The sequence below is a fragment of the Pseudorasbora parva genome, chromosome 25 (assembly GCF_024679245.1).
Source record: "Pseudorasbora parva isolate DD20220531a chromosome 25, ASM2467924v1, whole genome shotgun sequence".
In the NCBI taxonomy this organism is placed as follows: domain Eukaryota; kingdom Metazoa; phylum Chordata; class Actinopteri; order Cypriniformes; family Gobionidae; genus Pseudorasbora; species Pseudorasbora parva.
Window position 1 is genome coordinate 23385281 of NC_090196.1, and position 124249 is coordinate 23509529.

Below are 124249 nucleotides of genomic sequence, written 5' to 3' on the forward strand. Positions count from 1 at the left end.
TTGTTGAATGTTTTTGTTTTTTAATGTTTGTGGGTTTGCTATATTATTATTTTTTAACTTTAATTATTATGATTTTGGTCTGGTTTTAATACAATTCACTGCAACCACGTTTTTTTTTTTATTAAAACAGTTAATATTAACCATTGTACATAGCAAGCAGTTAAAAATAATATTATATAATTTATAATATAGGCCTAATTTAACATTTTATAATTTATTTTATAATATTTATGTAGCCTAATATTCTAATTTCCACACGCTGTATACAGAAATTACAACTTTTTTTACTTTTTTTTTAACGTTTGTGCTCGAAAAAATATTGTGGACATGCCTTAGGTAACAGAATTAAAAGGATTTATTTTCTCTATACAGTGTGGAGTTGTGAAATGCTGACTGTGGAATGACTTTTGAATGGACAATACTGTTTATTTTGGCATGTTCATCGGATGGGCGATCACAGCCAAGAGCCAAACTCCTCCATTTCCTCATACCATCAGAGGAGCGGTAACGGAGCGGACGCGATTCCTGCTTCAGTTTCTCTAACGGTGAAATACGGATCATTAACAAAATAAACTGTTTCAAATAGAATGATAGCCTATACTTTGACTATTGCAATAGATTGTGAATTTAAACCTAACCGAGGCGTTGGTGAGATAATCCGGGATCTGTGACGATTCCTTGAAGTAAGTCTAAACTTATGTTCAAGTTTTCTAAAATGACAAAATATATATATATTGTTGGGATGCTCCAGTGATCAATACATTCAATAGTATTGATGTATAATGTAACACACATTGCATATTTGTTTATGCTGAAGTTATGTGGTTAAATTATTTTAAAAACAGAAACTCTGTGACTGTGATTAGCCAGAGTTCAGTTTTTAAAGTGCGTTTGTTTCTCAATCAGTGAACAGTTTAATCATGTTGTGCAGAATTCTGACCCCCGCCAGGTCATAACCCCCTTGTGGGAGTGGTTAGTATTGGGGGTGGAGTTGGGCGTGTCAAGCTCCACCCATTTGGCTCTGCAGTGGGTGCTACTTGTTTTCCTAATCTCCTGCTTAGCCTACATGATTAAAGTTGACATAAAATCAACATGGAATCTAATAGCTAATGCACAAAACATTAATGTAATGTTTAAATAAAAGTTGTGTAATATTTTACACAAAGCATTCTTTTGTATTTTCACATTTTCAAATTTTTGATTTCAAACAATATAACTGTGACACTTTATTTTGCTGCAACCTTTTATCCTTTGCAAAAACATTACTGGCACACTTTGTTATCACAAAATGCTAAACCACGACGACATAGAATGTGAATCCTTTGTAAATTCACTTTCATGGGGAATATTTGTGAATTGTTTATGATAGGTATGCAAGCGATAGAATGTGATTATTTTTTATATTGATGATTCTAAATTTGACTATTTGGAAAAAGGGACACTGAGATAAATTAATATTGTTACATATTTTATTTGTGCTTTTGAGAAGTAACAGAAATCAACTGGATGTTGTAAATAATATACTATCAGAGGATCTGCTACAGAGGAGATGTGTCCTTCTTCTTCATTTTCTCCTCTTAGGTAAATTCTCATCTGTTTGCTCGGCCTCCTGAACAGGACCTGCAGTATCAGATCTGACGACAACACAGATTCTTTCTGTCATTGAGAACAAACATCTTGAAGAATGAGAAGCCTGATGTTTCTGCTGGTCCTGGTTCTCTTCTGCTCTCTGCCGATGACTTCAGGCGGTGAGGACACTTTGGTTTTTTATTTAAGATAAAATGGTTTGTTATTATGGAAGGTTTAGTTTAACTTGTTGCATTGGGTTGTTTAAAACTTAAAACAACTTAGGATCTAATTGAAAACTTTTTATTTTCATGGGCTTGGAAAAGATTTGTGATGGGCTTATTTGTCTTCATATTTCAGCTACCGATGCAATTATTGCAGCACAATCAATGTGCTGTAGAGAGTTCACTACTGTGAAGGTTCCTGTGAAACTGGTGAAGTCTTACTACTGGACCAGCAGCTCCTGTGCCATACGAGCCATTGTGTGAGTGTCATCTTAGACATTTCATTTTCAAACTGCAAAGTAAACCTGAATGAGACGATCCATTAAAAACACTTTGATCTAAATCTTGTTTTCGTCCTTTTCCCCCTCAGGTTTCAGACGATTAAAGGGAGAGAGCACTGTGTAGATCCAGAGGCCACCTGGGTGAACGGCCATGTTGCTAAAGTGGACAAGAGAACCAGAGTCTAAAACAAGCTACACTGTTTCTATTTGAACTGTACATTTCATATTGTATATTGTGCTTATGTGTATAAAACATTTTTTTACAGAATCATTTATGTGATTGGATTGTCGTTTTAATAAAATATAAATTGATAATTTAAAAAACTTAATGCAGTTTTGTTTTTTTTCCCTCTATTGCACACATTTTTGAAAATAAATGTTTTATTTAAATGTATATCTGGTGGATCTACGTATGTTAAGAACCAAAGTGTATTACGTATCTCAGTCTGAATTAACTAAAACTGGCTATATTATCTAAAAACTAATCTAACAACACATTTCCCTTGTAAGTAAAATATATTTGATATTAATAGTATAAGTAATATATAGTATTAATTGAATAATAGTATTATTGAATAATAGTATTAATTGATAGTGTTTAGTCTGATAGGCTTTCAGTGAGAAAGATAATTGAACTATAGCCTAGTCTACATTAGATATTATGTAAAGTTTTCTGACAAAAAAATATATATATATATATTGTTGGGATGCTCGAGTGATCAATACATTCAATAGTATTGATGTATAATGTAACACACATTGTGTATTTGTTTATGCTGAAGTTATGTGGTTAAATTATTTTAAAAACAGAAACTCTGTGACTGTGATTAGCCAGAGTTCAGTTTTTAAAGTGCGTTTGTTTCTCAATCAGTGAACAGTTCAATCATGTTGTGCAGACTTCTGACCCCCGCCAGGTCATACCCCCCCCCCCCCCCGCCCCTTGTGGGAGTGGTTAGGATTGAGGCCACCCCCAATTGGGCGTGTCAAGCTCCACCCATTTGGCTCTACAGTGAGCGCCACTTGTTTTCCTAATCACCTGCTTAGCCTACATGATTAAAGTTGACATAAAATCGACATAGAATCTTTATTTCATGGAATATTGAAGTATTTATCATAAAAGATTTATCCATGAATATAGTAAATACTAGGATTCTACACTTAATGCACTACTGCACGCTAATGCACAAAACATTAATGTAATGTATAAATACAAGTATAGTAATATTTTACACAAAGCATTCTTTTTTTTCATATTTTCAATGGCAGTCATTTTTGATTGCAAACAATATAATGTGAGTATTTTTTATATTGATGATTCTAAATTTGACTGTTTGGAAAAAGGGACACTGAGATAAATTAAGATTGTTAAATATTGTATTTGTGCTTTGGAGAAGTAACAGAAATCAACTGAATGTTGTAAATAAATATACCATCAGAGGAGCTGCAACGAAGCTTCGAAGCAGTTTTGAAATCGGCCATCACTATATAAGCAGTTATTTAGTTGTTTTTTTACACAGAAAAACTATTCTCGTCACTTCATAAAATTATTGTAGAACCACTGTAGTGAGATGGACTTTGTAACAAAGTCTTTTTATGGTACCTTTATTAGTACCTTTTATGGGTCTTGAAAGAGGAAATATGTCATTGGCCCTCATTTATCAAAAGTGCGTACACCAAATTTCCAGCATACACCTTGCGTACACCCAAACCCCCGGTGACTTTGATATTTATCAATATGGACGTTGGCGTACGGCAGGCTCAAATCCTACGCCAGCTTAGGAGGTGGTGTATACGCAGAAAAACTATTCCTAACACCACAAAACGCACTGACAAAGATATGCTAAAGATATTATGATCCACTGTAAAAAACAACAACAACAACATAGTAATTATAAACTTCGGTGTTTATTTTTGTGCAACATAGACTTCAATGTTTAATTTGTGTGACTTTACCAAAGATTTGTAGGCATGCTATTCCTCCAGTTGCGAGCCTGTGCGATTTACCTGACGTTTCAAGGTTACCCCTCATTTACACTGAACACGTGTGCCAACTCAAGCCTAGGTCACACTGCCCGATTTTTGCTCCGATTTTGAGTCGCTGACAGGTTTTCCAAGTCTCGCGCAAGAACTCCGGTCTGACGCACGTGTGATCTCGCGTTGTCACATCGCACGTGTGTTTGAGAAACGTAGTTTGCGCACCGGAGAGAGAGAGAGAGAGAGAGTTGTCGGCGATTCTTCGTCTTGCTCAGTCATGCAGTGTGAACTCCTCTGTCGTCAAACCATCGTGCAGTGTGAACACAGCAGTGACTGAATGATACCCCAGATAGTAATGCAGTGTGAATAGAGCAGAGACCCGATGAGTTTGAAAATCGTGCAGTCTGAACTAGGCTTCACACCGGGAGCATATCAGAAGCGGAGCGACTGGATGCGTGAGACCACGTGATTTGCCTGTCCGACGTCCATTTCTCGTCTCCTACCAAGAGCCCAGATAGCAGACAAACAGTGAATCAGTGTTGAATCAATGTTAATGCATCAACTAAAATATCATTGAATCAATGTTGAGATTTAACATTGATTTTTTCATCAGGTTTGCACCGTGAAATAATGTTATTTCAACGATGAAAAATAGATCAAGATGGGCTTAAAATCAATAGTTTTTCAACTAAAATTAAACCACTTATTTAAGTGAATCAATGTTGAATCAATGTTAATGCATCAATCAAAATATCATTGAATCAATATTGAAATATAACATTAATTTTTCATCTGGTTTGCACCATTATTTCAACTATGAAAAATAGATCAATCTTGCTTTATGTACAGCAGGTTTCTATGCCAGTTAATTTGTCTCTTTATTTTATTCATTTTAATCAGAGACCATGTGTGGCTGCAGTCGATATGATTTTGCATCAAAAAGTCACTCAAAGTAAACACCATCCTTCAGTTTAGATGCAAATGTATTTATTTATGCCCCCACAGTTACAACAGGAAATCTCACATTGACTTAAAACAATTACATCTGAATTTATGACACAAATGAGAAGAGCCTGGAAAAACATGACAACGTGCATCTGTAAAAAAGTAAATACAGATGTAAACTTGCCAATAAATACAGAAATGACACAGTACTACTGAAAGAAAGAAGGTAGAAGAAAGAATAGAATACTCCAAACTCAGGGGGTTCCACCATGAGCAATGTCCCGAAGCCTTTCAGGTTATAATGGAGCCAGTTTTGCACCGTCCCAGCAAAGATAAACTCTGATGCCTCTTTTTATCAGCATTCACAGCATCTAAAACAACAAGAAGTTAGTAAATATTTGGAAATGTGATTAATTATACATTACAAATATAGCCTACTACAAAATGAAGTGAAACTTGAAATTTTATCAAAATCTTGATATCCCAGTTAAAACACGCTAACATTAAATTCAGAACTATTTAATGCATTTTAGTATAGACTTTAACGGACCTGCAGACACACAATGAATGAAAAAGCAAAGTGAATATATCCGGTGTTTTATCTAATAATATTATTGTATTTATTAGTACATAAATAAAGTGTGAAAATGAAACAAGTAAATGAATGACCAAATAGCTAAATTAAGTAATAAAAGAGGAGCTATGGTGGTTTGGAAGAGATTTTTTTTTCCATGTACAACACGAACTGGAGGCACAACTGTTTACTAAATTTCTGTAGTTTGATATTGCTGCCTACAGAACTTAAAGATCTCACTCTTTTCTTTTTTCTTGCTGCATTAAAGATTAAACTGTAATGATTTCATTGGGATCTGCTCTCGTGAGGATATCTCACAACTGAAGCAGAGCTGAACTGATTGTATTTCCCCTCACCGCGCTAACAGGTCAATCAGTTCTAGCTCTGCTTCAGCTGTGAGATACTCTCACGAGTGGCGAACACAATTACTGACAAGCCAGAAATTCATCTAACCTTCCGATCGCCTCTTGTTTATACACTGGACGAATATAGGATGATTCAAAATGATTCATCTGTGTGCAACGAGTAAGATACGTTTGTGGATCCGCGTTCCCCATTGACTTATGAGTCGATCCTATATGGTCTCAAAATCCAAATGAATCAAATAGGATCGACTCATAAGTCAGTGCAGCACCATTTTCACAAATGCACATTTTACTCGTTTCATGCACAGATTAATCATCTTAATACTAAAATCATCTCATAAAATAGATGAACACCTCACGACAACAAAAAGAAAACAAAATCATCTCATAAAATAGATGAACACCTCAAGACAACAAAAAGAAAACAAAAAGAGTTGCACGAGTCAGAATTCAGACGCAATTCACAGTGTATATGCCAATCTTAAGAAAAAAAATGAATACAATTATGATATGGTTTGGTGAAAAACAAACTGAAACTCAATGTATTAAGATTATCCTGGCCGTTGGTTGTGTAATTTACGAGGGCGTTCATGTGACTATTATTAACATTGCAGTTCACTCTGACTCACTCAGGAGAAGCACACAAGTTGTAAAACATAAAGGTGAATAAAAACACTAAATTAAAATTGAGATGAATTTTATAAGTATATTTGTGTAGGCCACTTACCTCTAAAAACACGGCCGTTGTCCTGTGTCTCTTTTTCGCGCTTGAAGTCTGTTCAGCTGCACCTGCTTTGATCTGATTGGTGGTTATCTTGAAAGTCCATTACCGCCACCTGCTGGATTGGATTGTGGCGCATATGATAGGTAGGGACAAATATTCTAAATTCTTTATTAACTCTGTATTCTTTAGATAAATAATGAAATGCATGTACATTCTACATGATTTAAATAATAATAATAGCCTACATTTTTACTTATTTAAAACTGAAGTTACAATTACAAAATTTACATTTATGTATTCTTTGTTAATCCACACACGTTGGTGTACTCATCGTATCCTTTGTGGATAATAAATGTGCTCACATTCACACAAATGTAGCCAATTGATTTGGACTTGCCTTAACATGTTGAATAATGTGACAGATAGATTGACCGTAAGCCTCACCGGAGGAGAATTAAGCTGACCAAACATCAGCATTAATTCAATGTTTGTCTTTTCAACACTGAAAAGCATGGAATTATCAACATTGATCCAATATTATTTAGCAGTGAATTTTCAACATTGGTCCAGTATGGTTTTAGCATTGAATTTTCAACATTGATCCAATATTACTTAGCATTGAAATTTCAACCTCAACCAAAATTATGATTCTGATGGAATTTCAACATTGAATCAATGTCACAATGCTATCTGGGAGGTGTGTTCGACATCGGCTGCGGCTGGATGCATGCGATCGGCGAGAGTAGCCGAGTGCAGGCGGGAGGAGCTGCAAACGGAGACGTGAAGTCGGACACTTTCTGTTGTGGTGACACACTTGCACTGCGTTTGCAAACTTTATCACAGCTGAAGTTAAATAAATGCAGTATTTCTCAAATACACAGATGTTTCAAATTTTATTTTCATCCAATACTTTATGTAGGCTACTGTTTAATAACGCGTCTATTGGACAAGATTAAAGTTCAAAATATAAACATACACTACCAATGAAGTGTTGTCAACGGTTTTTATTAGTTTTAGTTTGATAAACGTGACAATATAACTAGGGGTGTGCTCGAATATTCTATCTGTAATTAACATTCGAAAGCTAAAAATACTATTCGAATTGATTTGCTGGCTGTAAATGCAGTGGATCTATGAGAAATCCCTCTAAATCTCGCAGTTATAACTAAATCCACTGCATGGCGCTGTGGAGCGGGTAAATAAGTTGAGTGTATTTGATCACAATGTCGTAGTCTGCCTCGCGTTGTGTTTGGAATTACTTAGAAGACAATTGAAAATGATCTTACAAAATGGAGTTACTTTTGATAAAATCAGTTAATGAAACTGGGTTATCATAATATCTACTCCAGAAGAACGAGAATCACATGACATCCAAACACCAGCCGAAGGAGGAAAAAGCATCACTGCTTCACGAGTGCGGGTAAGCACATCTGCACCCTGAGTTAGGGCGAGATATATTATGAAAGCATTAGCAACAATGTTCTCGAGACAACTGCTTCCTGTAAGTTTCGTCGAGGGTTTAAGAACAGAAAACACAATTAAAGTGCTTCACTTAAACTTCACTTAACCGTTGTCTTCGTCTGTCATAGGCACGTTTTCTCACCCGATAATAATATCATCAACCAATATTATCGTTTCTCTCAACATGAAAATGAGAAACACAAACAGGACAACGACAACCATAACTTATACCGACTCGTGTGTGTGTGTGTGTGTGTGTGTACGTTCTGCACAATATAACATGGCGCTTTGATTTCTTAGTGGGGTTTTTTTTCCGCTTGCGCTGCTTGAACTTATAATGCTTTGTTCTTTAGGCATTTTTTTTTTACACATACTGTTTAATGTTTTAAAACCATATATAATGTAAGTGTGTTGTGTACATTGCCTAATCATTAGCTTGTTCAGAAATGGTGACATGTTGATAAAAAAAACGTCTCTTATTTTCTCAAAATACCTAATTTAAATTAACGAATATTCGAATATTCGATTTTTATGAACCCAAATATTCGAATACAATATTTTGGGAAAATGCCCATCCCTAAATATAACATCGCGAATACATGAAAAGAGGTTGTACTGTTATAAATAAATGATTTGTGAGCATTGGCATAACATAAGGTTTTAGAATAAACACGAAACGCACGTGATCGCTGTCATGCGGTGAATCGGCCAATCGTGGATCAGCTGTGTCGTCATCAGAGCTCGAGAAGCCTCCTGCAGTCCCCCTTGAGAATCTGCAGCGGCTGCATCAGCCGGCTGCTCTCGAATCGCTCTCGCGGTACTTTGTTGACATACGTCACAGAATGCAGTTCCAGTAAAAGTCTGACTCTATCCTCTTCATCGACTGAATTCAAATGCTGCTCGGTTAGTGAGAGAAATCAACACAAGTCTGGTTTCCAACACTGAAGTTATAATGGAGGAACTGGAGAAGGCAGAGAGGACATGCAACGACCTCTTGAGAAATACTCTAGTGTTAAGTGACCTCAAAGAGAGCCTTCTGTCATTCCAGGAATCATTTAGTATTTACAAGACAGTGTTCCAGAACGCTGTCAGCAGGGTCTTGCCTGCTATTCGAGGAGAAGAAAGAATGACGGAGAAGTCACTAGAAGACATCCTGAAGATTCACTATTGCTGCGTCCCAATTCGCCTACTTATACTACGTCCTAAAAGTATGTACTCTTTTTGTGAAGAAAAAGTATATACTTTTGAGTGTGTAGCAGAAAAGTATGCAAGCTTCGGGACATACTACTTCGCCATCTTTAACGGACTCTGTCTCTTAGTTACGTGCATCCCGTCACCGTTTATCTGCCCTGTCAATCATCGTCAGATTCGTCACAGTTAAAATCCTCCACATGCAGATTAATCTCCTACCGTATCGGAGAGAAATGTAGCCGCTCATTGATCTGCCATTTGTGGGTCTTTAATGCAGAGACTCTCCTCATGTGTTTGCAGTTTAAATATAATGATGCATTTAAAAGTTAATGGCCAAACATGTCATTACAAAAGTTCACAATGCTGCTGCAGGTGAAATATAATGTGGACAACACTGAATAAATATATTTTTGTCAGGTTAAATATTGATAGGGTCTCTCAAACCCCTTTATCTAAACTTCTCTCCTTAACCGTCGAACTCGCACAACCGTCATGTTTGTAGTTTTTTAACGCTTTTTATCCGCGTTTGTAGTTCTAATCGAATCCTCGTCCAACTCGCAATGGGTTGTGGGCAATATCATCCGTTAGAGTGCCCATCGATCCATACTGTGAATTCGGACCGGAAATAGTAAACCATCCGGGAATCTTTGGAATACTCTTTTCAACATACTACGATTTGGGACATACTAATTCTATTTTCGTATACTATTTAGGATGGATAGTATGCGAATTGGGACGCAGGGTATGACTCCCCTTTTAATGCTGACAAGCTTAACCAGTGGGCAGATGAGACTAAGATGCTGAAAGATATCAAAATTGAAGACTCAGTTGGCCTAAAAACCATCCTCCATCATCCTGATATTGAGGTTGTGGTGTCCTTGACCTTCACATCTCTGAAGTATGAAGACCCGTATCTTTCAGCGCTGAAGGAGTTTCTGAAATCGGACAAGTTTAAAGAGCTTGATGAGAATAAAAGCTTGTCTTCTGTGGAATCTGTCAGAAAATGGTTCACTGATCCTGATGTCATTACAACGATGAGAGAACTTATCTTACTTCAGAGGATTTTCAGAGGCCAATAAAGATGAAAGAGAAGAAAAGAGAATCCGCTTCATTATTTCTGCCATCCCCAATCCCTCAAAACTTCTCCACCTATCTGAACAGGGGAAACTGACAGACACACAGTTCCAGCCCGTGTCTAAACCGCCCACACTGATAGTGAAGGATGTCCTGAAACACTCGGTGTCATTGAAACTGCAGAAATCCCCAACTGGAGAAACAGTGAAGTACAGAGTAAAGTACAAGCAAGTAAACGCAGATTCTGGAGCTGAGGAGCAGTGAAAACATAAATGTGCGTGGATGTGAAAATATATTTTAATGTACTATGTAAAGTGACCTTGAGCTATGGAAAGTCACAATATAAATAAAACTACTTATTCTTATATCTCGGGTATCCTCAGAGAAGCGTTATCTGTGCTTTTTATTAATCTTTTTTTCCCTTATATTTCTGTTGGCTTCATTCAAACACTCAATATTGGGACTAATAAATGTATTTACTCAAAGGCATGAAAAAGTGTCCTGTTCCGACAACAGGTTGCATAATTTTTAAGCAGCTTCTATACAAAAAAAAAAAAAAAAAATGCTTTTCACAATGCAGGCAAAAGTGGCCCAAATCTGTTTTGTTTGTTTTTTTGCTCATATGTGACCCAGATAGTTTTTTATGACAGTGTGAACAGCCCAAACCACATGAAATCTGATCTTTTCGATTCTGATTTGGGCCACTTCTTATCTGGCTATCACCAGACCAAGCTCAATTTAAGACTGAACATTGGTCTGGGGAGTCTGCTCTGTATTTTCTACTGCACAAGTAGCGTGATAAACAAGAATTATTCAAATGACGCGTACTCATACGCAATTGGACAATCCTTCAACCAATCAGACCAAAGGGCGTGAACAACGAGCAACAACCACAAAGATCCATCGCTTCTCTATCCGTCATGTGAGCCAGTCTCAGCCAGTCTGAGATTGGTTCCCGCAAAAAAGTAACAGAAGCTGTAGAAATGAATGTACAGTTCCCTATCTCGAGGGAACTTCAATCTGCGTCGAAACGCTAGGGGACGCCTCTGCGTACCGTGTCATGAAGCACTTGTGTAATCAGTCCAATAGCGGGAAGATACGTCACGGGCGGGTGACGTCATCGACCAGGAAGCTATAAAGCACACCTGGACCAAACAGTCACTAGCTTCTGTGCCTTCACAAAGCGCTCTGTTTGATATTGTATGTCCATTTATTGTGTGTGTGTCAGAAAAAGAAAAAAAGAATGTCTAGTCAGTTCAGGCGATGTGTTACTCCCTGCCCTCGTTACATCACGGGTGGGGATACACACGACCTGTGTGTAATGTGTTTGGGGCTTGAGCATGCCCAGTCAGCTCTCGAGGGGGTTGGCTGCAAGCATTGCGAGAGTCTCCCAATGCGAACACTGAGATCACGCCGGCCACTCTTCGAGGAGAGTGCTTTGGCTCGCAGTCCTCAGGGCTCGGGTCCTGCTGTTGCCGAGGCGCAGCGAAGGCTTGCGTCCTGGGGATCGCAGTTAGATCTAGTGGCGGGGTTAGAGACGGGTGATCCCCTATCTCTGCCCTTACCCGCTGGATCTCAAGCCTCAGCTCGTGAGTTGGAAGCACGCTCTGCGGTTTCTTCCGCTTGCGCTGAGGCACAAGATCAGCTGCAGCACTCCAGTTCCGAGGAACTGGATGTTGTAAGCATAAATGAAACTGACGAACTCATGGTTATGCGGCAATGCCGCGGGTGGAAGAGACGCTCGCGAGCTATCTCTCCCCCGAGTCAGCATCGTCGCTGCAAGCCCCGCAGCTGCCCACCAAGCCCGTGAGAACAACATCAGCGCTGGTGGGCAGGGCGTACTCGGCAGCAGGGCAGGTGGCTGCCTGTCTACATACGGTGGCCGTCCTGCAGGCTTATCAAGCCGATTTATTGGGGGATATAAATAAAGAGACCGAAGAAGTGGGGAGAGAAACGATCGCCGAAATTAGGCGGGCGGCAGATTTTTCTCTTGGCCACGGAGAGACATCTGTGGTTAAATCTGTCAGACATAAAAGAACGAGATAAGAAGTTTCTTATGGATTCGCCCGTCTCGTCTACTGGCCCTTTGGTGACGCTGTAACAACGGTCGTCAACCGTTACCAGGAGGCCAGGAAGCAGGCGGCGGCGTTTCAAAAGTTTCTCCCCCGCAAATCATATCCCCCAGGGGCTGCCGGGCGGGGGCAGCCCCAGCCGAGTACGTCCTCCGCCGCAGCGCATCGAGCGCAACAGAAACAGAGCGTGGCCGCTCGGGCCCCCCCGCAGGGAGAACGGGGGTCTGGGCGACGCACTCAGCCGGGACCTTCCCGTGGTAGGACGGATCTGAGGACCGTCCTTATCGCTAGGAAGGCCTCTGCTAAGAAGTCCTGACGCCAAGAGAGCAGGGCTTCCGATGGCAGTCCCCTCCGGGAAAGTGCGGCTCGCCGAGGTGCCCGCTTTTTCCCTGTGCCATCGGGGGGGCGGTCTGCCAACCCTGCCTCCATTGGTGCTTCAGGGCGCGGCGGTCCCAGGCGAACGCATATCTCCATGTCCGCCCGGAAACGTAGCGGCTTGGGGATGTTCGCGCCCTCTCGGGAGGGCCCCTGGGCGGTCAGTTCGGTTGCTACCTGCCGGTTATCCGTTACAGGACACCGGGCTGACCACACAGGAAAATCCAGAGACCAGCGTCAAGAGGCTGGTTCCCTTAGTAGATTTTCTGGCAGCGTGGAAACTTCTGCCGAATGTCTCAGAATGGGTCCTGCGTACAATAGAAAAAGGGTACAGAATTCAATTCGGGTTACACCTGCCCGTGTTCAACGGGGTTACTGCCATGGTAGTAAGCCCCGAGCAGGCTCTGGTAATGGAACAAGAGGTACAGACTCTTCTGCGAAAATAGGCTATAGAACGGGTCCCTCCCCACTGCAGAGAGTCGGGGTTTTACAGCCGGTACTTCATAGTTCCAAAGAAGGATGGGGGGTTAAGGCCTATCTTAGATTTGCGCCATCTAAACAGAGCAGTAAAAAGATTAAAATTCAAAAATGCTCACGATAAAACAGATCGTGTGTCACATCAGGTCCGAGGACTGGTGCGTCACGATAGACTTAAAAGATGCGTACTTCCACATCTCCATCCTTCCGCAGCACAGACAGTTCCTCAGGTTCGCTTTTGGGGGAAAAGCGTACCAATATCGAGTGCTGCCATTCGGTCTAGCTTTATCGCCCAGCACTTTCACGAAGTGCGTGGATGCAGCTCTGGCTCCGTTGCGACTCCAGGGCATCCGCGTGCTAAATTACATCGATGATTGGCTAGTGTTAGCGCAGTGGAAACAACTGGCGGTTCAGCATCGAGATGCTGTTCTCGCCCACATGAGAGTGTTGGGGCTAAGGTTGAACGAAAAGAAAAGTATGTTGGCACCACAGCTGAGCATTACTTTTCTGGGGGTAGTTTGGGACACGAGAACGATGTCGGCTCGGCTATCTCCGCCCAGGGTAAAAACGATCCTGAATACCGTCAACCAGATAAAGCTAGGCCAGTCACTCACTGTCAAACACTTTCAAAGAGTGTTGGGTTTGATGGCAGCAGCGTCCAACGTGATACCTTTTGGCCTGCTGTACATGAGACCCTTACAGTGGTGGCTCGGTTCTCCCCGAGGGGAAACCCTTTTCGCTTGATCAAGGTCACGCGGCGCTGCCTACGTGCCTTGGTGAAGTGGAAATATCCTTGGTTCCTTTCCCAAGGTCCAGTTCTGGGGGCTCCTTGTCTTCGCGTAATGCTAACGACGGATGCCTCCCTAACTGGCTGGGGAGCGGTCATGAGTGGCCGCTCGGCCCAAGAACTGGACCGTCAGCTCTCCTGGCACATAAACCAGTTGGAGCTGATGGCTGTGTTTCAATCACTCAAGCACTTCCTCCCAGACCTGCGGGGCCGCCATGTGTTAGTTCGGTCAGACAACACTTCGGTGGTCTCGTATATAAATCACCAGGGGGGATTGAGATTGCGTCGGTTGTGGAAGCTGACGCATCACATGCTAATATGGGCCCAAGGCAAGATGCTCTCGCTCAGGGCGATGTACATCCCGGGGGTCCTGAATGTAGCGGCAGACTCCCTGTCGAGGCAGGGAGTGGTGCCGGGAGAATGGAGGCTCCACCCCGAGGTGGTGGAGGAGCTGTGGATCCGCTTTGGGCGAGCCCAGGTGGATCTGTTTGCGTCTTGAGAGACGACACACTGTCCAGCATATTTCTCCCTCACACATCCAGCCCCGCTGGGGCTGGACGCAGTGGTACAGACGTGGCTGAGGCTGCGTCTGTATGCCTTTCCCCCTCTGGCATTGCTCCCAGGAGTGCTGGAGAGAGTCCATCCACAAGGAGACTTTACGCACTCAAATGGAGAGTTTTTGTCGCCTGGTGTACGCACCAGGCTTTGGACCCTGTTAACTGCCCAGTCGGTTCAGTTCTTGAATTCCTACAAGAAAAATTCTCCGCAGAGTTATCCCTGTCGACACAGAAAGTATATGTGTCGGCGATATCTGCTTATCATAATCCATTAGATAATGCATCATTAGGGAGAGACCCGTGGGTCACGCGTTTCCTCCGTGGTACCTTGAGGGTCAGATCTACGGCACGCTCGAGGGTGCCTACTTGGGACCTGGCCATAGTTCTAGAAGGCCTTATGTTGGCTCCCTTTGAGCCATTAGAGGAAGTGTCAGAAAAGTTCCTCATACTAAAAACAGTGTTTCTTCTAGCGATTTCATCACTGAAAAGAGTAGGAGACCTACAGGCTCTATCAGTGGCACCCTCCTGCCTTGAGTTTGCACCAGGAATGGTGAAAGCATTTCTCTTCCCGAGGGAAGGATATGTTCCCAAGGTCCCGACTAACGTGCCGGGACCAGTAATGCTGCAGGCTTTTTTGTCCGCCTCCGTTCACTAGTCAAGACCAAGAGAAGCTAAATCTGCTATGTCCGGTCAGGGCCCTAGATGCATATGTCCACAGAGCTGCCCTGTGGCGAAAGTCAGAACAGTTGTTCGTGTGTTTTGGGTCCCAGAGCAAGGGAAAACCGGCTTCAAAGCAGACGCTTAGCAAGTGGATAGTCGAGGCTATTTCGCTCGCTTATGAGTCGGCCGGACATCCTTCACCTATGAGGGTCCGCGTCCACTCCACTAGGAGTATGGCTACCTCTATGGCTCTTATTTCGGGAGTTTCATTGTCAGAGGTATGTGATGCGGCTGGGTGGTCCTCTCCGCATACATTTGTGAGGTTTTACAATCTAGACATAGCCTCTACACCGGGTTCCCGGGTGTTTCTGGGTTGATTCACACATACAGACATTTGGGACTCTGGCGGCGTGGGTATTGAGGTCCCCTAGCGTTTTGACGCAGCTCGAAGTTCCCTCGAGATAGGGAACGTCTCAGGTTACGTATGTAACCATGGTTCCCTGAGAGGGAACGAGATGCTGCGTCGTGATGCCATACTCTCGGCATGCCTGTGATCGATTTGTTTGGCTTTTCCAGAAGCTATTGACTGTTTGGTCCAGGTGTGCTTTATAGCTTCCTGGTCGATGACGTCACCCGCCCGTGACGTATCTTCCCGCTATTGGACTGATTACACAAGTGCTTCATGACACGGTACGCAGAGGCGTCCCCTAGCGTTTCGGCGCAGCGTCTCGTTCCCTCTCAGGGAACCATGGTTACATACGTAACCTGAGACGGTTTCCAGACTGATTTAGCCTGACTGAAACTGCTCCATTGGGCTGTGATTATGGGGCGTGTTTCAACCAAACCAGGAAAGACATCAATTGGATAGACCTACAACCAATCAGAGCAACGAAGCGACCCATTACGTTAGTTGTCAAATGTCAACAGAGCTCAACTGCACTGTGTTGCCAAGTCCGCATTTTTTTCCGCGGGTTGTTTTCTATGTCTGCGGGTTGAAGCGACTATTATGTGATATATAGACCCATGACTGCGAATTCCCCCCAAGCTCTCTGTTTAGGATACGAACAAATATAATCCAAGCGCCTTTGATGACGTGCATGATTCCGTTACTGTTTTCGATCTGTCTGTCATTGTCTAAAGCCCACCCTGATGATTTCATTGGTCCAAACTGTTTCTGTTCGGGGATAATTACTCTTCTATGGATCGAGTCCAGACCGAACCGCCTGACCTAAAAATGTTGTGGGCGGGGCTTAGTTCGGTTGGCATCCAGGCTAAGACTGAGTTGCAGGCCGAAATCAAATCGCCAGCAGATCAGGCTGGGTTGACCCAGTCTAGGCCACTTCCATATGTGGTCCTAAATCTGATAACTGTAGATGTTTTGCAATGCAACCTGTAATTGCAATTGCAGTCATATCAGATTCATGCTACTTTAACGCCACTCTAGATCAACAGTCATCACAATTCTGAAAACCTCAACAAAGATTTTACATAGGGCATATGGAAGGTGGCAGTGAAGTTGGCATCGTAATTCAAGCTCTATACAAGCACAACTTGAAGAAAAACTGCAAGAAAAACACTGCTCTCTTTCTCCTTGTCAGCGTTCTCCTTTTGGCTTTATTCATTGGCTTCTGCGACATGTACTGTACAGTAAACTTATAAATGAACGTGCAAATCCTGACTTCAATAACCTACATGTTTCCCAGCAAGCAAAAGCCGTCATTTCACCATCTAGGTTAACTATAGACCCGATTTCGTCCAAAATAATTTGCGACGAGATGTATGATATTCCATAACCAAAGTCAACGGTGAATACGAAGTGTTGAATCACTGACACGTCAGCAAAAGCGAGAGAGAGTTATAGTAGACTGAATTTAATTCAGATAAAGTACCTTGTACGTACCTGCATACAGACATTTGAGGTAATCATTCCTAGTTCATAGTAACCCATCTTGTTTTATCAAGTTAGGAGTTATAAATACTAAAGTGTGAGAATTCAACTGCACAAGTCAATGAAACCATGCAGCTCTGTGGGTGATTAGCCTTTAGATGTTGCTAGATTTCCCCCCCGATATTTTTTTTGTCTGTAATGCTTCCCGTCATTTATAATGACACTTTCTGGCTTTTTGTCAATATCATTGTACGTAAAATGCGACCAAATATCGAGCCCCTTACTTCTACCTAGCATGTCGTCAACACTTGTGTTTGCTACTGTCTATGAGTGTTGTGTTATTGCTCCATGTATTTTCGTATTGCAGCACAGGATGGTTAAGAAGACCTGTACTTAAGCAACAGTGCTAACTCATTGAGAATATTTTGAAGGCGTAACAGCTGAATATTTTATCTCATGATGAAAAAGTAGAGACAATTGCAGACAAAAACTAAGAGATTTTATCATGTTTTTATATTTTAGTCTTGTCTTTTTTCGTCAACAATAATTCATTTTAACTTAGTCTTAGTCAGTTTTAGGACATTGGTGCAATCTCATCATCGTCTCGTCTTGAGCCCTATTCGCACAGGACTTAGTATTATCTGGGGACGTCTGGTGATTTGTAATTATTGCAGAGAATGTAGGTGATCTTAATCATGTGCGAATCGGCCATGTCTCTAATTTGTAAAGTAAAAATTCCCTTGCAAATTACCTACCATATTTTGCTGAACACAGAGTTCCTGTGGTAATAGTGGTCCCGTGCGAATCTACATCTCTGTGATTTGGCCAGGATTTTTGCAAGGTTTTTATTTCCTGTGCGCATTTCTATCTTTATCTTTCACGAAGAATGGAGGCTATATTCATAATGCACACCGTTATGAATTCCCGTGCGAACGTACAGATTACTTTCACTTTAGAATAAGCACCAATTTGGGAGCAAACTTATTGAATAGTGTGTTTAATATTAAAACCTATAGAGTTTTAGCCGGCAACGGCGAATGGCACGGTGGATTTTGTTTATCGACAATGTTTCCTGGAAGTATTCCTAAGCCCATGTTGTGATTTCCATTACAGTAGCATTCCTGTATGTGCTGCAGTGCTGTCGAAGGGCCCGAAGATCACGGGCATCCAGTATGGTTTTTCGGCCTCGACCCTTACGGACAAAGATTGTTAGAGATTCTCTGAATCTTTGGATGATATTATGCACTGTAGATGATGATAACTTCAAACTCTTAGCAATTTTTTTTTTTTTCTCTGATATTGCTCCACTATTTTTTGCCACAGCATTGGGAGAATTGGTGATCATCTGCCCATCTTGACTTCTGAGAGACACTGACACTCTTTTTATACCCAATCATGTTGCCAATTGACCTAATAAGTTGCAAATTGGTCCTCCAGCTGCTCTTTATGTGAACATTTTACTTTTCCGACCTCTTATTGTTACCTGTCCCAACTTTTGTGGAATGTGTAGCTCTCCTGAAATCTAAAATGAGCCAATATTTGGCAGGACATTTCGAAACATCTCACTTTCAACATTTGATATGTTATCTATATTCTATTATGAATAACATTTTAAAAAGTTTATGAGATTTGTAAATTATTGCATTCCTTTTTTATTCACAATTTGTATAGTTTTCCAACTTTTTTGGAATCGGGTTTGTAACAGGTGCCGTGATGAAGACATAATCAGTGTTATTCACTTCACCTGTCAGTGGTCACAATGTTATGTCTAACCGGTGTATACTTATAAAGTGTTACCAATTAAGTTTCTGAGCAACACAAGTTGCCTTGTAAATTCTTAAAAGCATCCTGTGGATATAAAAGGTGAATTATGGTTTTAGTCTTAATGTAAATAACATTTTAAAGTAAAATTTTAAAATGCCAAGTAAATCACCTTTTTTTTTTCTTATTGGCAAAACAAGAAAAGCTTCCTTTTTTCTTGTCATTACATTTGCATGTTTTAGTTCTGTGAAGCAGTTTGGCTGGTACTTCTCTATTAGACTATAAAAGCTCACTAAACAATAATTCAGTGCAACAAACCTGAACCAGTTAATCAGGGTCTATGGGTTTACTTGTGAGTAAGGGGTCAAGGTTTAGCACCTAATATCTAGTGTTTGTAAAAATTCAAATTTGACCATAAAATCTTTAGATTTAGTAGCCTACTTTTAATACTGAGGGAGGCCTAAAAAGAGGAAGCTGAGTGTTGTTCTCCTGAAGCACATTTTTAATGAATCTGAAAGTAAAGTACGTTCCACTTCCTTAGAAGAAAAGGGATAATGGAAAGGAAGAGCTAAAACAATTTGCATCATATAATCTTGGTACTCAGAAATGGTTTTACATGAATGTCTTTATGAGGAATTCCTCTCCTACTATGTATATAAGAAGGAGCTCAGACTTTATTCTGGACACATCAGCTCTGAGATCTTCAAGCTCCACAGATTCTTTCTGTCATTGAGAACAAACATCTTGAAGAATGAGAAGCCTGATGTTTCTGCTGGTCCTGGTTCTCTTCTGCTCTCTGCCGATGACTTCAGGCGGTGAGGACACTTTGGTTTTTTATTTAAGATAAAATGGTTTGTTATTATGGAAGGTTTAGTTTAATTTGTTGCATTGGGTTATTTAAAACTTAAAACAACTTAGGATCTAATTGAAGACTTATTTTTATTTTCATGGGCTTGGAAAAGATTTGTGATGGGCTTATTTGTCTTCATATTTCAGCTACTGGTGCAATTATTGCAGCACAATCAATGTGCTGTGAAAGGTTCACTACTGTGAAGGTTCCTGTGAAACTGGTGAAGTCTTACTACTGGACCAGCAGCTCCTGTGCCATACGAGCCATTGTGTGAGTGTCATCTTAGACATTTCGTTTTCAAACTGCAAAGTAAACCTGAATGAGACACTCCATAAGAAACACTTTGATCTAAATCTTGTTTTTGTCCTTTTCCCCCTCAGGTTTCAGACGATTAAAGGGAGAGGGCACTGTGTAGATCCAGAGGCCACCTGGGTGAACGGCCATGTTGCTAAAGTGGACAAGAGAACAAGAGTCTAAAACAAGCTACACTGTTTCTATTTGAATTGTGCATTTCATATTGTATATTGTGCTTATGTCTGCATAAAACTATTTTGTACAGAATAATTTATGTGATTGGATTGTTGTTTTAATAAAATATGAATTGGTAATTTAAATTTTAATGCAGTTTTGTTTTTTCCCCTATTGCACACATTTTGAAAATAAACGTTTTATTTAAATGTATATCTATATATCTGGTGGATCTACATAAATGTTAAGAACCCAAGTGTATTACGTATCTCAGTCAGGCTAACATGAATTGTCTAAAACTGACTATATTATCTAAAAACAAATCTAACAACATATTTTCCTTGTAAGTAGAATACTATATTTGATATTAATAGAATTTAAAAAATAAAATATCTTCAGTAAATAGATTTACTGTGTCATTCTATTCTGCAATCTTGGTGAAAGTGTTTAGTCTGATAGGCTTTCAGTGAGAAAGATAATAGAACTATAGTCTACATTAGATATTATGTAAAGTTGTCTCCAAATATTATAGATAATAAAACAATACTAAAAATCATGCCAGCTGTTGCTGAAACCAAAATCTGCATCTCTAAGATTACAATTTGCAATTAATTGTTAGTTATATAATTGTATTCTTTAAAAAAAACTAAAAATCTGAAAAAAGGTACATGACGCTTCTGACTAACACAAGTTGTCTTGAGAATTCCTAACCACAAAGTTTGGAGGTCTGTAGAAATTAACTACAGAAAGTTGGTGACTTTTGTGCACTGTGGGCCTCAGCATGCGCTGACCCCGCTCTGTGATTTTACGTGGCCTACCACATTGTGGCTGAGTTGCTGTTTCCAATTGCTTCCAATTTGTTATAATACCACTATACTGTTGAACGTGGAATATTTAGAAGTGAGGAAATTTCACGAATGGATTTATTGCACAGGTGGCAGCCTATCACGGTAACACGCTTGAATTCACTGAGCTCCTGAGAGCGACCCATTCTTTCCCAAATGTTTGTAGAAGTGTCTGCATGCCTAGGTGCTTGATTTATACACCTTTGGCCATGGAAGTGATTGGAACACCTGATTTCAATGATTTGAAGGGGTATCCCAATACTTTAGTCTGGTCCTGTACACTTTATTTGTACAGAGACTCAGGCCACTCTCCATTGACAAGTGTTAATTTCCTTGAAGGCAGGTACTCTGTTAAAGTTTAAAACTATTGGATCTACCCAGAGCCACTCTGGATCTGCCATAACCAGTCCATAACGTTTGGTCGAGCAATATTTCATGCGTTCGCCTTAGACAACTCTCAACTAAGATTTAACTTCTAGATATTTGGCAGCGTTGCCACAATGGACCGAATGGCTTCATTTGCATCTTTTCCACCGCCATTACTGAACTACAACTCAAACTATCGCACAACATCAACGTCATCTTTCTCATCCACTCCCTCTGTTTGCTGATTGGTTCAAATTTGGTTAAAGCCCAGACGACATACTGAAGGTAAATTAAAATTGAGCAGAAGTATGGAGGACTGAGCCAGGTTAAGTACTTTTGGCAATACAGTGTGTCAAAAAAATCAAGGCAAAAATAATTTCTCACGTCATGACCCATTTAATGCTGAGCACAGTAGACCTGAAAAGAGGAAGCCGTGTGTTGTTCTCCTGAAGCACGTTTTCAATGAATGTGAGAAAAGTCCCTTCCACTTTTCTTACATGAGCAACAAAGCAGAGAAAGGATGAAGGGAAGGAAGAGCTAAAAACAACTCGCATCTTTGTTGATACTCAGAAATGGATTTACATGAATGTCTTTATGAGGAATTGCTCTTCTACTATGTATATAAGAAGGAGCTCAGACTTTATTCTGGACACATCAGCTCTGAGATCTTCAAGCTCCACAGATTCTTTCTGTCATTGTGAACACACATCTTGAAGAATGAGAAGCCTGATGTTTCTGCTGGTCGTGGTTCTCTTCTGCTCTCTGCCGATGACTTCAGGCGGTGAGGAAACTTTGGTTTTTTATTTAAGATAAAATGGTTTGTTATTATGGAAGGTTAAATGTATTTTGTTGCATTGTGTTGTTTAAAATATAGATATATCAACTTAGGATCTAATTGAAAACATATTTTTATTTTCATGGGCATGGAAAGATATGTGATAGGCTTATTTGTCTTCATATTTCAGCTACCGATGCAATTATTGCAGCACAATCAATGTGCTGTGGAGTGTTCACTACTGTGAAGGTTCCTGTGAAACTGGTGAAGTCTTACTACTGGACCAGCAGCTCCTGTGCCATACGAGCCATTGTGTGAGTGTCATCTTAGACATTTCGTTTTCAAACTGCAAAGTTAACCTGAATGAGACAATCCATAAGAAACACTTTGATCTAAATCTTGTTTTCGTCCTTTTCTCCCTCAGGTTTCAGATGAATTCAGGAAGAGAGATCTGTGTAAATCCAGAGGCCACCTGGGTGAACGGCCATGTTGCTAAAGTGGACAAGAGAACCAGAGTCTAAAACAAGCTACACTGTTTCTATTTGAACTGTACATTTCATATTGTGTATTGTGCTTATGTGTACATAAAACTATTTTTTTACAGAATAATTTATGTGATTGGGTTGTTGTTTCAAAAAAATTAAAGTGATAATTTAAATTTTAATGCAGTATTGTTTTTTCCCCTATTGCACACATTTTTGAAAATAAATCAAAATGTATATCTGTATACATTGTATACAAATTATATATCAAAATGTATATCTATGTATATCCATGTATATCTATATATCTGGTGGATCTACATAGATGTTAAGAACCAAAATGTATTACATATCTCAGTCAAGCAAACTGACTATTTTATCTAAAAAAAACAACTAAACTTCACATTTCTGTTGTATAAGTAAAATACTATATTTGATATTAATAGAATTAACAAAATGAAATATCTTCAGTAAATAGATTTACTGTGTCATTCTTGGTTCTGTTCTGCAGCCTTTTACTATTCAGTGGTGAAAGTGTTTAGTCTGATAGGCTTTCAGCGAGAAAGATAATCGGACTATAGCCTAGTCTACAATAGGTATTGTAACGTTTTTTTCAAAATATTATAGAAAATAATACCATATTGTCAACTGCTGCTGAAACCAAAATCTGTAACTAAGATTATGGGTCATGAATGATTACACATCACAATGCACTGTTTGCTATATAATTGCATAATATGCCTAAAAATCAGATAAGAAATAAAATCTACATGAAGCTTCTGAGAAACACAAGTTGTCTTTTGAATTCTTAAAATGATCCCATGTGGATTTCTGGAAGGATCTTCAGACGTTTCCAGAGAGAGACTCTCCTCTTTCCTCTTTTAAAAGATCAATTGTTTTAGTTAAAATAAAAATAACATTTTAAAGTGAATGTTTGTCACAGTTATGTTCAGTTGGACTTGCACCCAGAATGCATTGTTAACTTGTTGCAACTTGATTGTTAACTTGCTCAACAAATGTTGAACCAACTTAATTTCACTGGTTAAGCCAACTTTTTTTGCATTTAATTGTCCAGTTAACTTAATCATAAGCATTAGCCTAACTTTTTGTGAGTTGGATTTTTTTTTACATCGTAATGACTAAACATATCATTACAAAAGTTCTAAATGCTGTTGCAGATAAAATATAATGTTGATAACACTGAATAAATATATTTTCGTCAGGCCCTGCTGGGTTAGATACTGATAAGTATACATACTCTCTTGGTGTGTTCAAGTCATGTCGTAAAGATCGTATTTACGAGTTGAACGCACATGAACAACACCACAAAGTCGTAAATACCAGTGGGAAGTTCGGGATTTTCCTCAAGCCCCGATCTGTATGAGTTGGGGGTGTATCAATGAGAAATATGGCAGAATCAATGGATGCAACGTCTGTAGTTGAATATAACGGGTATTTAGCAGTGACACTGTCAGGCTTTGTCATTTACAACAAAGTAAGCTAGCATTGTAATATAACAATTAGCATAATGTGTAACGATACCATTTACAGTAGCGTCATAGATTCATTAAAAACGTAAAAGATTAAAACTTACCTGATGTGCATTCTTTGTTCTTCATTTTCCATAAGCAGAGTTAACAAACCTTGCAGTATTTTCGTGAAATGTATTAAAAGACGGTAAACCGCCATCTTGCTCTAACCAAAGAGACTTAAACACACATGATGACGTAAACACGACTTCTCGTCTTGTAAATACGAACATCCCAGGAGGACTTGAACGCACCATCTACTTAACCATCTTACTCGCACATTCTTCATCTTTGTAGTTTTTTAAACATTTTTATCTGTAGTTCTAATAGAATCCTTGTCCAACTTGCTATGGGTTGTGGGCAACATTAGCCAAATAGTGTCTGTGCACGGATCTGCACTTTGAATTCTAACGGAAATAGTAGACCATCTGGGTATCGTTGGAATAGTCAAATGAGCTGTTTTAAACTGATGGACATTTCAAAATGAACGTTCTTTCACTCTTCCATTTGTCCTGTTGTGGACAGACTCAAGCACTAAATGTGCATCTGTACTGTGTTCAGTGTAGAGAGCCTCAGTGATTATAATGGATTCTGTTTGCTTTTGATGTGACACACATCCAGTGTAGGCGAATGTTAGCCGTTGTGCGCCTGAAAGCCAGTGGGCGGGGCTTATTGTTTGATGATTCGTAATATTAGTTGTTGTCCATGTGACATTACAGATCCCACACAAAACGAGCCATTGCTGGAGAGTGATTAAATACATGCCTTTCTTTAATAATAGGGGACATTTACAGTTCTGAAACTTGCAGGATGTTTAATGGTACAAAAACCTCTAATATGTCAAAAGATCAAGGCAAATTTAATTTCTTACATCATGACCCATTTAATGCTGAGCACAGTAGACCTGAAAAGAGGAAGCCGTGTGTTGTTCTCCTGAAGCACGTTTTCATTGAATCTGACAGAAAAAGTCCCTTTCACTTTCTTACATGAGCGACAAAGCAGAAAGAGGATGAAGAAAAGGAAGAGCTAAAAACAACTTGCGTCTCACAATGTTGATACTCAGAAATGGATTTACATGAATGTCTTTATGAGGAATTGCTCTTCTACTATGTATATAAGAAGGAGCTCAGGCGTTATTCTGGACACATCAGCTCTGAGATCTTCAAGCTCCACAGATTCTTTCTGTCATTGAGAACAAACATCTTGAAGAATGAGAAGCCTGATGTTTCTGCTGGTCGTGGTTCTCTTCTGCTCTCTGCCGATGACTTCAGGCGGTGAGGACACTTTTTTAATTAAAAAACATAGATATAGCAAGATCCTAGATATAGGATCTAATTGAAATTGTATTCTTATTTTTTGAATGGCCATGGAAAAGATTTGTGATGGGCTTATTTGTCTTCATATTTCAGCTACTGATGCAATTAATGCAGCACAATCAAATTGCTGTGGAGTGTTCACTACTGTGAAGGTTCCTGTGAAACTGGTGAAGTCTTTCTACTGGACCACCAGCTCCTGTGCCAGACGAGCCATTGTGTGAGTGTCATCTTAGACATTTCGTTTTCAAACTGCAAAATGAACCTGAATGAGACACTCCATTAAAAAAAACTTTGATCTAAATCTTGTTTTTGTCCTTTTCTCCCTCAGGTTTCAGATGAATTCAGGGAGAGAGATCTGTGTAGATCCAGAGGCCACCTGGGTGAACGGCCACGTTGCTAAAGTGGACAAGAGAACAACAACATCAACAACAAAAACAACAACTTCTGCTGCAACAACAAAAACGACAACTTCTGCTCCAACAACAGAAACGAAAACTTCTGCTGCAACAACAAAAACGACAACGTCTGCTCCAACAACAAAAACGACAACGTCTGCTCCAACAACAGAAACGAAAACTTCTGCTCCAACAACAGAAACGACAACTTCTGCTGCAACAACAAAAACGAAAACTTCTGCTGCAACTACCGCTACTACAGCAAAGACTCAGAGCCCCACAGTCTCAAGAAACTCTACTGTTCCTATTTGATCTCTGCATTTCATATTGTATATCTGATATGTGATTGGAGCTTTTTAATAAAAAATAAATCATTATAATGTCTGTGATGTTTTTTAAAGCAATCTTTTTATCTAAACGGCATTTTATTTTTTATTGAGTAGTAAAAGTGGATGGGTAATACAAAAAAATCTAGTAAATAAATATACAAAATCTAGTAAATACCATACTATACTATATTTGATATAACACATTGTTATTAAAATTAATTTTGCATCGATAAGGTCAGCTTCATTGTGTATATAGGGATGTTAACGATTAATCAATAATCGCTGTTAGTTGATAATAAATTTAATTGATAAAACTTATCGATCGCCGATTAAACTTTACTTTAGCCCCACCCACCCATAAAAAGCATGACCGATCATTCTGAAGAGTTGTGTGTATCATTTGAATGAGAAATATGAATGAGTGCGTGTGTTCTGTTCACAAAGGTGCACGATCAGAATTTCAACAACTAAAACATTAAGATCAAGTGTTCTTCACATAAAGATATCATATAACTTCAGAATATTTGGAATTGTACATGAGTTAATACTTTTGTGCTGTTTTTGGTCAGTTTTTGCAATAAATAAATACCTGTGACTGTACATTTATTTGCCTGTTATGTGTTTTATATTGTTGAGAGTGGGTAGGTTCAGGGTATGAGTGGAGTTAGTTAAAATAAAATATAAAATTAGGCTATAAATATTCACAAAATCATGTCTCCTTTTACAAATTCAAAGAATGAAATGTGTGTTGGGAATCCGTGAGCGGACCACGGATGCTGCTTGTCATTGACATAGACATCACTTCCGTTCCGTGGACCCATCATGGAATTTTTGCCGATTCCGTAAAACTATCACAGTTTTTGCAATAAATACATGTGACTGTACATTTATTTGCCTGTTACTGTTATGTGTTTTATATTGTTGAGAGTTGGTAGGTTTAGGGTAGGAGTGGAGTTAGTTACTCCAAAATATAAAATTATGCTATAAATATTCATTCTGTGAGATCAGACATGGTGTCATGTTGTGCATCTGGAATAGAGAAAAAAATATTACCACTAGCGCCTCCGGTGGACATTTTACCCCAAAAGTGCAGGTACCTGGAGCTACATAATTAGGGTGTTGCAAAAATGTAGGCAGTCCATTGACAAGAACTGTTGCTCGAATGTCATCAAATATTTCCAGTCTTTGTCTTCCTCTTCCTCTTTCTTGCCCTCCTCCTCCCCCTCTTCCTCCTCCTCTTTCTTGCCCTCCTCCTCCTCCTCTTTCTCTTTTTGCCCTCCTCCTCGTCGCCCACCTCGCATACGCACTCGTCCTCTTACATTGTTTCTTCTATTCATTTTCAGACTTTCTCCTTCCTGTTATATTGGTTTATATTGGTTGTGTCTCATCATTTGAAACAGGTTAAATCAGTTTTGAGTGGTTGTGTTCAATCAATGACAATTGTTCTCTATTTGTGTTTGATTGTTGCCACTTGAGTTTACCAGTATAGATGGCATGTGCATTAGAGAGCAGAATGTGTTTTGAGAATGTGTTTAGAGTTTTGATGAAAAGACTAGGTGAGATCTGAAAATAATGTTATACCATTTGAAATAGTTTAAGGTATTGACAACAGACTGCAGAATCAGCTGAATGAGTTCAGGCAACTAAGAAATTTGTTCAGCCGATGGGTTTTAGTGTTTTAGCAATTGAGAAAAACTGTAATAGTATAGCATACACAGGCAGATGTTGTGCTAACTAGAGTTTAGGAAATTTGTTAAGGGTATTGACAAAATTGTCATAGCAATTGTAAAAAAAACTTTAAATCAATTTTGAGTGGTTGTGTTCAATCAATGACAATTGTTCTCTATTTGTGTTTGATTGTTGCCACTTGAGTTTACCAGTATGAATGACGTGCATTAGAGAGCAGATTCAGAATGTATTTTGAGAATGAGAATGAAAAGTCTAAGTGAGATCTGCAAATTGTGTTCTACCATGTGAAATGGTTTAAGATATTGACAAGAGACTGCACAAAAATGAGTTCAGGCAACTGAGAACTTTGTTCAGCCAATGGGTTTAAGTGTTTTAGCAATTGAGAAAATGTTGAATATAAATATAATATAGTATTATTCTAATATGTAATGTATTACATGCATATTTTATATTGTTTTAATTGCAAAGACATTAAAAAATCAATACAGAGTCATGTGCTGTACTACATTTCACTTTAATGTTTGTACATTTTAATGGCACTAGAACAAATAAATGTTCAGATGAAAAAAGGAGGAGTTCTTGGCTGACATCTGGTGGTGGACTTTCTTTCTTTCTTTCTTTCTTTCTTTCTTTCTTTTTTTTAGTGTTGTTACAATTTTTATTTTTATTTTTAAGATTAATGGGAATTGTCTAAATGTGACATAAAACACCAAACCACCAAAGGCATAGGCCTATATAAATATGAATATAATAAAAGTAAGGAGCAATGTCCACTTGTTAGTCCTGCAGTCTTCTACTGCCACCTACTGATGAAAGTTTTCAGTCTGAGGCTTTCATTGGGAAAGATGGTTGAAGGACGCTAGGCTGATATGTAAAAATGTAGGCCTATAACATTTGAGTGCACTGCTGCTGTTCAGTCATTTGAAGATTACAGAATTCAAATTTTTTTTATGAATGCAATGCATGGCCTGTGTCCCTATAGCTACATTCATTACAAACTGGAATTCTGTGATCTTAAAATGACTGATCATCATCAGTCTTGTGGACCTGAAGGATCCTGCAGATGTCTGGACTGATCGTCAGAAATGTCCAGACTCTTATTTTAGTTTGACAGAAAATAACATTAAAATATCACTAATCTAATTTGTTATAATATATTAATTATAAAAGGGACAATACTTTTTTGAATGTTTTTTAATTGTTGTGAGTCTGCTATATTATTATTATTATTATTATTATTATTATTATTATTATTATTAACATTAATAATTATTAGGATTTCATTTGATTATTAGGATTTTTGTGTGGTTTTAATACAATTCACTGCACCCGCAAAAAAAATAATATTAGGCTATCAACTTTTTGTTATAATTTTTCATTAGCCTTGTTCTTGCTATTTACAACTTTACAACACATAAATGTGATATAAATACAATTATTTAACAAATATTTTAGCATTATAATATTTATTTAATATTATCAGTGTCACAAGCTGTTATAGGCCTACTGTAGCCTATAGGCCTGCATAAATTACAACTTTTATTACGCTTGTGCTCGAAAAAATAATGTGTAAATTGTTCATGCCTTAGTTAAAAGAATTAAGAGGATTGTGGAGATGTGAAATGCTGACTGAATGACTTTTGAATGGACAATACAAAAAAAAGCGATTCCTGCTTCTTCAGTTTCTCTAAAGGTGAAATACGGATCATTAAAAAAGAAACTGTTTCGAATAGAATGATACTTTGACTATTGCAATAGATTGTTAATATAAACCTAACCGGGGCGTTGGTGAGATAATCCGGGATCTGTGACGATTCCTTGAGGTAAGTCTAAACTTTTGTTCAAGTTTTCTAAAATGACAAAAAATATTCTTGGGATGCTCCAGCGATCAATACATTCAATAGTATTGATGTATTAGGTAATAAATAATGTATTTGTTGAAACTAAAGTTATGTAGCCTAAGGGTTAAGTGATTCTTAAAACGGAAACTCTGTGACTGCGATTATAGCCAGAGTTCAGTTTTTAAAGTGCGTTTGTTTCCCAATCAGTAAATAGCTCAATCATGTTGTTGTGCAGAATTCTGACCCCTCCAGGTGATTTCTCGCTAGAAATTATATCAGAAATGTAATATGTTGGTAAAAAAGTACATTTACACACAAACTGACCCGCAAACGCAACTTTTGGACGCCATCTTTTTTCCCCAGCTCAACTGTCACTGAAAGCACAGGATTGTGGGATATCAAAGGCAGCGAAGGATACATGAATGATGCCTTCAAAAATCGATCAGAGGAAGGTATCTCAGGAGACAGGAAGTAGAGGAAACATTAGATTTGGACGTGGCTTGATGCCTTCCTGCCTTGAAATGTGTCCTCCGAAGGCAGCATTTTAGAGGTTTCGGATGCAGCCATTGACGAGGTCGAACTGGAAGCCATGTTAATCTTGGACTAAATCGGCCACCGTAGGAGTTAAAACGAAATTGGAATGGAGAGGAACAGAAACGAATATTCACTGGATTGTCATATACCTTTACACCGCTAGATGGGGGAAAATATCACACAGTGTAGCTTTAAGCCTACATGATTAAAGTTAAAATAAAATCAACATGGAATCTTTATTTAATTGAATATTTGTGAATTGTTTATGACATAGAGGTATACAAGTGATGAAATGTGATATTTTTTTATATTAATGATTCTAAATTGGACAGTTTGTAAAAAAGAGACACTGAGAAATTAAGATTGTTAAATATTTTATTTGTGCTTTTGAGAACTGGATGTTGTAAATAATATACTATCAGAGGATCTGCTACAGAGGAGACGTGTCCTTCTTCTTCATTTTCTCCTCTTAGGTAAATTTTCATCTGTTTGCTCGGCCTCCTGAACAGGACCTGCAGTATCAGATCTGACGACAACACAGATTCTTTCTGTCATTGAGAACAAACATCTTGAAGAATGAGAAGCCTGATGTTTCTGCTGGTCGTGGTTCTCTTCTGCTCTCTGCCGAAGACTTCAGGCGGTGTGGACACTTTGGTTTTTTATTTAAGATAAAATGGATTGTTTTCAGATGATTTATGTCAGGTTTAGTTTCATCTGTTGCATTGGGTTATTTAAAAATATAGATATATCAACTTAGGATCTTACAGAAGCTTATTGCATTCACTTGAGAAAAAAAATCTCTGTTTTTCTGAATTAACAAGTTAATTATCTCAGAATTATGAGATTTTTTTATGAAAAGATTTTTTGCTCTGTTTTTCTGAATTAATGACTTAATCATCTCTGAATTATGAGATCATTTTTATTGAATAAAAAGTTTTTGCTCTGTTTTTCTGAATTAATGACTTAATTATCTCTGAATTATGAGATCATTTTTAATGAATAAAAAGTTTTTGCTCTGTTTTTCTGAATTAATGACTTAATTATGAGATATTTTTTTCTTGAAAATATTTCTTCAGTTTTTCTTAATTAATGAGATCCCTCAAAATCCTACTTTTAGCTGGATTGCATGGAAGTTAACATGTCCCGCCTTTCAAGTTTAATGCAGTTTTATTTTACTTTGGGTTTGAAACATTGCTGCTGTCTTTATGTAATATAATGGTATTGTTTTTAGTGTGTCAATTTTGTGCAGACACCTCAAGAATTTGCCAGGATTTCTCCAGGATCAGTTTAACCGATATGGTTATGCTTTGCAAGCCCGATCTCATGAAAATGCCTATAAATAGTACAAGTGTGCAATCTTGTGTAATGTATACGGCAAAATGAGTTTTGGCGTGCATATGGTACACGGTTTTTCATGTGCTTATGATACGCACTTTATGCCCCCCCCCCCCCCAACCTACCCAAGAGTGTGTCATATGCACGCCATAAAGTGCGTATCATACGCACGCAAAAGACTGCATAGCACTTGCATTATTTCAGTATACATTCCACACAATATACATTCCAGACTATATACGTTCGACAAAATTTCACACTCGTACTATTGATACGCATTACTATGTGATCGTGATTAGATGATGCATCTGTAATGCATTCAGGCTGGCTATGTGGTGACACAAAAGACAATCAGGAAATTGTTGAAAATACTGGATCCCCATGGAGTGCAATAGCAATGTCAAGCAGATCAGAATGTTCTTTTCTGCTGTCTTGAGGTGTCTGCACAAAGTTGACCCACTAAAAACAATACCATTTATATAACTTAAAGACAATGTCTCAAACCCAAAGTAAAATAAAACCGGATTAAATTTGAAAGGCGGGACATATTTAGCTACTTCATTGCAATCCAGCTAAAATAGAGCTCTTGGCAGCATTTTGAGGGATCTCATTAATTCAGAAAAACAGAACAAAATATTTTTTTTCCTCAAGTGAATGCAATAAGCTTCCGTAGGATCTAATTGAAAACATATTTTTATTTTCATAGGCATGGAAAAGATTTGTGATGAGCTTATTTGTCTTCATATTTCAGCTACCGATACAATTAATGCAGCACAATCAATGTGCTGTGGAGAGTTCACTACTGTGAAGGTTCCTGTGAAACTGGTGAAGTCTTTCTACTGGACCCGCAGCTCCTGTCCCAGACGAGCCATTGTGTGAGTGTCATCTTAGACATTTCGTTTTTTAAACTGCAAAGTGAACCTGAATGAGACACTGCATTAAAGTGTCTTTACACTTTGATCTAAATTAAAGAGACACTCCATTTAAGTGTCTCTACACTTTGATCTAAATCTTGTTTTTGTCCTTTTCTCCCTCAGGTTTCAGATGAATTCAGGGAGAGAGCACTGTGTAGATCCAGAGGCCACCTGGGTGAACGGCCATGTTGCTAAAGTGGACAAGAGAACAAGAGTCTAAAACAAGCTACACTGTTTCTATTTGAACTGTACATTTCATATTGTATATTGTGCTTATGTCTGCATAAAACTTTTTTTTACAGAATAATTTATGTGATTGGATTGTTGTCAGGGTTCTGCCCTGGCAGCCGTGTCTGTGCTGTCTTTATTTTTCTATGTTTGTGTTGTGTCTTAGCACATTTGTCTCTCTTTGTGTTTGTTTTGTGTTCGTCTTCTCCTGCCTCCTTGTTTGCTGTTACCACACTTCCTAGTTTAGTCTGGTCTAGTCCACCTTCCACTAATTGTGCTCACCTGTTCCTCATGTGCTGATCCCTTTATATTGTGCTACTTTCCCTCTTGTCTTGGCTGGTTCCTTGTGTGTGCTTGTCTGAGTACATATTTAGTGTTAGCTTGCAGTTCTTGTCAAGTCCTATTATTATTTAGTCCTTCTGTCAGTTTTAGATTAGTGATACAGTACACATTACATGTTACATCCACGTTTGTTGATCAGTGCCGGTAATGTGTACTCTAGTTGCCCAATTTTCAATCGAATCTGACGCGAAGGATAAATTAATTAACTGAGCACATCCAGGATGTTACATGTCTAAAGTAGCTATAAAGAATAAACCAGTCTTATAGACTTAAATATTTTGCTTCACAATAATCTGCATGCATAATAAATTACAGTAAAATGTATGCTTTTTGCATGTTTTAATAAAATATTATTCGTTAACAGTAGTCATCATAATATTTCCAGTTGTCCACGTGCCTCAGACTTGCGTCGTCAACTCGCTACTTCGGGTTTTGCGTCATCAACACGGAACTAAAGTTCGATTCAGTTCGATTAGTGAACCGGCTCGACCGGTTACTTGCTGAGAACCGGCTCAAAGAACGATTCGATCAAGAACCTAACATCACTATTCTAGATTAGTATTTCTTCATTTTCAGTTGTTTCTTTGTTCCTGAATTTTTAGTCTAGTCAGGTGTCTTTCTTAATTTTGAATTCTCTTATTTTTTTGTTTTTTCCCTTTTCTTGCTCCAGTTATTTTTAGTTTATCTTTTGTTTACTGGTGTTCTAGTTTTGCCAGTTTTAATTTGTTTTGTTTTCTTTTATTCATCTTGAGTGTTGTCCACGTGTTTGTTCCTTCCTCCTCCCTGGGATTCCTTGCCTGCTGGTACCTTCTGCCTGCCGCTAGACTGGTTCTGAGTCTGTGAGCAGCTAGTAGCGGATCTCTGCTTCAATGCGTCCTGCCCTGTCTTCACCTCTACCATCTGCCTGGTCTGATCAGTCCTCAGTGGTTCTTCGACCTGCTGCATCCTGGAGCTGGTTCCAGCAGCCACCCTCCTCTGTCCTGTCATTGTTCCCTATTGACCCTGCTGTTTGAACTGTCACTCCTCCACCACCCTCTTGTGCCTTGTTGAGCTGTCCTGTCAATAAATTATTTGTTCACTCTGCATCTGGTTCCTCCATTCCCTTATACCTGACAGATTGTTATTTTAATAAAATATAAATTGATTGTTTAAATTTTAGTGCAGTATTGGTTTTTACTCTCTATTGGACACGTTTTGAAAATAAACATTTTATTTAAATGTATATCTATATATCTGGTGAATCTACATAGATGTTAAGAACCAAAGTGTATTACGTATCTCAGTCAGGCTAACATGAATTGTCTAAAACCGACTAGTTTATCTAAAAACAAAAAAAAGTATATTTGATATTAATAGAATTTAAAAAAATTAAATATCTTCAGTAAATGGATTTACTGTGTCATTCCTGGTTCTGTTCTTTAGACTTTACTGCCATTTACTCTTTACTGCCACTCCCTCTGTTCGCTGATTGGTTCAAATTTGATTAAAGCCCAGACAACATACTGAAGGTAAATGAAAATTGAGCAGAAGTATGGAGGACTGAGCCAGGTTAAATACTTTTGGCAATACAGTGTGTCAAAAAAATCAAGGCAAAAATAATTTCTCACGTCATGACCCATTTAATGCTGAGCACAGTAGACCTGAAAAGAGGAAGCCGTGTGTTGTTCTCCAGAAGGACATTTTCAATGAATGTGAGAAAAGTCCCTTCCACTTTTCTTACATGAGCATCAAAGCAGAGAAAGGATGAAGGGAAGGAAGAGCTAAAAACAACTCGTATCTTTGTTGATACTCAGAAATGGATTTACATGAATGTCTTTATGAGGAATTGCTCTCCTACTATGTATATAAGAAGGAGCTCAGACTTTATTCTGGACACATCAGCTCTGAGATCTTCAAGCTCCACAGATTCTTTCTGTCATTGTGAACACACATCTTGAAGAATGAGAAGCCTGATGTTTCTGCTGGTCCTGGTTCTCTTCTGCTCTCTGCCGATGACTTCAGGCGGTGAGGACACTTTGGTTTTTTATTTAAGATAAAATGGATTGTTTTCAGATATTTTTATGGAAGGTGTAGTTTAATTTTTTGCATTAAGTGATTTTAAAATATAGATATATCAAATTAGGATCTAATTGAAAACATATTTTTATTTTCATGGGCATGGAAAAGATATGTGATTGGCTTATTTGTCTTCATATTTCAGCTACTGATGCAATTAATGCAGCAAATGCAAGGTGCTGTGGCGGGTTAACTACTGTGAAGGTTCCTGTGAAACTGGTGAAGTCTTTCTACTGGACCAGCACCTCCTGTCCCAGACGAGCCATTGTGTGAGTGTCATCTTAGACATTTCATTTTCAAACTGCAAAGTGAACCTGAATGAGACACTCCATTAAAAACACTTTGATCTAAATCTTGTTTTCGTCCTTTTCTCCCTCAGGTTTCAGATGAATTCAGGGAGAGAGATCTGTGTAAATCCAGAGGCCACCTGGGTGAAAGGCCATGTTGCTAAAGTGGACAAGAGAACCAGAGTCTAAAACAAGCTACACTGTTTCTATTTGAACTGTACATTTCATATTGTATATTGTGCTTATGTGTGCATGAAACTATTTTTACAGAATAATTTATGTGATTTGATTGTTATTTAAATAAAATATTAATGGATAATTTACATTTTAATGCAGTATTGTTTTTTACCCTCTATTGGACACATTTTGACAATAAAAGTTTTATTTAAATGTATATATATCTGGTGGATCTACATAGATGTTAAAAACCATCTCAGTCAAGCTAACATGAATTGTCTAAAACTGACAATTGATCTAAAAATAAATCTAACAACACATTTCCCTTGTAAGTAAAATACTATATTTGATATTAATAGAATTTAAAAAATGAAATATCTTCAGTAAATAGATTTACTGTGTCATTCCTGGTTCTGTTCTTTAGACTTTACTGCCATTTAGAGGGTGAAAGTGTTTAGTCTGATAGGCTTTCAGTGAGAAAGATAATAGGACTATAGCCTAGTCTACATGAAGCTTCTGAGTCTGTGAATTCCTAAAATTATCCCATGTGAATTTCTGGATGGATCTTCAGACATTTCCAGAGAGAGACTCTCCTCCTTTCCTCTTCAAGTTGGAAAAGATTAATTGTTTTAGTTAAAATAAAAATAACATTTTAAAGTGAAGGTTTATGCAGTTAAACTCAGTTGGACATGGTTTTCCGCACTCTCTGCCTTAGTTAATAATTCCATTCAGTTGTGCACCTCATTATTATCTCTTTTATTTAGTTCTGTCATGGTCAGGAACACAAAGGAAAATGGTGCGAGGACTCACATGCAAAAAAAAAGGAAGATTTATTATAAAAATACACATAAACTCAAAACAAAACCCACGAGGGGAAAAAAACACATAATCAGAATAACAAAATACAAAACTTAACAAGCCAAAAGACATCACAGGGAACCAGACAATACAATGATCCGAAAAACCCTGCGTCTCAATCTGCTCCCTAGTTCACTAGTCAGGGCACTGATCAGGACATAAGTCAATGAGCTGACTCCCTGATCAGTGCCCTGACAACTGAACTATAGGGAGCTGATTCAGACGTACCCAAAGACTGACAAACACAAGGAGCTTATAAAGGGAACAAATCAAGCAGGGAATCAGGGAACACAGGTGGGGCAAATTAAACCAATAATCAGATAACAAGGGGGAGGGATCAGACAATGACAGGAGCACATGCTCAACATAAAACACACATGTGCACACAAGACAGGACAGGCATGTGACACTACCCCGTCCTTAAAGAACGGCTACCAGACGCTCCACTAGGGACGGGAGGGACAGAACAGGGAGGCACGGGAGGGACGGACCATTGGACCATGGCAGGACGGGAGGGACAGAACAGGGAGGCATGGGAGGGACGGCCCAAGGTGGGACGGGAGGGACGGACCAGGGCGGGACGGGACAGGAGGGACAGACCAAGTAGAAAGCAGACCACCGGCACTGGAACCACCGGCACTGGATCTCCTGGAACGGAGTCTACCGGAACATGATTCACCGGCACTGGAACCACCGGCACTGGATCTCCTGGAACAAAGTCTACCGGAACACGATTCACCGGCACAGGGACTACCAGCACATGATCTACCGGAACTGGGACGACCAGAACTGGATCCCCTGGAACTGGGGCCACCGGAACACAATCCACCGGCACACGATCCACCGGCACAGGGACCACCGGAACACAGTCCACTGGCACAGGGACCACCGGAACTAGGACCACCGGAACACGATCCACTGGAACTGGGACCACAGGCACAGGGACCACCGGCACTGTGACCAACGGCACAGGGACACCGGCACTTTGCATTTTTAAAAAATGTTCTTCATAGAGATGACAACGTTGTCAAAACGATGGCTATTAACACAGATCCCTGAAACAATCCAGTGGATGGCGATGTCACTTTGTAAAGAAACACAAAGCGCCTACAGTATAGACTAAACATGTAATAGGCATGTGCATGACATCTCCGTTTTCACAAATTCACGTTTTTGTACCGAGACATTTTAATTGTTTTCAAAAACTTTGAAACCCATTTTCAAAAGTTTGCATTTTCAGGCTTCCCAAAACAACTTTGTCATGAAAATGAATGGCCAAAACACATAAGAGGTTTGCCATACTTAATTGAAAATGGAGTAAATGCCCCAAAGCAACCCCATGCAATCAATCTTCATGCTAAGTGCTTCAAAATCACCCTTAATTTGAGACTAGCAAGGACGATTTTGAGCAAAATATTCAGTGTGTTGCAGTCTAATGGGTCCTGCACACTCTGCGATTTTTCAAAATCCTTTGCGAATGTCCCTTGTCAGACTGTACGAACATGATCCCCGATGTAAGCCATGTCACACTGTAAGATCTCAGTTGACATTAATGTCAGACTGAACGATAGTGAAGGCACGCTAAAAACAGACAAGCACAAGAAAACTCGTCTGGAGTTTTATATCATCAATGAATGACGCGTTCGGTGACAGTGAGCTGCATTACTCGCGGGACTGAAAAGCTGGCTACAAAAAAATCTCTAGCTCTCGTTTTGGTCATAGTTTGTCTTCAAAAACGGAGATATTTGACTGTCGTCGTAGGAGAAGTCACACTGCAGAATTATGTGCCAAATCTTCTGACACTGCCAGAATTTCGTCTGAGGTAAAATTTGATCGCAGCGCTCATTAATCGGCTGCCGGTGAACATGTCAAACTAACGGCCAAAGACGTCAGATTTTAGCCTAGGATCAGAGGAATCTTTTAGGATTTGCTAAATTTGTCTCAGACGGCCAAATCGAGGCCAAAATCCCAGTGTGCACCCGGCTTAAGATACTACAGCGCACTACAATAAAGAGCTGCAATTGTGATGCAATACAAAGCAGTGACATACACTCACCTTAAGGATTATTAGGAACACCATATAATACTGTGTGTGACCCCCTTTCGCCTTCAGAACTGCCTTAATTCAACATAGCATTGCTTCTACAAGGTGCTAAAAGCATTCTTTAGAAATGTTGGCCCATATTGATAGGATAGCATCTTGCAGTTGATGGAGATTTGTGGGATGCACATCCAGGGCACGAAGCTCCCGTTCCACCACATCCCAAAGATGCTCTATTGGGTTGAGATCTGGTGAGGGCTATTTTAGTACAGTGAACTCATTGTCATGTTCAAAAAACCAATTTGAAATGATTCAAGCTTTGTGACATTCTACGCAGTGCACACTGCGAAATGATTCAAGCTGCTGTTGTCCATTATCCTGCTGAAAGTAACCATCAGAGGAAGGGTACATGGTGGTCATAAAGGGATGGACATGGTCAGAAGCAATGTTCAGGTAGGCAGTGGCATTTAAACGATGCCCAATTGACACTAAGGGGTCTAAAGTGTGCCAAGAAAACATCCCCCACACCATTACACCACCACCAGCAGCCTGCACAATGATAACAAGGCATGATGGATCCATGTTCTCATTCTGTTTACGCCAAATTCTGACTCTACCATCTGAATGTCTCAACAGATTTTGAGACTCATCAGATCAGGCAACATTTTTCCAGTCTTCAACTGTCCAATTTTGGTGAGCTCGTGCAAATTGTAGCCTCTTTTTCCTATTTGTAGTGGAGATGAGTGGTACCCGGTGGGGTCTTCTTCTGTTGTATCCCATACGCCTCAAGGTTGTGCGTGTTGTGGCTTCACAAATTCTTTTCTGCATACCCCGGTTGTAATGAGTGGTTATTTCAGTCAAAGTTGCTCTTCTATCAGCTTGAATCAGTCGGCCCATTCTCCTCTGACCGCTAGCATTAACAAGGCATTTTCGCCCACAGAACTGCTGCATACTGGATGTTTTCCCTTTTCATACCATTCTTTGTAAACCCTAGAAATGGTTGTGCATAAAAATCCCAGTAACTGAGCAGATTGTGAAATACTAAGATCGGCCCGTCTGGCACCAACGACAATGCCACGCTCAAAATTGCTTAAATCACCTTTCTTTCCCATTCTGAAATTCAGTTTGGAGTTCAGGAGATTGTCTTGACCAGGACCACACCCCTAAATGCATTGAAGCAACTGCCATGTGATTGGTTGATTAGATAATTGCATTAATGAGAAATTTAACAGGTGTTCCTAATAATACTTTAGGTCAGTGTACATGAACGCAAGAAAATGCTGAGGAGGTGATTTTTAAAACCACATGATGCAACACCAAGTATTCCATTCACAAGAAATACCTACTTCCTTCTCAGCATGTAAACACCGTCTGCCAGTGTCAAATGTTTGTTTTTCCATTGAAATTATTTTCACAGTTAATGGTCTAGTTATTAGACTAGAACAGTACAGAGTCCTTGAAGGGACGGTGGAAAAATATGAGATGAGAAGAAAAATGTGTTCACTTGCCAATGTTTTGCTTTCCCCTAAGAAACTCATTTTGCTTGCTAAACCAAAACCTCAACATCTCATATTTTTTACTTCACAATGTCCCTTTAGGTGCTCCGTATAAAAGATGAAGCAATAGGGGAAAGTCTAAAACAAAACTAATGAAAAGCATTTTGAATACGCATGAATGCCAGATGGACATCCACTCTTTCTCAGAATATTTGCCCCTCTGAATGTTGAGTTAGGCAGTTTGAAGAACACATGGATTTGGCCCTTTCTTATAAAGCTGAGAAGAAAAGAAAAAAGAAGTAGAAAGAAGAAGAGGAATGGAAACCATTATATGTTGATCATCAGAAGTGCATTTACTTGAATAAATATTAGGATTACCTATATCTCATGAGAAAGTTACCCTCTCCATGACAGTCTGAAATGTTTTCTCAGAATATTTGCCTTAAAAATGAATGACAGAATGTCAATGTTCAGGTCAATGGGGATCATGGCTATAAATAAATAAGAATGTCAAGGCAATATTTCTAATGAATAATGAGTTTCATTCTGTTCCTCACACAAAGCTACTATGTCTTCAGATGTTTTGAAATATGCACACGCTCACTATAAACCCTAATGCTCAAAATAAATAATTGTTTGAGTCAACTCAAATTAAACAAATAAGTTCAAACTAATTAACTTTTATTTATTTAGATAGATAGATAGATAGATAGATAGATAGATAGATAGATAGATAGATAGATAGATAGATAGATAGATAGATAGATAGATAGATAGATAGATAGATAGATAGATAGATAGATAGATAGATAATATTCTAAAAAAATAAAATAACCTCTTTTTCCTTTTTGTAGTGGAGATGAGTGGTACCCGGTGGGGTCTTCTTCTGTTGTATCCCATACGCCTCAAGGTTGTGCGTGTTGTGGCTTCACAAATTCTTTTCTGCATACCCCGGTTGTAATGAGTGGTTATTTCAGTCAAAGTTGCTCTTCTATCAGCTTGAATCAGTCGGCCCATTCTCCTCTGACCGCTAGCATTAACAAGGCATTTTCGCCCACAGAACTGCTGCATACTGGATGTTTTCCCTTTTCATACCATTCTTTGTAAACCCTAGAAATGGTTGTGCGTAAAAATCCCAGTAACTGAGCAGATTGTGAAATACTAAGATCGGCCCGTCTGGCACCAACGACAATGCCACGCTCAAAATTGCTTAAATCACCTTTCTTTCCCATTCTGATAGATAGATAGATAGATAGATAGATAGATAGATAGATAGATAGATAGATAGATAGATAGATAGATAGATAGATAGATAGATAGATAGATAGATAGATAGATAGATAGATAGATAGATAGATAGATAGATAGATAGATAATATTCTTAAAATAACTTGAAAAATGCACCTCTAGACATGCACTGAGCAAGTTTTTTTTGTTTTTTTTTTAGCTAATTTCAACTTGCAGACATGAATAAAAAAATTAGAGCGGCATATTATTAAAACCTGTATTTTTCTCTGTGTTTACACAAATTTGAAGCTTGCATTTTTATAGTTTTTTGTAGACAATAAATTACTTTTTAAAGTTTACCTCCCATAAATATCTTGTCTGGCTTTCACTAGACCAAGTAAAAATTTTAAGTATGAACATTGGTCTGGGGAGTCTGCTCTGTATTTTCTACAGCAAACGAGGCGTGATAAACAGGCATAGTTCAAATGACTCTGAGCTGGTTAAGCTTGTGGTTGTTTTCAGAGATGGTAACCGATGCATTTATTTTTGTGCTTCAATTGAGTAACCTGTGCCACAAAACTTTTTACCTCTGTAGCAACAGTGATATGTGCAAAATAAATGGTTAATGTACAAAAAAAAAAGAAAGAAAAAAAAAAAAAAAAAAAAAATGACTCTGTATGCAATTGGATAGTCCTTCAACCAATCAGACCAATGATCTGTCGCTTCTCTATTCATCATCGTGTTAAACCCGCCAATAGCGGGCCAGGAGGATAAGCCGGTTTGTGATTGGTCCCTGCAGATTTGTAACAGAAGCAGGATAGAAAAATGTACAGGTTTCCAGAGCTGCAGGGTGAAATCGAATCGCTGGCAGATCAGGCTGGGTTTACCCAGTCTAATGAATATCTATTCATTTAGTCCAAAATCAGAATCAGGCATGAGGGTTCATCTTCAAGAAAACATGTCAAATTATAAAGACAACAAATGTATTAAACATGAAAATTAACACAACAGAAATAATATCAATCGTATTCAATAGTTTATAATAAAATCCAAAGTATTGTATCTCATAGATAGTATAGAGGAAGAAGAATCCAAAAGAAGTAAGATATTTGCAGAATGAAAGGAGAGGTAAAAGAGAAGCAGCAGAATTGAATAACAAAATAATAGCAAATAATATATATTCAGGAAAACTTGTGTTTTGGTCTGATAAGAAAACAGACTTATCCATGATGTCATACAGTCAAATGGCAAAGGTATACAAAAATAGATGGTTTCAGTACAAAAATATTTGTCACCTTTGAGACAAATGTACACACAAATGTACATCACATAATCAATTCTAAAGAGAAAATACACCCTCTCGATCTTAAAGTAAAAAAGAGAGTGACTGAAACAAAGAACTGAAACCCAAAGCTCAAATTCAAGCTTGAAGACGACACTGGTATGGACATTGTAGACCACTTCAAGTATGATTATTTAAAATGTTTTTGTGTTTTCACTTGTTTGATGGAATGTGATGTAATACTGATTGATGCTAGCTTTAAATGATTTGTGTTGAACCATTATTTGAATTGTGTTCTTTAAGGTCAATATTATAATTTCTTTGAGTTAAAGTATTTGATTGAATTGATTAATTAATTTGATGGTGAACATGCTAAATGTTTGTTTACATAATATCTTTATATTAATGGTTTGTTTGGTCAGTCTTTTTTAAAGGTTATCAACCTTGATGGGAACTGCAAACAGAAGAAAATAGAGTTGAGTCGATGAGTTGTCCTCTTGCATCCTTCAAAGTTTGAGTGCCATTTGCAAGTTTGGGCAGAGTTGAAAAAAAGACTTTGGGAAACTTGACACACACCAAATTTCTTAAATTTAGAAACTAATCAAAAATATAGAGCATATAGTAGAAAATATATAAATGATTAAAGAAATCAATAACATGTAAAGTTTATATTTAATGATGATTAAATAAATACATACACTATATTGCCTTTATTATAAAAGACATGGGCCGAAACGCCTTTTTGAGCCAAAAAGGCAAAATGCCTGCCTTTCAGCACATGAACTTTAATAACATCCCATTCTTAATCCGTAAGGTTTAATACAGAGTAGTCCCACCCTTTGTAGCTAACAGTTTCAACTCTTATGGGAAGGCTTTCCACGAGGTTTAGGACTGTGTTCATGGGAATTTGACAATTCTTTTAGAAGCACATGTGTGAGGTCAGGCACTGATGTTGGACGAGAAGGCCTGGCTTGCAGTCTTCGCTCTAATTCATCCCAAAGGTGTTCTATCGGGTTGAGCTCAGGACTCAAGGGGTCGTTCCCACAAAGTAGAGAGCATGAAATTGTCCAAAATGTCTTGGTATGCTGAAGCATTATGAGTTACTTTCACTGAAACTAAGGGCCTCTACCTCTACAAAACTAAACAAACACACACCATAATCCCCCCTCCACCAAACATTACATGTGGCACAATGAAGTCAGGAAAGTACTGTTCTCCCAGAATCATCTATCGGATTGCCAGACAGAGAAGCGTGATTGGTCACTACAGAGAACAAATCTCTACTGCTCTATGCTCCATTCCATGAAGTTCTCTACACACTATTCTTGAGCTAATCTGAAGGCCACATGAAGTTTGGAGGTCTGTAGCTATGCTATTGAAATTTCGCGACTTCTGCATAAGTGTACAGCTCTTTGATTATACGTGGCCTACCACTTCGTGGCTGAGTTGCTGTTGTTCCCAATTGCTTCCACTTTGTTATTATTACCACCTACTTGAATGTGAAATATTTAGAAGTGAGGAAATTTCATGAATGGATTTATTGCACAGGTGGCAACCTATCACGGTACCGCTTTAATTCACTGAGCTCCTGAGAGCGACCCATTGTTTCACAAATGTTTGTAGAAACGTCTGCATGCCTAGGTGCTTGATTTTATACACATTTGGCCATGGAAGTGACTGGAACACCTGAATTCAATGATTTGAAGGGGTGTCCCACTTTTGGCAATATAGCTATCAGTGAATTAAGAAGACATTAATAAGATTCATAAAAAGGAATAATTATTAGAAGTCCTCAATCAAAAGAATAACTTAAATGATTCTGAATATGAATAATTTGAGTGATGCAGTCAGTATTATAAACCATAAAGGAGACAGGGGTATGTATTGTTTATCTTTGCTATCTGTATTTTGTTTCCGTGAAACACAATGGATATGGATTTAGCTGTAAATTAATTATATTTCTCTCCAACAAGTCCAGTTGAACATTATTAAAAAACTTTTATTATTACATGGTATAGCTCAGAAGCGCAACTGCATTGATTTAAGGAGCCTGATGGAGGTCATTTGAATTGAAATAGGGTATTTACGTGGCTGCATTAGCTATGTCTTTATAGCACATATAGCAACACCTTCAAGTAAAGAGGAAGTAAAGAGACTGTCATACTCAGAAAAGGCTGCATTACTGGTCCAGAGAATCAGCATATAGGGGATTTCTTTCAACACAAAAACTCCTTCACCGTCTCTATATAACGGAGTGCTGGCAGTTCACCATATACTCTCACAGCATACTCTTGTGTGGTTGATTATACCTGGAGAATGATGACCATCTTGAAGATTTCATTACTGTTTCTGATGCTGTGCTGTGCCATGCAACTTACCTCAGCTGGTGAGTGTCTGCTTCTGACATCTTTTTTCTTATTATGTTAAGCGTTTCAGGCTGCAGAATAAAATTTTTCAAGAGGAAACTTAAACAGTTTAGTTATTTCTTTGAAAAAAATGTATTTTAAAAACATATATTGTTTAAAAACGTGTTTTACAAGTGAATCATTCACATTTTCAGGTCCTCTGGCAAGTGAGGCTGCAAACAGTAAGTGCTGCTCTAAAGAAATCAGTTTCAAAATACCTCGGAGAGCGCTGGAGTCTTATTACTGGACAAGCAGCAGTTGTCCCCTCAGACACATTGTGTGAGTATCCTCCCCATAAGTTTAGATGTACACCTATATTGCTAACATTTACTATTTACTCACATTCATGTTGTTTTAATGTTTTCGTCTCTCATCTGCCATAGGTTTGTAACAAAAAGGAAAGAATTATGTGTGAAACATGATAATAAGTTGGCCCAGGTGTACATGAACCACATAAACAAGAAAAATGCTTCAGATTCACCAAAATGAAAATTTCTACATCTACACAGACATATTTCTATATATTACATAAGTAAAATTTCTAAATCAACCTGGAATATTGTATTGAAACATTTCAGTGTTATTATTTCATTGTATATTATTTGAATGTGTTGATTCAAATGTGTTGAGCGTTATTAATGACTAATATTTATACAGAAATTATTGCATATAGAAGTTGTCAAATGTTGTATTTACCATTTTATTTATTGCATTTACTATTTACTTACTTTTATATGTGAATGTTTTATTCGATTATGTCAGTTAACTTTTATTTCAAATAAAAAACATGTAATTTAATTTCAAACGGTCTTCCTTAATTTAATTTCAAAAGGTCATCCTATATATATATATATATATATATATATATATATATATATATATATATATATATATACAATACAAACAATTCATTTAATTTTACATTTCGCTATTTTATGAACAAAAGGTTATCAAAAATTTGAACTTTCATTTTCTAAAGGCAATAAAAACAAATATAATTATTATGAATATATTATTATGAATTATAAATTACAACTATTTGAATATTTCACTAGAGGGCACACAAACATTACCAGACCTATCTGAAGCCTTTCTCAGCCATCAGCTTTCAACAAAAAAATCTTCATTTGTGTTCCGAAGATGAACGAAGGTCTTACGTGTGTCCAACGACATGAGGGAGAGTAATTTTCATTTTTTGGGTGAACTAACCCTCCAACCGTTTGTCTGCTATGAGCGCGAGATGGAGAGAAAGGGGCGCTGAAGTAAAACCTTGCCCTATATTCAATAATCCGTTTCACATCATAGCACTGAAAAAAAAACCTCACTTGCTACTTCCTGTTCACTGGGACTTTAATGTGCCTAGTAGAAAAAGGATATTGTGTAAAATGCACTGAGCAGCTCGTATACATTTTTAGCACCTTTTAGAGGAAGAGGGTTGAGAGGCAAGTCGCTGATTCTACTCAGAAAAGATTGTGTGACTGGTTCAGAGAAGCATTTCACGCTTTATTTTCTGAAGCACTGTCTTGAATTTGATTATTGTAAATCGGAAAATCTCTCAGTTGCCGAACTACAGGATTGTGCTCAAATGTGAACTTTTTTTTTTACCTCAGGGTCACGACCCCCAAAAGCCAGTTTTGTGTGAAACCACATAAAAATATTAAGAGAATGAGCTTCACCACTGAAAATGCAACATATGTAGCCACAATTATGCTGTTTATACTTCTGAACCACTCTCAAATTTTTACTAAACATTTTTTTTTCTATCTCATTAAAGGTGCACTATGCAGCTTTTGTCTACTGGAGGGCGCCTATGCAAAACAAATGCGTAGTTTGATGACGCAAAGTGTGAGCGCAGCATCTTGGGAGATGTGGTCTTCTCATCACAGCCGGTGAAAAATAGGACTCGGGCAGAAATCACGTTCATGCATGCGGTTATTAACGTTACTGTAGTCTAAAGCAGAGCAGGACCGAGTGTTGTGGACCTGAGCAAAGCTGCTGGAGCGATTGTTAAACAAATACCCGCCTCGCGAATACCGGGACTTTTATTATGACGGGACGGGACTCATTTGCCGGGCGCCTGCACAGATCCGCTCTTCCGGTTATGATTTTTGAGGTAATGGAGCTCTGTTTATCATATTGGATACATTTAAGTGTGTTTAAAACGATGTTATGACTTTACTCCGTGCGTTCCCTTGTTCACACTGCTAAGAGTAAAGCGCTCCTGCCAAATAAAAGCCGAAACCGAGGGTAGCGCAGATATGACGCAATTGACAGGCGACTCTCTCAAATGCAATGCTGCAACGTCCCTGCCCTTAGTTAAAATAGAAATTTTCTCACAATTTACAAATAGTTGGAAACATCTGGGATATTGTAGGTACTCAACTGAACAAAATATATAACACTGGCCTAGTGGTTTTTGGATATTTTACTGCAAAAATACTACATAGTTCCCCTTTAAGAGAGATGGTGTGACAACAACCCTCACCACCACAGTCATGCCCTTGCCCTCCCTCACTGACCCACCTTCACTGCACCATACCCAGCATATCTCACTCAACGCATCACCCCTCCAAAACCACCCCAGCAACACTTCCTCCCATCCTGCCAAAGGAAGATGCAAAACCCAAACCTCAACCTTTATACCCCCATTATGGTTGCATTGTCCAGAAAACAATTTTCATTTAAACATTCTGAAACAGTTTTAAGTTCTTTATCTCTTTCTGACATATTGGATAACCCTTCTTTATATCAGCAAAACCGCATGTATGTCTAAAAACATGCCGAATCATATTTTGCTATAATGAACCCTTCACTTTTTCAGGTCCTCTAGGAAGTCAGTCCGCAAACAGAAAGTGCTGCTCTGAAGAAATCAGTTTCAGAATACCTCTGAGAGCGCTGGAGTCTTCTTACCGGACAAGCAGCAGTTGTCCCCTCAGACACATTGTGTGAATTTCCTCTCCATAGGTTTAGATCTATGGTTTAGATGTATATTGCTAACATTAAGTATTTACTCACATTCAAGTTGTTTTCATGGTTTCGTCTTTCATCTGCTGAAGTTTTGTAACAATTCATAAGAAACATCACTGTGTGAAACCTGATAATAAGTGGGCCCAGCTGTACATAAACCACATAGACAAGAAAAGTGCTTCAGATTCATCAAAATGCAACTATTGTATTTTAATATCTCACAGTGTTATTATTGTAATGACTGCTATTCTCGTGTTGAGCTCATTATCTGTTACCTTACTGATCTAAAGTAAACCTTATATAAGCTGTATTATTATTATTATTATTATTAATACAAATTTTAAATTATTTATATAATAATTAATTATTTATATAATTTAATATTTTGTTTGTTTTATTGTCAGTTACACTACATTTTATTATGTATGTCTACTTTACCTAATTTAGGGAAAACAACACTTTTATTATATTATTTCAAGTAGAAGTGTAACTAATATTTACCTCAAATATTTTAATTTAAAAATATTTTGATTAAAAAAGTATTGGATTTATTTCCTCCCACTGATGCCAGTGTTTCATCAAGCAAACTTCTTAAAATGCATCATGTAAATATTTTAGTTTTCCTTAAAAAACTAAAGGGTTATTTTTATGAACAAAAGTTTATCAAACATTTTAAAATATTTTTTTAAAGGCAATAATAGGTTAGTATTAATTAGTACACACCACAACTACTGGAGTATGAAAAAATTACACTAGAGGGCACGCGTTACAGATCAGAAACCGCTTGCAGCGTACTCTCCCAAATCTGTTGATAGCCTAATTAAAAAGTATTTTCCTTTTTTTCTTTTCCTGTCTGTGATCTCGATGCTCGACATATTATATATATATATATATATATATATATATATATATATATATATATATATATATATATATATATATATATATATATATATATATATATATATATATATATATATATATATATTATTTGCTTATTTAATTATTAATTTATTTTGTTTTGAAATGTTGCGTATGCATCTGCCGAGGCAACGTCAGATATAGCATCTTTTTCACTGTTCCTCCGTCCACGTGCCTGCCACTACAAATACCACAATCCATTGTAACAAATCCAGTGAGCCAATGAAATGCGAGAGTGGGCGGATTTGTATGACATCACTACAAGTGGCCAGTCGCTGACCAATAGAGGTTGATTTCTCTAGGAGGAGGACAATCGCCTTTCATGCTCGCAGCATTGTAACATTTTTCCCCGGCCGATGCTCGCATGCTTGTTTTGGTCCTGTGCACGTTTACCTCCCATAAATATCCGTTAATTTAGTCCACATCAGAATCAGGCGTGAGGGTTCATCATCGCTTCTGCACTCGGCCCTTTCTGAGTCGACTCATCTTTTATGCCTGATCTATTGGGATTCAGAGTGGGTGTTGTCACAGGACGATGATCGAGAGACCCGACTCAGCTGTTTCCAGCGTTGCAGTGAGTACATTATTCATGCATTTATCTAAATCTGTCCAGAAAATACATTTTAAGCACAGCTGGCTCATTGATTCATGGATTTGCATGGCGGTGGGCGAACTGATTCCTAATGTTACTGTCCCCTAATCATCTGTCTGTTATGGCAAGCCGCATTCACATTTATTGCTTAAAACTAACTAGCATCTATTTTTGATACAATTATTTCGCACATTTTTCAATGTTATGTTATTCAGAGTACATATTCAATTAGTAACTAGTACTCTATCATTACAAACAACTATTCATTTGCTGTTTATCACTATATAAATAGTGACTATTTCTTTGTTATGAGTGACATCGCAAAATCTCTGGTGATTTGTAGTTAAGGTGTCGACTATTAATAGTACTAATAAAAATGCAATTAGTTACAGTTATAATACTAGTTAGCAGTTAATCGCTGATATCTGAAACACATATCCCCATAGAGTTCAATGGCAAATATTTGCAATTTGGCAAATATTTAATAAGGTAAATGAATAATAATATTATGTTCAGTACTAGTTTATTAAAACAATTATAGTCCCTATTAGATTACTTTTAATTAATTAACAAAAGTACTATTCATGTAAAAAACAAAAACAAAAAAAACAGATGCTACAATATAACTAAATGTTGATATAGCTTACCATAATCTGGGGTTTTGGGATCAAAAGCTCACTGGTTCTTGTGTATTATTGATGATTATATAATTATTAATAAATGATGCCACATGCACTTCATCTCATGTAGTAAAGCACTGTACTTTCAGCCAAACCATGCAAGAATTAAGAAACAAACTTTTCAGAATCTACATTTTAAGTACATGGTACAATATCTGGTCCCAATTTTAGTGGTCTTAACTACTATGTACTTATGTGGGGGGGAAAAAGTAACAATGTTCATATCGTATTGCAAAACACTTGCTGAGATTGAGGTGGGATGCAGGGAAGGGTATGGGTAAGTTTAAGGAAAGGGTTAGGTGTAAGGGAAGTGTCAACAGTGTAAGTATAAATGTACAGAAATTATTTATGAATGTAATTACATGCAGGTATTTTTTTAAATGTAAGTACATTGTAGAAACATCTATATGTACACAATAAGTGTATTGTATTAAATTATTAATTAAAATGTTACTACATAGTAGTTAAGGCCACCTAACATAAAGTGGGTCTGTCATTTTAAAAGTGAACATACATTTTATTTCAGGCCTTATTGCTGTTGTGTCAGGTCCGACCATACACATGTAATAACACTAGATGCATAAAAATATGTTTTTAGAGTAAATTGCTGTTAATAGTTGTTTGGGGAAGCAAATGAGAATGGCAGGCTCTAAGCGTGATGCCCAGCTCTCTTGCTGAGTGCAGTGAGTGGAGATGCATTTCAATAGGGTTAGAGAGAGAAGAGCAGCCAAAAACTGTCACCGAGCATATATCACAATCCCGTCTGTGTGAACTTGAAGGAAACTGACTTCATACTTAAAATCAACATGGGGCTATTTGGGTAAAAATAAGTGCCTGGAAAAGGGAAGCATTTTATCTAATGCTTTGACGGTTACACATTTTAATGCTCCAAGTGCTTTTTGGCTCCACTATAGTTAAGGTCCTCATGTCAGCTGTTATACATCCTTCAAAGGATTCATGAATTGCACAAATGTTCAACCTATTATTCTGAATAGCACGCTTTTGAACACCCACACTCTTTTCCCACCTACACTATTTGCATCCTTCAATCTAACATTGATAGGGCTTCAGTAATCAATGATTTGATTCACTCATCTGGTCAGATGTTGTGTTGTTTCTCATGCTGGGCCATGACATCAATCTTACTGTTATGTAAGAGCGCTTCAAGAGGGAAAGCATGGAAAATGCCCTGAGCTGTTCACAGAGCGTGGCTATTTATAGACTGGTATATGAATTATATAGTATAGATTTGAAGAAGATGCAATTGCGTTTTGGGATGCGAGTGTCCATAAACAGAGGATTCGTATCAAATTCATTTTGATGCATTGTTCTTTTAAAGATATAGTTATTTATCCCTTAAATTCTGTTATAATTTATGCACGTCGTTCCAAAGCTGTATGATTTTAGGAATGCTCTGACATCAAATTCTGGCTGATGATTATTTACTGATGCCTGATGATGATTATTTTCTGAGAACTATAACGTACTATTCTATACTATTTAAAATTATTTAATTATGTTAAAAATTAAATATAATGATTAAGTTTTTCTGTCTAACTGTAGTGACAGTGACAGGATTTTTGTTTTGAGAGCAGCATCCAAGAGCAAGTCCAATATGGGGAAACCTGGAATCTCAAAAACTGCTTGCTGAACTTACAATAAAATAACTTATTTGAAATCAGCAAAAAAATCTGATATGAACTGTCCTATAAATGTTGTTTCATATGCTCAAATAGCTTTTCTAGCTTCTTTTTCAGGCTAGAAGAACCAATGTGCATGTGAAGTCCTAAGCGTGAGTCTTGGGTTTCTAAACACGGTTTCAACGGCAACAACATAACGAAAATGTACTGCTCCTGTCGTGTGCTTTTGTGGCCCAAACTTAACTTCCGGTAGATTTCAATAACAATAGAGGCTGCGTTATCTTTCTTATGCATTATCATCTTTCATTGTAATTTTGCAACATTATCTTAATTTACATGTTTTTGTTGTTTCAGCATGTTTATTATAAATAATCTCCCATTTCTGTCTGCAATATAGAGTAGGGGGGAAACACCCCACTAAAAGGGTTAGTTCACCCAAAAGCAAAAATTCTGTCATCACTTACCCTCATATCGTTCCCAAGCCATAAATATCTTAATTTGTGTTCCAAAGATGAACAAAGGTCTTATGGGTTTGGAACCACATGAGGGTGAATAATAATGACAGAATTAAAAAAAATAGTTTGAACTAACCCTTTAAGGACTGTGTAATGCCAGTTTCTGTACGCGATCACCTTTCAATAATGCAATGAGTCTGAATAACATGTTTCTTTGTTTCATAATATAAGACTAATGTTGGGAAACTTAAACTGATAGATAAAGTACCCTATTTGAGATTGATTGTACATGAATGCATCATAAAAATCCCGTGCTCTATGCACTGCCATTAATCAAGGTTAAATCGAAAGTTGTTTTACACTCCATAATAAAGGCCTATTACATACCTAATTTAATATTTTGCACTGAACATAAATCCAATCAGTTACTCAGATGGCGACCACTTGACATGATCAATTGTTAATGCGCCCTGTCCTGATCGACTGATGAGCCAATCTGCCTGATCAGATCAAGGTGATCGCATGTTAATGCCAAGTGTAAATTCACTCAGAATAAGTTACCTCTCTACAGTAGATTATTTCTGATAACAAGCTAAATAAATAACAAGTAAATTACATTAGACATACAGTCCAAGTTACATTAGACGCCGATCTCATATGCAGTCAGACTGGACATTTATAAAGCGATTAAGTCTTTTTGGAGAGCCAGATTCTGTTTTGCGTTGGTGTCATATGTTCTCTGCTTGATTGTTAATATTTATATCATGTTATCCAAGAATAGTACGTCAAAAAGGTATTTATACTGAGTAGTGCACCATACTATCCACTAGCCAGATCGATAAACAAACACAGACCAGAAGTTAACTTCGGGACAGGTGCGTAACTGTAGCAATGTGCGTGTGTCCGATAAAACCGTCTATTGGAACCGGAGCTTCTAACAGCAGCTTCAGTGATGCAATGACTTTACTAATCAGCGATTAACTCTTTATAAATGTATTCAGTGTAATTAAATTGTTAGTGTTTTTATTGATTGAGCATCAAGTGATGACAGTTAATCTAAATGTAAAAATAGGGAAAATAACGACAATACCGATAAATCAGAACAATTATCGGCCGTTAACCGATATGATACCAAGTACAATGTAAACATGCATCCCTAATGATTTTCTTTCTCCCAAGAATGATGACAAAATGTACATTTTTACATGAACCATATTATACACTGTTTCCCAAAGAGTCTATTGGCTTGCATTTGTGGTCATGATCATTCATTCAGGCTAAAAAGAGTTAACTCGCCCTGGTGATTCTAGCCCTCCCCGTTCAAACTATCTGCCTGTCTCTAAATGATCAGTATGGCCCCTACTAGTTAGTTTTCCATTGGCCTACCATGCATGAGAAGCTCAGCGGAGCCAAAGCAGAGCGATCAATTGTGTTTGCCTCGCCTAGCGTGTGCTTCAGCGCTGCGCTTCCGACAGCATGAGATTACAAGAGGAGGAAAGCGACGGAGAGAAAGGGATGGAGGAGCTTGAGAAGGAGAACTTGCATCTGGACAAGGCTCTGGCTGTGATCTGGAGCGAAATTCACTGTCTCCATGACGACATTGAGTTCATGATGGATTTGATACGAAGCGTAAATAAGCATGTGAAATAGGCTTCACCTCATGTCTGTCACAAGATCCCGTGTGTCCTACCTTCCCCAGTCTCTTGGTTTCCAAAAGCTGTTTGGGCAAGCAGTTCTGGTGTGTTCCTTTCATATGTGCTTAACGCAGATCTGTTTACTTATCCTCAAATTAGCCAAATTCCATGTTATCCTTTGTTGTGGTATCCCTGCATGTTAGGTTATGAGTTTGACTGTGCTAAGTCATTATCCACCGTAACTAATGTTAATATTAGCACAGCCTTTAATATATTTCCTCTGAAGTCTTCTTGAGCCCTGTTTTGCGAGGGATAACAGTAATGGAGGAGCCGTTCTGCTCTTTAATCAGTGGAATGTGGAGTAAAGCTATGTTCTCTTCCAGCAGAGGAATCTGGAGGGTTATGTCGGCTTCGCCAACCTCCCCAACCAGGTGTACAGGAAGTCCGTGAAGAGGGGGTTTGAGTTCACACTCATGGTTGTCGGTAAGTTGCGAAATTATTTTGCTCACCTCTGAGAATGCATTCTGTGAAATGACTGCATGTTTCAGTTTGATAAAGGGATTTTTGTTGTTTCGTTTTATATATTTTTGTACAATTTTAGACATTATATCAGATTTTAAAAAAAGTGTGTTAATCAATTGCGTTGTAACGAGCCCCGTACATAAGAAAAAATGTATGTTGTTATGTGGCCGCGAATAAACAATTCGTCCCCATGACTTACTTATACATCAGCATGTTTTACTAATTCGTTCCCTGGTTTTAAGTAAATCGTGCACACAATATAATAATTTGTTATCTCATTTTGCTAAATCGTGGCCACTTTGTAATTTATTTTCATTTAAATCAATCAATCTGCACTATTAACATACTATGGCTTTTTTACTTAGAAAACCCAAGTTAAGATTAATTGATTGGTTTGAGTGCCATTTTGTCAAGCAAAAAAAACCCCTCACCATTATGGTACCTTTGGTTCGGCACCTGAACTTGTAATTATCTACCTTTTAAAGCAGAGATGCAACAATAAATCACTGTTATTTCAAATAACTTATTTGGTTTTAAAGGATGATAAGTAATAAATGGGTTACTCAAAAGGGACAGTAAATGGTACATTTATATAATGTTATATAATGTTTTTTTTTTTGTGCAAGATTAATTTTAAGTGGGAACTTTGGTAGTGTATTTATAAATTAAACTTATTGTATCAGTTAGTTAAATCTTTTTCATAATACAAAATAAATTGAGATTACTTGATCATTTTAAGTTAAATGTAAGAATTAGCTTACTCAAATATTTTAAGGTAAGAAAAATTTAAATGTATGAGTAATAAATAAAAATCTTCAAGTTCTGCTTAATTAAACTTAGAATTTCTTAACTTAAAAATGTTTAGCCAATTTATTTGGGTTTGTAGTGTATATTAATATATTTTACTGTAATTATGCCTTCATGAAAAATTTAGTAAATGTTCAGGAAACATTTACGAGACGTTCAGGAAGCGTTTAGTTAACAATAACATGGCATTGCAAGTCTTGTGCTCAAGGTTGTGAAATTAGTGTTTTAACAAAATGAATGCTGAAGTTTTATAAACAGTTATATATTGTTTACTATATAACCATAGTAACAGAATTACAGAGAAGAGAAGATGCTACTAGACATCAAAACATGAGGGTTTAAAGTTCACATTAATGTCCTGAAATGAGGATGATGCTAATGTCATAATGACAATTTTAATTTTAATTTTTTGGTAGTTCATTATAACATGGTAACATGGTTGACACACATGCTGGGGCAGGTTACAACTAAAATGTACATTGTCAACTAAAATAAACTCCCCCACATAGATATAAAGATAAAATGTGAGTGTTTAATTTGCATAAATATTTTCATACAAATTTGTATATTTCCTCATATAGCAAGGAGAAACAGAAGTGGGAACTATAAATTACTCAAAATAAATTAAAAATGTCTGTAACACAGTAAAGTGTTCTTACTTTGCATACATGAGAGCCACAAATGGATCTCGTTTTGTTGAATAACATACAATGAGCTTTCTGTTTTTCTGTTTTTACTTTAAGTAAATAATCTGTGGCTTTGGATGAAAGTGATTTTTTTGCTGATGAACGAATAAGTTCATTCCCACATATGAGAGTAGATAGATGACGAGTGTTTGGAAGATCAATACTATTGTCATCATCACACGCTCTCTCTGTGGTTTGAATGCTGTGACTAAAGCTATATTGGAAATATGGATCTCGGTGACATAACTGCTGTGGCTCGCCTCACCATAGTAACCGGGTGTGTGTCTAAGAGCGCTTGCAGTGGGTTTGCTTGCCAGCTCTGGAGCAAAATAATATATTTAGTTCTCTTTTCCTCTATTCTTCTTCCAAGTTGTTACTGTCACTCACTCATTCCCGACCTCTGTTTATAGGCTAGTTGTCTAGTTTGGAGTTTCCTGTTTTGTAAAGCGGCCTATTGAGATGTTTGGTATCAGAAGACATAACATCATATATCTTCCTCAGACTTAAAACTGTCCTTGGGCACGTCCAATGGCCTTTTAAAGAACAAAGCTGAAAACTGTCGTCTTGTTCTCTTGTCACTCATCCTGACGGACACTACAGTGCTTTGGCTGTGGACTCCAATTCTCCCTCCAAAATTTTAGGGAGGAAAAAAATCCTGTTTCCTGTCTTTTCTCTCTCTCTCTTTCTCTCTCTTCCTCGCTCTCCCTCTCTCTCTCCCTTGTGTTTTTTTCCACAAGCATTTCCTTTCTTGAGCTTTCTCTCTCGCACCAGCTGGCAAAATGTTTCTTCAGGGAGAAAGCGTTGGAAAATGTGAAGAGTTGTCAAGGTTTGTTTTTCAAATGGAGTTATCTAAGGAAGTGGTAACGCAGGCCTTGCAGTTAATAGTCTTATTTAAAATATGATTTTCTTTGTACAAATTATCTTTTAATAGCCTTTACTCAAACTGGGTAGGAGAATTCACACCTGTACAAGCAACGAATAGGAAAAAAACCCAGTATAAATTTCACGCGTTTTCGTTAATTGCGCTGCTTACATTCCTTCTCAATAACAACTCCGACAGCTGTGTTTGGACAAAACTTGATGTTTTAAAGTGATGATATTTCCAATTGGTAGCTGAAGTCTTCAGACATGACATGTTGTTGAATTCCATGTCATCCACAGATATTTTCAACAGCAAGGGAAGTTTGTCTAATGTGGCTGCGTTAGCATAGCTACCACTAGGAGCTGCTACTTTGCTCATACATTACTATGCTGTAGGTCCATTGAAAAGGTCCCTGGCTGAAACCCGGACACACACATAGAGGATATTTAATCCCTGGATTATGAAGCCAAAGCTTCCCCTCTATGGCCTGCCAACAGGTCATCTAACAACCTGGTCATGGAGCTAAGCCTGTCAGAATGTCTTAGCCAACACATCGGCCAATGCACAAACAAACACTGGCGTATCTTTAGGTTTTCAAACAAACTTTCTTTTAAAGTTTAATTCAAGTCGAATATGGGAATATTTTTTTAAACATCAGACTTTTACTTAACTCTCAAAATCTATGAGTCTATGAAGAAGTAGAGTAACACTATTTTATTGAGTAACACTATCTTCTCTCACTCTACATAAGCCATTGATGAGTTTTGTCATGTTGAACAGATTTTTGTTTTAGAAGTTTCTAAATGGTTAAAATTTTGCTGTTCTATTTCCAGTGTAGTCCGCTTTGCTAATTATATATATATATATATATATATATATATATATATATATACACCAGATTTAATGATTTAACCATATTTACTAACAGTTTACTACAAATAGTATTTGTATTTTTTTATTTATCCGCTTAATCTGCATCCCAGTCTGTCCAATTCTCCTTTTAGTTACTGTTATCTTCAGCATGTTTATGAATCATTTTGAATTATCACACAACTATGTAGTTTAATCAAACCGACTTGAACCGAATTTAGATTTCGTGAAAATGAATTGAATCATTGAGTGAATATCTATACACTCCAACTCGCTGAAATTTTTATTTTTCTGTCGCATTATGGGAAGTGAGGTGTTTAAACTAACTGCGTCATTTCAACCACAGGTTTCAGATCCATAATGAGAACATGCAAAAGTGCTTTAAAAAAAACTAAAATAAAAAAAGCTGGAAAGCTGGTTTGGACCTTCTAAGAAATTACAAGCCCATTAATATTGTGTGGAAAGTGTATCTTACCCGACTTTTATTTGTGTGAAGACAAACGGATATGGATGGGAACAATGTCATTTGAAGAACTAATATTCTAACTGTTGAAGCATTTCTTACTCTTTTATTAATGCTGTGTGTATGTTACAAGTTCAGAAACGAAAATAAGAAATCAATGCACATCTCAGAAACATGGTCTATAGCTTAAGGCAGAAGATGCCCCAGCTGTATATGTGGGGATCTCACATTGCCCTTGGAAGTGGGAATGTCTAACCCACTTCCACCATGTCTGCATGAGGCTACAGCTTCATTAATCTGGATACATTGATGTCACATGACTAAACATGCCTCATCATTTTCAAATACTTCTGTTTTGACAATTCACACTACAATACAAAATATGCTGTAACCACTTTGGGGAGCTTCTTCAAAGCTCAGTTTTCGCCGGAAAAATAATGCCTTCTCCATATGGACGGAAGACCAGAATGTAGAGAAAATTATGCATTTTTAAATGTATCCAGATTAATGTAGACCAGTGGTTCTCAACCCTGGTCCTTCACATTTTGAGGATCTCCTTTGTCTGACACCCATTTTACGACTTGGGAGTTTTTACTAATTAGCTGATGACCTGGATCAGGCGTGATTTGAGAAATTAGGGGTGCGGGACCAGGACCAGGGTTAAGAACCACTGGTGTGGACGTAGCATGAGTTAATAAAGAGCAGGGACGTCAAACAAATTTCCTGTGAGGCCACTGTTATGCAGAGTGTAGCTCTAACCCTAATAAACACACTTGCTAACCAAGGAGTGCATCTCCATTTGCTCCCTTGTTCGGTAGGCAGGGCACTTATCATGGAGTCGGACATTTTAAGGGTGATCTCAGGCCCCGTCCACACGAAGCCAGAGCCTTCCCAATCCAATCTTTTTTTCCCTTGTTTCAAGAAATATCTGCGTCCACACGAGATTACTGAAACCAACTATAAACGATGTAGTTTGCATGCCAGGCCAATGTGTGGCGCTGTAATTCTGCCACAGAAATGCACTAATAATGGAGAAGAAGAGTTGTGGCTAGCAGGGGTATAGCAGTGGTCGGAGGTGAGGCAAAATCTCACAATAAAATAACAATAAATACATTTGATACTTAACAGATGTGTTTTATTAATGCCTAAACCTACTCCAACCCAAAACATAGCCTTATAATATTGCAGGTACGTTAATTGAATGACTCGATATTGATGTGCGCATGCCCAGTGCCCGCAGTTGTGTCCCTTAACTCTTTCACCGTGATGGACGTAGTGTGATGACATCACCGTTTCAGAAAATATACGGATTCGCTGTACACACGAAAACGGAAGATTGTCGTTTTCAGATTTATCCACTTTGGGACCCGGTTTCAAAAAATATCGTATTCATGCTTCCAAAATGCCGATACTGTACAAAATGTATACGTATACAGCTAAACGCGTCTCCGTGTGGACGGGGCCTCAATCACAAAATCCTACCAGTGTACTGACACATTCGCTCCCTTAAAAGTTCCTCAATGCACGTGAAAACCAGGGAGCATAGATGCTAACATTTATAATTGATGTACGGCTGAAATGTTGCATGTATACGTAACAAGTTATCATCAATAATTGGTGTACACATTACACTATACAGATTCATGACCTAGGAAGCTATGGGGCTAATTGAGACGCACACAAGGTCTTCTGGAAACCTCCTGACAGGTATTATACACTCCAGTGGCCCTGCAGGAGCGAAGTTTGACACATGATATAGAGTGTGAATATGGATTGTGCACATGCAGTGTGTAACATCACACGTGTCACCTCATAGATCTTATTTTCTATATACGACATTGATTTTCCTATTTGATGTGACTTTTGTGTTTGTGTGTGTCCATGGGAGTTTTTACAGGGTATTGCTGATTGTTATCTCAGGCTGTTCGGAGATGAACTCTGACCTTTGTTGCTGAACAATGGATCTTATCACTACAGGAGCCCCTCTATCCGCAAACCAGCTAAACACACACTTACTACCATGCGTGCATTCTCACGTGCTTTAAAATCAGTAACTGTAGTAAATACTTGATTTGAGGGTTTTTCAAAGCTATCCTTTTTCTAACTAGTTCAAATGTTCGTAGTTTTCCCTGTTGTTCTCTGTTTATCTGTTGGTGTAGTGGATCTCTCGTTCACTCTCTGTCTGCTATCTGTTTGTTAAAAAGTTAAGCAACTGTATGGCAATGGTACTAGAGCCCCTTTTATGAGGGGAAAAAGAGTGAGTAAGGAAGAAAGGGATAGCTGGGATTAGATGGGGGTAGGGCGGTGGAAAAGGGGCGGAGGTGGGGGATTGTCAGGATATCTGAGCCCAGTAATGGGCCCTGGGGTGCTTTCTGGCCCATAGCATGATGACAGGAAGAGGTAAATAGATGAAAGTCAAGAAGAATGTGTGGAATCTCCTGGAAAGTTTGTCCATTTGTCCCGGTCCTCCCATCCACCCGTCCAGTCAGGGTAGTAATGAATAAGAGTAGACAATATATATATATATATATATATATATATATATATATATATATATATATATATATATATATATATATATATATATATATATATATATATATATATATATATAACTAATCTCTAAATCTAAATGGGTACATTTGATTGATTGATTGATTGATTGATTGATTGATTGATTGATTGATTTTAATTTTAGTTTTAGTAATTTAATGTGCTTTTTTATTATTAGTTTCATTTATGAAATAGTTCTATTTAATATTTCTATCTTATTTTTAGGTTTTAGTTATTTTAGTTATTTTTCATCTAATAATCAGTGTTGGGGAAAGTTACTTTGAAAAGTAATGCATTTCAATATTGTGTTGTTTTTCATAACAAAAAAAGTTATATTTTTGTGAAAATAAACAGTAGAGGGCACAGCTCAATCAAAGCTTTCAGCTGTGCTGCCGATCTGGATAATGGAAAACAGGACGCAGGAGAAAAAAAAAGTTTAACAAGTTTAACACTTTTACCTCAGCAATAAAAACGAAAAAAATGTTAACTGTTTTATTAATTTTGGGGTAGTACTTAATCTTTATTGTGCAAGTGAGATGAATAAATGCTCACATTTAGTCTAGAACTGCAATAACCTGTTCACACACAACAAAGAAGTGAACGGTCAGTCAAATAAATGTGAAAAAGTAACTTGCAATACTTTTTTGGAAAAGTAACTCTAAAAACTAAAAAACTCTTAAAGGGTAACTAAACCCTAGAACAACTTTTTTTAGTTAATGATCTGCAAGAATGGAGCTTTATTATTATTGTTCATTGAGTCGAGTAAATGTTTTGACAGTTGGGTTTAAAGTGTTTAAATTCTATAATATATGGTATAAAAACGTCTTAGTGCTGCCCTCTTAAGGTTGAACGGTGGCTACTGCAGTTGAATTTTCCTATTGGACGTTATGGTACTTCGTTACGTAGGTTTGTACTTCCAACGGCTCACTATCCACGCCCCTGGCACGAGCTCACCACGCCCTGAGAAATGTTTTCCGTGATCACATGATGAGAACGGCTTCAGTCCAGTATGAGCGCTCATGTTAAATGAAGTAGAAACATTATGAATGAAACTTTCTCTTCACTTGCTTTCAACATCCTAATTAAGAAAATACAGATATATAATGCAGTTGTAAGTACATGTTAAGCTTTTCTTCTGATAGTTTTGCCACCTGTCATGTCTACAGATAATTTTCATACCTCAGACGCTTTCAGACAAACCCTGACACGCAAATGGTTGCCGTGGTAACGAACAACAAATCCGTAACGTGCTAGACTGCGGGCGTATGTAGTCTAACTTTTATTTAATGCATGAGGAATATTTAATATGAGGAAATCTGTTGTAATAGGCTATTAGGTTTGAACTTATTGGTCCTGTGATTTTTTTTAGTGGCATTCAGTATAAGGATATGGCTGTTCAGTGTTCATAGATTAGTTAGTGATCTCATTCTCTCTTGCGCTGCTGCTTCGCTAGCATGAATGAATGAATGAATGAATGAAAGCATCGTATGCATCGGGAGTTAAAGCAGTTTGAGCCAACAAACTCTGTGTCTACAGACATTTCGCCCTCCTCCACTTCAGGTGAAGGTGGTGGAGAGAAGTCCTCTACTTTAGATGACCGCTCTGTTGCAAAACTACTGTCCTCACTCCAGTCACTATCAATCTTTGCGAGTCTGACAGCTGTCAAACAAGTTGTCACTACGGGTCTCAGGTGCACGCCCCCCCGCTCAGCGCCGCCCTCGTCTCGTCCCCTCTCTCTCCGCTGGGCTCTGCCCACTTTTGCAGCATTTTTCAAATATTGCCAGAGGGCGGAGTTAGGCTGTGAACAGGGGTTTAGTTACCCTTTAAGCAAATTTTAAAAGTAATGCGTTACTTGAAAAAGTAATCTGATTACGTAACTCAAGTTACTTGTAATGTGTTACCCCCCACACTGCCAATAATAATATTTTATTTAAATTACTGGAAGGACATTTTTAACAGTTTTACTTATAAATGATACAAGGGTTATTTACATAATTTGCATTTTTTTTGAGTGGATCTTTTTAAATGTAAAGGTATTTTTTCTGTGCAATCTGAGGTTTATGCCATGTAATGCTAATTTGACAGCTCTAGCTCTGCTAGCTAAACTAGGTCAAATAAGTTTAATGATGTTTTTGATATGTAAAACTAATAAAATAAAACATTATGATGGTGCAGGATATACTGTATCAGCATACAGCACAAAACACTGGTTATTCAAACGCTAACCATGTCAAACCATGGGTCAGGAAGTGATGCTAGCATGGGCTTTTCATTCGGAAATGTCTGTTCCCGTTAGCCTGTCTGAGTCTAGTTCAATGTAAAGCCAGTGGAAATGGGGTCTATTTATCTGCATTATGTGGTTGTGCCAGTTTATTAGCGCTACTATAGAACTTTTCCTCTATCTAATGCTTTTCCAGTGTCTCTGTTTGTCCCCGCTGGAGAGGCACATGTGCTGTAGTACTAAAAGACAGATGATAGAGGGACCAAAATGAAAAGGGGAGGTGAGTTCACTCCATTCATCCATGGGTCTGATAAAGGTCAGCCAACTGTGAACTAGACCTGGATCCTTGCTGTGTGACTGAAGTGTCTCGTTTTCAGAGATCATGTGGACCGATATTTAATTAAAAGAGTGGATGAGGCTAATTGGGTCTGGCTTTACCCTGAGGGAGTGAAAGAGAAAGAGAGGGAGAAACGGGGCATTAGAGATAGCTGGAGCTGAAGCTGGAGACGCTTGCTAATCTACTCATCCTCACCCGTTAAAGCAGTGGCATCAGGATTTCATGAACGCATCCTGCTACGTGTGTGTGTGTTCAGGTTAAGCACAAGCTAACCTATGGAAATGGTTTGAGCAATAGGATTTTAGTATGTTTTCACAAACATTTTATGTGGTTTTAAAGGGTTAGTTCACCCAAAAATGAAATTTATGTCATTAATGACTCTAATGTCGTTCGACACCCGTAAGACCTCCGTTCATCTTCGGAACACAGTTTAAGATTTAAGATTTTATATTTAGTCCGAGAGCTTTCTGCTCCTCCATTGAATGTATGCACGGTATACTGTCCCTTTCCAGAAAGGGAATAAAAACATCATCAAAGTAGTCCATATGTGACATCAGTGGATTAATTAGAATCTCTTGAAGCATCGAAAATACATTTTGCTCAAAATAACAAGAACTACGACTTTATTCAGCATTGTCTTCTCTTCCGTGCTTGTTTTCAATCCTCAAACAAAGATTTGAACGGTTATGAATCAGCTAATCGATTCAGAATTCGGATTGCCAATAGCCCCTTTCACACTGCATGTCGGACCTGCAATATTCCCGGAACATTACCGGGTCACCTTCTGTATGAAAGCAACCACGTCCCGGCATTGATTACTGAATTGAACCCGGGTCGGGGACCTAGTAACATTGCGGTATTCGACCCAGGACGAGCGCTATGTGAACATAAGCCAAAACTAATGCCGCAACGTGTACGTAGTTATCGTGCGACTCCTAGAGCTTGTTTTTTCAATAATACAACCCTGCAGTGCCAGAAGAGCTAGTCGATGTTTTAAACGCAGAGAGTGTTCGTATACAAAAGAAACTAAAATTAAACAAGCAGAAATGTGCGCAAACTGGACACAAGTCGAGACCACGGAGCTCCTTACTATCCGCGCTGAAGCTGAGATCGCTCGCCATTATACGTCACATCAGGATGTCACGTGTCAACTCGTTCCGGGACCGTTACGGTTTGTGTGTGAAAGCGCACATATTACGGTATTTCGCTGGCAGTGTGAATGGACCAAATCTAGCGGCCCGGGAACAAATGCCGGGTCGCATTGTATTTGCCGGAATCGCAGTGTAAAAGGGGCTAATGTCACGTGATTTTGGCAGTTTTGCACAAGATCCGAATCATGAATCAGTCCGCTGATTCACAACCATTCAAATCTTCATTTGAGGATTGAACACAAACAAGGAAGAGAAGACAATGCTGAATAACTGATGTCACATTTGGACTACTTTGATGATGCTTTTATTACCTTTCTGGAAACGGACAGTATACGGTAAATACATTAAATGGAGGAACAGAAAGCTCTTGGTCTAAATATAAATAATTTTAAACTGTGTTCTGAAGATGAACAGAGGTCTTACGGGTGTCAAACGACATTAGTATAAGTAATTATTGACAGAAATTTCATTTTTGGGTGAACTAACCCTTTTACCAATCAGCTATGTAATCTAAAGTGCACTACAATAATTAAAATTATTATTATGAAAAGTTGTTTTATTTTATAAATGGTTGCAACATTTATATACATATACATGGATGAAGCTAACTGCATATATTAGCAGAAGAGAAGATGCCTTTTTCCATTGGGTGTTGGTACATGGCTTCCATTAAAATGCCAGTGTAAGTGCAGACAGACCAAACAACACTCTGTCTCTCTTTATCAGTCTATCCTCCCCCCTTTACTTCTCTTCCACTGGTCGGTGATGTCTTTCCACCCCACCCCCCACACACACAAACACATAGATGCTCTCACAGTCCAGTCACTCTGTCTTGTTTAGGTAAGTCCACGTAGCCTGGGGCATGGAGGAGTAAATTTACTTAACAGACCGAGGGTGGGTTTGGTGTCTGTGTGTTATCTCTGGCATAGCACAGAGAATCTTTAAGTGTGTGTGTGTGTGCAGATGTTGAACCGTTTTGGCTCCATAGGACACACTGGGAACTGCTCCTGCTTTGGCAAAGAGAGGGAGAGGGTACAAATGAGGAGGTCAGGGTTGAAGGTTGAGGACTGATATCAACTGATATCATACGGGCATTAGATCATCTGCGTCTCATTTTCCAATTTATCTGCATTTTTGCCCTCTCATTTTTAGTGTGTCAGTTTAAACAACAAGAAATACTAATTTTGATTAATAGAATTTATCAATGCATATAATCGAACTTTTGGGATTGAGCTAACTGTCAAAAGAGTTGTTTATAGGATTAGATTTAGTTCATCTGAAGCTTTAGAAGCAAATGTAAAAAATAAAATAAAATAAAAAGTATATGAGTCAATTTAAGTTTCTTCTTACAGAAGTTAAATGCAAATATCTAATCCTTGTTTATGACATTATCAGCAATGACTGACATTTTCAAGTCTGTTTGCTTTAACCAGGGCCTGGTGTGGTAAATGTATAAGGCAAGAATTGAAAGCTCAGAAACTGAGGACTGTCAGTGGGAAGATTGTTTATTGAGAGAAGGAGCTTTCAACACCCCCTCTTGAAGCCTTGGATCAAGCTTGTGTCAAAAATGTGGAGTGAGAATGTGTATTTGAGTGGGTGAAGATGGTGTACACTTCAATGAAGCATTGGTGGTCTGCTCCAGATGAGCTCAAGTGTTCCCTTCCCCCCGATTCGAGAGATGTTCAAAATGAAGCCGCCTCATGCTCATCAGTTGTAGAGAGTGTGGAGTTGGCTAGAAAGAATGCCGCAAGCAATGTTTTATTCCTTTAGCATAAAAGAGCTTTCTCTCTCAATCACTCTTCCTTTTTGTCCACAACATTTTCCCAATACACCCATGAATCCGCTGCCTTTCGTTTGCTGTCCTCAGGAAGAAACTATTGAATTTCTGGCCAGAGTCCCACATGTGCCAATGGTTGGCTCAAAAACAACAAACTAATTGTGTGTTTCTGTGTGGGTGGATGGATGTGAGAAAGCTTGTGAAGATCTGTGGGGAATCTCATATTCATCACCTCCTGTTTTTAAGTATGGATGTCTCAGTCTCTTGCATGTGGCATTTCGCCCTCTCCTTTTTGCCTGAATTAGTGCATTTCATGGCACCAGTTGAGCATGGCGACTTAATTTTTGTTTGCCTCTTTTTGCCTCTAGGTGAGTCTGGACTGGGCAAATCCACGCTCATCAATTCCCTCTTTCTGACAGACCTGTACTCCAAAGACTACCCTGGCCCATCTCAGAGGATCAAGAAGACTGTTCAGGTATTCCCTCTTTAGCTGACCTTTAACTCCTGATACTGATCCTATGGCCTTTCCCTAATCTACCATTTCCATACATTAGGCATGCTGCGGTATAGTCTGTTACATGGTGTTCAGCCAAATACCGATCACATTACTTGCTCACTGTGGCACAGCCCTCTTTGGCTTTTTTTTAAAAATATAAATAAAAACCATATAGTTCAGTTTGACTGCTCTATATTAGTCTTGCTCGCTCTTTCCTCCCCACCTTTGACCTTTTATCTACAGCCACCATTATCCTCCACTGCCTTGCAGCCAAATGGGATCTAGAGAAATCATGAGGGAGGCTTCTGGGGTCTGATTTCTTAACCTTACCTTGGACCAGGAGTTGGCAACCTTTTTTTAATTATCAAAGTGCGCCATTCGAGTGGAACTGTGCAACCTAACTGACCACAACATTTGGATAGCACAAAATATGGATCTGTTTTCTTGAGTGCCCCCTCTGTTGTGCTACAGGAACCAATTTGTGGTCTGTCCATGGTGAACGTGTTGTCAAAACTGGTTTACATGGTGCTGTAAGCAAGCTGTGCAAGTAAACAAATCCACTCTGTGTTGCACATACATTTGGGACCACCGTACTCCCCAGTTGAGTAGCAAAGTTTTGTAACATTTTTAAAAGTGCTTATCGTCTTATGGAGCTCATTAGATAACCTACATGACTATAAGGAAGGATCTTTGGGCCTTATTACCTTAATAACACTCATGCACTAAGTTTTGTTTTGTGCATTTTCAAGTCCTATGGTAAATCCGAAATCACCCCCTAAACCCTCAATCACTGTTCCCTGTGTTAGTCCACTAAAACAGTTCACTTGAATGAGTGAATGAAAATGAGCGTGTGAATTCGGACACACGGTATTGCGGTGCAATATGAGATAGAATGAGTGCACTCAATTATGTCCATTATTGTTTTGGGCCATATTTATGTGTATAGGGGGCAATTTTGATTTCATCCCTATAGTCAACCAACTCCTAAATGCAACAGCTGGAGTTTAGAGCATCCGTCAGACTCAAGCAATCACAAACAGATTGCTGCCTTCTGAGAGTTCCAGGCCAGAGCATATGCTCCCAGACTCACCAGAGGAAAGAGACAGCAGAGTTTTGACCTTATATGGATTTGATAAACAGGCTAAGAACAGATGCTGAGGCTAGAACATCATAAATGGGGGTGGATACACTGCAAAGGGCTTGCGGTATGATGGAGTGACTCAATTGGAGTGTTTTTTAAAGAGGATAGGAGGGGCGATTATGAAGGGGTCTAGATTCCTCTGGAGGCTAGTAGGGTTCAGTAGGAGGTCAAGAATTTTCCCACGTAACCCAACACCCGTCATTGACTTTCCCAGCACCCTAGAGATGGGACGTGTTTTGAGGTGGCCCAGCCCTTTCTCGTTCTTCTTTTTATTATGAGGAACTAACAATCTCTGTGTCTTTGCTGCCCTCAAGACAGAACAACGTTGTTTTGAAGCTTGGTTGAATTTGGATGACGTGATAAATCCTCTCTGAAGGACTTGGAGGCAATCTTAAAAAAAGCACCCTAATCATACAAGTACAGCTCCAGTCTACTTGAATGGGGATTGGGGAACCATCAAAATCTCAAGAACTTGCCCACCATGCTTATTTTGCAATAAACAAATGTCAAATTCTGCTTCTAGAGGGCCACTATACTGCAGCGTTTACTTCCAATCATAATTAAACACACCTGAACCAGTTAATGAAGGTCTTCAGGATTACCAGAAACTTCACAGCAAGTGTGTTAGAGCTAAATTCTGCATGACATCGGTCCTCCAGGAGCAGAATTGGGCAACCCTGAAATAACATATCAAATGCACCAATAAAACCTGACTGGTATCATACAGTTTTCTTCTTTTTCTCAAATTAGGGTAGTCAAATTTATGCGTGTCCTTCAGCCATCATGTTGAACCCTGTCCAAGTCCACAATTAGGTGACGTAATGCCAGATAGATTGTTGGGTAGAAGTCTGCAGTGGACACAGCATAAGTAAACCCAAAACTTAAAATGACTGGACACCGTACAAGCCTCATAGACTTCACAATACAGTAACTATTGCAAGACCTGAAAGTACACAATAGCCGCGTTTCCACTGTCGGGCCAAATGCAGTTTCCATTTCCGGGGCTTTATCGGACCTCATCGTGCGTTTCCTTGGGGCCAACAGCCAGGGTTTTTCAGGCTTGAGGAGTGTTTATGAAACAAAGTCTGAGTTTATCTGAGTCGGGAGACAGCCACTTGAATAAATCAGACAAATGATATAGGATATCACAATTGTGTATATATTGTGTCTGTCAGTACATCTAATCTCTTTATTATTATGTCTGATATCCATGTTTAGCTCTGCATATGTCATAAAATAAAGCATCCTCTTTTTCTGTAACTGTATTGGGACTGTCACTGGAGAGAATTCTAAAGCTCCACAGGTCATATTTTTGGAAAATTTGTAGAAATTATTATTCTTTCTAAATGTTATGTAAACATACAGTCCTTTGACTACAAATAAACAGAAACAGACACGACTAAATAAGTATGTGTGTCCTCTTTCTTTTGTGAAATATTATATGTGAAATATTTCTGAGGGACTTATGTGCAATGTTGACACAAATTAATTAATTCAATAATTGCAATTTCGCTAGTTTCCAGTGATTTCTTTCTGATTCGTTTTCTGATAAAACTCCATTTGTTAGTGACATTATGGGTTTGTGTGACGCTGTTCCAGAGAGGCATATTACGGGCGGTTTTTAGTTAAGCACTTGGTGCTACAGGTCCGAGGCTATTAGCCCAGCCTGGACCGTTAAAAGCCCTGGCTTGCACTGTCCCGACAGAGAAAAAGTGGCTTATGTGTTCACATTCATCGTAGTTTGTTGAGATCTTGTTTAGGGTTATTTGCTTTTCTCAGCACTGTGCAGAAACCGACCAAAAGCAAACTTCGTATGTTACAGTTTGAATTCAACCGAGGCATCTGTCACCCAACTTCTAAACAAACCCATTCTGGTTTGGATAGATGATCTGAAACCACAGGGTCTTTGGTTGCTGCCACTGGAATTCAATTGAAGGTTCATCCAAAGGCACCACACAAAACAACTTAAGTTTTAGAGATTTTAGATTTCATCCTGTTCATTCCCTACATCACTACTTTCACAGATGAAATCTCTTGGACATTTTAATGTTTCCAATGTTCATGCTTTCCTCTTGATGCCATATTTAACCTTCTCTGGCACTCTCCTGGGTGGCAGGATGCCTTTGCCCGATGCTCTTTGTCTTGAGCTGTTCCACCGTGAATGCCCCTGGTATAAATTTGTCAGCCTGACCAAAGGCCATGTTGTGATGTGTGGCTGTCTAGTCCTCTGTGGTCAGTTTAGGCAGGACATGGAGACAGCGGTGAGAGTATTTATATTCCAAAACAATCTGCAATGTTTGTGATAGCAGCCGCACAAGGGCCACTCTGGTTGCATTGAATGAAAGTCTTGACATTTTTGTGGCTTTGTTTTTCTACATTTTAATTTATTTCTTTTTCTGCGTTTTTGCAAAACTGAAGTGGCCCGACGGGCCTCATAAACATCCTAGCATGAGCGAGAATGGAAGTGTTTTATTAAGGTTCACTGCTTTTCTCTTTCCTCCATTGCCCTCGTTTTCTCTTTCGCACACTTTCTTCTCCTTGAGTCTCTCCTTTCTCTCTCCCTCCCTCTCCTCTTTTTGAAGAACTGAAAAAGGTTGTGGTTGTTTTTGTTAGCGAGAAAGTTGCGCATGTGTGAATGAGAGTGCAGTTTTAGAAAAAGAAGGTCAGCCAAAAATAACCAGGCCTGTGAGAATAAGCGTTTTTACTGAAAGCAGCTGAAATAACTTCAGGAGATGACGCTGAATCAAAGTGACAACGGAGATGACTATTTCTGTGTCTCATCTCAGCTCTGTCTCACAGATGGCCTAACCTAGAACTAATGCACATGGTTGCCTGAATTAGTAGTTGACTAATAGGAAGATACCAACTAGTTAATTTTGGATACTGACTACTTTAGTTTTTAAAGTGGGAATATTTTTTACTTGACATTTTAAAACTGTAACTAACTTTAAAATATAATAGTCAATGTCACTTTTTGTTGGACAATTAGTTGACTTGACTATCATGGATTATTCTTGTAAATTCCTATCTTTTATTAGCTCCCTTTGTATGAGCTATAAGGCTATAGTGTTCATACTTGTTTATGTTCTAGAGTCATTCATGACCTTTTGGTTTGATGCAGATGCAAATGTACAAACGGTACAAAACTGCATTAAAGGGATAGTTCACACAAAAATGACAATTATCCCATGATTTACTCACCCTCAAGTCATCCTAGGTGTATATGACATTCTTCTTTCAGACGAATGAAAGTTGAGTTATATTAAAAAAGTCCTGGCTAATCCAAGCTTTATAATGGCAGGGATTGTTGCTCTTTTGAAGTCCATAAAAATGCATCTGTCCGTCAAATAACGTGCTCCATACGGCTCCGGGAAGTTAATGAATGCCTTTAGAAGTGAACTGATGCGTTTGTGTAAGAAAAATATCCAAATTTAAAACTTTATAAAGTAACATTGCGGCCGATCGCCATCCGTATTTAGTTTATGGAAAAAGTGTTGAAAGTGCCTCTGCAGTTCAAAGGCTTACACTGCCAGGTTCATTCGTCAGACGTTGCGTACGCATCTTGAACTCCAAGAAGGCACTTTCAACACTTTCAAAATTCAACACTGATCGTCCGGAACTTTTAATTAAAAAAGTTTCAAATATGGGTATTTTTCTTACACAGAAAGCCTTTATTAACCCCCCAGTGCTGGTAGGAACGTGTTATTTGATGGACAGATGCATTTTTATGGACTTCAAAAACAGAACAACAACCCCTGCTATTATAAAGCTTGGATTAGCCAGGGCTTTTTAAATATAACTTTAATTGTATTCATCTGAAAGAAGAATCTCACATACAACTAGGATGACTTGAGGGTGAGTAAATCATGGGCTAATTTTCATTTTTGGGTGAACTATCCCTTTAAACCTCCAATCCAAATTAGGGTTAGTTAGCATTAATGTTCTGTCAATGACGTGAATCTGGAACAAACAGGCAAGGTTGCTGTCTCAGGCTGTCACACTTCCTGTTATGGCAATTCTGGTCCTTCTTTCAGGTGGAACAGTCCAAAGTGCTGATAAAGGAGGGGGGCGTTCAGCTAACGCTCACCATCGTTGACACACCAGGCTTTGGAGATGCGGTGGACAACAGCAACTGGTGAGTTTAATTCCAAGGGCCTTTCAGATTCTTGCATAGATGCTGTCAGAGACATAAACTTCATTATAGTGAAAAAATCAAATCCTTTTATATGCAGCATGCTATGATGCTTTTAAATCTCTGGCTTTGCCTTTCATCTCTCCTCCCCTTTTTCAGCTGGCAGCCAGTCATCAACTACATCGACAGTAAGTTTGAAGACTTCCTGAATGCTGAATCTCGCGTAAACAGGAGGCAGATGCCTGACAACAGGGTGCACTGCTGCTTGTACTTCATCGCCCCCTCTGGTCACGGGTGGGTACTGCACCTTCTACAAACGAAGCCTGGCATGAATCAACCAGCTTAAAATAGAAGCACCACACACACATGTCCTGATTTACACATTTTGCACTTTGTTCAGGAGTGGGATGATGTTGGAATGTTGTACATGAATACTATATGACTGTGGTACAATGAAGGCAACAGAACATGGGACTGCACTGATTTAAATGCATTAACAAGTGAAATAGAGAGATAGAGGACATGTGAGCACAGATGGAGATGCATACTACCCACACCCATATCCAAAAGCGTTACATAATGCCCACTACACTGGGCCTAACGTAAGATAGGCGTTGACTTGTTTATTTTTTGAAAATTATTTGCTTTTTTGGCTTCGTTTTACTAAGGAAAGGAAAACATTTTTTTATGACAGATATAAGATTTATGATCTTGTGATGCAAGAATGCTTTATTTGTTTTGGGGAATATTTATCACAGGATCTTTGTGTGCATTGTTGGAACATACATTTAATTTTTTATTATTACATACGTTTTTTATTATTATTTTGAATTCAGCTGTCCATTGTTTTGTGATTTAATGGCATTGACATGTGGGAACATTCTCTATAATCCGTTAGTGTATAGGACATCATCTGCATTCTCTGAATAGAAAAAACAAATCACTGTTTACTTTATATTCACATTCAGTGACCCCCGCGGTCCTATGTGTTCAAACAGCCCCACGCATTTTCTTGCGTGGCCTTTTTAAGACGCCACTATGAAGCAACATTCATATCTCTGTGACCTTTGTGTTGCATCTTCAGTCTCGACATTCCTGAAATGTATAAACAGCCCCTCAGCTGGCCCCCAAAGCCACACGAACGCACACACAAACACTGCTCAGTGTAAAGAACAGCCTCTTTGTCTGGAATCCCAAATGAAAGTGATGCAAAGAGAGACAGAGTAAAGCCCTCACTCCCTCCATGACATAATTTTTCTGGTTTGGAAGGAAACGATGAGAAAACGGTCAGTGCTGTGTGGTGGCTCTGTGCTGACAGTGGCCCCTATGCTCTGGTCTGTTTATTCATGTTTCTGGTGTCTGAATTGTTTTTTTTAGTTCTATTGCATTTCACTTCAAAAGGACATTTTTGTATTTGGTTTATGTGTAAGCTTTGCAGACTTATTTAAAGGGGGGGTGAAACACTCAGTTTCAGTCCATCTCATGTCAATCTTGAGTACCTATAGAGTAGTATTGCATCCTTCAAATCTCCGAAAAGTCTTTAGTTTTATTATATTTATAAAAGAAATATAGGCTGTACCGAGTCTTTCCGGAAAAAACCGAGCGCCTGGAGGCGTATCGTGTGGGCGGAGCTAAAGAATGACGATCGCGAACAAAGCGGTGATGTCCTCAAGCGTGGACAAACCCATGGCTGTCTCAGCTAATAGATATATGATCCAGAATCAAATCTGAGGCTGAAATAAATTGAACAGGAGAAACAGCAACAGCAGGACGTCTGTCTCTGTGGTATGTACTGTATTTAGTGGCCTGTCAGCATTTGCGCTTGTTTACTCGCAGTTTATGAGGACATGATTCGGTTTATGGACTATTGTCTACTGTAGTCAGTATCTTTTAAAAGTGGTCTAAGGAAGGAACAGTGGTGAAACAGTGACAAGGTCCATGGGTGGCCAAGGCTCATTGGTGCACGGGGGAATCAAAGGCTGGCCTGTGTGGTCCGATCAAACAGACAAGCTACTGTAGCTCAAATTACTCAAGAAGTTAATGCTGGTTCTGACAGAATGGTGTCAGAATACACAGTGCATCGCAGTTTGTTACATATGGGGCTGCATAGCCACAGACCAGTCAGGGTGCCCATGCTGACCCCTGTCCACCACCGAAAGCGGCAACAGTGGGTACGTGAGCATCAGAACTGGATCACAGAGCAATGGAAGAAGGCCTAGTCTGATGAATCACGTTTTCTTTTACATCACGTGGATGGCCGGGTGCGTGTGCTTCGTTTACCTGGGGAACACATGGCACCAGGATGCACTATGGGAAGAAGGCAAGCCGGCAGAGGCAGTGTGAAGCTTTGGCCAATGTTTTGCTGGGAAACCTTGAGTCCTGCCATCCATGTGGATGTTACTTTGACACGTATCACCTACCTAAGCATTGATCAGGGCTGTTTTGGCAGCAAAAGCGGGACCAACACAATATTAGGTCATGATGTTATGCCCGATTAGTGTATTTTTTTTTTTTTTTGCCCATTGTTTTATATAGTTGGTTTCTCTTCTTGTAAAACTTTTGCAGGATCATCCATACACTTGGTTGTAAAAGAATTTTACAATATGCCTTATTGCCATACTACTCCTTGTTATACAATAATTAATTTAATAATCTAAACAATATACTATAATATATTAATAAACAGCTACACAAAACAAATATAAAATCTTAGACGCAATTGTAATTTAATTCAATTGTATTCTGAATCTTTTTTTCAGACTGAAACCTCTTGATATTGAGTTCATGAAGCGTCTGCATGATAAAGTCAATGTCATTCCCCTCATCGCCAAGGCCGATACTCTCACGCCAGAAGAGTGCCAGCTTTTCAAGAAACAGGTGTGTGTTTGTGTGATTTTGACATTTAACTGTTAATGATTTATATTTTACCATTTTTCCTCAAGTATACTACTATTTTTTTTCATCATAAGATTATGAAGGAGATTCAGGAGCACAAAATCAAGATATACGAGTTTCCCGACACAGAGGACGATGAGGACAGCAAACTGATCCGAAAGATAAAGGTAAAGAGTCAGTCCATTAACTTGATACAGAGCATGAAAGAAACTGTACAGTGTACTAAGTAAAATTATTAAATCAGGAGTGCAGACAACATTAGTTAATGCATTATGAACTAAAAATGAGTATATTTATATATTTATTTTATATTATAACAGTATATTTAGACAAAAATTAACCAAGATTCAAGGTTTCCCTGACTGTGAGGTCCCTGTATTTTGGTTCATGTTAGTTATACTCTGAAATATTTATTCTGCTAGAAATTGCTTTTTTGCAATGACATTTTCTTTAATTATTTAAAAAGTAAAAGTATTAAAAAGCTTGTGAGTTGATGAAAATGTAATGGGATACATTTAATGCCTCAGATGTGGCTGTTCTAAATGACAGACGAAATACGTGTCCAAAAACTCCATTTGATATTTGAATAATATAATGACATACAACCACAATATCTACTTGACCATACAAGGTTCGTCCAAAATCGCATAATGTTTGAGTAGGTACTACATTTACTGTTAAAAAAAAAGTATGTCCTGTATAGTATGAATGTGGGTAGTATGAATGGAATTTGGATGTACTACATCCACCATGTAGTTGTTATTATCACATGAGCTACCAGTGTCACTGCCATCCACAAATCCTCTCCCGTGGCCTCATGGGATATAGTATAATGTCTATTGAATGTACACTTCAGAATCTCTGCGGATATATTAGGTCATCCGAGGATGTTTAGAATACAATGAATTTGGACGTACTACTCTTTTGGCGTACTGTTTTTCACCTACTTTATGGAAAGGGAAGCATACTTAACGAAATTGTAAACATAACACTTTTGTTTTTGCCCCCATTTTTCGTGAGCTAAACTCAGATCTAAGACTTTCAATGTACTCTAAAGGCCTATTTCTCTCAAATATTGTTCACAAATCTGTCTAAATCTGTGTTAGTGAGCACTTCTCCTTTGCAGAGATAATCATGTCAAGATGCTGACACAAACATCCTTAAACGGTAACTGTCATGATATAAACATGCAATATCGTTGACGACAAAAGACGAGACTAAAACATAGCTTTAAAAAACTTCACTGGACAAAAAGGAGAGTTGTAAATGGACATGTAAAACTGTATCTGGAGTATTTTTGCCCTGACCTAAGCCACATTAGCCTGACAAGCCAGACCCACATCAAGATCTGGTCTGGAAACTCTCCATTAACAGCTCAATCCAAGAGGCGGGATAAACGGTTGTCTTTCAAACTCCCTCTGCACGCGATAGGATAGCGCTACAACCAACCAGAGCAACGAAGGTGAAACAGAGCTTGTTGGTAGATTAAACATTCGCCGTATCCGGTCGGCAAAACTCCGAACTCCGAATGACTTCAGTGCCGTTCTTTGTTCTTTTCTTAGAGAAAAGCTTAACTCCAAGTCTTCCAGAGTCATGGTAAAAGCTGATTCGAAAGACCGGCGTTTGCCAGTTTCTGTGTTTACTAGAAGCACGCAAACGCAACTCGGCCGTCGTCTTTATAGCCCCGCCCACCGACTCTATACACGATGTGATTGGCCCGGCAAGAGTTTGGGGATTACAGCTCAGAAGGGAGTTGAGAGTTGCTAGACGACACTTGCGGGCAGATTAGATTTGCTGCCGCTAGGGTGCGTCTAGATTTCTAGGCTAAAGCCACATACCTTCTATGTAGAAATCAAAGAACAGTTTAAAATTGTATCAATGCATTCTATGGAAACTTTAAATTAATAAGTTTAGATTTCACAATGAAAAGCAATAATAAATGTTTTCGCCATTCAAGTCCTTATTTTTCCCAACAGCATCCACAATGTTGTTTGTTTCTCTCGGTCAGCTTGAGGTTATTATCGACGAGGTGCGAATTGCTACAGAACTCATTTAGTTGTCTGATCCGGCCTGATCTGGATCTAAAGTTCAATGCAAATCTCCGTCAGAGCCCCTGCGTCCATTAACTTTCCCTGTGTGTGGTCGATACCGACTGTAATTAACTGTGGTTTGTGCCGACAGGAGAAGATGCCTCTGGCCGTGGTCGGTAGCAACGTGGTGATCGAAGTGAATGGCAGGAAGGTCAGAGGTCGTCAGTACCCCTGGGGTGTGGCAGAAGGTACGTCCTTGCATCAGCATGACCGACATGAGTTTGTCATGTGGACTGTACCGTTTCTAAGGGAATAGGGGTGTTCCAGTGCATACAAAACAAATGCATGAGCTTGCTGGATGATCTCCCTCCCAGCTGAGGGATTCTGGAAAAGGGAGGACAACGAGGTATAAGGTTTCCTAAAGAGAAAGACCGTCACCCCTTCTTTTCATCATGGGCCACAAATGACTTGTTGTTGTGGTTTTACTTTCCCCACCTTTCTTTCTTTAGAAATCTCTCCTCCCTGCGAAAGTTTTTCATTTGGAATTGTTGTTGGTGCGCGAGTGTGTCTTTTTTCCTCAGTTGTTTACGTGTCATTCTTTCTTTTCTCTTTTTTTCTTTCTGTCTGCTCTATTCCATGACTGACAGAGGGCATTATTGGTAAACAAAACCATTTTTCATTTATCCTCTCTTCGTTAAGGCCTCCCCCTCCTTCCTCTTTCACCTTTTTGCTGCTCTGAAACTTTGCTGATTGTCAGATGTGTGCTCTATCAATAGTCATGGAAAAACCTGTAAGCTGCAGCCCCCATAGAAAATAGAGCAGCGCTGCTCTCTAACATGTTTATATGTTCTTAATGACCCTCCATGTAGGGCTGGATGATATAGCAAGCAATTATATCTCAGTATTTTACAGCCTTTTGATTAAAGATTTTTTTAACAAATCAGAAAAATGCATAAAGAAAAATATAAATGATGCATTAAAGTCTTTTGCTCACCAAAGCTCCATTTATTTGATCAAAAGTAAAAACTGTAATATTGTTAAATTTCTACATTATATTTAAAAAAAAATTATATATATATATTACTTTTAGACAATAGTATATATATATATTCAGCATAATTATTCCAGTCTTCAGTGTCACATGATCCTTCAGAAACCATTCTAATATGCTGATTTGCTGCTCAAGAAACAATTCGTATTATTTACAATGTTTAAAACAGTTGCGCTGCTTAACATTTTTGTGATAATTTTTTTTCAGGATTCTTTGAATTGAAAAGAATAGCATTTATTTGACATTGTTAAATAAAAACTAGTGCTGTTAAATCCATTAATTGCAATTTAATCGCATCTTTCATATGTTTGCGTTTAAATAATATGTGTAACACACACACACACACAAACACACACGTTATGTAAACAAACTTACAGACAAACAAGTTACTTAACAAACAAGTTAGATGCAAATAATTGCAATTATTCTATCTATCTATCTATCTATCTATCTATCTATCTATCTATCTATCTATCTATCTATCTATCTATCTATCTATCTATCTATCTATCTATCTATCTATCTATCTATCTATCTATCTATCTATCTATCTATCTATCTATCTATCTATCTATAAAATTCCCAAAATTACCACAATTTTTTTATTATGTTTATTCATTATTACTAACTGAATATTTATGATGTTGCTTAATTTGATATTATCAACAAAATCATTGCAAATACATCATAAGTATTTGATATATCATCCAGCCCTACTCTTATTTTTAAACAAAACCTTGCATTCAGACATGCATGCCTCCCATTACTTATTTCCTACTTCCATTTTGGATTTAAATACATTGAGGGTTACAAAATGCACCTTGGGTCTGGGGTCAATATTTTCCCCCCGTTACATACATAATTTTTTTATTATAGTACTTTGACATCATCATTTGTAAGCATTTTTGCCTTGGAACTCTGATGCGGGGTTGACTGAGTGCTAATGTTTCCATCCTAACCTCTGATCAACACTATTCTAACATGATCCGATATATGGGACGTGCTTTTGAGGCACCATTCATACCTGTCGGCATCAGGAGTTTGCTGTTTTGCTGTCCCATCAAAAAAAAAAAAAAGACAAATCCCATGATCCTTTTAGACATAAGACTCCACCTCCTGCCCCACCCCTAGCTCCATTTGGCTGGTATCTCTGCTTATCATCGCTATGCCATGTAACCCTTCCTACAACACACCATTTAGTCTTAGTAGCCCATAAATCACAGGTTGAGTGGGGGTTCCTACTGGAGAGACTTTAGTCCCGCCCCTTCAACACAGGTAGGTGGTTGTAGCAGATGATTGACACATGGGGCAGTCAATCAGAATGAGTTCTCCATATAGGTAAGGTTCTCGCTTGGTAAAGCATAGTAGGGCTCCATAACTGTTGTAACTGTGCAGGTTAGACTTGCAGAAGACCTTTCATCCTTTAACCATCTGTCAGAAACCAGTGTCTCTGGTCCTTTTCCAGAATCCCATGTGACGACAGCGATGTTTGATCATACATACCTGTGTATGATCACATAACAGCGGTCTGAACTGCTAACCTGTTGCTTATTTTTGTGACTCTTTAACATTCTTAGCATATTCAATATGGTATCTAAATACTAAATTGTGTTTTCTTTGAATTGACAACCACCTGACTTGTGTTTTGAGTTTTCATTTGTCTGATGTTGTTAAGTTGTATGTTTCATCAACAACCTCAGTGTCTGAACCTGTTTGCTTTAAATGTTTAATTTCTCACTGTATTATGTCTGTTTTTAAATATAATAAAAAATTAGGGATGCACTGATATTAAAATTCTGGCTGATATGATAGTCCCATTATTTATTTGCATGTTAAGATTGATAATTAATAAATGGCTAGTAGTATAATTCTTTACTATTTTGCCTAAATAAATTTTAAAAACAACAACATTGGTCTATAACTGAAATGGTATTGATATATCATGCATCCCTACTAAAAAAAAAAAGTTTTTGACCGAGGTTTTTACTCAGGTCCAGTCTCATCATAACTGCATACATCCACAGAAATAATGCATTTCATGTCAACTTTTATTATTACACTTAACAATTTTATTTCATTATATGTTGTAGACCCCCAAGTGAATATGTAATTCGTGATTAACTTTTGTATTTAAACATTTTAAATGTAATCTAAAAATTGTAAGGGTTTGAAAAGGTCATTCTGATGATGTTATTGGGCTAAAACCTCTATTTCTTCCTGTTTCAGTGGAGAATGGTGAGCACTGTGACTTCACGGTCCTGAGGAATATGCTGATCAGGTGAGACGAGATTGTTGTGAACTAACACTGTCCTGTTTCCAGCATCAAGTCGATTACTGATAATGCAGATACAGTGCCCTCCACTAATATTGGCAACCTTGGTAAATATGAGCAAAGGTGGCTGTGAAAATAAATCTACATTTATAATTCTACTATTTATAATTTTGATCTTTCATTCAGAATTTTTTTTAACCTTTCATTGAAGTAAAACAATTGAATTGAAAATTGGACCAAATCACATAATGAATTAAATGTTTTTCTCCAGTTCACGTTGGACATAATTATTGGCACCCAATTATTGCAACATCCTTTTCCCAAGATAACAGCTCTGAGTCTTCTCCTATAATGCCTGATGAGTTTGGTGATCACCTGACAAGATATCAGAGACCAATGTCATGCTCCTACTCACCCTGGTGTGCTAAAACGTAAATATGAATGGGAATATACTTCAGAGGTAGCCTGACGTGGTCATACTCAATTCAAATGTCAACAGAGCTCATCTGCACTGTGTTGCCAATTCCGCGTTTTTTCCCACGGGTTGTTTTCTATGTCCGCGGGTTGAAGCGACTATTATGTGATATATAGACCCATGAGTGCGAATTTTAGCAGGCAACCTTGCCAAAATAACACACATTTTACCCCCCAAACACCATTTTTCCCCCGGAGAACCCCCCGAGAAGCTATTGTTTAGGGCTAGTAGTTGGCGGGTTTTGTTGTAAAAACTTGGCAACCCTGTCTGCACACGCGCTGGAATGCACAATCTTTGCCGGTGTTGTAAAAAAATAAAAGAATTTAATGATACACAAGAGTACTTACCCAACATGATCATCATTTTTGAGAGAAATTGTGAAGGTGAATGCAGATACAAACAAGCTCTCCGTTTAGGATTTGAACAAATATAATCCAAGCCCCTTTGATGACGTGATGATTACGTTACTGTTGATCATCTGTCCGTCATCGTGTAAAGCCCGCCCTGATGATTTCATTGGTCCGAACAGTTGCTGTTGGGAGATAATTACTCCTCTATGGATTGAGGCCAGACCGAACTGCCCGACCTAAACATTTTGTGGGCGGGGCTAAGTTCGGCTGGTATCCTGGCTACTTCAGAGGTACTCACAAGAATCTCTAAGGGAGCCAATAACTGTGGTCAACATGCATTGGAGAAAAACATTTATTTCATGATGTCATTTCTCACCCACTTTCAAATGTTTTACTTCATTCGAAAAATTCCAAACTTTCATTGAAGGACCGAGAGGATAAACAATGCACATTTATTTTCACAGCCACCTTTGATCATAATTACCAAAGGTGCCGATATTAGTGGAGAGCACTGTCATTTCTTTTTCTAACAAAATGCATGTTACATTTCTTTGTTAATTAGAGTTTTAATCAGAGTTTAACCTGTCATCTAACTGTCCATTTGCTGTTCTAGGACTCACATGCAGGACCTGAAGGACGTGACCAATAATGTTCACTATGAAAACTACCGCAGCAAGAAACTAGCAGCCGTCACCTGCAACGGAGTCGATGCCACCAAGAACAAGGGCCAGCTAACAAAGTACGAGAACGGTTATATTTTTAGTTCAAATTTTGTCCCAAACAACATAAGCTATGATTCTATTAACCTATTTTTAGGTCCCTCGATGCGCAACTACTTTGCGGATGTGATTGCATAACTGGACTAACCAGTGGAACATTACATCAAATGTTGGCTTAGCCATTCTGAAACATCTGAGCCAATGTTTGCCATCAGAATGGTTGGGTACAATGGCCTCCCAGAATTCATGATTGCATTCCCAAACCAGACATCCGAACGGCAGACAAATACTATCGCGACTTGTTTCATGTTAAAGTTAAAACTTCTTGTCTTCTTTTTTCTTTAAAGTTCCTTGTTCCTCACTCTTGTAGGAGTCCCTTGGCCCAGATGGAGGAGGAAAGGAGGGAGCACGTGATGAAGATGAAGAAGATGGAGACGGAGATGGAGCAAGTCTTTGAGATGAAGGTCAAAGAAAAGAAGCAAAAACTGAAGGACTCTGAGGCAGAGGTGTGTATGTGTTCCGCTTCTAGTTAGGATTAACATGGAATATCAAAAATGCTTAACTGAGTTCATCCCCGCGCTTCCTCGATGCAGTTGGAGCGGCGTCACGAACAGATGAAGAAGAATCTAGAAGCTCAGTATAAAGAGCTGGAGGAGAAGAGACGCCAGTTTGAGGAGGAAAAAGTCAACTGGGAGGCACATCAACGCATCCTGGAGCAGCAGAAACTTGATGCATCAAAGTGAGACTTCCTCTGTTCTTTCATCTCAATTCCTCTGTGCCCTGCTTTCTCTCTCTTAAAAGAGTCTTTCTGTAACTCTCTGCATTATTCATTTACTAAATAATGCAGTTAGCAAGGGGGAAATGTTTTTGCACTCATGAATAGAAGTAAATTCAAGCAGGCTAATTGTCAAATTTGCCTCTTATAATCAAAAATCTGGACCACATTATAATAATGGAATTCATAAATGTTAACCAGGTAATAGTTTTAGTTTTTTTTTTAAGTAATACAAAATATAATTTAGTGTTTTAAATGTATTGAATTTTAATTTAATTTAATATATTAACTTTATATTTAATATTTTTTAATAAAATGTATGATTTAAAATGTATAAGGGAATTCAAAGATATTCTGCATATTGTGGTTTATATCTTTTCTAAACTCCTTTAAAGTAATTGATTACTATTATACATGCACTGTTAATTTGACGGTAACATTTTTATTTTTATGATCATATCAAAGCTGCATTTATTTAATTAAAAATTCTAAAATAAAAATACGTAATTTAACACTTTAAATCATTTTATTTTAATCTTAATAAAAAATATTTAGTCCTGTAATGCAAGACTGAATTTTTAGCATAATTACGCCAGTCTTCATTTTCATTCTAATATGCTGATTTTAACACTTACAATCTTTTTTTTCAATGTTGGAAACCATTGTGCTATTTAATATATTTGCGGAATCATGATATTTTAGAAATAGGATTTTTTGCAACATTATAAATGTCTTTACTGTCACTTTTTGGTCAATGTAATGTCCTTGCTGAATAAAATAATTAATTTATTTTTTATTTTTTATTACTACCTCCAAAGTTTTGAAGGGTAGCCAATAGATCAATACACAATAAAAGCAGTGGCATAATAGGAATAGTATTAATTATAAAAACTGAAATGGGAAAAAATATTAATAATTACAATAAAGTTGCAATAGCTTTAAAGGTGCACTTTTGTGTACATTTTTGTGAAATCTAATAGTGAGGTTGTGAATTGCATCCGCCCACAGCTCACCCCTCCATTTCGAAGCACATAGAGAAGCTACGGTGGCCCACACGGGGCAAATATGTAGTTGCCTGAGACGCCAGAGAGTAGTTAGCGCTCTGTAGAGCAATTTGCTCTTTTAGGGCTTCTGTAGAAACATGGCGGCACAAAATGCCGATTTCACTGTAAGGGGACCCGCAGTGTATGTAGATAAAAGTTCTACGGGAATTCTCATTCTAAGGGAATAACAACATAACGGTTCATCATGTAAGGTCTTTATACACCATTAAAAACAATTATGTATATTATATTGCATTTCTGTCAATACATCCTCATAAATATTACACACTGCACCTATTATTTGACTCTTGTTAAATTTACATTTGAATTTGTTCCTATTGGTTAATGAACTTCTTCACCAATGTTTTTTCGTCTTTCTTTGTTTTCAGGACAATGGAAAAGAACAAGAAAAAAGGGAAGATCTTTTAAAGACGTCATGAAGCTCCATTCCTCTTAAAACCAGACACTCCCTGCATCTCTTTTGATGCTCTGATGTTCTATGACCCCATAAGAAACACATGCTCAAGTACTACAGTACACGTTTACTGCGCACTCCATTGCACCAAACGAAATGAGTTTATCGCCATCGTGTGGTTGACTGTCATATTACACCACATGCCCAATGTATCAAGTGCATGTTCTCATCTTGACCAACATTCCCTTGAAACGTTAAATTATGCTTATTGCAAACAAATTCGTTACGAAGGTCTTATAGTAGGTTTGTACGGATGTGATGGAGAATGAGACAGACGGATGGAAGCATGTGCGAAGAGTTAATGCAGAGTTAAGCATGAATGTGTTGAAAAGCAAAGCAATGAATAGACGGATTATGGCATTTGATGATGATGTGTGTTTCTTTGGGGGTCATAGACAAACCTGTTTTAACATTATTGCACAGCTAAATGATGACAATAACCGTTTTCCATGTTTTTAAACCATTCGCTGGCTGTGTACGTAGATAATTGTGTCCCTACCATAGATGGTGTTATACAAAATGGCATGATTGTCAACCTTAATAAAAAACAATAGTCTTTTTTGATATGGATGAATATAAAATAATTACAATAATATTTTAGGACGTTGCTTGAACGTTCTGCCTTAAAATCGCAGACTGTTTCGGCATTTGTCTGCTCATGTTTTGTTTTTATCGTGATCATGTCAGATGTCCCAAAATCTATTCCTAAACTGATCTGAGACCAGTTTGTTTCATTTTAATAGTCGGGACTTGGTTTTTTTAGTTGTTGGGGCTGGTCCTGGATCAGGGCTTGGTGGTCAGTTTTAACCTAAGTGAGTTCAGTATATCTAAACATCTTATTTTAGCCATACTTACACCCCTTTATAATAAACTCACTCTACATTCCAAATGTTGATGAGATCTAAGCGCTCTTTGTTTCTGTTGGATAGTTTAGATTGAAGGCACGCAGGCTCTATCACATGCCAAACAGCGAATAGACCGCAACGTGCACAAACCTCTCAACCTACCATTGCAAAGAGTCCCTGTTTGCCTCATGTGTTCACACACTATTATATATTTTGCAGGTTTGTCATTATGCAAGTTCGAACACTCAGTTCTTCATGTCGTGGATCGCTAAGCCACACAGACGCTCTGAAGTACGTTTGGTTTTTAGTAGAACAGTATTTTGGAAAAAAGGAAAAACTCTTTTCTTTAACCACTCTACTTTTTTTTTATAGTAGACCTGAACATGACTCTAGGCATGTTTGTTTTCTTATTATTTTTTGTACATGTATACGGTTTTCAATCTCCAATTGTTATCTTTGTCTGTTATTCTTTCTGCCTAACTGTACATTATTAAACTTGAGATGTTATGCTGATGATGGTTGTGCTGTCTTTTCTTATCATATCAGTATTTATGTTATCACATCATGTGGAGACACCAGGTAATCTCTGTGTATTTTAATATTCCATTGCATTTTCGACTGGGAAACATAGATCCAGTACAATTTCTGTGAAATGAGAACAGTTTTAGTATTCTACTTTTATGTGCCTGATACCATGTGATATTGAAGAGGAAATAAAATATAAGCTAAATAAAAACCTAAACCTCCTCTGGTATTAAAAAAAAGTTTTTAATATTATAACCCTGAGGAGAATATGTATTACGGTATTATTATTTTATTTTTAAAGAATTTAAAGAAATATATTGTATGTATGTGTATATATATATATATATACATTTACACACGCACAGTTATATATCATCAATCATTTTTTTTAAATCATATTTTGGAGTTAAATGCATACAAAATGTCTACTATGGGACAAACTGAACTTGTCCTCATAGCACTTAATTTTGTTGTGTGGAAGTAAGTCAATGAAAATTGAAAAATGCCTCCTAATATGATCAAAAACGTATTGAGGCTTTTAAATGTATATTTTATTGAGTTTTATACCTAAAACAACAGCAATGCTTTTCAGAAAATGCATTGGCACAAGCTGTTCTCTCCATCAAGCAGGAAGTCACTGTATATAGAATCAGTGATGGCAAGATTTGCTGAGGCCAAAGCTCGCAAGGTCATAGTTTAGCACTTTAGACACAATAAAGTAGCAGCACAAGATTTCCTTCATTTGTTCCTCACCCACTGAAGCTGAGTTAATCAGAAAGAGAAAGTACAAAACTCAGTGTAAATACATTCAAGAGAGAAGAAGAGAAGACAGAGAAAGGTTAGATGAAGCTCAAAACCTTAGGAGGGTTTACTGATGACATTGTAATGTGTTCGTAATGTGATGGTAAGGAAATTACGGGTTACGTAACTGTTGTGTGCACTTTTACATATTACTTTTACATATTGCAGACCTGGGACTTACGCAAGGATCTTATTTGTGGACTTCAGTTCGGCCTTCAATACCATTACGCCTGATCTTTTCAAACTGACCCAGCTCTCTGCCAAACAGGGCCGGCCCGTGAGGTTGTGGGGCCCTAGGCAAGATCAAAAAAAAAAAAAAGATCTTAAGATTGAGGGGCCCCCCAAGATAAGGCGGGGCCCTAGGCGACCGCCTATATTGCCTAATGGAAAGGTCGGCTCTGCTGCCAACCCCAATCTGTCAGTGGACAACCAGCTTTCTGACAGACTGGCAGCAACTATAGTGAGACTGGGAAAACTCACCCAGGACCCTCACAATCAGCACTGGCGCTCCTCAGGGTTGCGTCCTGCTCTTCTCCCTGTACACAGATGACTGCACTTCAAAAAAACCCTCTGTGAGGCTCCTGAAGTTTGCAGATGACACAACAGTCATCGACCTCATCCAAAATAGTGATGAGTCTGCTTACAGACTGGAGGTTGAACAGCTGGCCGTCTGGTGAAGTCACAACAACCTGGATCTGAAAACATTGGAGATGATTGTGGATATATATATATATATATATATATATATATATATATATATATATATATATATATATATATATATATATATCCTGATCCTTTTTTTACATTCTTTTCCTTTTTTACAATTAAAAGGGTTAGTTATGGGGTTAAAAGGGTGGTCATTAAATAGCCTACTCACCCTCATGTAATTGCAAACGATAGACAGTAAAAAATATGGATGGCGCCCGCACCATCACTCTCTTTCATTGAAGTAAAGCCACCAATGTCCAAATATAGCACTGACATCTTGGAGCCCCAAAAATCGAGCCGGAGTCTGCGCAGTAGTGAGCCCCACCCACACTCCCACAGAATCGGTTAGTACAGTATACTGCAGAACAACTCATAAAATAAACAGTTATGAAAATAAAAGTTGAAGCTTCAATCACCTTCTAAAAAACCTGAAAAAAGTCAGTTGGTGCCTCTAAAAGTTACATCAGCGTGATAAAAACTACCTATAAGGACATAAACCATCTTTGGAAAAAAATAATTTTAAGTGTAATTTCATTGTTTAGTTTGTCTCGCGTCCCATTAGATTACATGGAGTTTATGAGCTATATTGCATCCGGCCACCTGGAGGCAATTGAAACGTTTTGGCTTCACTTTTCAGGACTAGTGCGACTCCTACACTGTTGATGAAACACAGTGCAGTGCTTCTGGGTTCTTTGCAATTTTTATGTGCACTAACCCTTTAAGATGTACATATGATTATTATTTTTAAATACATTTTAATCAAATGCATTTACAATACCACCGACAGGCTGAATTTGTCTTCACGGCATTTCATTTTGTTGTGTGGAATTTGAAAGTCAACGAAACTGAAACAAATCCTCTCAGAATATGGTCTAAAACTGTTCTTGTTTTTTTTAAATGTATATTTTATTGATTTTTAGTAGTACACTGCAAATATAAAAAAAAATATTAAAAAATACCAACAACTACTCTGCTCTGAATTCAGAAAACAGCAGAATGGCATTTAAAGGTTCTTTAAATAGTTCTTTGTAACACTTCACATTCCATAAAGAACCATTTTCTGATCTAGAACTGTATTTTGTGAAGGGAACTTATAAATTCATTTTCTCCGTCTCCACTGTGTTTTGCCATTTTCATCGGCAGGGTCAGTATTGGGGGTTGTTTGGTTTGGGTTGCCAGGATAGATTTTCCAGTTCAGTCACACCACTCCTGTTAATGAGACAGAACAAAAATGCATTTAGTCCGAAAGCTGATGGTTCTGAACAACAAACTATTCAATTTTGGTTAAAAATGTTGCATTTTCAATGACAAAGCTCACTTTTTCTATTTTTCCAAGTCGCATCTGGTATCACACAAAATTCGCCTCTGTATATTGAAACCCTATGGGAAAAAAGTTCACATTGCAGCAATTGCGCTGACAAAACACGTTAAAAATAATATTGTGTGGAATTTGGAAGTCTATAAAACTGAAACAACACCTTTCAAATACTGGAGAATCGTGAGCTGCATGGTGAGATAAAAAAACAACAACACTGATGTTCAGAAAACAGAATAGACACCATATGAGTGATTTCTCTGCAGACCTACTGTGTCATGTGTAAAGTTGTGTAAACATTGATAAATCTAATCTAGACTCCAAGAGAACCTACTTTGAGCCTCAGAAGTCCAGGCCATTAGCAGGACCATCCAGACCCCCGGATAAACACAAGATGTCCTCGTGGTTTCTGATCTGAAGTTGCTTTGATCATGAATTTTTGGAGATGTCTGAATGAGTCACATTTGCTTCACATTTTAAATACTGTCATGGTGTGATGTTACATAACTCTAATCTGAGGTTTGATAAATATTCTGATATATTTGAACCCCCGCCTGGGTTTCCTGGACTGACAATCTTGCCTGAATATGCTGGTTGAATGTAGTTTTAATACTGAGAACAGTTAGTTTAATTTGAATAGTTGGGACCTATAGATTATAGACCACCTTTCTAAGATTGAAGAAGCTTGAGCTGTTTGTTGAGATTAAATATTATGTTATTCTGAGCAGAAGTCATCAAGTGAGCAAATATTTATGGGACAAATTATTATTTGTTCTTCAGAAAACAACAAGTGTTGCACTATATGATTTTCATGCATATGATTTTTAAAAGCTTAATAAATATGTAAATAATAAATGACTCCAAGATAACTTACTTTGAGCCCTAGAAGTCCAGGCCAGCAGGACCAAGCCAAACACAAGACCTCTCCATGGTTTCTGATCTGCCAGCTTTGGTAATGAGTTTTTGCAGAGGTCTTGTTTTTTTTTTTTTTTTTTTGCAGAGTCATGTTTTAGATGCTTACAAACTCAGATCTGAGGTTGATAAGCAAATCCCACCGTTTCCTGGACCTATACAAACTAAACTAAACAAACCTTCTGGTGGTTGAATGTAGTATGCCGTTTAATACAAAAAGCATTATAAAGATGTTTAAATCTATTCTGATCAGTTAGTTTTAGTGCTGGGGGAAATTAATCGTGATTACTGTAATCGCATGCAAAATTAAAGTTTGTATTTACATAATATATGTGTGTGTATATGAATACACACACATGCATGTATACATTTAAGAATGTTGCATGCATACTGTATATATAATTTATCTTATATAAGAATATAATTTGTGTGTGTGTGTGTGTGTGTGTGTGTGTGTGTGTGTGTGTGTGTGTGTGTGTGTGTGTGTGTGTGTGTGTGTGTGTGTGTGTGTGTGTGTGTGTGTGTGTGTGTGTGTGTGTGTGTGTGTGTGTGTGTGTGTGTGAGTGTGTGTGTGTGTGTGTGTGTGTGTGTGTGTGTGTGTGTGTGTGTGTGTGTGAGAGCCTGTTTATGTGGTTTATGAGGACACAAATTTGTATAACTACATGGGTATTACACTGGTATTACACTATAAATGTGGTTTATGAGGACATATCAAATGTCCCCATAATTCAAATGGCCTTAAAAACATACTAAATGATGTATTTTTGAGAAAGTAAAAATGCAGAATGTTTCCTGTGATGGGTAGGTTTAGGGATAGGGGCAGTGTAAGGGGATAGAAAATACGGTTTGTACGGTATAAAAACCATTACGCCTATGGAGAGTCCCTGTAAACCACATAGACCAACGTGTGTGTGTGTGTGTGTGTGTGTGTGTGTGTGTGTGTGTGTGTGTGTGTGTGTGTGTGTGTGTGTGTGTGTGTGTGTGTGTGTGTGTGTGTGTGTGTGTGTGTGTGTGTGTGTGTATTCATATATAATTATACACAGTACGCATACATATATTATGTTAACATAAACTTTTATTTACAAAATCACAATTAATTTTTCCCCGGCACTTTGTTCCATTTTAAGGGTTGGGACCTGGATTTTAGCTGTTGGGGCTGATCCTAGATGAGTTTATTTATGAGCGTATTTTATACAAAGGACAACAAAGTAAAACAAATTACATTTTAAAAAAACCTATATGCCTACCATATCATAAACTCTTAGGTTAGTATTTATGCAAACTACTTCTTTATTTGTATATGCCTTCATTTCTGGATGTTTTTCTTTCCAGATGTTAGTCTTTTTCACTATTTGTGTAAAGTTTGCACATGCATATGCACACACTCAAATGACCCTTACAAAAAAGAGGTTTTAAGTGTGCTATTGACATCCTTTAAACAAAAAAAAGTTGTATGCATTTCTTAGAATATACTTAAAATTTCACTTAAGTATACTTGATAAAAAATACTAGAAAAATCTAAGTATATCTTGGCAACTTGTGCTCAATCCTTTGATGGAAATATACGTAAAAGGTTTACTTATAGGTATACCAAAAAGTGTTCTTGTTGCTTCACCAGTGGAGAAACCAGTGGAGTCACGTGGACTATTTTAACAATATCTTTCCTACCTTTCTGGCCCTTAAAAGTGGTAATTAAATGGCTGTCTATGGAGGAGTCAGAAAGCTTGAACTCGGATTTCATCAAAAGGATGTTCCGAAGATGAACAAAAGTCTATCGGGTTTGGAACGACATGAGGGTGAGTAGCTTAATGACAGAATTTTCAATTTTGGGTGACCTTACTCTTTAAGTGCCAAAAATAATATAGCCTAAATAGTAATATGTATGATGTTCACTTAAAGAAACTTACAAGTAGACTTGCAGTACAAAACTACTCATTAACTGAAAGTATAGTTCAAAGTGTACTTTCATAAAATAAAAAAGTGCTATAAGTATTTGACTATAGTAAACTATCAGTAATTTCACTTGTACAGTAACAGTCCAAATGAAAATGTAGTAGTTGTGTATACTCAGAGTTTACTGTTACACTTAAAATAATACTTTTTATACATTAAAAGTGGGCCAATTTAGTATTAAAACAGTACACTGACAAATCTAAATTGATATAGTATACTTACTACACTGTAAAAAAATGTTGTTGGTTTTTGTTGGTTTAACTTTAAAAAGTAAGTAACCTGGTTGCCTTAAAATGTTGTGTTTATTGAACTTAAAAATTTGAGTTGATACAATGAAGGAAATTTGTTTAATAAATAGAAACTCAAAATATTTTGTATCTGAACCACGTAAAAAATGTGAAAAATTTGCGTCTGCGTCATCAGAAATAAAACACACACAATTACCCAATATGCTTACAAAATCTTTTAATAATCTTTTAATAAAGGTTGTCGAATCTCCAAAAATGTAACATTGTATTAACTTTGTATTAACATAATTTCAATTAACTCAAAATTTTAAGGCAACCAGGTAACTTTTTTTCTAAATATTTTTTACAGTGTACATAAAGTATTCTTAAAATATACTCAAACCTAAGTTTACTAAATAAAATGAACTAAGTATATTTTGTAATGAGAGTCTGACACCAGGTAATCTCAATGCTTTTTAATATTAATTTGCATAGGTTGAGAATTAAGCATGAAATGACAGGATATGCAAAAATACATTTAATAAGAATGGACAGTTGTCTTAAGCAATAACAGTATTATTTTGTGTTCGGCTGTTGCGTTTTCATCTCTCAAGCAGCAACTTTACCCAAGGCTCGTCTGGTTTCACACAGAATTCGGTTCTAGGTGTTGTTACCCTGTGGGACAAAAAAATCACAATCACTTTTTTTGTTATTGCAAGCATACACAAATACTTTTTATAATTTGTCTACTATTTAAATTGAGCATATGACCATTTTTTTCTAAACTATAGCCTATATTTCAGAGATAAATATACTTACACAACGCCTGCGACAGGACAATGTGAATTTGTCTTAGAAGCACTCAGAACTTTTTTGGCTGGAATTTGGAAGTCGACAAAATCAAAGCAACACCTCTGAGGAACTGCAGCATAAGCTGTTGGTGAGAAGAACATTTTTGAAATATATCACCCTTTTTCACTGATTAGGGATAAAGTTCTTGATGTTCATTTGTAGAATCTTCAGATCAGCCTAGTTTCTTTCACGCACCATATGTCATACTATGTTTTGTTCAAAACTTGAGAATAGCAGAGTTCAAATGTCAAATCTTTTTAAGATTGAAATATCACTTTACATGTATGTGAAATTCAGTTATTATATACACGATCATTTAGTCAAGAGCAAAACTACACATCAAGAGAACTTACGCTGAGCCTCAGAAGTCCAGCCCATCAGCAGAACCAGCCCGAACACCAGACACATAGAAGATGCCCTCATGGTTTCTGATCTGAAATTGATCTGGAAGCTTGATAATTGTTGTAGATGTCTGAGACAATCCGTGACTGCTTCACATTTATAAACGCTTTTGAACGTGATGCAAGATAGGAACTCAGATCTGTGGTTAGATAAGGACTTGTATTGCAGCCCCCTACCTCTTTCTCGAAGCCTACACGGGTATTCACATTTGCTATATTGGCTTTCTGCAAGAAGAGATTGTGAGGCGATAAAAGGCTGGTGTCACAAGTTTACAGCAATGACACACATCTTCAGACAGCACAGCTTTTTTTGCTGACAAGAAAGTCACACTTATTTTTATTTGTTTCACACTCTGAAAAATAATTTCTGCATCACTCTTGTACCTTCCTTCATGTCCAAAACACATAAAGACTGCATGGGCTACAATTCATCTATTCCATATGGTAAATTCATGATTTGACTTTTCCACCCGTCAGCATTGGCGAAGGAAAAAAAAGTAGGCTATACATGCCCAATGCATTTATTATCAATATTTAAATTTTAAACTATAGAAATGTGTGAAGTAAATAATTAGAATACAAAAAGAAAACTTACCATATCAATAGTTAAGCAAATTCTACTTTTTAATATATAACACTATAATAAACTCGATTTATAGTTAGTTTCATATAATTTAAGTTGAAATGTACAAACAAGCTGATTCAACTTTAAAAAAATTAAGGTAGAACTGAACTTAAGTTTTTTGAGTTGAATTAGGGAGAATTCTTTGAATATGCATTAATGTTTCATGCCATTATGGAGTTTCAGGGCAATTATGAATATACATAGTCATGTTTAACTAATTATTTATTATATAAATATGATATGTATTATTTAATCACAGTTGCAAATAATCAATTAAAAACAAATTATAATAATTTTATTTTAAAATTATTATTATTATTATTATTATTATTATTATTATTATTATTATTATTATTATTATTATTATGCTACTACTAGTACTACTACTAAGTTTAAATAAAACTATAATATTTAATTTCTATACATTTTATTTTTAACCTTTATTTAAACATTATGATCATTATTGGTATGCTACTACTACACTGTAAAAAATGTAATTGTTCAATAAGTTATGACAACATATGTTTTTACATTGTTTTAACTCATCAAAATAAGTTAAGAAATGTTAAACTTATTAGTTGTACAAGATGTAACTCATTTTTTAAGTCAGTTTAACATAATTTAAGTTGAAATAACTTAAACATCCAAGTCGATTGTACTCAAAAAGTTCAAAATTTGCCTTTTTTCCCCAGTTCTAAATTCTATTAAAATTCTAATATTTATTTTCTATACATTTTATTTTAGACTTTATTTAAACATTATGATTATTATTGTTATGCTACTAAGTTTAAATAAAATACAATTCTAATGTTGATTTTCTATATAGGCCTATTTAACTTAATATGATTATCAGATTGTTATCAGATTATCAGATTATACAAATTTTAGGAAATATATTTTTTATCAAGATCCCACACAAGTTTTATCTATTTTTTTTTCTTTTTTTGTAGTGGTTTATTTAGTGTCATTATTTGTGAAAAAAAAAATCAAAACCAAAAAAGAAATACCCGTGCTCTCATTATCAAACTGTGACATCTACTTTCAATCTGACATTGATCAGTTGAGGTTTTTCCACTAAGATGTTTTCAGTGTTTCGCATTTCACACTGTCTATATGAATTTTCAACTTTCTTTAAAAATAAAATCTTATTCAATCTGTTTATAATAGATATGTATTTGGCCATTCTCTCTAAATCCAAAGTCAAGATGACTGAAGAAAAAGGTGATGCATCACAGCACGCATCTAAGCGCAGCCTGATAGTGATCTAGCTCAGCACTTTTGGCCTGTGGTTTGTTTTACGATATGTACCTTCATTTTCATATGTGGCAAATGGCATATGCAAATACTGTACTAGGATGTGTAAATGTGTAAATGTGTGAATATGTATATCTGTTATCAGTCACGTAATCATCAGCTCACAACCCGTGAATGTCGATTTGTTTTCAGCTGTACTCACAAATGGAAATGTTTTATAATTAATTAGCCCAGACAGCAACAGGATCCGGACCACATCACATGCGATTCAACACGTACCAAATGTGTGCCGGATCTGGGCCGACACGATGTTGCTCTCGGGGAGAATATCACGCACACCTGCTAAAATATTACTAATCTATCCAATAATTCAGTAGAACATCAAAATCCATGAGGAACAGTGTGACATATTTCATTTCTGGAGTAGGGTAAGTGACATGGGACACGTTGATAGCCTGTCTATGCTTTAAAACGTGACTCGTTTTGTCTTTTAATAGCTTAGGAATCAATTTACTATTACAATGTGACCAGTCACACTGGCATGTGTTAAGAGACTTAACTCTCTTCCAGGTTTTTCAGCTTCGTGCATTTAATGCAGTGCTCTCGCGTTACTACGAACACTAGTATAAAGTCTAATCCACTTAATCTAAAATCATCTAGTGTATATTTTAAACAAATTCCCTTCGAATTGGAATTCGTTTTCAGAAGAAAAGCAGAACGGAAGTTCACTGGAACAAACACACTCATTATTCTGAGAAACATGGCCTACCCTTCTGAAACTTGCACCTATGTGTGGTGGCTATTACGCAGCAATTTTGCTGTATTGCATTCTCTTTATTCACTAGAAGACCCAGCTTCCATGGAAATAAATAAATAATAAACTTTATTTTACAGTGTCTTTGTTACATATTGTCACATGTACATACTTACTGTAATTATAACAGTAAATTATGCATAATTATGCAACCAAACCAAACATGAATCCAAACATGATCGCTAATAGGCTATCCATCAAGTATAGCAAAGCCTCACACAAAAGGTGTAACAATTTTACAGCTTGTCACTGGGGCAGTACCCTAAATTTTTCATATTTGTACCTTTTTTAATCCTAAAAGGTGCATATAAGTGTACAAATATGTACCTTTTGTGGTAAAAAGGTACAAATGAGATAGAGTGAGGGAAAATGCCCCCCCCCCCCTCTATGAAACAGTTAAATGTGTCTAGAATATTTATCCTAGTTTTCAGTGACAATGACAATGTAGAACATTTTTATTAGATTTTTAACAAAAATGTAATTTGTACCAAGAGGGTACCCTACAGGTAGGGTAAAATCCCCCCACTCTGACAAGGCAATTTGCTTTGTAAGTTAAAGCTTTATACAGCAAAATCAGAGTACACGCCTTTAGCTTAAAATTAAAAAGACAAGTCTCCCGGTGGCCTCATTAAAACAGCGAAAAGTGGGAGACATGCATTTAAGCGGGTAAATATAGGAGAAAATTAGTCATTTTTATGTGCCGCACTTCCTGCTACCAACAGGTGGCGCTTTGGCTATAACCGAATATTGCTGTGTAGATGTCTTCAGGCCAGGACTAGCAAACATGTGATGTTTAAAGCAGGTCTGAAATTATATACCTGAGTTACAACAACTTCCTGTTTAATACCGTTAAATACATTAGCCAAGTGTTGCATGATTTAAAGGTCCCGTTATTCGCACGTTTTCGAAGCTTTGATTATGTTTACAGTGTTCAATATAACATGAGTTCATGTTTCGCGTGTAAAAAAAACAGTATTTTTCACACAATTTACTTATCTGTACAGCGCTGTTTCCTCTGTCCTAAAAACGGCCTGATGATTTCCTTGTTCTATGAAGTCCCTCCTTCAGAAATACGTAACGAGTTCTGATTGGGCCAGCGCTTCCAGTGTTGTGATTGGACAGCAGCTTAGCGCACTTTGCCCGGAAAGGTCCCGCCTCTTACCATAACGGGGAGATACAAGCGCTGAATGCGCGCAGGTATTATTTATGCTCTAACAGCAACATTACACACAAACTAAAGTTTGAAAGATGGAATCGCGAAGAACGGGACCTTTAATGTGTTTCTAGCATCTTTGGTACTTCATGGTATATTTAAATTAGTTTAAAGGAGTGAATTACAGTGTAAGCATGCCATTTCCTGTTGCCAACAGGTGGCGCTATGACTAAATGAATATTGGCATGTAGCTAGATGTCTTCAGGTCAGGAATATTATCAAACATGTGAAGTTTGGGGCAGATCGAACAATGTATGCCTGACTTACAACAGCTTCCTCTTTCATGGCAAAACATCAGATTTTGTCAGGCCACCACGGACTTCAGCGAAAACTCAAGATCTTCACAAGTTAACTTCCCCTGCCAAGGCCTTAAGATTAGACTGACCAAATATGATGTTGCTCTGGTTAAATCTCTAGGAGGAGTTTGTTGTACAAAGTCTGGAAATTGAAAAAGTGGAAAAAAAGTGGAAAAAAAACAGTAAATATCTCAGTTCCTGATAGTTTTCGGATTTTGCTCCCAGGGACTTTTTTGTAGGTATTGGGCGACTACATATACTATACCGATAACGGTGCTTAATTTAAATTTTGTAGGTGGCGCTATCGACTAATTTTGCCACACCTTATTCTGAAACCCATATCAGATGTACATTTTTAGCACTTCTGACACCTGTGCAAAGTTTCATGAGTTTTCAAGCATGTTTAGGTCCTCAAAAAATGTGATTAAAAATGCGATTAATTTTGGAGGAGAAGAATTGACTGAGCAATAGGGTCTTCACACCACTGGTGCTTAAGTCCCCAATAACAGTAGATACATTTACATTTTAAAATCAACCTTTTTGAAAGATTTTGTTAGCTGATGCTAACTGGCTGGCTAACTAGCTAGCTGATACTAATGTGAGGTAATTTTTAAATATAAAGTCCAAATAATTTTTTCAACAACCTAGTTAGATTACATTTAATGGAAAAAAAAATTAGTGATTTTCAGAACATGGTAACAGTAATTATGATAGTGGGAAACGATGCTCCATGGGGCGTTTTATTCCAAGAGGCTGGGGGCATTTTACCCCACAGATTAGGTTTAAAACAAAGTTATGTCATTCTGAAAATATAATTATATTTTACTTTATTAACAAGTACTGACTAACTACAGGCCTTTTTTTCTTAATGTTGAAAATTATATAAATCAACATGAAATCTGTTATTTTGCACCTTTCTCTCAGGTGCATCCCCAGTGTAAGATATAGTAGGTAAAACTTCTACATAAATCTGGTCAAAGTAGTCCATAGCAACAACAAAAACTTATCTTGATTTTATCTAGTGGTTATTTTTGGAAAAGTAGGGGGTGGCATTTTACCCCATGGGGGTGTGTTCCCGCACACTCTACAAACTGTACAACCCTAAAGGTACAATTTTGACACTATTCTTTGTGTGTTGCAACTTCCTTTCATGCTAGCAATGTGATAAAACATGCAATTATGAAAATTAACTATGGTTAGTAGGCTAACCATGTTTTTTATCGTTTGGCTAACTGATTACCATTTATATAACCACAGTTTTACCACAAATACCATGGTTAAACTATGGTTAGAGTAGCAAAGCCATGATTAATTTGTGGTTACCATGGTTAATAACCATGTTTTTTTTTGGTTTTATTTGTAGTAAAACCAAGGTTCATTTTCGTAAGGCATGTGCTAACTCATACAGGAAAGACAGCATTGTTCTAAATCAAGCTAGCGACGTGCTGCTAGCAATGTTAAAACATGTTAGGCTATCTTTCTCTAGCTATCGATCTGTTTTCTGACTGTATTGTCATCAAAACCTTTACATTTTACTTTTAACTGAAAAACTTCGAAACTTAAAGCTTTAATTTTTTTTTTCCTGAATTGTTAAAACACTACCCCCCCCCCACACACACACACACATGAAAAATACTATAGTATATTACAGTAAAATTAGTCAATATAGTTTTTTAAAGACTATACTAGTAAACATATTAAAACTGTAGTATATCCTACCTTAGTGTTTACTATAGTTTAACAATAAGTTAATACTACGGTATGCTCTAGTAAATACTATAATATACAATTTACTGTAGTATCTTTACTAAGCTTATATGGTTCAAAAGCACTATAACATGTACTAGAGTAATTGTACTACTATAATATATAACATAGGCCTATATTTTGTCATGTGGGCATTTTCTTAACCAAATTCTCAATATCCTAAACCAATTTGTTGAATAAAATAAATGTGCAAATCTCTAACTGCCTGAACTTGTTAAAAGTTACAGAGTACCTTAAACATGTTCAGGCAGTTAGACATTTGCAAATCTCCTGCACTTTCTTTTGCAAAAACTCTAAACACAATCTCACTCACTAAAACATATGTCACACTGTACGTGCACTTGTGTTGCAAAATGCTAAACACAGGAAGGCAAAAGTTAAATACAGCTAAAACACAGTTCTCAATTTAGACACAACTCAATATTGTTCACACTTATGATGTGATCAAATCAACTGTATAAAATAAGTCTGTTCAGAGTGCACCGGTATACTAATACCAATAAACAATCTGAGAGGGAGAAGAGGAAGAGTAGGAGGAAAAGGGTGAGAAAGAGCAAGGTGTGGACAGTGTTGTCAAGGCTGAATTCTGTATTTTTACAGTAAGGTGCTGAATATACAGACATTCAGTAATATTCAGTACAATGCTAATTCTTACAGTGGATACAAATAGAGGACACATTAATTCGGTTTTGAGTGTTTTAGCAACTCAAGGAAGAAAAAAACTGAAAAACTTTTTCAAACTTGCTGGTCAGGTTTTCTCAAGCCAACATCAAAGTTTATGTTGAGAAACTTTTTTAAATCTAGTTTATATTATGTTTCCTGTGTAGACTAATTATATATATATAAACATTTTAAATATTTAAATTCAATGCAAATGTAGTAATTGCGATCAATACCTTAATAAATCTTTAATTATGTAAATATCTCCTGTCCCTTAGTATTTAGTCTGTTTGGCCCGTTTTTGTTTGACAGTCTAGTCTCTGTCGCAACCAGGTGGCTAGCACAGCCGCGCCAGCAGAGGTCTCCATTAAAACCTCCTGCGCTTTTTTTGCAGAGCGCTGGAACCTCTGCGCATGCGCAGTTGCAGCGCGTCTCTTCCCTCCCCGCAGGATCAAACTGCTGCTTCTCCGCGCCGCCGAAACGCCGAGCCGACAATGGCACAACTGGTGGGACCTCTCCGCAAAGACCTCGCCGACTCCCTCTCCTCATGCCGGGTGTTGGTGGTCGGGGCGGGAGGCATCGGTTGTGAGCTGCTGAAAAACTTGGTGCTCACCGGCTTTAAGAATATTGAAGTGGTAAGTTGGAGGAAGGCGGACTCTCTTTGTGCTGCAGGAATCAGGCCCTATTACCACCGACCCCCATTTATACTAAATTGCAATGAAAATGAGAGGCATACACTGTATGTAGCAATGCATTACACGTTACAATAAGCGTTATAATGGCGTAATGCGGTTCGTCTCATCGTAAACCTAGAGAACAGATTTTTTTCTTTCGCGCCATGCTGTGTCTGTGACGTAAAATGTCCCTTGAAAACATTGACCACTGAGGCCATAACGTTACTTAACGCTAAATTGACGTAGTTATTTCCCCGGTTGGAGCTTTTTCCATTTAAAAAAAGATTATATTCAAATGCAGTTTTCTTTAAACATGATATCTTATTACATGTATGGGAGTTATCTCTAAATGTAATGTCTGTTATGATATAACATTACAAAATCTACTACAAGTAACAGGGCTGAAAGTAGCAAGATTGATTTTTGTAGTTTATTCAGCCATTATTTATATTGTTCACAAGGCTATAAAACCACAATGTCTGTATTAGAAGGTACATTAAATGCAGGTATTTCTACACGTATTCAGTTTTCAATAATCTAAGGAAGTTCTATACTGACAAATGTAATGCACATACAATAATAAAGCAAAGACACATATTTGAACCCGAAAATCCTGAAGGGATGACGATGATATCAGTGTTTTATTAATGTAATTGTAAAGGGCATCTTTTATCAGGTGGTTTTATGGTGTTGCCAGTTTCAATAGCAATTTGTACAGTGCTTATTATTATTATAATTATTATTTATTTTTTATAAATAATCCTTTTTTGCAGATTGACCTAGACACCATTGATGTTAGCAACCTCAACAGACAGTTCCTGTTTCAGAAGAAACATGTTGGGAAGTCCAAAGCTCAGGTAAAAAAACTGACTTCAATTTGTGTGATTTAGAAATATACAATCAGACATTGACTGACTTGGTGTGTTTCAGGTTGCCAAGGAGAGTGTGCTTCGGTTTTGCCCTTCTGCGAGCATCACTGCCTACCATGACAGCATCATGAAGTGAGTCCAGTTACGTGTTTGCCAAGAGAAAGACTTATTTTATGAACATTTCAAGTGTTTGTGGTTACAATATCAAACCCTAATTCAATGTTGTGTTTTCTCCTTGCAGCCCAGACTACAATGTGGAATTCTTCAGGAATTTCCAGCTTGTCATGAACGCTTTGGACAACAGAGGTATGATTTATTCAGCTGATCTTGGCCGAAGTGGAGGAACACTACCTTAATTCCATCTAAAATGTGTCTCTTCTGTTGTCCTTGCAGCGGCCAGGAATCACGTCAACAGAATGTGTTTGGCTGCAGACATTCCCCTCATTGAGAGCGGCACGGCTGGCTATCTGGGACAAGTCACAGTTATCAAGAAGGCAAGGCTCTTCTATTAAATCAACTATTCTTGTGTATTCATTTCAATGTCATGCTCTTGGCATTCACGCGTTGTGTATTTCTGAACTGCAGGGTCAGACGGAATGCTACGAGTGCCAGCCTAAACCTACACAGAAAACCTTCCCAGGTTGCACCATTCGCAACACGCCCTCCGAACCCATTCACTGCATTGTGTGGGCCAAATATCTCTTCAAGTAAGTTCTCTACAATGACATTGATTCTTTCTCATCTCAGTGACCAAACTGATGTCAATCATAATCAAGGGTTCTATGAAATCAGTTTTATTTTCCCCCAAATTCTATGTTTTCCTTTTTAAATTCTGGATTCTTAAGTTTTAATAATAAAAAAATACTAATTATCTGACTTTATAATTGTTGTTTACTGTAAAACAATTATATAATTTAGTAACATTTTTATAATAATAATAATGGTGTGAAATGTTTCATCTTACTTTTTTAGAAATTCTTTCTGTTTTCTATTTTTTTATATAATTTGTTACAAATTTATTATCAAAATTGATGGAAATTAAATAGTTTTAAATTATCGAAGGAAATTTGAACAATTCCTTTATTATTGGTAAACAGTGCTGCACAACAGATGTTTAAAGTTTAAATTAAAATATGGTTGAATTATTTTTACTTTGAAAGATACATTGTGCTGTATTCTTTTTTGCCATAATTTCCAAGTCAAACCGAACCTTTATTTTGGTTGGTTGTGATGTAAACCTTTGAGTCTTTGTGTGTAGCTGATGATCTTATCAAATAAAATGCTGTGAATACAGGCTTGTTTTGGCTGAATTAGCTTGGTTTTGAGAGCTAATTTAATTGCCCTAAGCTTACATGTCATATTGAATTGCCTCCATAGTCAGCTTTTTGGTGAAGAGGATGCGGATCAGGAGGTTTCGCCCGACACGGCTGACCCAGAGGCTGCCTGTGAGTAGCCACACGTTTACCACCACTAATAAAATATCAGTGGCGTACGGTCCATATAAGCTGCGAAAAAAAACTTTTTCAAGTGGAAAAACTATTCATAACTGAAACTATTTTCATAGTTTTTTATTTTCTCCATAGGGCAATTTATTTGTAATGAAAACTGTTAACTGCTAAAAGACAGACCTACTGTAAGAAGACCTGACCTAACCGAGGCTGTTAAAGTCATCAATTTGCATTTTTTCAAACATATTCTTTTAAAAGAGTACTTGTATATTTATTTTATTTAAATTTATTCTAATTATATTTTATTTAGGCTACTAATGTTTATTATATTATACTTATTTTGAATTCTTATTTAAAAAAAAGCACTTCTGGCATACATTTAAATTAACACCTGCCATGTTGTTTCTTATTTGTTTTCTTTAATATAGATTAGCTTGTCCTCAACCGATGCGTTGTAGCGTTTAAAGGTGAAGCATGGAGTTTCTGCATCATTAGTACCAACTTTTACCAATTTTAAAAAATACGGCACATTTTCCAAATGCCTTTCATACAAACACTTAGCTATGTTAGCTGTCATGAGAGTAAGTAACTGAGCAGCTAACACTCTGTATATACCCTAGCAAACACGCTTATTATAAACCAATGCAGTGAGCAACAGGTGCATTTTTGACAATGCATCACCCAGCATACCCGCTATAAATAGATGTGCGATTTGGTGTATCGAAGACAGAAACTACCTTTTTATATTTATTAATGTAAACTTCTTGTTTTAAGTATGTACTGCAAATTGTTCAACATGCTGTGGTTTTTGTTAGGACCATTAAATGAAGAGCTATTTATCAACTACAGGGAACCTGGCAGATGCAGCAGCCCGAGCTACAGCCTCAGATCAGGATGGAGATATCAAGCGGGTGTCTACTAAAGAGTGGGCTCGCTCAACAGGCTACGATCCCGTCAAACTCTTCAATAAGGTGCAAGCTCTTTTACAAACCTGACGTTTCGGGGGGTAGCAATACATTCATGTCACGATTCACTAAGCTGAACTTACGATAATATACTTGTGTGATATTTTAAGCCAAAATAAATAAGAGGGCTGGGTTGTATTATTATTACTTTTAATACATATGGTTACAAATTAACAAAAAATGTACTGTGCGTTTAAAATGGACTTGAATAGGTTTGGACTTTGTCCTGCATGCACAGGACAGTGGTGACACCAGAATAAAAATATTTGTGATTCTGAACCAAAAAATACAGAATTGACATACATACTTGCTCTGTCACCAACTACATAATGTACGCCCTATTTACTAGTAAAATCATACATTTGGCTTTATCATGAACCACAAATATCTCCCCGTTACATTATTATACAATTATATTCAACATTATAGTTGTTCAATGTAGTCCTGTTACTGAAACCGTAAACTTGATTTTTTTTTTCTAACTCTACACTCACACTTTCAATGCAGGCGTTCATTGTATCTCTTTTGCACAGATTCTCCTCATGCACACTATGTCCTGCCTCTCTCTCTATTTGTGCGCTTGCATTAAACAATGTAAAACACTTTCTATCATGCTACCAAAACTAAAAACACAATAGGTTGAGTTAAATTATGGTTTCACTTTGAGGGGTGCCACTGATGATCAATGACAGTTCTAATCACAAAGCGTGTTAAAATGACTATTCCCAAATTGTATTCTTCTATCCAAAATAGTAACATCTTAATTTACTCACCCTCATGTTGTTTTCTTGTCACACACACACACACACATTTAAATGTTGTTTACTACAGTGTATGGTCTAAATCGTATAAAGCCATCGTGTCACTTCAGAAGACTTAAATTTTGATTAGACCAATGTTTTTTTTTTTTTTTTTTTTACACAATGCCTTTAAATTTTCTGGGTGCTCTTTTAAGTTTTAGGGAAATGGAGGGACATGGTCTAAAAGTGATCTTGTGCTTCCTTTCAGCTTTTTAAAGATGACATCATGTATCTGTTGACCATGGATAAGTTGTGGAAAAAGAGGAAGGCACCATTGCCGCTAGACTGGGCAGAAATCCAGCAGCATGGTGAGTCTTGACCATTTAAGTGTAGTTTTATAAATAAATACAAGTTATTGCATTTAAAATAGATGTTTAATGAGTCTGTATGGTGTGTGTAAAAGCATGTTCTCAGGAGGAGGCCTGTGGCACAGGTCTGAAGGACCAGCAGGTGTTGGGTGTTCAGGGTTACGCTCAGCTCTTTCAACGCAGTGTAGAAACGCTCCGAACTCAGCTGACAGAGAAGGGCGATGGTGCGGAACTAGTCTGGGACAAGGTGAGTTTCCACAAAATTGCTGGAATTGTTCAAAATTATGATTATGTGAATGGGTTCAACCCTTATATAGAGCAGTATTTGTGGGGTCAGACATTTGTAGCAGTGACCAAAACCATATTGGACATTATCAAGTGTACTCATTCAATACTAGGCATGCTCCGATCAGGATTTTTGTAGCCGATCACAGATTATCTCTCCTTGGAAGCAGTATTAGCCGATGTGATCCCTAATAACCGAAATAATACTGTCAATAATGTATTTTAAATATAAAATAATTAAAGAGATGAGAGAGTATACTTAAGTATAATTGGTAAGCAACATGTGCAATAGGGATGTCACAATACTCAATATAATATTGAACCGTTCGGTACAGCATTCACTTTATTTATTTTTTACATGCGCTGAGCGTGCGCACACCTGTCAAACACGTGACACTCTTAATGGTGATTTATGAAAAGCTTAGAGCTTAACAAATATAGCATTCTTGTGAAATAAATTATAATATAAAAAAATCTGTCATTATCAACAAAGTAATCAAATGACAAAACAACACTGCATAGTCTTCACTGTATAAATATCTGTACATTAATCCTACTACATTTCTTTGTTCTTTGCTATTTGAAATAACAGCTGCGAGCCGTGACTGCAATTTCACTCTGTCGCATCTCTCTGCCGATCTGCCTCCCACTCTCTCACACACACTGTCCTGGCGCCGCTGCCTCCCTTCCACTCACGTCATTAAAAAAAAAATCCCCTACAGCGTGAATTATGAGTCCCGCAAACGCGGCACTGAGGAGCTTGTTTGTAATCGACAAACAAATGGAATGGTTTGGGTACAAGGTGATCGTGTTGAAAATAAAGGTTTTTTTCTAGCATTAGAAGCTCATTTGAAACATTGCCACAGCTCATTTAAGAAAATGACAGCTCCGAAGAGACACCGCTTTAGTTTGAGGTGGTGCTAACAATAATAAAGATGATGATCAACACCTTATGTGTTAACACTGAAATGTAGATGTAATATATTTCCAAATGTAAGCTTGAGTGCTTTAGCCTGTTTACTTTTTGCAAACCTTGTGAGCGCGCAAACCCAAACGCTGTGATCTCGCGCCAAAGGTTTTTATTGGTTTATTAAGTACAAACAGGCGAGTAATGAAAAATTGAGTGTGAGGGATTTGTTCACTTCACACAAAAATATTTTGGAATGAGATGTCTAACTGTAGTAGCGTTTAGTCCACTGTCTATAATAGCCTAATTTAGAGATCACTTTTTTTTTTTTACCGACATCCGACAACTTTGAACGGTTACCGTTGATGCGGTCAACCATCGGTCAAACGGTCATCGGTTAACATCCCTACATGTGACATGATTTTTTTTGGGGTTTTTTTCCAAAAATGATATTAGAAAATTATTATTGACTATGTCAATTTTTTATTTTCTAATCAAAATAAAAGAAATGCAGTTTTATTTTCTAACTATAAAGGATTGTTCAGCATGAACCTATATTTGTGGTGCTATTTTTAGGATGATCCTCCAGCCATGGACTTCGTAACAGCAGCTGCAAACTTGCGAATGAACGTCTTCAGCATGAACATGAAAAGCCGTTTTGATGTCAAATGTAAGTGTTTGGAAGGCTGTATTGCCACTGTGATGGTATTGAATTAAATTATTTGAAGTTCTTTTTAGTTGGTGTTAAAAAGACTAGTTTTGTCTCTAAAAGCAATGAAGAGTTCAGATGCAAAAGCATCTAAAAGACACTTTGGTCAAAAATGAGATAACGATAACTGAGGGAATGCTCTCAGCATATAGTACACATTCATAAAATACTTTCACTGCAAGCCCACTAAATCCCAGCCTCAGCCCATTCAGAAGTACCAGTACTTAGGCAGAAACCTATACATAGAAGCCTGACAAAAATGCTTATTTTGAAGTAAAACATCAGATGAATTTAGAGGCTTTTGATCCTAAAGTCTATGAATATTGTTTTTTTGAAGTTGTCCCTTTTTGGCTTAATAAAGTTGTAGTAATGCTTTTATTTACTGAGAGACTCAGACTCTTTGGATATGAAACAAACAACATGCTTCAGAACGAAATGTTTAAATAATGTTTGTTCTGAATTCAGTGTGGCTTTAAACCACTTTTTAAACTGCATTAAATCTCTTTTAGCTATGGCAGGGAACATCATTCCAGCAATAGCCACGACTAATGCCGTCATTGCCGGTCTCATTGTCCTGGAGGGGCTCAAAATTCTCAGCTCTGACTTCGAACAGTGTCGCACGGTGAGCTTGCGGTTGTTCATTTTAAAGATTATCATCAGATATTTGAAAACTGAATTGCATCATATCCTGTGTTATCTAACACCTCTTTGCATTCCTTTTTCTCATTTGGCTGAAGTTGGTTACATCTCCGCTGTGGTTTCACTTGTGCAGGAAAATGTTGACCTTTTCCTGTTTTGAAAGTTTTGTTAAGTTGAGTCTTATTAATGTTTTTCTTTAGATCTTTCTCAACAAGCAGCCAAACCCCAGGAAAAAGCTTCTCGTACCATGTGCGCTGGACCCTCCCAATCCCAATTGTTACGTGTGCGCTAGCAAACCTGAGGTCACAGTCAAACTTAATGTGCACAAAACCATTGTGCAAGCTCTTCAGGACAAGGTACCTGCAAGTTTTCATGCTGCAGTATAAAACTACCTGCACAGCTTTGTTTTAGATGCTGAACTTTGTGTGACCTCCAAGAGTAGGTAAAGTTTGGACTGAGAAATGATATGCACGGTGGTGCTTTTTCAGATACTAAAGGAGAAGTTCGGCATGGTGGCACCAGACGTGCAAATTGAGGATGGAAAGGGAACAATCCTCATCTCCTCGGAGGAAGGAGAGACTGAAGGTGTGAATTAAGTCTGCCTCTAGAGGGCATCTTTCTCTACCAAAACAAAATTCTGAGCTTTGCTTTTAATGTTCTGGTGTCTCTATTTTCTGTAGCGAACAATAACAAGTTTTTGTCTGACTTTGGGATTCGGAACGGGAGCCGTCTTCAGGCAGATGACTTCCTACAGGATTACACTCTTCTGGTCAATGTAATTCACAGGTTGGTGTGTTAATTTAGCTAAGAGTATACTAATTTTGCTCTTTTTGTGAACATTAACGTCCTTCTTTCGTTTATTATAGTGAGGAATTGGAAAAGGATGTTGAGTTTGAAGTAGTGGGTGACGCCCCAGATAAGGCGCCAACTCCCAGTGCCCCGGAAGAAGGGAAAAACATTGCCAACGGTAACAAAGATTCTGCCCAGCCTTCTACCTCATCTAAAGGTAAGCACAACATTGATTTGTCTGCATGCCTTTGGCGAAATGTCAGCTTTTTAAAGGAATAGTTCACCCGAAAATGAAATGTACAACTATAATGAAATGTATAAAAACATTGTATTGTACCACTCAGTACTCATATCTACTAGCTTTTTTTTTTTTTTTGTCATTTTATAAAAGCCCAGTTTCATAGTTTGGAAAAAACAGCTTGGATGTTCTGCTATGAGTAATAATGCTGCCTATTTATTTTAATTTTGTGTGTGTGTGTGTGTATTTGCAGCTGCTGCAGAGGATGATGACATCCTCATTGTAGACTCAGACGAAGAACCGTCCTCAAGCACCATGGAAGCTTCCCCGGAGTCAAGTATCCGCAAGAGGAAGCATCACGATGCTGAAACAGACGATGCTGCGTCTAAGCGCAAACGCCTCGACCAGCAGCCGGCCGATGATGATGAAGACATCATCGCTCTAGACTAGCACCTCTGACAAGATCTCACCTGCCCTAGAGGACTTTCCTCAAGTTGAATTTTTGTACGGTTTCTCTTACCAAACATGTAAATATATCTGTACAATATGGTTCAAGCTCAGTGGATGTCGTCTTTTCCTTCTGTCCTTTGTTTTTTGGAACAGAAAATGACTGAGTTATGAACTGCACTCGGTTAGGGTTTCCTCCGATGGATAAAATGCTTTTCAACTTTGTATTTTTTACAATATGTGTGTCCTGGTATTTTGCAGTGTTTTAGAAAAGCTGACAAGTGCTCACGATATTTGAATGCATTTTCATCTTGAAAACCATATTCCATATTTATTACAGGTTGTTTTTTTGCCAACCTCAGTAATATTTCAAAGTAACCAAATCATGGTACAGTAACACTATTACTGTATGATGGATTGTCTTCTGTTGCATTGCTTTAGCACCACAATGAGAAATATTATGACTTTTTTTTTTTTTTACAAAAAGAAAGAAAATACACTCAGAAAACTATTTATACTTGTTGTTTTCATTCTTATATTTTAAGTCATTAGCACAATAAATGAGTTCATGCCTCATTTACTGACCAAACTGAGGAAGCCGAAAAACGGGCATCATCTCAAACCTTTATTTACAATAAAAACGTGTTCTTGAAAGGGTACAATGTCCTAATTGCACGCTGTTTACATTAGAATGTTTGACGTAAGAACATTCTGTTTTGTCTTATTACTCACGTACATGTCAGAGTCCACAGTTCACGTGGTAACGTAGATGTCGTCAGTAGGGTTCCTCTAAAGATGCTACCTGACCTGTTTACCCTTGCCCTATTTGGCACCTCAAGTAAAATGCAAGCTTTACGCTTTTGGTAGCACATTTTGTAATAAAAACAGTTTTACACGACAAATGTTATACTATTTCGAAGACATTCGGAGCAATAATTTAGAAATATTGGTTTCGTAAACGAAAAAAAGACATGTATTCTGCTAGACGCTCACATCGACCGTTGCTGTACTAGCTATTGAAGTGCATTATGAGTGCGCTCGATAATGTCCACAATGGTTTCGGTCACTGCTGACCCAGTGCACTATATAGAGTGCATTTCTAATTTTATTAAAACGTATTTGCAGAGTGATGTAATTGCTTTTAAGTATAATTGATTGTAAATGCAATTTATGTAGGCTCTAATTGAAGTTTATTATGCCGTTTTAAACTGAACCGAGAAACAATAAACTTAAAAATCTACGTATAACTTACATGTAATAGTATATTATAGTAAAAATACTGTAGTGTTTTGAACCATACAGTACATTGTACATAATTTACTACACTTTAAATTACACTGTAGCATGAACTATAGTCAGTTAAACTATAGTAACTACATACTGAGGTATACTACAATTTACTGTAGTGTAATCACTATATGGTTAAAACACTAGTATTTAGAGTAATTGTACTATTGTTGGTAAAATATTATGGTCACAATTATTACCCAGTTTTAATATGTAATGTGTGCATATTTCATTAAATAAATACTCTTAAGTAAACCTTAAATGCCCAGCCAGCCTCTGCATATACTTAAGACCCAACGCCCCTCAGAGGATGAAGCTGATTGGATTGAGACGGACACCCGACCCCAACTGGACCTAGTCCTCCATTTTATCCTCCTTGTGGGATATTTAAACCTGTTTGTCCACATGCGCGTCAATTTCGCCCTGCTATCTCATTACACAAACAAAAGCTTTTTGAGTTTCATAAGACCGAGACAATTGGAAACATCTAGATCCCCATTCGTAGTTTGGTGGCTGGTTAACCAGCCCCTTTTGCCTTCATCCGCCAATCGTTAGGGCGCGAGAGTAACGTTAAGTTGAGTTGTTGGCACGAGCTCGGCGCGAGAGCGCACGCCAAAGGACTATATTTCACGTGCTGTGGCGTGATACCTACTATTAATCAAGTTTTAATCTGAGTCTTCAGCCAGTTTGGTCCGACACTATTCATTTTAGATTGTTAAAGTAAAGTGAAGACATCATGGTGACACTGACAGCGATCGCAGCGCCTTTCGGTCGGCAGATCTACAGACATCTGGTGAAAAATGTCCGAAGCCAGCGCTGGATTCCTGCTCGGGCATGCAACTTGACTTCATGCTCCAGCAAATTAGCTCTGAGTCAAGGTTAGTGCATTTTTGCCTGTATGTTTTCTTGTTGTTGTTGTGTGTGTGAAGTTTTAGCGTTATGTAACTTAAATAGCCCCCTCCCCCTATTGTTTGGTCTTTTGATGGACTATAACGTTACCTGTGCACTACTTTATTTTCTCTCGCCACTAGGTTTTATTGCAGATGTTGTAATGAAATGTATGACTGGGTTGATGATTATGGAGTCACATTGTACATGTTTACTATCAGCGACAACGCCTTCCTGAATGGCTTCCGGGTTTTGGGAATGTTTAACGTTACAATGAAACACGATGGTAATGAACATTGCATTGATTATGTCCTGGCAGCTGCAGTAGTGCGTTGTGCATCTTTTTTTATGTGGGGCAAATACAACTTGAGTGGTATAATTTTGTAGGTATGAAATAACCCCATCTTTTTACACCGTGCTTTACATGCTGTCACTGTTTTTCCACAGACTCCGCCCACAAGATATGGGCCGTTTATGATGTCTGCAGAACATTTCATTGAAAACAGCCCCGAAGATGCAATATAAATCACAAGTTTTTTTGTATGTAAGAGCTTTTGAAATATAGTTTTATCAGGTTGCAGTAAGTAACCAAATAGAGAACATTTAAACGGGGTATAATATACGGTCTGAAACTCCTAAAACTGTTTTTAAACCTGTTTGTAAACCTTAAACCTGTTTTTTTATATTTTTTTAATGTTGTAGTAAGTAGGCACACAAAGAACACTTAATGGATATAATATAGGGCTTGAAACTCCCAAAACAAGTGCTTTTTAATGTATTTTTTTGCAGGGTATAGTAAGAAGGCAAATAAAGAATGTTAAAATAGCAGTATGAAATGAGGTCTGAAACTCAAAAATGAAGTGTATTATGATTTTTTTCAGGGTATAGTAAGTAGGCAAATAAAGAACATTAAAACAGGGGTATGAAATAGGGCCTGAAACTCAAATCAAGTGTTTTTATGTATTTTTGGCAAGAATGAGTGGGTAAGAACGTTGTAAACTTAGGCTAAACTAAGCTTTCATTTAGTGGGAGTATTTATTTATGAACTTGGAATTCATCATTTTTGTAATTGGTTTGCACACAAGCAGTATATCATAAGTGTCACATTCTTGAATATTAGTTGTATATGTTTGTATTCCTATCTTTACCATGCGATTAGTAGCTGCTTATAGTGTTCATATAGTGTGGACGTTATCTTATCTAACCCTGATTAGTTTATCAAGTATCAACACAAAGCCAGTCATTTCCGATTTTAATTGTTTAAAGCTCACATTGAAAGTCTCATAAAAGCAAAGAACAGTAGTTCTTAAATAGTTACTTAAATAACTATAATAGTTGAATTAGTCAAGGCTACATACAACTAACCTAGTTGTTAAAACAAGTGAACATTAACAAAGAAAAAATGACTGTTGTCTGACAGCTACATAGTTTTGGTATTGAAGATTACAGAGTAAACATCCCAAATCAAGTTTATTACAAAAGTTTGTTGATCTCCATTTAATCAAAGACTAAGCTTAAATAATTTATTTTATAGCAAAGTTATAGTTAGAACCCATGCTGTGCTTTCTTGCCACAAAATGGGTCAGCACAGTTATAATCCCCTTTTACTAGACCACTTAAATTTATGACAGGAATGAAAGTAAAGGCCGTTTTAATCTCATGAAAGACCCGTTGGTCACATTCTCTGGCCGATTTAATTCCTTTTGTACTATCTAGAGCATGTGACCACAATCTAAGCAGTTATTGTGTAAGAATGGGAAACTTTCTTGCTGTATAAAGGAACTCTTTCGTGTTTGCTTAAGGATCGCCTGTAACGTTTCCAAGGCAATGTCTATTCATAAAGCTGGCATAAAACTCTGCTGACTGTCTTCCTGCTAAGCGTTACAGTCAGTTTTTCCCTGACATTCCAAATGTCAGGGTTTTTTCTTCTTCTTTGAATCATCGAGTCACAGGAGGAAGCATATTTTCTTCTCCACTTTTACTTCTCTAACACATTCCAGAAGGACGGCTCGTCGGCTTTGTGTGCCGTTTTGATTTCTTTTGGTCGCTTTTTTTCTTGTTGGGATATTAAACATTTAATTTCAGAACAAATGTGTAACGCACCGCGCGAGACTGCACTGTGTGCTGTAAAATGTAGGTTTACTATCTATCTATCTATCTATCTATCTATCTATCTATCTATCTATCTATCTATCTATCTATCTATCTATCTATCTATCTATCTATCTATCTATCTATCTATCTATCTATCTACCTATCTATCTACCTATCTATCTATCTACATATCTATCTACCTATCTATCTATCTATCTATCTATCTATCTATCTATCTATCTATCTATCTATCTATCTATCTATCTATCTATCTATCTATCTATCTATCTATCTATCTATCTATCTATCTATCTATCTATCTATCTCCATTTTTCTTTAGCTGTTTTTGTGTTGTAAAAAGCTGCATAGATTTTCTGAAATGTCTTGTATTAGTGTGTTAGACTGTCTAAAAACCTAGTGTGCTGATTACATAGTCAGCATTTTTGAGCACCAATCTTTTTTTTTTTGCACATGTCTGATAGCCAAAAAGCTGCCTAGATCCTGACCGCTCATTCTCTCAAACTCTCAAAACCGTTTTTTTTTAATGTATTTTTTGCTAGAATGAGTTGGGAACAATGTTGTAAACTCAGGCTTAAGTAAGATGTCACTCGGTCGGAGGAGTTATTTATACATTTGTATTTCATATTTTTTTTGTAATTGGTTTGCACGCAAAAAGTATATCATGTATAACACTGTGATATTCTTGAATAATTGTTGTAAATGTTTGTACTCTTATCTAAAAGCCTACTGTGCTGCCTACCTAGGCATCATTTCGGCGCATCATGCTTGTATTTGCACAATTTCTGATCACTAGGTTTCCTTATCCTGACCGATCATTCTCTCCCCAGTACATCCCATGTGGCAGGGGCCACTTGCCATTCCCGGTGGAGATCGCCAGTCACCCATTGACATCGTGGTGCGCAAAAGCGTCTTTGATCCGCAGCTCAGACCACTGAAGGTGCAGTATGACCCAAGAACCTGCCAACAAATCTGGAACAATGGGTACTCTTTTCTGGTCGAGTATGACGACACCACTGACAAATCCAGTAAGTTATCTTCATTGTCTTAATACCAAAATTTGCTGTGGTATCCTTAGAATGTACTACAGTTACTACAATTAAACTGCATTAGGAATCTATAAAGTAAAGTTAATTAGAATAATCCTTAGAAGAACAATAGGGCTCTGTGCCCCTAATTACAAAAAATAATGTATATATTTTTTAATTTATTATGGTTTTACAATAGTAACTTTGAATGTAACTTTGGTGGAGGCTGTGAGCTTGGCTAAAATTGTGATACCAAGATCAGAACATTTTGTTTTATTAATGTGTAACAACTAACAAATGAACCGTTTTGTGAACTGAAATGAAGCTCTGAAGGGAGGACCACTGGAGGATCAGTTCAGACTGTGTCAGTTTCATTTCCACTGGGGAGAGAACAACGCCTGGGGCTCTGAGCACTCCATAGACCGCCGTCTTTACCCTGCTGAGGTAGTCTTGCGTAAGATTTTAAGATTAATATTTTAAGGATTTATAGGGCTATGAAGAATGAAACATGACTTTGTAACTCTTTTCGAGCCATCTGGATGTCATATTTTACTATGAGGAAGTCTCTCTTGCGACATAGAGCAAGAGAATAGAGCATAAAGGGTGGAGACTTAACGTTAGAAACAACCCACCAACATTTCCATTGTAAAATCTGAAAGACAGCCACCTTAATGAATATGTGACTGTAACTACTGTACTCTTTAACTCATCATAGCCAGTTACATAAGGGGGCATGTGTGAGTGAGCTTACTGTGCTAAAAAGCCAAGTTTGTGCTGGTGAGAATGTGACCTTGTTTCGGCTCTCAACACTCCTTTAGCTTCCACACTGTCTGTGTGAGTGTGTGTAACCGCTCAGATTTCAGTCCTGTAAATGGATCCTCTATTGCGTAAAGTGATTCATTCCCTCCTCCTTGGTTGAATCCTAATCTTGCCAGAATGAATGGATGACTGTCTTTTTGTACAGATGTTTAAGTCGTGGCACGTCAAAAACGCAAAACCTAGCTATGTTCAACTGCAGGATTGTGCAATCATAAGCTGAACCAAATGAAAGCCATAAGTATTGTTCATTTTAGTTCATGGGTGTGTGTGTTTTTTTTTCACAGCTCCATCTTGTTCACTGGAACTCTGACAAGTACAGTTTGTTTGAAGAAGCTGTTATGGAGGATAATGGACTAGCTGTTATTGGAGTGTTTCTTAAGGTGTGTAATTATTATCAAACTTCGTTTTCATGGATCTTTAAGCTTAGTAGGCCTTGTAAAAAAGTACATATGATTTTGAATTTGCACAGGTTGGAAAGAGGCACGAGGGTCTACAGAAACTGGTGGATGCCTTGCCAGCAGTCAGACACAAGGTAAGGAATCAAATATTGTGTTTTGTACACATGGGCATTGTTGTGAGTTATTAACCGAGATTACGAACCTCAGAGCATGATATTTTGGAAACAGAGGGATGAGGGTTAATATTGTTGGGTTAGGTTAATACAGTATGTAATATTCTCCTCCTTTGTCACCCAGGATAGCCTGGTAGAGTTCACCAAGTTCGACCCTTCATGTCTCCTTCCGGAGAACATCGATGACTATTGGACATACGCAGGTTCTCTGACCACTCCTCCGCTTACTGAGGCGGTGACTTGGATTGTGATGAAACAGCACATTGAAGTCAGTCACGATCAGGTAGGAGGCTGATATGAAACAGGAAATTAAAGGAATATTTTCCCCATAGAATATTTAATGAAAAAAGAAATAAAATAAATCTTCTTGTATTATTATTACATTATTCGGAGGTAGTCAATTGATCATAAAGTCTTGATGTAACGTAAGTAGGGGCATCTGTTCCATATTGTGACATGTATCAGAGTGAAACGGATTATTAAGAAAGAAAGCAATGCTTCACATGGACTTTGTTTTATTCATTGGTTGTTGGTCGAAGGTAGGCAAATCTGAATGTGAGCTTGCTGACGATTGTAAATAGAAAACGAAAAAGGGGCGGGTTTAAGCTGACTAAATGATTGGAGAAGTCTAGCATATGTCACCAGTGTCACTGGAAGATCCAGCTGTCACGTTTTATTAAATTATGTGGTCAGTTAATCAAATCAATCAATAAAAAAACGCATGGATGAATTGTTCACAATATGAGCGTTAAGCTACATTTAATTAAGTAAACATATGTAAATGTCAATGGAAATTACAGCACACTAAATTTAAGTGTGTGATGGTGCAGTAAACTTTCAAAAATAATTCTTCTAAGGTCTAGTGTTGCATCATATAGTTTTTTAATTACTGTTTTCCACCTTCTGTCTTACCTTTCGAATGAAATGGTCCATTTTTTGGTTGCTGCACCTTTAAGAAACACCCCCTTAAAATGTAAAATTAGCACTCCATATCTGCTCGCACACCAGCTTTAGCCTTGCTGTTGTGCCTGTCCAGTATTGTTTTTAATTGCCACATACTCCAATAACAGCTTCTTTGCAAAGCCTCCTCCATTATTTTGTAAAAAGATTTAAAACAAATCTATAGACCCTTTTTACGTGGGTGGATGATTGACAGCTTCCTATGAGTAAAGTAGTCACTGAGGCAGCAATGGACATTTTTCAGGAACTTCGGGAGGAGATTGGAGCTTTAATCTCTTTAATTTCACAAAAAGTTGTTGATTATTCTGGAGTGTGAGTGGGAACCTAATATCGCAGCTCCACTTCACGCTCACTACTGCGCAGACTCGAGACGCAGGATGTCAGCAAAATATTTGGAAACTGGCGGCTGTCAATGGAAGAGTGTGAAGGCGGATAGTCCATCTTTTTTTTACAGTCTATCATTTTAACATTCACTTGTCGCCACCTACTGGTGAAACAGTGCAATAAATACAATCTGTATTTATTGCATTAAAGGCGCGCTGTAATATTTTTGCAGTAAAATATCCAAAAAACACCAGGCTTATATATTGTGTATATATAGCCATCAGTGTTTATATTTTGTTTAGTTAAGTTCTTACACTATCCCACATGTTTCCAACTATTTGTAAATTGTGGGAATATTGTTATTTTAACCAATGAACTGGGACGTCTGAGGGAGTCGTCTGTCAATTACGTCATATCTGTATTACCCTTGGTTTCCGGTTTTATTTGGCAGAAACGCTTTACTCTTGGCAGTGTGCAACAAGTGTCACAGCAGCCCCTGAGCGAACACACAGAGTAACGTCATAACGTGTCCCGTCGTCATAAAAGTTGCTCGTGAGCTGTGTGTTGTGTAACAATCGCTCTAGCTGCCTTGCACCGCTCCCTCAACACTCGGTCCTGCTCTTCTTCATACTACAGTAATGTTAATAACCGCATCCATGAACATGATTTCTGCCCGAGTCCTATCCCGATTCCTTTCCATTGGCTGTGAGGTGTCCACATGTCCCAAGATTCTGAGCTCAAACCTGGCGTCATCAAGCTACACCTTTGTTTTGAATAGGCGCTCTCTAGCGGACGGAAAAGTTACATAGTGCAGCTTTTTACGGGTTAGTTCACCCAAAAATGAAATTGATGTCATTAATGACTCGCCCTAATGTCGTTCACACCCGTAAGACCTCCGTTCTTTTTCAGAAACACAGTTTAAGATAGTCCGATATTGTATGCAAGTGTATGCACACTATACTGTCCATGTCCAGAAAGGTAATAAAAACACCATCAAAGTAGTCCATATGTGACAACAGTTAGTTAATAGTGTGCATACATTTGCATAAGCTATTGGACTAAATATAAAATATCTTAAACTGTGTTCTGAAGATGAACGGAGGTCTTACGGGTGTGGAACGACATTAGGGTGAGTCATTAATGACATAAATTTCATTTTTGGGTGAACTAACCCTTTAAGTTACTTTTAAAAGGTGATTTAATCTATTTGAATTACTACTGTAGACATCAGTCTTTAGGAATAATAGTATTTATTCGTCTTCCTCTTGACGTCAGAAAGCTGTGGAAGGTCAAACCAATTTGGGTTTTTGCAGCTTAGTTTATCAAACAACTCATGAAAGCTATAAATTCAAGTGTTAAGATGCCTCTCACGGTGGATGTTTTGACTCTGCTGGGAGTCTGCTTGTTTTTCCGACTTCATGTTCCACTGCTCCATGGCAACCTGGGAAATGGAACGGAAAAGCTCATCTGGCTGACTGCTGACAACTGTTTTCTCTGTTCACCCCATTTGTCTTTTACATATAATCTTCTTTTCCCGTCTTTCACCAATATTTGGATGCGTTTTCAAATTTAAAATATTCTTTTTCTTTCTTTCTTTTTTTCTCTCAGTTGGCGGTGTTTCGAAGCTTGCTGTTCACGTCGGCAGAAGAGCAGGTGCAAAGAAGTATGGTCAACAACTTCCGAGTTCAACAGGCTATGAAGGGACGGACTGTCCGTTCTTCTTTTTCCCCCTTTCTCCAAGATCCTCCCTCAATGGAGTAGCAACAAAACTCAGTGACCTAATTCACACCCTAACCTCCAAAAGATGCACAAAAAGACTCCGCAATCACTCTTTGTTATGGGGTGCTTATATCTGTATGGTCTTAACTGGATTTTGTAAATGTTTTCACCATTTCCAACCAGGTATAGATTGGAGAGATCCCATTGAAAAGGATTAGCAAAGATATAGTTTCGTTATTGAAAGAGTTTGTTTATTCCTCTGTCAAAAGATTCATCCAATTCATCGTCATTTTGCTGTATTTGTACAAGTACTGAAAACTGATAGAATTCAAGAAATTCTCACTTCAGTATGAAACGCACAACATTCATTTCCTCAAACTGAAGGGGTGTCCACGTTTCAGGACAAACAGCCCCCTCTTGTGGATCACTGACAGAATGCACATCCCTTGTTTTGGGGCATTAGACCTTGTATAGGTTTTTATTTTGTGTATACAGTAGTTTTAGTTTAGTGGTACACTTACTTTGTTTGCTGCGAGGGAGTTTGTTTTATGCATGATACTGCACAATGCCTTTCACTTTAGATTTGTTTTTAAGATGCTAAATCATTTTAAGTATTTACAGTAGATCTAATATACATCTAGCTATATTTTTGAACATTACAGTATAAATAAGACTAGAATTATAGTCTTTATAAAAAGGTGCAAGTTGCTTTAGAAACGTTAAAAGAAAAGAAGTAGATTAATGCGCACAATTGTTTAGTGAAGATGTGCTTCAGATTTGTGCAGAATAGGTTATCATCCTTAGTGCCTTTTGCCTTGGACATAATCACAGATTAGTCGTCCATTGTGCTCATGTAATCAGTAATCTGATCAACTGTACAAGTGGTTGGCCATGTTTGCCTTTCGGTAAAATGTGCCTCCAAATCTCGTCTTTATTCTCTTGTTATCACAATCGTAAATGTTCATCTGTGCATTTTGATGTCTATTTAATGTTGGTGATTTTTAAAAAATAAGAATGTCTTGTAAAATGTATTTGGGAGCACCTGGATGTGTCTTTCCGCCTTTCAGAGAGGAACCTCCATTTCATTTGTCCACTAGAGGTGTACATGAAACCAGACACAATGCAGACATGGCAAGACCAACTGATTGTTATATTTCAATACTGGTGCATTCCGTTTTCCATGTCTGAAATAAGCTCTAAATGGCAATAAGAATTAAAATGAGACACTAACATTGTTAGAAACCTCCAGGACCTCTTATGTTGATAGTATTATTTATGTGCAAATCAATTGTGCATTTACATCATAGGGAGTTTAATGTCTTTTAGATGGAGGATAATATTTAGGAGATAGTTGAAAAGGGAGATGCAGAAACAGCAGAAGTTCTACATGCAGAGGCGCTGCTCTCTTTGTGATGGCTGAATAACAATGCTCTTGTATAAACTGTCCCTAAAGTGGCCTCTCATTTGAATGGGCCACCTGGTTTTCTCCCTGTTGGGTCCGTGGTTAACGTTCAACGAGACTGGAAAGCTGGATTTACATTTTGCACTGTACAAACTTTAGGTTGTAGAGACTGGGATCCCTTCCTTCCACCTGCCAAAGCCTTTAGCTACTCTCTCTCAGAATAGTGAACATTCTTTCGCATTAGGAGGTCCTGGAACGAAGTGTTCTCATTGAAGCAGCAGTGAATAGTGTGTGAAGACACCTTTTGTTGTCAAGTTTGAATTATGCAGTGAATGAATTATGGATTGAGGTTCTTAAACCCAGTGACATTCTCATTTTTTTGTTTTGTTTTTGTTGCTGTTGTCAATGTTGGTATGGTTTTGAACGTTTTTACACCCATTTTGTTTTTCTTTTTAAGTGACTGGAGGCTTTCTTTTTTTTAAGGGAAATTAATAAACATGTTTTAACACTAAAACTAGTTTATAGCTTTTAACTTTATAGACAGTCCCTTTACTTATCTGAGGCATGCTGCCTATTATACATTTTATAATGCGAATGTGTGCAAAACATTAATGATATCAATCTTTTATTGTGCGCAAACTGTTTTATTCATTATTAGTTTTATGAGAGTTTTTAAGAAAAATGGAAATGTATTTTTTTTGTATTTGGCCCATTTTTGGTTGATTTTATGTAACTTTTGGGCGGACGCAAGCATGTGCCCTGGGGATGTAAGCAGGAAGAGGGTGTTGCCGGAGGTTTACGGAGGCCCCATCCCAGCAAGCGTTGTTGCACCAGGTGCCGGTTAGGTCCGGATCAGCTGCGCTAAAAGTATGTGTTTTGGTGGATTTAGCAGAGGGGAGGCCTACAGACCCAAAAATGAACATAAACAAATAATGCACAATGTAACCTCTCATTCATGCTGTCTGACATGTAGTGTATTAACATTTTATGTGTAAAAGTTAAATAAAACTATATTGAGTCAAGAATTCAGGAGTGACTGTGTGTTAGTCACAGACTTTTAATTTCTTTTAACTGTTTTAAAATGCTTTTAGTATTGTATGAAATGACTTTTAAACCTTTAATCAAAAATCAATTTGTAGTGGCACATAACATTACGACCACATTTACCTACACTTCTTAAAGGTCCCATAGAATGGGTTATTTTATTATTTATAATGTTTTCTGAGGTGTACTTATATTGTTAGTATGGTTTTTTTTTTTACATCAAAATGTCATAATTTGGAAATAAAGGGCATTTTTTCTAAACTGATATAAGCCCTCTGGCTGAAATGCTCTGTTTCAAAAGGGTTGTCTGCTGTGAGACTTCAGTGAAAACACCCACTGTTGTGATTGGCTGACATCTGCATTTGAAATGAGATTACGTGCGGAGGGGGCGTGGTTTAGTCAGGTGAGCAGCAGCTGCAGCGCTGCCAGTCCACAGAGAGACAGAGCTGGGGAAAGATTGCTGAGGAAGTGTCATTGTACTGAGCTTTTTTGAGCCAGTTGATTTTGTATCTGAGAGCTCTGAATAATTTTTTTACGGTCTATGGAATAAACAGTGAACTTTGCAACATTATTTCTCTCACAAAATGCTTTCACCACAACTAACAACAAACATGACATTGACATGAATACAGTAAGAGCATCTGTTGAGCATAACAGCATTATTCATTATAACGGCAGTTTGGACAAGTGTGCATTGCGTGATTGACAGATCTGAACATTATAAAGATTGTTCTTTGATTGCTCTATATTGTTTAAACATTTAAATAACAGATTTGTTTCATGCTGCTAACAGAAATGACTTAAGTTGATGGTTTTAGTCACTGGCTTGATTCTCTGAGGCATCAAGAGGGCCAGCGGAGGGACTAACAGTATTAAACGATTTAGAAAGTCTGTGTGAACTTGAATGATTAGCTACACATCAGAACTCACTGATCCCAGATCAGGCATTAATGAACACTGTTAGTCTCTGTTTTTTTTTGCGGTGCTCTCGAATCCATATGGTAAAGCCTGTGCTGCTGACATTCACTGATAAACTGAATCCATTCTCTACTAATTCTCTGGGTGGGCAAAGCAGAGGATGGGGCGGTAACCTTTCCTGAGTCATAACAGGAGAATTCAAGATCAGCTCGTCTGAGCTCTCATTTTCTCAAAGGCACAGAAAGATAGCCAGAACTCGGTTTACACTGATCAAAATTTCTAGCCATGTAGAGACAATAATCAGGCTAGGGGAACTCATAATAATGTTGAAAAACCTCATAAAATGAAAATGTCATGCCATGGGACCTTCAATATTTACATTTACATTTTAATGGCTGGTTATGGAGTGCCACTCAAGAAAGTGTATTTTTAGATAAATAAAAAATAGATAATAATAATTGACAGAAATGTTAAGATCTCCGTCAGCCTATATGAAATGCCATTTATAATCTTAGTAATATCAAAGACATTATACAAAGACTCCGATTACTTATGATGAGGAGAAAGTGCCCAAAATGGCAAATAAGCCCCACCTTCTAAATGAAAGATCCAGTCATTAATTAATAAAGTGCTGCCAACTCCGGTTGCTATAGAAATGGGCAGCTTTCTAAAATAAGTACAATTAGGACTGCACATGCAAATTAGCTTTTTCCAGGCTGAAAAATGCATGATTCAAGCGTTTAGAAACAAATTTATGAGACAGTTGTCAGATTTCATTGATTTCAGCTATGAAAATGAATCATAAGCTTGGAATGTTTTGGGGAATTTTATGTTTCCGCATTCAAAGAGATTGGAGCTGCACTTGCATGCCTGAAAGGCATTTCAAAGATGGCCGCCGAGTGAAATGACTTGGTAATATAAATGCAGAACTGCATTGTAAAGATGAAGGCAAATAAAATTGAAATAATAATAAACCTATTTATTATTACGCTTACGCTTAAGCATGAAATAGGTGCTCAGTGGCTCATTACACTAGCTCATGCTATCTTAAAACACAGCGTATTCATTGAAAACAATTGGGAACGTCAGCCAGCTGTGTGTAATAATGCTTTGGTGGACACACAGCCTTAGAGAAGGACAATAGATTGCAGTCCTGGTTATGAAATTAGTACAAAGTTGTTTAGCTTTGAGAACATTCCTTAAAAAGGTTCATGCCAACAATGCTTGCAATGATGCAAAAAGAAAGTTTTGCTAACAACAGAGCGTTTTTACTGGTCGCAGTGAGTTGAAAAATATTCAACGTTGAGTAAAGTGCAGCGCTCATCATTGACACTTTTTACCCAGCTGACCAATTACAATGGAGAAGGGGGTGGGACAAATACAACACGGACCAATCGCCACATTCTGCTTGTACAACATCAACAGATGACAACAACAAGCATAACGGAAGAAAATAATAGACAAGAGAAGGAGCACTGTATCAACATTTTTATATAGTATCTACAGAAACAAACTGTGAAATGAGATATTCAAATCTACGGATATATCCACGGATATTCCGTATCATATCAAGCAAAGAGTCTCAACTAAAAAAAACGCTGCGCTGCCTTAATGCTCTTAAGCGCTCACAGTAAGGCGTTTTTAGAAGAGCGCTTGGCGTTTTGAGCCGGCTAAAAACGATTTGGTGGACACACAGCCTTAGGAAGATTTCAGGCAATAAATCTGAACCAGCGGAGAGCAATTTTCAGATGAGTGTGGGGCTAAACAGCACCTTGAAAGACAGGAGACAGAGGATAAGGCCAGGGTGTGGGTGTTTGTAGAGGCTGGGGAACCTGGATTGAGTTTTGTCTCAAACTTGGTTCAAAAAGATTCCGTTCCATGTTTGTTGTTCTTGGCTGCATGAGTTATAAAAATGGGACGAGACACTGGGTTTTTGCGTATCCCAAACACAACATGGTTTCCCATCATTGTGTGAGAGAATTTAGGAACATGCTCTTTGAGCTCAAAAGGAAAAACAAACTCTAGAGGTGAACCGATTGAAGCGCAGCAGATCAAGACGAAGACTTTGGAAAAACCTGGAGATGGTCACATCTTCTCACGTTTTGATGAAGAAAGATGTTCTGCAAGTTTGGGATATCGCAAGGGATGGTGGACGATTTAGTTGCATCTAACTTATGATCAGCATCCATGTTGAATAGAAGGCACAGATGAAAGCTTCTAATAGGCTTCTTACTATGGTTTTGTTCTTGCCTATTCAAAGGTTATTTTTAGACAAAAAGAAAACTCCATTCAGTCCTATTTGCTTTCTATAAACAGGAACCTATGGCTTAAAGATGTTTCTCAGAACTCCAATCCAGCCGTTTTCCTCTTTAGATCAAACGGAGTGTTTTGATCAAACTGTTGAATGTTTCTAAATCTCAGTATTGTGTGCCTGTGAATATCCTCAAATTGAGTTACAAATTTATCTAAAACGTACATTAAATCTTAGCCCAAACTAAGTAGGCCCTCCAAAGTTTCAGAGATGATTGTTTTCTATTTCCAATGATATCTAACCCTTGTGATGCCAGGGAAGTGAGACGCCCACGCCCCTCTCTCCTGTTGAGAAAGAAAACTGAACTCTTAAATATCAGGGCACAACCCAGCAGCAACCACATAACTTATCAAATAAAAAGTCACCTGCTGTCTCATTTATCTTTAAGCTAAGAAAACATAAATATAATTTCATTCTCAAGATGGGGAGGCTAATTTAAAAAATGTGTAGATGAGAGCACACGTGCAAAGAGAATGCAGGTGGCAGCAACAAAAACATGCCTTGATGATGAATAACCTTTAAATTAAATGGAAATCTAGGTCACAAAGTTCATAAGTATTAGTACAACACACTTCCCCCCCCGCGGATTATACTCTTCAGGTC

The 124249-nt window shown here is 37.6% G+C and overlaps 11 protein-coding genes across 13 annotated transcripts; 9 read left to right on the forward strand and 2 right to left on the reverse strand.

The window, feature by feature from the left end:
* Window positions 1–498: 498 nt before the first annotated feature.
* LOC137064863 (C-C motif chemokine 22-like) lies at window positions 499–2395 on the forward strand. Of its 2 annotated transcripts, none has more exons than XM_067436400.1 (4): window positions 499–683; window positions 1582–1748; window positions 1927–2050; window positions 2161–2395. In XM_067436400.1, exons 2-4 carry the CDS (start codon window positions 1685–1687, stop codon window positions 2255–2257), a joined length of 285 nt encoding a protein of 94 aa, XP_067292501.1. In that variant the 5' UTR covers window positions 499–683; window positions 1582–1684; the 3' UTR covers window positions 2258–2395. The 2 variants fall into 2 exon arrangements, with proteins under 2 accessions (XP_067292501.1, XP_067292502.1); XM_067436401.1 differs by having other exon boundaries at window positions 1618–1748.
* A 14219-nt stretch (window positions 2396–16614) lies between these two features.
* LOC137065096 (C-C motif chemokine 4-like) lies at window positions 16615–20402 on the forward strand. The gene is made up of 3 exons (XM_067436661.1): window positions 16615–19771; window positions 19953–20076; window positions 20187–20402. Exons 1-3 carry the CDS (start codon window positions 19708–19710, stop codon window positions 20281–20283), a joined length of 285 nt encoding a protein of 94 aa, XP_067292762.1. The 5' UTR covers window positions 16615–19707; the 3' UTR covers window positions 20284–20402.
* A 1219-nt stretch (window positions 20403–21621) lies between these two features.
* LOC137065095 (regakine-1-like) lies at window positions 21622–22936 on the forward strand. Its single transcript, XM_067436660.1, has 3 exons — window positions 21622–22266; window positions 22451–22574; window positions 22685–22936. The coding sequence occupies exons 1-3, from the start codon at window positions 22203–22205 to the stop codon at window positions 22779–22781; spliced, it is 285 nt and encodes a 94-aa protein (XP_067292761.1). The 5' UTR covers window positions 21622–22202; the 3' UTR covers window positions 22782–22936.
* A 1264-nt stretch (window positions 22937–24200) lies between these two features.
* On the forward strand, window positions 24201–33163 carry LOC137065023 (salivary glue protein Sgs-3-like). The gene is made up of 6 exons (XM_067436591.1): window positions 24201–25545; window positions 25681–25804; window positions 25916–26290; window positions 30951–31015; window positions 32462–32585; window positions 32748–33163. The coding sequence occupies exons 1-6, from the start codon at window positions 25482–25484 to the stop codon at window positions 32842–32844; spliced, it is 849 nt and encodes a 282-aa protein (XP_067292692.1). The 5' UTR covers window positions 24201–25481; the 3' UTR covers window positions 32845–33163.
* Window positions 33164–35035: 1872 nt separating this feature from the next.
* Window positions 35036–35781, forward strand: LOC137065094 (monocyte chemotactic protein 1B-like). Its single transcript, XM_067436659.1, has 3 exons — window positions 35036–35198; window positions 35395–35518; window positions 35629–35781. Exons 1-3 carry the CDS (start codon window positions 35135–35137, stop codon window positions 35723–35725), a joined length of 285 nt encoding a protein of 94 aa, XP_067292760.1. The 5' UTR covers window positions 35036–35134; the 3' UTR covers window positions 35726–35781.
* A 1199-nt stretch (window positions 35782–36980) lies between these two features.
* On the reverse strand, window positions 36981–37562 carry LOC137065024 (uncharacterized). The gene has a single exon (XM_067436592.1). It carries the CDS (start codon window positions 37560–37562, stop codon window positions 36981–36983), a length of 582 nt encoding a protein of 193 aa, XP_067292693.1.
* A 7228-nt stretch (window positions 37563–44790) lies between these two features.
* On the forward strand, window positions 44791–48293 carry LOC137065025 (C-C motif chemokine 22-like). Its single transcript, XM_067436593.1, has 4 exons — window positions 44791–45003; window positions 45178–45301; window positions 48079–48164; window positions 48280–48293. Exons 1-4 carry the CDS (start codon window positions 44934–44936, stop codon window positions 48291–48293), a joined length of 294 nt encoding a protein of 97 aa, XP_067292694.1. The 5' UTR covers window positions 44791–44933.
* Window positions 48294–49199: 906 nt separating this feature from the next.
* Window positions 49200–85373, forward strand: septin15 (septin 15). Of its 2 annotated transcripts, none has more exons than XM_067437072.1 (13): window positions 49200–49484; window positions 54295–54394; window positions 66529–66635; window positions 71832–71932; window positions 72089–72223; window positions 74689–74806; window positions 74899–74991; window positions 77006–77102; window positions 80132–80183; window positions 81616–81741; window positions 82092–82227; window positions 82315–82460; window positions 83929–85373. In XM_067437072.1, the coding sequence occupies exons 1-13, from the start codon at window positions 49446–49448 to the stop codon at window positions 83966–83968; spliced, it is 1290 nt and encodes a 429-aa protein (XP_067293173.1). In that variant the 5' UTR covers window positions 49200–49445; the 3' UTR covers window positions 83969–85373. The 2 variants fall into 2 exon arrangements, with proteins under 2 accessions (XP_067293173.1, XP_067293174.1); XM_067437073.1 differs by having other exon boundaries at window positions 54298–54394.
* A 6391-nt stretch (window positions 85374–91764) lies between these two features.
* LOC137065190 (C-C motif chemokine 4 homolog) lies at window positions 91765–92663 on the reverse strand. Its single transcript, XM_067436777.1, has 3 exons — window positions 92509–92663; window positions 92123–92237; window positions 91765–91978 (listed from the first exon to the last, which is right to left on the reverse strand). Exons 1-3 carry the CDS (start codon window positions 92576–92578, stop codon window positions 91906–91908), a joined length of 258 nt encoding a protein of 85 aa, XP_067292878.1. The 5' UTR covers window positions 92579–92663; the 3' UTR covers window positions 91765–91905.
* A 2147-nt stretch (window positions 92664–94810) lies between these two features.
* uba2 (ubiquitin-like modifier activating enzyme 2) lies at window positions 94811–108774 on the forward strand. The gene is made up of 18 exons (XM_067436693.1): window positions 94811–94863; window positions 99580–99820; window positions 100633–100716; window positions 100790–100860; window positions 100970–101034; window positions 101122–101222; window positions 101314–101435; window positions 102106–102173; window positions 103026–103147; window positions 104150–104249; window positions 104345–104496; window positions 106018–106111; window positions 106660–106772; window positions 106990–107145; window positions 107278–107374; window positions 107470–107575; window positions 107656–107795; window positions 108070–108774. Exons 1-18 carry the CDS (start codon window positions 94826–94828, stop codon window positions 108264–108266), a joined length of 2067 nt encoding a protein of 688 aa, XP_067292794.1. The 5' UTR covers window positions 94811–94825; the 3' UTR covers window positions 108267–108774.
* A 1169-nt stretch (window positions 108775–109943) lies between these two features.
* ca5a (carbonic anhydrase Va) lies at window positions 109944–120398 on the forward strand. The gene is made up of 7 exons (XM_067436694.1): window positions 109944–110428; window positions 113381–113578; window positions 113904–114022; window positions 114682–114777; window positions 114867–114929; window positions 115093–115251; window positions 117861–120398. Exons 1-7 carry the CDS (start codon window positions 110287–110289, stop codon window positions 118011–118013), a joined length of 930 nt encoding a protein of 309 aa, XP_067292795.1. The 5' UTR covers window positions 109944–110286; the 3' UTR covers window positions 118014–120398.
* The last annotated feature ends 3851 nt before the right edge of the window (window positions 120399–124249 follow it).

Bases quoted from the DNA above. Each gene is read 5' to 3' on its own strand.
- LOC137065094 (XM_067436659.1), top strand. From the start codon at position 35,135: ATGAGAAGCCTGATGTTTCTGCTGGTCCTGGTTCTCTTCTGCTCTCTG. The intron at 35,199-35,394 runs GTGAGGACACTT...TTCATATTTCAG, and splicing joins TCTGCCGATGACTTCAGGCG to CTACTGATGCAATTAATGCA. The intron at 35,519-35,628 runs GTGAGTGTCATC...TTTCTCCCTCAG, and splicing joins TGTCCCAGACGAGCCATTGT to GTTTCAGATGAATTCAGGGA.
- LOC137065095 (XM_067436660.1), top strand. From the start codon at position 22,203: ATGAGAAGCCTGATGTTTCTGCTGGTCGTGGTTCTCTTCTGCTCTCTG. The intron at 22,267-22,450 runs GTGAGGAAACTT...TTCATATTTCAG, and splicing joins TCTGCCGATGACTTCAGGCG to CTACCGATGCAATTATTGCA. The intron at 22,575-22,684 runs GTGAGTGTCATC...TTTCTCCCTCAG, and splicing joins TGTGCCATACGAGCCATTGT to GTTTCAGATGAATTCAGGAA.
- LOC137065025 (XM_067436593.1), top strand. From the start codon at position 44,934: ATGATGACCATCTTGAAGATTTCATTACTGTTTCTGATGCTGTGCTGT. The intron at 45,004-45,177 runs GTGAGTGTCTGC...TCACATTTTCAG, and splicing joins CATGCAACTTACCTCAGCTG to GTCCTCTGGCAAGTGAGGCT. The intron at 45,302-48,078 runs GTGAGTATCCTC...CATCTGCTGAAG, and splicing joins TGTCCCCTCAGACACATTGT to TTTTGTAACAATTCATAAGA.
- LOC137065096 (XM_067436661.1), top strand. From the start codon at position 19,708: ATGAGAAGCCTGATGTTTCTGCTGGTCCTGGTTCTCTTCTGCTCTCTG. The intron at 19,772-19,952 runs GTGAGGACACTT...TTCATATTTCAG, and splicing joins TCTGCCGATGACTTCAGGCG to CTACTGGTGCAATTATTGCA. The intron at 20,077-20,186 runs GTGAGTGTCATC...TTTCCCCCTCAG, and splicing joins TGTGCCATACGAGCCATTGT to GTTTCAGACGATTAAAGGGA.
- LOC137065023 (XM_067436591.1), top strand. From the start codon at position 25,482: ATGAGAAGCCTGATGTTTCTGCTGGTCGTGGTTCTCTTCTGCTCTCTG. The intron at 25,805-25,915 runs GTGAGTGTCATC...TTTCTCCCTCAG, and splicing joins TGTGCCAGACGAGCCATTGT to GTTTCAGATGAATTCAGGGA. The intron at 32,586-32,747 runs GTGAGTGTCATC...TTTCTCCCTCAG, and splicing joins TGTCCCAGACGAGCCATTGT to GTTTCAGATGAATTCAGGGA.
- ca5a (XM_067436694.1), top strand. From the start codon at position 110,287: ATGGTGACACTGACAGCGATCGCAGCGCCTTTCGGTCGGCAGATCTAC. The intron at 114,778-114,866 runs GTGTGTAATTAT...GAATTTGCACAG, and splicing joins TTATTGGAGTGTTTCTTAAG to GTTGGAAAGAGGCACGAGGG. The intron at 114,930-115,092 runs GTAAGGAATCAA...TTTGTCACCCAG, and splicing joins TGCCAGCAGTCAGACACAAG to GATAGCCTGGTAGAGTTCAC.
- septin15 (XM_067437072.1), top strand. From the start codon at position 49,446: ATGATCGAGAGACCCGACTCAGCTGTTTCCAGCGTTGCA. The intron at 72,224-74,688 runs GTGGGTACTGCA...TCTTTTTTTCAG, and splicing joins ATCGCCCCCTCTGGTCACGG to ACTGAAACCTCTTGATATTG. The intron at 74,992-77,005 runs GTAAAGAGTCAG...TTGTGCCGACAG, and splicing joins AACTGATCCGAAAGATAAAG to GAGAAGATGCCTCTGGCCGT.
- LOC137065190 (XM_067436777.1), bottom strand. From the start codon at position 92,578: ATGAGGGCATCTTCTATGTGTCTGGTGTTCGGGCTGGTTCTGCTGATG. The intron at 92,238-92,508 runs GTAAGTTCTCTT...TCTCACCAACAG, and splicing joins CTGGACTTCTGAGGCTCAGC to CTTATGCTGCAGTTCCTCAG. The intron at 91,979-92,122 runs GTAAGTATATTT...TTTGTCCCACAG, and splicing joins TGTCCTGTCGCAGGCGTTGT to GGTAACAACACCTAGAACCG.
- LOC137065024 (XM_067436592.1), bottom strand. From the start codon at position 37,562: ATGCAAAGTGCCGGTGTCCCTGTGCCGTTGGTCACAGTGCCGGTGGTC.
- LOC137064863 (XM_067436400.1), top strand. From the start codon at position 1,685: ATGAGAAGCCTGATGTTTCTGCTGGTCCTGGTTCTCTTCTGCTCTCTG. The intron at 1,749-1,926 runs GTGAGGACACTT...TTCATATTTCAG, and splicing joins TCTGCCGATGACTTCAGGCG to CTACCGATGCAATTATTGCA. The intron at 2,051-2,160 runs GTGAGTGTCATC...TTTCCCCCTCAG, and splicing joins TGTGCCATACGAGCCATTGT to GTTTCAGACGATTAAAGGGA.
- uba2 (XM_067436693.1), top strand. From the start codon at position 94,826: ATGAGGAACAGTGTGACATATTTCATTTCTGGAGTAGG. The intron at 100,717-100,789 runs GTAAAAAAACTG...GGTGTGTTTCAG, and splicing joins TTGGGAAGTCCAAAGCTCAG to GTTGCCAAGGAGAGTGTGCT. The intron at 106,112-106,659 runs GTAAGTGTTTGG...AATCTCTTTTAG, and splicing joins AAGCCGTTTTGATGTCAAAT to CTATGGCAGGGAACATCATT.